Source organism: Taurulus bubalis (assembly GCF_910589615.1).
Source record: "Taurulus bubalis genome assembly, chromosome: 3".
NCBI lineage: Eukaryota > Metazoa > Chordata > Actinopteri > Perciformes > Cottidae > Taurulus > Taurulus bubalis.
Genome location: NC_136591.1, coordinates 7,806,272 through 7,950,450, shown reverse-complemented (window position 1 = coordinate 7,950,450; position 144,179 = coordinate 7,806,272). Strand labels below are relative to the sequence as shown.

At 41.1% G+C, this 144,179-nt stretch overlaps 12 protein-coding genes and 1 long non-coding RNA gene across 13 annotated transcripts in view; 3 read left to right on the top strand and 10 right to left on the bottom strand.

The window, feature by feature from the left end:
- LOC306734112 (glucosidase 2 subunit beta-like) overlaps positions 1 to 171 on the bottom strand; it is a gene marked incomplete at its 5' end in the record, with an annotated part of 107,554 nt that extends 107,383 nt beyond the window's left edge. The window contains one exon of the mRNA XM_079215445.1: positions 90 to 171. Within this exon, the coding sequence (XP_079071571.1) occupies positions 90 to 171 (82 nt within the window). The remainder of the gene's footprint in view (positions 1 to 89) is intronic.
- Positions 172 to 1,270: 1,099 nt separating this feature from the next.
- On the bottom strand, positions 1,271 to 2,776 carry LOC306733515 (doublesex- and mab-3-related transcription factor A1-like; the record flags this gene model as incomplete). The annotated part of the gene is made up of 2 exons (XM_079214767.1): positions 1,271 to 2,055; positions 2,302 to 2,776. The coding sequence occupies 2 exons, from the start codon at positions 2,774 to 2,776 to the stop codon at positions 1,271 to 1,273; spliced, it is 1,260 nt and encodes a 419-aa protein (XP_079070893.1).
- A 21,094-nt stretch (positions 2,777 to 23,870) lies between these two features.
- LOC306734850 (fatty acid-binding protein, intestinal-like) lies at positions 23,871 to 26,387 on the top strand. The gene is made up of 4 exons (XM_079216254.1): positions 23,871 to 23,980; positions 24,424 to 24,596; positions 24,940 to 25,047; positions 25,155 to 26,387. The coding sequence occupies exons 1-4, from the start codon at positions 23,914 to 23,916 to the stop codon at positions 25,203 to 25,205; spliced, it is 399 nt and encodes a 132-aa protein (XP_079072380.1). The 5' UTR covers positions 23,871 to 23,913; the 3' UTR covers positions 25,206 to 26,387.
- A 15,250-nt stretch (positions 26,388 to 41,637) lies between these two features.
- On the bottom strand, positions 41,638 to 64,718 carry rbpms (RNA binding protein, mRNA processing factor; the record flags this gene model as incomplete). Its single annotated transcript, XM_079214736.1, has 7 exons — positions 41,638 to 41,700; positions 43,930 to 44,057; positions 46,162 to 46,312; positions 49,005 to 49,067; positions 51,452 to 51,490; positions 52,189 to 52,266; positions 64,656 to 64,718. The coding sequence occupies 7 exons, from the start codon at positions 64,716 to 64,718 to the stop codon at positions 41,638 to 41,640; spliced, it is 585 nt and encodes a 194-aa protein (XP_079070862.1).
- Positions 64,719 to 72,362: 7,644 nt separating this feature from the next.
- Positions 72,363 to 74,714, bottom strand: dctn6 (dynactin subunit 6; the record flags this gene model as incomplete). Its single annotated transcript, XM_079215235.1, has 7 exons — positions 72,363 to 72,814; positions 72,932 to 73,074; positions 73,308 to 73,355; positions 73,924 to 74,012; positions 74,090 to 74,195; positions 74,305 to 74,369; positions 74,680 to 74,714. The coding sequence occupies 7 exons, from the start codon at positions 74,712 to 74,714 to the stop codon at positions 72,716 to 72,718; spliced, it is 585 nt and encodes a 194-aa protein (XP_079071361.1). The 3' UTR covers positions 72,363 to 72,715.
- Positions 74,715 to 76,775: 2,061 nt separating this feature from the next.
- LOC306734632 (zeta-sarcoglycan-like) lies at positions 76,776 to 107,854 on the top strand (the record flags this gene model as incomplete). The annotated part of the gene is made up of 8 exons (XM_079215994.1): positions 76,776 to 76,814; positions 84,641 to 84,835; positions 89,648 to 89,749; positions 98,169 to 98,256; positions 99,574 to 99,696; positions 100,010 to 100,082; positions 107,267 to 107,390; positions 107,663 to 107,854. 8 exons carry the CDS (start codon positions 76,776 to 76,778, stop codon positions 107,852 to 107,854), a joined length of 936 nt encoding a protein of 311 aa, XP_079072120.1.
- Positions 107,855 to 110,988: 3,134 nt separating this feature from the next.
- On the bottom strand, positions 110,989 to 120,043 carry LOC306734183 (uncharacterized protein). The gene is made up of 18 exons (XM_079215520.1): positions 119,910 to 120,043; positions 119,713 to 119,735; positions 117,570 to 117,636; positions 117,214 to 117,458; positions 117,033 to 117,110; positions 116,873 to 116,941; positions 116,591 to 116,776; positions 115,907 to 116,074; positions 115,691 to 115,754; positions 115,508 to 115,598; positions 115,265 to 115,406; positions 114,885 to 114,989; positions 114,547 to 114,646; positions 114,083 to 114,332; positions 113,269 to 113,343; positions 113,060 to 113,162; positions 112,409 to 112,524; positions 110,989 to 111,691 (listed from the first exon to the last, which is right to left on the bottom strand). The coding sequence occupies exons 1-18, from the start codon at positions 119,932 to 119,934 to the stop codon at positions 111,589 to 111,591; spliced, it is 2,010 nt and encodes a 669-aa protein (XP_079071646.1). The 5' UTR covers positions 119,935 to 120,043; the 3' UTR covers positions 110,989 to 111,588.
- Positions 120,044 to 120,332: 289 nt separating this feature from the next.
- Positions 120,333 to 125,651, bottom strand: mfsd8 (major facilitator superfamily domain containing 8; the record flags this gene model as incomplete). The annotated part of the gene is made up of 12 exons (XM_079216134.1): positions 120,333 to 121,873; positions 122,032 to 122,270; positions 122,642 to 122,745; positions 122,839 to 122,973; positions 123,120 to 123,228; positions 123,326 to 123,384; positions 123,571 to 123,715; positions 123,846 to 123,959; positions 124,126 to 124,366; positions 124,787 to 124,830; positions 125,245 to 125,327; positions 125,593 to 125,651. The coding sequence occupies 12 exons, from the start codon at positions 125,649 to 125,651 to the stop codon at positions 121,667 to 121,669; spliced, it is 1,539 nt and encodes a 512-aa protein (XP_079072260.1). The 3' UTR covers positions 120,333 to 121,666.
- Positions 125,652 to 127,057: 1,406 nt separating this feature from the next.
- Positions 127,058 to 131,194, top strand: LOC306733428 (butyrophilin subfamily 1 member A1-like). The gene is made up of 9 exons (XM_079214662.1): positions 127,058 to 127,210; positions 127,385 to 127,450; positions 127,846 to 128,211; positions 128,318 to 128,605; positions 128,692 to 128,784; positions 128,868 to 128,903; positions 129,226 to 129,249; positions 129,337 to 129,372; positions 129,476 to 131,194. The coding sequence occupies exons 1-9, from the start codon at positions 127,207 to 127,209 to the stop codon at positions 130,105 to 130,107; spliced, it is 1,545 nt and encodes a 514-aa protein (XP_079070788.1). The 5' UTR covers positions 127,058 to 127,206; the 3' UTR covers positions 130,108 to 131,194.
- On the bottom strand, positions 131,190 to 132,596 carry LOC306733429. Its single transcript, XR_013770945.1, has 2 exons — positions 132,487 to 132,596; positions 131,190 to 132,396 (listed from the first exon to the last, which is right to left on the bottom strand). It is a non-coding gene; the product is annotated as an uncharacterized lncRNA (long non-coding RNA).
- An 8-nt stretch (positions 132,597 to 132,604) lies between these two features.
- Positions 132,605 to 138,176, bottom strand: LOC306733923 (uncharacterized protein; the record flags this gene model as incomplete). Its single annotated transcript, XM_079215234.1, has 7 exons — positions 132,605 to 132,690; positions 132,869 to 133,668; positions 133,788 to 134,863; positions 135,352 to 135,547; positions 135,637 to 135,721; positions 135,922 to 136,031; positions 138,085 to 138,176. Coding segments are annotated over 7 exons (2,445 nt in total), but the record flags the coding sequence as incomplete, so codon positions are not given.
- Positions 138,177 to 140,638: 2,462 nt separating this feature from the next.
- On the bottom strand, positions 140,639 to 142,645 carry cntf (ciliary neurotrophic factor; the record flags this gene model as incomplete). The annotated part of the gene is made up of 3 exons (XM_079215233.1): positions 140,639 to 140,779; positions 141,721 to 142,032; positions 142,514 to 142,645. The coding sequence occupies 3 exons, from the start codon at positions 142,643 to 142,645 to the stop codon at positions 140,639 to 140,641; spliced, it is 585 nt and encodes a 194-aa protein (XP_079071359.1).
- A 1,018-nt stretch (positions 142,646 to 143,663) lies between these two features.
- The window catches only part of LOC306733596 (uncharacterized protein), a gene marked incomplete at its 5' end in the record, with an annotated part of 5,544 nt that continues 5,028 nt past the window's right edge, over positions 143,664 to 144,179 (bottom strand). The window contains one exon of the mRNA XM_079214864.1: positions 143,664 to 144,179. This exon is cut by the window's right edge and continues 1,519 nt beyond it.

Here is a 144,179-nt window from a genome sequence, read left to right as displayed (position 1 = left end):
CACGGCGACCCATGCAGTGTAGTTTACCAATGATATGACAGCTAATGCTACTTAGCCTTAAGCCTGCTTAAAGGCTACAGTGAACTCACAGGACGAAGAGATTCCTCTTATTTTCCTCGAGTCAGCGAAACCACACCAAAGGACAGCAGCGATAATAACGTGGAAACGCATGTCAAAAGGCACAGTTATAAACCGTCTCCCTCATGCCTTACAAAACCCCGCTCAAATGTGTTCAAACTGATGATAAACATTCGACATGTAAACTGGCCATGTCCTTACTTCCTGAAACATGGGGTCTCGTGGCTGCCTTTCTATTGGTTTTCTTCCCTAGTCACGTGTGATTCTGTGGACCAATCATGAGTCAGAATGGCTTTCCGCCTCACAAACACGCTACAGTTCACATTCTTATTCTCATCCTATTCGTTTTATACTTTATTGAGGTGTTTTTTAAATGGAAAGACGAGGTGTTTTTTAAATGTAATTATTTGCAATGAACACCTTTCACGTGTTCTAGTTTGTAAGAAGTGCATGTCGGGTAGGGTTATCAAATGCGCCTCTAACCAAAACAAGCGCAGAAGGTAGTCAGGATATTCTATCTAATACGAGAAATCGAGGAGACTTTTTCTCACAGTAAACATTTTGACTGGTAATAGAATGAAAATCATGTCTTATTAATAACACAAACAGTGGGTCTGTTCTATTGACCTGAACTCATAGCAGCTAAAAGGAATTCAGCCATAATTAATTTAATGATTTAATGATAACGAAAGGATTAAACTCACCTCTGGTAGGCTAATTAACTTCATTAGATAATATACTTCAAAGCTTTAACATTTTGAAGGTTAACCCATTTACTACAATGTAACAGTGTAACTCTTTGGCGTTTTAATTTGTAGCATGCATCACTTTAATATAATGGAAAAAGGAAGATGGGTGATTTGTTTATCTCACATTATAGATAGATAGATAGATAGATAGATAGATAGATAGATAGATAGATAGATAGATAGATAGATAGATAGATAGATAGATAGATAGATAGATAGATAGATAGATAGCCACAAAATTAGGAATAAAACAAGAGCATCTTTTGATAGTTTTATTAATAATAAACAATCTTTTCAACACGTACACTATAACAAACATGTGATTTCAATCAGCACTTTAACTAGGTTCGAGGCACTTGAAAGGGAATTTGGAAGTAAATCTGAAATCCAAATTCAAAATGAGATTACCTAAAGAATGACTTTTTTTCTTAGGTTCTCATTCGTCATTTTTCACTGTTAAGTCTTGTGTAAAGACCTGTAGCACTGCATAGTGACTCCTTGCTCTGAAGATAAGAGAGGTCTCTGATCATGCCCGGGAAGGAATAGGAGTCCAAGGGTGGACGCATTGGAAACACTGGCATCAGTCCGGATGTCATGTATGGTGACATAAAACCTGCCATGCCGCCGTTTGCAGAGGAGTAGGCCAGCCGTAAGGGGCCGACGCCGAGACGGGGGTTAAGCCCGTACAGACTGTCTGCCGGCGGGGGCATGTGGAGCGGGGTGAAGGCAGACTTGTTCCCCAGACCACCAAGCGCTCCAGGCAATCCAACAGAATGCCTGAGCGCGTCTGGGTGATGAGACAGAGACAAGCTATCAGAGTCAATTTTGTTCTCTTTGGAGCTCAGCACCAGTTCAATGGATCTGACAATGTCACCTTTGCACGTTCTCACCATAGACTCCAGGGTGTCCCGTTTCTGATGAGGGAAGATCTTGGCCATTATATCAGTGGGGTCCCGATTCGGGCTCCGGTAGTCCTTGGGTTTCTCCGACTCGCTGCCTGACTCCGGATCCGAGGAGGAAAGCGACCTTTCTGGGCTCTCTATGTGGTCTGAGCGCTGGTCAAACACCGGGGATGGACTCGCGCTGCCCTCATTGAAGGAAGCGGCGTGGTCCTTGTTTGGAGACAGGTCGTTCTTGTCTATTGGAGAGGGCAGCCGCGCGGCGTGGGGCGCAAAGAGGGCTCGGCCCATAAATCCGTTATAAAAGTTGTACTTGCTCAGTTTGTCATCTGAAAATGTGGACGAAAGAAAACACATGGTTTCAAACAGGATGTTCAAGATTGTGTGAGTAAAATGCTTGAAACAATGCAGTGTTTAAAAGTAAATGTGCCCTCATAAACTGTCATACTTTTGGGGTTATTGAATGAAACACAAACTGCAGACAAACAACTAACTCCGAATATAATAGGATTCATTTATATTTTTACAGAAAATAGTTTACTCTCAAATTTAAACATTTTGTATTTCTAATTTACCATCTTTTGGGTTCTCTGCTCCATAAACATCAAAACCGGGCGCTGTCGGGGTGTTGCCGGTCGCTGGCACCTCGGGGCCCAAGGATGGCGCCTGAGGGATCCCTGTTTCCCCCACCATCCCCGAGCCCGGGTACATGAGCCGAAGCTCCCGGGCCTCGCTCTCCTCCTGAGCCTGCTGCCTCCTCAGCGCCACCTGCGCGGCCATCACCCGCTGCCGCTCCGCTATCAGAGTGCACTTTGCGCACACGCAGTCTCTCCAGCGGCAGAAGCGCTTGTGGCCCTTCAGCGCGGAGACCACGCCGTGGTTTCTGCATCTGGCGCACTTTGGGGTGCGGGGGTATCCCCTCTCCAGAGCGGGATTACACGCACGGAGGAAGAGATGCGGAGGACGCAGGAGGGAAGGAGGCACGTGCAAGCCGCCGAGAGGGTTGCCGGTGTGCCCGGCCAGGCCGAGCGGTGTGATCCTGCTGTCCATTGCCTGAGAGGTTGCAAACACGAAGTCTTAAAGTCCGACACAAGTGTACTCAGTCTCGTGATGTGGCCTTCTCTGAGTGACTCCCTCTACTGCCACTGGCACCCTGAAACAACACGCCTTAAGTGTCCTCTCCCCAGGTGGTTTGACATGTAATACAACACCTTCGTCACACCCCTTTCTGCTCCAGCCTCTTAATAGCACCCTATATCATATTTATTTGCATAGAGGAGTAGTGGGCTAATCTGATGCAACTGCAGGCCAACCATGACTAGATTTTGTCCAATCTGAGGTTGCACTTTTTAGAAATTGTGATCTGCAGGAAATTATATTTGTATTTTCATTGAAGTTTTCATTGCTTTAATAGTGCATTATGTTTAATATGAACCGGAAGTCTGTTGATGTGGGTGTGTAAACACAAAGATAAATATGTTGCCTCAGGTCAGCGAGATACAATGAGCCACTTTGGTCACCCCACTGAGCAATGAATATTCACTATTAGGATGATTTTAACACAACAATGGCCCTAATGGACACAAAGGCAACAAGTAATTATCTACCTGGTTATTCTGTCCGACAAATTACCTTGACAAAAGACCCATCTGTCAACAAACACCCTGCAAGATTGGTGGATCGCTAATCACACCTTGTCACATGTTTCATTCATATCTCTCCATTCAAACAGGATCCAGTTACACGCAACAGATTGCCCTCCCGTTATTACATGGAAAACAACTTGCGCATAGTGTCACAAACACAGTGGCAGTCGCCAAGGGAAACGCAAACCTCAAACACTGCTAGTCCTGCATTTGCACACATGTACTTTTGTATTTCTCTCTTTTCTTCCTTATTCACTGCAAATGTGAGCAGCTTGACTGAGATGTCACACTTAAATGTTAATAATGGTAGTATCCCTTAGCTGTTAGACACCTCCTAATCATCTGCAGATGTCAGCGGGAGACATCATGGCTTCTCTTCGTCTCCCTGTAGTTCTGACTCCTACTAAACTCCCTTTGAATAATGGATGCGGGTTAAAGAGGCGGTGGATGGAAGCACTCAACCCCCTTGTGGCGTTTTACTGAGATAATCATTCCCTGAAGGGCATCTCTGAGGAAGGTCTGCTACAGCAGAGGCCAGGAAAATTGCTCACAGTATAACACACAATAATTCGATGCAGGCATAGCTATTAGTAGTCATTAAGAGTATTACTTACAACACACATACAGACTAAGAGTTTCAACTTAAAAGATGTTTACTGCTTCTGAGAACAAAACATATGAGTGAATTTTTTAATTTTTTTTTACCTCTACCTCACATGGATCCATCTGTCCTCAGGTGACGGGTCTTATCAGCAGCATACCTGCCCACCTGCCCCATCACAATCATGCCTGTGTGCATGTACAAAGAACAAACACATATTGTGCAAAAACACAAAATCTGTACGTGTGTCCAGGAATTTGTCGTAACAAAAGCATCCCGATAATAAACGAGGTTTTGAGAAGAGACTCTGCTATTTGCAGAAAGATGTTCCGCAAGTTAAAGAGCCTGGACGGATAGGGGTTGGTAGTACAGACTCACTACAGCTGTGCAAGGACATGAAGAGGATTTGAAATGCATCTATCAACACAGAATGCCTTAGAACATAAATAAATGCCAGTGATGCAGATGCTGTGTGGACGCACATGTAGCTTTTATCATTTCATCCACTGTGAAGTTGAACTTGAGGTTTGGATTTGTGGCTGGCAAGTTTATTCAGGAACATTAAGCTCTCACCTGGCTTTTCATGCACACCACTTAAGCGGTTTACACGGACCAGTGACAGCTTTTTCTTGCAGGAAGGGTGGCCGGAAGCAGCGTGCCGCTAACAAGCCAGCGTAAATGTGTGTGTCACTATATAGTGAGCTTTTGGGAAGGCTCTGTTTCAGTCTTATTTATAATTACCCTGAGAAGGAAAATGGGACAAAACAGCTGTTTCAGAAAAGCCTTTATAAATTGGATTACGGATAAAAGCTGTAGTGTTATATTTACTCATTTACTGCCTCTTCTATTCGTCTGTGGATCATAGGATTATGACAAGGCCGAGCCAGGATGGCTGTTTAAAGTCCCTTCAAACCAGATCAGTTTCACCTCGAGGTAATTTCTCAATTAGTGTGTGTCATTCTAACCTTTTAACATAATCTAATACACAAAACAACTATACACTGCAGTTACCTCTGCGATATAAAATTACGTCCAGTTCCTCGGTTTGTCCGTCATTCTAGTCCGAATTTTTCCAACCTCACGCCTTACACAGAACGAAGGGATTAGCAGAGATAGGTGCAGTTAGAGTAGAAATAGACAGACAGTGTCTTAATTGTGTTCTTAACTGATCTGCTCATGTCAGATATGGTGTTTCATCACAGAAATGTGCCTCCGAGGACAGGGCTTTATCAGTACAGCTTCTTATCTGAAGCAAGGTGGCTGCTAATCTACTCGCAAATCTCACAAAACCTGATTATGTCTCCCACTGTCAGAGAGATGGAGGGAGGGAGGTGGAGAGGTAAGGAGGTAGGGCAGAGGAGCAGAAGTCCATCATTAAACAGTAAATCATTTCATGTGGACTTATATCTTTTATAGTGTCCTTTAAAGGCATGTGCATTCAGATTGCATGTCACATATTGTCACATTGTCAATCTAAATGGGGTTTGATCTGATATTATTGCCCTGCATCTGCAGGTCCTCTGATGCACAATGGGGAAAGATCAGATCATGTTACTGTTGCCAACTCTGAATCACAGAAAGACGAAATCCTCATGTGAACCGACTTTGACATGGAAACAGTTCATCGTCTTAAATTTCAAGACGGTGGCATTGCTTCTGGAAATACAGCACTCAAATAACAAACAAATCCACCTCTCTTTCAGCATGTGAAAGGTCTTGACCCTTGTGTGTTTACTTTCTCATCTGTCACTTCACACACTTGTCATTTAAGTGTCACACAGTAGCCTCCACTTCACTGCTGATGGGTAAATGGCCACCAATGATGGCCATCAAGCTGGTCAGATTCAATCACTTGAATTTACCTTTATATCAGTGCAAGTCTTAAAGTCTTTAAGGAATGTAGCATCTTCTCATTGTGGTATTGCTTACTCTACTTAACATTGTACTTGTCCTTTTTTCCGTTCTTCTTTTAGAATAAAGAAATCTGTAAAGATAGCAAACATGTTATTATTATTATTACAACCGATGCAGAGAAGGAGGGAAGCATCCATACTGCACACACACCTGTGCATTTGAATGCATGGTACAATAGATTTTGCCTCCTATTCCTTGCCTATCTATTTTCGGCCATCTCCTTCGCTCCTATTCAATATTCCTGCATTTGCTCTCTTTCTCGTCCCCTCCCACCTTTATTGGTGGTCTGAGTCTGGTAGGTATCCATCAGGGCCCCTCACTTAGCCCGGCAACGCCTCAGTGCCGGGGAACAATGGTGGCCCAAAGACAGCCAAGTTTGCTCATGAGCATGGATGTGTATGTGTGGGTGTGGGTGGGATGTGAGTGCACCCATGTGTACCTGAACTAATCATGCATATTACATCTGCATCAACATGGCGCATCTATGAGGAGATGCAGGTTCCCTTTTACAAACTGGCACACTGTGTGTGTGTGTGTGTGTGCATGTGAGTGTGAGTGTGTGTGTGTGTGTGTGTCTGCATTTAAGTGCTTGAAGTGCTAATTACGTGTGTGTGTGTGTGTGTGTGTTTGTAAAAAGGGGGGTTGATATAGGGAACATTAGTTCCTTGAAAGGTTCTGGTCAGGTGCCAATGAATGCAACCTTCACTGTCTAAACAGGTTGAGATTTAACCCCGAGAGTTTGTCGTTCTGCGCTTACTTGGGCAATTCTCTCTATTTGTTTCCTGTCAAAGACGTTTCTTTATTTAACGATACAATTGCAAGGAGATATTTGCAGCTTAACAATGCATAACTGAGTGGCAGATGAGCACAACCCTGTGTGAAGGATTTAAAGAATCAAGTTTCCAAGGAGTTGGGTGTACTTTTTTTTTTCTCATGAAAATGTGCCACTTGACAGACGTTGACAAGGAAATGGATGTGTTAATGATGGACACAACGTGGGAAAGAACTCTCGGTTGGCACCTTGCAAATATGAGTATGCACTTTACACCTGGAGTTTTTGTATGATTAATACATATTGATGTAGGCTTCAAAAATAGGTATTCATTATTTCAGATTAAATTAATATTATGGTTTGTCACTGGGTTAAAAAAAACAAGAAAACCCCAATGAATAGGGGAGAATCTGGCTCTTCTCATGGACAAATAAGCAAACAATTGGACCTCCAAAGCGTTGTTTACAGGGTCTCGAGTGAAAAGATCTGTCGACATCTTATTGGCAAAGGATTCTGGTTAATTTCTGTTTGCTGAAAAGATTTCCTCCAGCTGTGGGGTTCTTCAAATATCTTTAGGAGCAGATGAAGAGGCGGTAAGAATCCTCTGAGCTCACTAAATCTAATGTTAGCTCCTCTATGTTGTCATGTCTGCACCTCATATAGTTGTTACGGCAAATGTATTAGCTTATCACACATCCAGCAGATACAGAGTGATCATGATTCACTCTTGTACTTCGGTTTTGGTCTCCACCAACTCCTGAAAAAAAAAATCTGGCTCCTTAGCCGTTACATGCTCCACTATGTTTACCAGCTAGCTGTTAGCATTGTTTACCAGCTCGCTGCTAGCATTGTCTGAGTTTTGGTAAGGTGGGAGTTTAAAAAACAACTAAACAGCGGCCTACGGCTACAGGAAAGCACTCATGGGATCTGTAAGAGTGAAGCCAAAAAATTAAAGATGTGGGCCTTCAAAACAAAAACAATGAGCTAGAAAACACTAAAACGTGAAACCACGAAGGTGACAGGAACTGCATGAAGTTCACCGTGAGCAACCCCTTTCCCTTTTCAAGTAATTTGATTAATTGTTAATAGAATAATAATGATTATAACAGTTTTTAGAATAAATACTTTAACTACAACCTTGAAATATACAAATGTGTTGTTATTATAGTGTTTCACTTTTGCAATACCAGGTAAGACAATCTTTAACATGTCCAGATTGCAACAAGCGTATTAAAAGGGCAGGAGACTGTTGAAAAGAAAACAACAAACCAGGACAGGCGCAGCTGAAGCATTAAGAAGGAGGTGAGTGGCGCGCTATCAGATGAACGAAGGGCACAGGAAGAGACATCAGTGCTGTGCATCTCTGCCACGGTGTTATGGGAAAATATTCTCGTCTTTCAGTTACAGACAATAACAGCTAAGAAATTGTTAAACATTGTCTCTGATAGCAACTGGCATCGGCAAACAGATCAGATGGGAGTTGCTACAGAGATTAGAGGAAACATGAAACCGCCAGAGAAGTGGAAGCTTAAAGAAGTTTGTGCGCATGATGTTTTGTTATATCATTTTTCCTGTAAATGTGTTTTGTTAAAAATATGTTTTACTGGTTTTAATCCAATGGCAAATATCTACTGTTCATGAGTGATTGGAATATTCATGTCCATAACATTAATAATTTAATGCAGGATGACCAGCTTTTTTCATCGTAACACAGATCTTTAAATACCGACTCAGCCTGCTCTGCTGCCCCCAGCCTACCTGGGAAAGGAAACCACTGAGACGAGATAAATCTGTTACAGTTGAACTGAAGGATCACAATAACTATTTGTATCTCAGGTTAGTTATGTGTTGTGCATTACTGTGCCATTGTTCCCACAGCACAGCTTCCTTTCAGTCAAATGGGTTTCACAATAGCGACCGACAAAATGTAGAACATTGTTCTGAGGTGACCAAATTAATCAAGATGAGCCACAAAAGAGAATTCAACAAGACTTTATTGTTATATTTCATCTTAAAAGAGCAACATTCAGAATCAGCTTCATTGGCCATGTGTGTTTCGGCCACTCACTTCACTTAGCTCTTCGTACTTATATACATACACAATATACAATAAACAAGATAAATATAAAAAAGACAAAAAGACAATTAAGACAGCAGGAGTCAGAGTAAGTAGCAGCATGTGAGCTTGCCCCACTGGCCGGCTCATGGCTGCCGCTCTGCACTGCTCAGCGGGGGCAGCTGATAACGGCGTCCTGACCAGCAGTGGCGTCGCTCAAGCGTAGCTCCCACCTTCCGACTCCCCCTCAGGTTAACGCTGGTAGCTCGATCAGCACGGCGACTCGGCTTTCAAGTTGCTCCAATAAAAGGTTTAACTGCAAAAATTTGCAAAAACATCTTGACTTTTTATTCAGGAGGGTTGCTGGTGTTTGTTTTTTTAAACAGCCAAAAAATTGTTCTTTTTTTTTTACAGCATTTCACTCCTCGGAGATTGACCAAGTACAAATCAAGACTCAGAACAAAATGAGTGGTTCACTATTTACTTATCTAAATGATATTCCTGGCACTATGGAAGGCTCTGAAGCAGCATTTAGTCATTCATGCTCCTTTGTAATCACATTTCTTGACTGGATGTCAAAAGAAAGTGGCAGACATTTTAGTATATGGTGCACTCTGATAAGTTGATTGTTGGGGATCAGTCAGACGATCAATGGGGAAATTAACATTTTCATTAATTTACTGATAAAAGTGGATGATAATGGCCAAACATGCATCTGATTCATACATAGGACTTTAAAACACTTCAAACTATTCATTATTATTTGTGTTTTTTTTTAGAACTGAATTGAATTTGGCACTACTGTTCATGGCATCATGTAAAGGTGGAAATCTGGATTTCAAGTAAGATTACTAACCTTCCCATTTAGTAATGTTGGCAACAAACCACAGCAACATGCATCTACATGGACTGACACCTGGTTCAGGTTCAAAGCCGCTGCGGAACCACAGTCAGTGAGGTACAGAGACAGAGGAGCAGATAACAATACACACTACAGTCTATTCAGAACTATAGACTGCAGAATGCTGGCTGCATGCAGATTATACTCAGATAAAGGACAAATACAAAATAATGTACTGACCACAGGTGTGAACAAAGCACCATTTTCAAAAACATTTACAAATGGGGGATGCTATGGATCTTTGGGGAACTTTTTGAAGATCGCACTCACATCTACAAAACCCAAGATTAATGGTATCTTTTATCAGTTTGGATGTTGTATAATTGTACAACTGGAGTCCCAACATCAATGCGGGCTTTAGATTCTAAGAACTGCAACCTTAAGTTCACAGAGATTTATCTGATCATGACGCCTTGAATCGCAAAACACCGCTTATCGTCTTCATGAAGCTTTAGAGAGTGTGAGAAAGTAGTCCACCTTGTTTGAAGCCATAAAACTGTTTACAAACTTTCGAAAGCTTTGATAATTTTCACTTGTATCGGAACAAGATGTGAATGAAGTCGATCCAGGATTGCTTAGTCAAACTCAGTACATTTAAACTAACTGTGCTAATCGGTGTAACTCTTGCAAGGTATTAGCTCAATCATGAGCGCCAGTGATCTTCAATGTCTACAGAAAGGATTGAGCCACAAGGCATCTAACAGTCAGTGTTTCCAATCCAACAAGTCTGTGCTACGTATCAGGGAAAACAATAATCTTTGTATCTATATGTATTCTGGCACAGGAGTCATGATTTAACCTCTGGGGACAATGGCCAATATTTCGGGGGTTTCGGTGTCGTCAGCGGATATCTGGACCGACTTCCTCCTCCATTGTGCCATTTCATTGTTTACAGTCTGATTGTTTCACAAGTAGCAAGTTAACAATCATCAGTTGTCATCAGACAATAGCTGATGCGTTTCGCCTCTTTTGCTCACAAATTTGAGTAATTCATAATGTGTTTTGAGATAAATGTAACACTGCCGAGACTTCTATGTGTATTAGCATGCATGGTGCAAAACATTGACTGGCAATATATTTAAACTGTTTTCACTAAAATGTCCACTTTGGACATGACTAATGTTTTAATGGTTTTATTGTTTGCAATTTAAAGCACTTAGTATAATTTAGGCGAAGCGCGTAGACTGGTTTTAATGGAAACATAAATATAAATGTTGTTTTCTTGCAACCTATCCCGAGCCTCGGCCTAAGTGATTAATTAATCTAAATCTAAGCACAGAACCAAAACCCTGCCCCATGTCCTTAGGTCCACAATCGACCCCAACCTCCTGTGACTTTTATGCAGTTTAAGAACGTAACAGACATGATCTATGTAGCAATTACGTTTCCTCAAAATATCCTGTATTTGACAAGCTTTACATGTAGGCTATATGAACCATCTTCTCTGAGGCAAGGTTGCATATCACAAAACATGCCCTTGTCTTCTCCTCAACACGACCAACAGGGTCACAGCACGGTCAGATGTGATGTTTGGAGGGCTTCTAATTTTGGGATCAGGGCTTAATGAGAGGACGAGAAAACAACCTGCTGGTGAGAACAAGGGGGACGGCCCCAGAGACGAGGCGTACAAGGGCACAAAGGACATCTTAGAGGACCTCTGATGTCACCCCAGCACCAGCAGAGTGGCTCATTGAAACTAAAGTGCCTTTGCTGTGTTGCTTTTGTCTGATTCTTGTCAGGCCTGTTCCTCTCCGATAATAATGAGCCCTTTGACAACTGATTAACTTCATAGTGGCTTTTATTTTTTGTTTCTTTACAAGTGTTTTCTTTTAACGGCTGGCCTCGGTTCATCACTCTTTATGAATACCTGAGTATTATTAAATAAAAAAAAAGTAGTGATTCAATTGACCACATGATTCCAGCTGGATGTTAACATCCATCCTTTGAGGTAAAGGTTTGACAAAGAAAAAAAACTTCACTAAGCTTCACTTAATCCAAAGCTTCACTGTCTTCATCAGTGGATGGAGTTTACTTTATTTGATTTAATAACGATAAAAGTAACAACAATAATTCTGGCTAAGGAAGATTGTGAGAAATGGTTGAAAGCTCTCAGGAAAAACTGTAAGGGGACCTTAAATGTGATTTATTTTTGGTCTTATTACATATTCTAGCACTTTTGTCATCGGTCGTGTAGTTTGAATTATGAAATACCAACTTATCTAATACCACTGGGTAGAATTATTGTAATTAGCCTTTAGCCCGTTAAGCTGATAAGCTGATGCATGTTTCCTCTTTTCCCTCTGAATGGGACGTTTTAGTTTCCATCCTGAAATTTGACAAATGTGTGTCCCTTTCCTTGAAGACGTGGCTTTGATCCTCTCAGATAGGCAGGGGGGTACAATGGTCCCCTAAGGGACGGCCGCCCCCCGATGGGAGAATTGTTTTTACCCCAGCTGTGATTTGCTTGTGCTGCAACATCTAATTCCAAATACTATTTCGTCAAATCAATGCCCGGACTTTGTCTTATTAAGGCCGGTCTGGTTTCCTATTCCAAGCAGGGTGCTTTAACCCCCCAATGAGGGAGGCAAGCTGAGGCTGCCCCTTACAACAAAACAACACACCACTCCACAACAGCATGATACTTCCTCGACCAGCAAATGAGATGAAAGCTTTAAACCATGAAAATAGTAGTTTGAAAAGCCTCTGAAGACCTGCTACCCTGCTAGCACGGAATAAAGATGGGCTGTCCGCCCGCCACAAAAGCCCAACACAACAGGGAAAGACATCAAAGCGTGATTTTGTCGGGGGGAAAAAACTATTTGAAGAGGGTTCCTACTGAGAAAAACGCAGGTGGATTTTCGGGTAATAGCACATTGCTGTTAAGCGCTACAATTTTTTTGTGTGTTTCTTTTCCATCCAGTGATACCTTTCATTAGAGTGTTAAACAAACTTTCACCTCATACAATGACAGCGACTTTATATGCAGCCTTCCGTTTGCGCGGAATAAAAACGTGTGCGTGGACATATATATGAAAAACATAAAACTCTGCAAACACATTTGCAGGGTTGACTCTTTGATTACTTGATTTACAATAAGATGTACTCAATATAGCATGAAGCACCTCACATTTACCTTCAGTCTTTAATTCAGCTGATGAGGTTCTGCTTAATTTTGACGCCTGCAAAACAGGCTAATGTGATCCTGCCTCAAATGTGTTGCTAAGAAAAAGGGGAGAGCAGTCAAGTTTGTGTTCTCTGTCTACAGGTGGATTTACCTGACTATGTGCAATATGATCCCTCTTTGATCCAAGTGAAACTACAAGGGAAAAGCTTAATAAAGGTGTGAAAATCTTGAAACAAGGACCTTTTTTGTGGTACTTTGAGTGAACAGCTCCCAAGAGAATTAAAAAAGTCATTGTTTTGTTGAATGATAGTCAATCTAATAGCATTAGGTGCATACATGTAAATGTATTGCATCCTATTAAAAATACCTTTATTGTATAGTGTCCTGTGTTTAAAGACAGGCGCACAGAAGAATAGATTAAATCATCTTACATTTACATTTCAGTATGACAAAATGTAGAGCGCTTACAATATAGTAAATAATTCATGACTATTTCAATGCCAAGACGACAAGTTTATAAATCTCTGTTTAGACAGAGAGACAGAATGCTGTGAACTTTAAACGAAAGTCGTTTTTTGGTGCATCGTGTTCATTTGGGATATGGATTCCGAGCACAGAAACACAGATATTTGTTGGATATAAAAGATCTCATTGTGAAATTCCAAAGGTTCAGGAGTAAACTGCCTCATGTAATCAGATTTTGCCATGCACATGGATGTTTATTAAATGGGCTGCAGTGAAGTGTGAGTCAGAATGCAGCACATTCCCCAGTTTAAGTATGTGTAGGAGTGTCAGTAGGGAGATAACAACAATAAAACAATGCTTATCTTTAATCTAATAGAACTAGAATAGAATCCACATCTACTTGAGCATTACTTAACATGCAATGATTAGAGGTTACTGTGACTGTTCTGCAGCCGTCGGCATATTAGATTTTCTGTATAGTTCAATTTAATTTGGAAGCATTGCGCTTTAAGCTTCCGCTTCCTCGGCGCCCTCAATCATCTCCTGAATAAATTCTGCTGAACACCGATGAACAGTAATTGCCATCCATCTCAATATGTGCGATGTCATGACTTGGCAGTAAGTGTACAAATGTGAAAATGCAATTTTGAATTTGCAGGCGACACATGCTCAAGAGATCCCAATCTCATGAATAATTCACAGCCGAGTGAATAATGATGGCAGATAAAACTTGTGTGTGTGAATAATTGTGAGTGAGCAGACTCATCAGCATTAGGAGTGTGTGTGGAGTAAATCTCATCTTTTTTCTGCATCAAAATTATGCCCCTGGACAATGAGAATAATAACAGGCAAATCACTCACTACCACTTTGTTTTCTTTGTTCTTCTTCTTGGCTCTTGCATATCCAAGCAACAATTGACTCATACTAGTTTGACAGCAATTGTGAGCAGATCCGGAAACGTGAGTAAGTTTGTTCCACATTTTGTATTATCTGTGGGCGAGTTTTAATTCACACCCTGAACTCCCAGCATGCCTCTATTCCTTCCACCTGACTGTGCTCTTTCGTCAGCCCTCTGTGCCTATGGGACCATATATTGGCCCGGGCATCCATTCAGGGGCTCTATTTTCTAGGTGATTGACTCCTTAAAACTTACGTCGTAATCCCCAAATGTTTCCTCTGTGTTTGAGGGAGGGTCGGCATTGTTGAAACCCCGGGAGTCCAGCCCGGTTGTATGTCTGTCATGCTGGGCGTTAAGAGTGGTGGGAGGAGCAGGAATTCAACAGGTGGAGGGCGACCTCAGGAGCAGGGTGGACCAGATCACACTCAGGCTGTCAGTCTCTCAGACCAACGACACGTAGATCCTTCTGAGTGTTCACACGTTTGCTCAGAAAATCTAAATATGAATTAATTATAAGATATCTAGTGCCATGTTTAAGGTAGTTTACATTGAATAAAGGAGGAACAAGATGATTCTACAGCCATCCATTGGCAAAAGGCATCAGACGGAGAAATATGTACAGAGCATTCACCACCACCACTTGTATTCTGTCAACAGAGTTTATAGTGGCGATAAATGTGACACGTTTCCAAACAAATCAAGCCAATTACTCTCAGTCAATCTTTATCTCAGTTAATCTTTGAGATCAGTGACTATTCAACTTGTCATGTCGCGACTCTGCAGTTTGTGGTGGACTGTCTCTTTTTCTTGTTGGCATTTAACGTAATAACAATGAATGAAATGATAAATTATCATTCATAAATGTATTATTTGTCATGGAATTAAATTTACTGACTAAATCTACTCAAAATAGAAGTTCCTTGTCATCTTTAAGATTTTACAAGGCAAGCAGTGAGCATACAGTGGCCATGACCATGTGTTTTATTTAAACTAATAGGGACATACTCCCAGAACAAGGAATAACAACCAGGAGGGAAGCAACCAGGAAGAGAGCTGCTGTGAAAGGCGGCCGACCGCTCGACACTCAGAAGTATAATATACACAGCAAATAAAGAATATGTAAAACTGCTTCTGATAGTTTTAGCAAACCATCCGAATGAATGCGTCTTAATGAGCTCCCGTCCCCTCTTCATCTTGGAGGAAATGAACAATGCCATGAGCAATGGCAGCGATTCCATCATGCTTCATTGCGATTGGCTGCAGATAAGGACCACCACCCACATTAGCACGAAGGTAATTATTTTGATTTCTACGAGCAGGTGCTGATGGAAGCGGGAGAGTCCGTGATCAGACTCCAGAATATCTCCAGATAAACATCAGGGGCTCTGAGACACAGCGACACCAGCCCTTGCGACGCTCAGTGGGAGCCCCCATATCTCTCCCCAACCATGTCATTACCCTCTGCATGTTGTGGATAGCGATAAAGGCTAAGGGGCTGGTGAAAAATATTGTACTCTGCTCTGGGTTATAGCTTGTATCGACATTAAATAAAGTGGTTTCTGCCAAATGGCACCAACAGCATTGATGGAAGGAGAAGGGGGAAGTTTAAACTGCAATAGGCCGACTAGTTTCAGCCTTTATGGAGCATGTTTAAAATTGTGTTCAGAACTGAGAGCACAGATATCTTGAAGTAAGAGAGTGACAACACAGTGTTTATTGTGTGTTGGATAATGATGATTATGTGCATTTGTAAAACTGATTCATTGAATGAAATCAAACGCGAGTTAGGAAGCTTTAGAGATCCTAAGTGGATTGTTACCTTCTGATGGAGCAACGATAGCTGGCTCCCCACCTGTCACCAGTCTTTACACGAAGCTGAGCTTTCCTTTGGCTGTAGCTTCCTATTAAAGGAACATAAATGCCAGCGGTATTAATATATCCATCATCAAACTGTGAAGTAGAGCATTTCCCAAAATGAATCCATCAACTTTCAATAAAAAATAGTTGCTGTGACATGTTGGCAGATGTACATTCGTGATGAATCTTTTGCACCATAATCATCTCAAATCTCTCTCTCTCTCTCTCTCTCTCTCTCTCTCTCTCTCTCTCTCTCTTTCTCTCCCTCTCTCTGTTGCAGCCTTTACATGGAGGATTCAAGTCGCAGATAAGCTACGTTTTCACACTGTTAATCAGATTGTCCTGACGATCTGCTCCCCTGCAACATGCATAGTTCGGCATGGTGTTTTCCTGTGAGACATTCACCTCAGATCTAATCCCCTGAAGTGCTCCACTCCACGGGACTAATGGGAGGTGGCGGGCAGCTTTGGATGAGTTATTACGGAAAGATTATGATTGTATGATGCAACGTTGAACAAAGGTCAAGGGAGCTTACTGGCAAAACTTCCAAAGAAACATCTTGTTTATTTTACAAAGCCATATCCCACTTTTCTAGTGCAGCCTGCTTAATGTTTAAAACTCTTGTAATAAAGGATGTAGCAAATCTATAGACCTCTGCTGACATCATAAAATGCTCAAAATACCAACAAATGTAGATTGACAGCATATCGATATGAACACACACACAAAAAAAAGAACAAAAAACACAAATGTTGGAGAATAGTTTTGTCTTGGTGGCAAAGGAAAAGGAGAGCTTCAATTACCCAGGGAGGCATGAAAATGGCTCCTTCAGGGCACCCGTCCTCCGTCTTGCCTGCAGTCATTAATTAGATCTAATCAACACCGCAGGGAAAAGTTACTGTCAAGACTAACTAGCCAAAATGGAGCTTCTGTAATGGGAAACAAATGAACAACAACAGTTAACTGTAGCAGCCTGCTCCATGCTTTATGACTCATTCCATCTCAGCGGGAGAGGTTTTTTTTGCAGCACTGTTCAGAATGATAGTAGCACTTGATTACTGTTTTGAGGGAATGTCTTAATATTAGGCACATTAATAGGTCTTTGAAAAGACATTGAATGGGAAGCATTTTCTGATATTTATTTTGTCATTGTGTCATAGTACAAAAGGTATTATTGAATTTTCCACCCCTTTGGGGATGATCACACACACACACACACACACACACACACACACACACACACACACACACACACACACACACACACACACATACACACACACCTCTGCCAGGTTGCCTATTGTGAGCACCATGCAGGCTTCCCTCCGACCGCAGGCCTCAGAGGTCATGAGAAATGTTGACTTAATCCTTTCTCCGTCCCCACACTGCTTCTGAGAGTCAAGGCAGGGAGTAAAAAAAGGAACCTTTGTTTCTCCCACACTGCTGCGAACAAAAGGGGTTGGGATTGGGAAAAGCGTACACGCACACCACCTGCAATTAAGAGCTTAGAGTTCGTCCTCTCAGCACAAAACCCTCCGCGACCGAGCGGAGGAGAGGAAACGTCAAGATTAGGTGGGAAGTGCTACGAGGGTATTAGAAAAACTTGTGAGAAAGAAGACGTTTGTCACAGAATATTACTTACAGGATGCTGGAGGACAGTCACCTTACACCCCGCGGAAGAGTAATTGTGGAGGATTTGATAAATAGTGGCTATTGATGACGATTAAGCACTTTAACAACCTGGGTTGGAGGTTTGCTCCACGGTCACACAGAGGAAGAACAAGCCCTTGTTTGTTTGCCCATATGTTTGATTGAGTCATTACGATCAGACATCTGCTGAGGAAAGGAAGGTGTTAAGCTGTCATGAGAAGCACAAGCACACTGATGCCCGTCAGCTGCAGTGAAACAATCCCTTAAATATACAGTGCCTGCGGGAGTCAGCTGCAGTGGTGTCAACCGGAAAGTTCTCTACGCCAAAACGCTTTACTGAAAATGTCAACTTCATCAAAACAAAATTGGGTCAAATGCACTGAGTGCAAATTAAAATCAGCCGAGGGAGATGAAATTATTGTAATTAACAGCTCTTCAATCAAGCTGGAGTGTTGGAATTGTAGATTCATGTTTTATATCTATTGCTGAACTGCAGGGACCTTCTTAGGTGGTGCAATATGACTTCTTCCATCTTCTTCCACGTTTATCCACAGAAATACAAACACACTTGTGGACCTTTCGGACAAAGTTTTGACGACAACTATTGTGCCGACTTTTTAATTAGAACACGATTGGCAGGCCAGACAAAATTATCTTTCATTCAGGGTAATTCTTACCAACAATCATTTCTGTGAAGACTGAAAAACACATTGCAATATGAAAATATATGTGAACATATGGGCAGATTTTACATAACGGTATTCACAAATATCTTAAAAACATATCGTCAATGTTGCTAACATGATTAATACTGCACATGGAAAATAGATGACAATGCTTTTTTTTTAATGAAGAGTTGCAATAATTGGTGTGTTGTGCAATATATGAAATAAGTTTGGTGGATGTACGACAGAACATGTCAAAAACTTGTGAATAGATTTCAATTATTTTCGATGCAAAGTTGGCTCTCGACTGAAGGAACAAGTTATTAATGTGTGTACAGATCTACATTCAGCTGCAGATTCGGGAGTTGATCAAACATGCACATTTATTTTTCAATGTTTCGCTTTTTTTATCTGTATTAACTACTTTACCAACCTGTATGAAAAAGAAACATAACAAAAGTATCCTATGATTGCAAAACATTTCTATACATTTTCTAATGACGAAATAACACATTTAGAGGACTGTGAGGCTTTGGTAGAGGTTTGGCATCTAACATACCCAATGAGAAGTATATTTTATTTATTTATGTATTTCATTTCTTAATTCATTCATTAATTTAAATATATTGTAACAACCCTTGTTGTTAACCTGCAACAAAGACTTTTTTTTACAGAAACAGATGCAGTTCTGGGTCATGAAGACGCCATTAATCGACACACTTGTGCTTCCATACTTCGATGAAATCAGCTTCATTACTGGACATAATTACAAAACTCATCACTGCATCTTATATGATAAGGTCAGTTGGTCTCCTCCAACTGAAAGACGCAATAACCACTTATATTTTCTGTATTTATCTACAAATCTCATGTTGGAAAATAGCCATTTTATCTCTCATTTCGTTGCCCTGAAACTCTGGTCCATAGGGACCTCGCAGTAGTTTCAGACAGGGACTAGTGTGAGTTCATGTGCATAGGCCTACCAGGGTTGTATGAGGGATGGCACTGCACGGCTGCTGGTCCCGGATCATTTATAAACCCACATACGAGCCATGCTGGTAGCCCCGGAGCAGCGGAGGTCCTGTGGTGGGTGGCGGCACCGGTCCCAGCAGAGGCTCTCGTATGTAGACCAAGAAAGACATGTAATCCCTCGCTCAAAGCTGGAACGCATCATAGATGCAGGAAAATAAATATGGAAGGGGGAATGAGGGAGATAAGGGGAGAAGCTATTACCAAGAAGAGAGCCAACAATTAAGATGCAGATTTGTCTTTATTTTTTGCACGATTTTGAGAAGTAATCTCTAAATGGGACGCTGTAAAAACATTCAAGCCTGCAGAACAGACTAACTGTTAAGCCTTTCAATAAAGTATATCCTTTCTGAAACGAATTTCACTTCTACCAATCGTGGTGTTCTTCCCAAAGCTGAAGCTCTCGACCAAATGGGCCTGCACACACACCTTCGTTTCACAGTATACATGATTACATTTACACATGCAGGATTGAGAGTCCCTACTTTATTTGAGAAGATGTATTAACACCGCTCGCATTCTGCCTTACGCTGGCTCTCGCTAAGTGCTTTAGGTCACTCTTTCCTAATTTGGATCAATTATCCCATTTCCTCTCTCTGACACAGTGTTTCTCATTCAGCATAATGTGCCGGCTATTTGTCAGCGCTGTGCAATGTGCTCGCCTCTTCACTATTCGTGTACACTCGTGTCAGGGTGACTGAATGCAAGCTTTCTCTACTGTCTGAGGCTCATTTGAAATTCAAATATTGCCTCATTGCTGAGTCTCAATAATATTGACTTTCACTTACTCTCCAGAGGCATCAGGGATATATTTGGTACCAGATTGTGTTTTTTCTTAAGGAATGTATGCATCAGGGGCTTTTCTGGACTGCAATTAGATGCTGCAGGCAATGCTGAGTTTTATAAATCACCTTCGAATTACAGCCAAATATATCCAACATTTAAGATTAAGTAGAGGTTTTCTTATCAATTCGAAAATATTTTTTTTTTCTTATTTCCTTTTGCTTTGTAATTGGCCCACGTATTATACATAAGATGAAAAAGCATTAATATATCAATGTTACACTTTCCTCAACATAATTTAAATCCCTATTCTGCAACTCCTGAAAGATTACATTCAGACTTCAATATTTCTTTAGTAGTTTTAACCGTATGAATAGGAAGTGAAGTGGACACGGCAGCTGCGTCAGTGGTCCACTAGATGGAGTACTATATCACTGAAAAGGGTTTCTGTCAGATGCACACACAACTTCTGGATATCATCTCATAAAATGTTTGATTATTAATGACAATGTCAACTCCGAGAGTCAGCATTTCTGCTGTGACTGGAAACAGCCCCTAGTATTCAGATGAATTGTATTTTCTTTTCTTCTCACATGGCTTGTTCTTATTCGACTGATATTTCACAACTGTTTGGTAAATATGTATTCACAGAAATCCGGTTAATTCTGAACATCGAGGAAACATGGTTAATATGTTGAATTTAGACAATAGTATGTTGAATTGTTTGGTCTGCATAATGAGAGGAATGACGTAATTCCCAGAGCCTGAGGGGACGTCTACAAATGACTTTAATGAAGATATTAAGTCAGTGAAATGAAGCTCAAACCCTCAAATGTGTTGTGTTTTTGCGTGACGAATGAAGGCCCAGAAAAACAGGTTTCTTAATAATCTCCCAATGAGCGAGTCCTAGATGATTTCTGTGTTTGTGCTCTTACTTTTCTCACTGGACACAGCACACGCACACATAATCAAAATGTTCAACTCTGAACAAATACAAAGTTTTCACAGGCTTTAAATTCTTAATTTATTATCAAATTAATTTTCTCCTGACCAACTAAACAACGATTTTACCAATTTAATCATTTGTAAACCAATTGTTTCAGCGCTACTAATATTAACTAAATCATCCGTCATCAGTGAGCCAGTATGAATATGTGGAATATGAATATACCTCACCACAAGCAGTGGTGTTTAGTAACTAAGTGCATTTACTAAAGTACTTGTACTTAGACAAATTACACTGTGGGGACAATAACATATGTTGCATCATATCGCATCGTATTGTACTTATGTACAAGGGGGTTATTATGAGGTTATTATTACATAATATTATCAACGAATAAGATATTATTTATAATTATATACCAGGACTTTTTATTGAAAGAGGATTCCTTCTCGGTGGTATTGCTACTATTAAGTAATTTATCTCAATTATTGTTCTACCACTGCCTGCAGCGGAGCTTTTCATTTTGTGAAATATCAATTACTGGTACTTTTAATACTTTTGCCATGCAATGCAGTTTACTGGTTTGTCCAATAAATGTGATGCATGCATTACTGTTGAAAGAATCTGCAAGGGATAAATAGAAAATATTCAGATTAATATCAATTAATGATGAGACTTCTGGTATTTTATATTTTCCATTGGGTTGTTTTACTTGTATGAATGTAGACATGCAACCATAATGTAAACTGGAACAGTGCCAGATGTGGTGTTAACGTTAATAAGAGTAATTGAGACAACTGGGGTACACCATCCTAAAATTATCATTAAACTAATTATATTAGAGTCATTAGTGAGATTACATAGAGCTGCATCAGTGTATAACATCAAAGTGTAACATCAGCCCCAGACACACATAGAGAAATCTCTACAGGCTGCAACATCATAAACAGCACGGTGAAGGTGGTTGGGGATGGGCGGGCAGGGTGTGTTTTTTTCTGTTGATAAAGGCAGATATATAAATCAATAATCACATCTGTTTTAATCCAATTATGGTGTCAGTTTGAACTGGCATTACAGCGACAGTCCACAGAACAAATTGTGTCATGGGAGCTCGATGAAGAGTCAAAGTACAAACTATCTTTATTGACAGCAGTAAAAAGGATTATGGGTTTGGAGACTCAGCCATAATCAGATTCTATCATCACTTTTGAATGACATGAACAGTCTGACATACTTTGCAAAACACATCATTTATGTTGTGTAATTGTAATAGTAGGAAATTATCATTCCCACCCCTGTAGTCATATTTAAAGTAGACTCTTAAGGACGAACCCAAACATCACAGCTATTATTTCAATGCCTATACGTTACTGCACATTGAAAGCTCATTAATTCAGTGCAAAAATGGTGTTCCCCCCCTAGATTCATCCTCCAACTATCTTCTATAAACAACATCCATCATGGGAGGTGAGACAAACTACACTCCTTCATCTGTGGATCTTAGCTTTGCGTGCAGCATGCTAGAGATATAGAAACAAATGTATGTATGTATGCATGTATGTATGTATGTATGTATATTCTCTTTCTATAACATAATACACTTTTCTCTGTGTCATTCCCAAACGGCCCCTCTGCTGCTGCTGTTATATTAAATGAAAGTGGAGTCTTGAGATGACTGTGAGGACTTGAGGTGTGAACAATGTATTCAGTATTCTCTCAGTGTCCATATCCAACAGTCCAGCTCCGAGTACACAGATTTTTCTTTCAGGAATGCAGCGATAGTGCCCCATTGTCCAAGGACACAAGCTGAATGGCAACTACTTTGGTTCTTTAAAGAGAACACGCCTTTTCTCATTTCTCAAATTGACAAGCAACATTTAGCAAACAATGCATTTGAGAAGTTTGGATGTATTGTCAAACATTCCAGGCATCCGTTGGTTTCCATCAATGTCTGTACAATGTGAAAATCTCAACAATAAGCGCTGTTTAAATACAAAATATAGAAATCCACGACTGAGCAAACTCTTTCCACTCATGAAGACAATGGGATACAGTTGAAAGCCTCAGAAAAGCATGTAAGCTGACCTTACTTTGGGATGGTTTCCTCAATATAAAACAAACCTTTCAAATCAATTTGTGCTGAAAGTACATCACCATGCAACAAGATATCGCTTACAAAAAAATTAATGCAGACTGGAGGCTCACAGGGCATGAATCACAAACATATTTGAAAAAAAGGTGTCTGCTACTTGATTTTCATACCCTTAAAGACCCAATCAAAGTTGTGTACGAAATGTTTATGGTATGACAATATTTTCAAACACTCTGGTTGTATGGTCCAACTTTCTATTCTGGACAAATGTGAAGCTTCCAGTCTTCGTATTCATTGTAAACATGCCAGCTAAAGTTGTCAGTGTCAAATAGAAAGTCCTTCAGGACTCATTTTCATGCCAGGCACAAACAGGGCTACAGAGAAAAGATTGAGGAACAGAAAGGGGCTCAGTTGGCTCCCTGCCATGGGCAGCCATAGAAGCAACCCCCCCTCGCCCTAATCTCTGCTACAGAACAGTGGAACAGTGTTTAACTGTGCTGGGCGAACTGAGAGGCGTTGCCCTCAAGGTATTTATTAGTGTATTTTCGAGGTCGTGCGGCAATCTGCCCTACTTTTGACACAGTCTGTAAATGGCCACATCAGCAGACAGATAATCTGTGAGATAAAGAAGTGCATCTTCCATGCCAGATCAGGGGGGTTGAGGGGGTGGATGGGTGGAGGAGGGAGGGAGGGGTGTATATAAAGGGAGCCCAACGGGCATTCCCAATCCCACGGTCTGCTAGTGCTTCATCACCAGCTGCCTTCGACCCACAGCCATCCTGCAGCCATGACGTTCAACGGAACCTGGAAGGTCGACCGCAACGATGACTATGACAAGTTCATGGAGCAAATGGGTGAGTGTGTGTGTGTGTATGTGTGTGTGTGTGTGTGTGTGTGTGTGTGTGTGTGTGTGTGTGTGTGTGTGTGTGTGTGTGTGTGGCCTTCTGATTGAATTCATTCTAGAGCAATGCATGTAACCGTGTCATGTGTCTCCGTATAGGTAGACTTTGCTGTGAGAGTATTACGCAGAGCAGTGAGGCGTTGATAAACTGGAGGTGTTTATGGTGCTACATGCAATAATAGCAGTAGCTAAAATAAAGATATTTCTTTGGACTGGGATGAGTGAAAAGTGTGTAGATAAATTGTCATTTACAATTCAATTCAATTCCACTTTATTTCAGACAGTGGATCCATATTTCAAAAATACAATACAATTGTACCTTCAATACATAATCTTCATTTCATCCTAGAATTGAAAGAACCCAGCCACATGTTGCAATTCATTTTTCTGTTTCAGGTGTTAATATCATGAAGCGTAAACTGGCAGAGCACGACAACCTGAAGGTCACCATCGAGCAGACCGGGGACAAGTTTCACATCAAAGAGTCCAGCACCTTCCGCACTAAAGACATCGACTTCTCTCTGGGCGTCCAGTTCGACTACAGCCTGGCTGACGGCACCGAAGTCTCAGTGAGTGAACTGAAGCGGTTGAGACTTTATGAAACCAGGTGCTGTTTCTCCATTTCAACAGGGAATGGTTTACTTTAGGAAAGTAGGGGTTTTGTATTTTTTAGGTTTGATGGGTGCATGGCTAATGGGGAAAGTGCAAAACAAGCCAACTAAAGCCAAGGGAAAAGCTGCAGTGAATAATGACTTTTTTAGTGGATCTGTAGAGCTGGAATGAGGGATTAGCTAAATATGGAAAATAACGGCAAAACTAAACAAATGTCACCAACTAAAATAATAAATACAGAAAAGTAACACAACATAAGAAGAGCATTAACACTTCTATCACAACTGTATTTTGAACCAGGGTACGTGGGAAATGGAGGGTGACGTGCTGAAGGGCAAATTCACCCGGAAAGACAACAGCAAGGTCCTGACCACGACTCGAGCTCTGGTGGGAGGAGAGCTCGTACAGGTCAGTCGATCAAGATGAATTGAATAAAGGATATGCAATATTCTCATTTGTTTGGTTTCCATAAAGTAACACGCCTCTCTTTCTTTTCTTTTGATTGCCCCCTGCAGAGTTACAGCTATGAGGGAGTGGATGCCAAGAGGATTTTCAAGAAGCAGTAAACTTGAGTCCTAAAGTTTGTATTTTATTTTTATATAGATGACACAATGTAGATGTGTATTTTTTTTTTCTAACAATAAGACAGTATATGTCTCACAAACTTTTTCTAGAGTACTAAGAGAGGAATAGCTTACCAAAGCATCCCAATGTAATTATCTATGTAAAAGTGTCTGGAAACCTAAATGACTTAAAAACAAACCTAGAAGCAGTGGAATAAACAGGTAAAGTCAAAGATATCCTACTTAAACTTAATTCAACTATAGCTGGGCAGGCAGGTGAACAAAGTCAGATAATCAACTGATGTATTCAGTGTGAGAGACGAAGACTACGAAAGGAGAGTATAACAGGGAAATAAACACCAGAAGCTAATACAAACTAAGAGAAAACATCCGTCACCATGTCAGTGTAGCGTGCTTCAGAGAATCGTAGCAACCAGAGACTGTGGTATCTAGCCATGCAGATAGTTTGGGTTTTTCTTTGCCAAGATTTTTCTAAAATGGTATCTGAGACTTATATTGCCACCCTACTCCAAAAAAGGGGAATGTAATTTGGTGTTTCTCCCTGCATTGAAAGATGTCATTAAAAAAATTCAACCACGGGTTGTATTTTCAGAAACCATGTCCCAGTTACTGGTGATAATCCACAGAGCTTGTTGCCAACAGTTTCCAGAGGGACTACTTCATTGGTACAATGTAGTTCCAATGAAAGCCGCCCATGTGTTTGTGTATTATCCAAGGCAACGGGCGCTTTGTTTCTGCAGATACACGCTGCTGTTGCCTTTTTTTTTAAATGTCATTTTCAACACTGTGAGCAATGCCAAAGAAAATTCCTCCATCTCCATGGCTCTGGGGTGGACAAATACATCTTAGACATGAATACCTCAAGATCTTGGTAAAAAATACCAAAAATATCAACATGATTGGTTACAGCAAGAGGTGAATGTAACATTGTTTTGTTGTCATTTTGGAGAACTATACCCTTTAATTGTCTCCAACAGTAGGGCTGGACCACAGTTACTTAAACTTGACGTCCCTGGGCTTTTAACTGCATCAAAACAACACATTTAGTCCCACAATGATCTGCAACATTGCGATGAGAAGCAGTACAATAATGATCCCACACAACATGACATATGTTAGTCATTTTGCACTAAAGGTTCTTATACATCGTATTGTCTGTAACAATTAAACCATTTTCATCAATCACTTGTGTCTTGGTGTTATTTTCAAATGTTCTAAAGAGCCAGTGTGTAGGATTTAGAGGCGTCTAGTGATGCAATTTCAGATTGCAACCAACTGAATACCCCTCTGCTCACCCCTCCGTTCTGCTCACATTACCGTCATTTTACAAGCGTGTCGGAGAACTATCGTGGCCCTCAGGGAACGTAAACGTGCAAAAGGCCCTCCTTTGACCCAGTGTTTGATTTGTCCACTCTGGTCCACGGTAGAAACAAAGCCGCTTCGTTTGTAGATATGAAGGGCTCATTCTAAGCTTATGAAAGCACAATTTAGGTGATCATACACTAATGAGAACATATTTATGAATATTATAGACCATTTCTGTCAATAGGTCCCCCAGACCCTTACACACTGGCCCTTTTAACCGATGAATGCATTACTGTTGCTCCAAAAATCTACAGGTGTACACGTCAAGTTGCCTCCAAGCCAGTTAAGTCAACTTTTGTGTCAAGTTAAATGATAACTGTTATGGAAATTTAACTTGTCAATCTCCTTCAGTGGAAAACAGATGCGATGTGAAACACTTAAATGTCTTTAAGTATTTATTAAACAGAAACTTGGAAATAATTCAATTGAATGGGCAGAGCTCTTCCCCACAAATGGTTCGGAGGTCTGACCCGGAAAAAATAGTTCACATGAGTTTTATACATCAACAATTATTCTTTGAAATGGTTGCCCTCTCCCCTTTCCCCTCCCCCACACTGCCATCCGTGTGCAGACAGGGAACAGGCCCCGTCACCCAGCTGGCACCTGCCGCTTGGTTCATAATCGCTGTCTTGATAAGGGGAGCTAACGCTGCCTCAGCATTTCAGACTCTTAAGTCTCTCCTATGTTGCCTGACTGCAGTCCGGTCACATGATGACAGCAGGGTCTTGTGCTGTCATGGAAATGAGGATCCCTCACATGATGACCATGATGTACATGTTTTTGCTTTGCAATGGTGAGAGAAAAATAAAAGCATATGCACTGAGCACCTCTGACCACAAGAGGGCGACGTGTTTCTACTTTAACTTTTGAGTCGAAACCACGAGATGAAAAGTTGTAAATATAGATGGACAAATTAAGGAAATGGGCAGATGACTCGCCCTCCCTAACCTCACGGGTTTCTGGATTTTGTTGGCTCAAGAAGCTCAGTATCTCTTAAAAAGACAAGCACTATGCTTCATCAAGATGCAACCCCATATATATATATAAGTTTAAAACTAAGTTAATGAAACCCTGTGAATATAACTCTTTGAATATAAATTTGTGTAATATATCTGTATGTTTTATGATTTATGGTTGACACGATTGACTGACGATGCTTTTGAAGTTTTGCATGGTTGTTTGATTGCTTTGTTTTCTTATTTTTACTTATTTACCTGCTTAAATATTTTTTTTTTTTTTTTTTTATGGCTTCCTTGGCCAGATGCATGGTTCGTTATTTATATTCCTTTTTACTTTTGAAGGTTGTTTGTTTGGTAGACTGTAAAAATGCCTAAATAAAATATCAAGTATAAAAAAAAACATAATGGTCCTGCTAGATGGAGAGACTTTGCTGCTTGGGTAAATCTTGCGATACCAGGGTTCGGAGTAATACTTGATCCTATGGGTGAGTAGTTTTAACCAGCGTCAAGCTGATTACAGAGTTCATCAGGGATGTGGGTGAATATCTGTCATGTTGTGTATTGGGAAATATTATTGAAGCCCATTTCTGCCAAGAAGAGAAAAAAAAAGTAGATGAGCGTTTGTTAAAAATATATAAATGCTCATTGTACATCAACATTTGTATATACTGAGACAAAATGATAAGATAAGAAGTCAACATTTTTTGGCAAGATTTGTCATCATGACAGAAATGTGCTTCCATACAGGAGAGTTAACTTCTATATCCCAATATGCAAAAGAAAATCGTCCATTATCAATACATGTTGGGAAACAGAGAGCTGACGTTTCAGTGTAATACATGACATCAGACACATGTCTTCACTACCTCGCCCTACTGGATTCATGAAAGCCGTTGCAAAATTTAAAATAGATCAGAAAATATCTTCCAAGCACAATTGATAACTAATAAAGAGTAAAGGTGGCCTCCCTACAGACGCCCGTCTAAACAGCCTGAGATGACACGGGCATTGATCGATCGCATCCCCCCCGCTGAGCCCTGAGTTGCACCGTCTTTCATGGAGGTATAAACCCACCACGCACTGGGCTAATCTGGTGGAGGCGAGGCTGCTTTGAACACCGGTTCACCCCTGAATCCACCTTGGGGAGTGAAGTCCTCTGAGACCCCTCAGAAGCTGTAAGGTTTGAGGTCTGTGAGCCTGCAGATTTTAGTGCAAGAGAAAATAGGTTGGTGGGTTTCCTTTATTTGTGTTTGAATCAGCAGTCCAAAATGACTTTCCATTTCAGCATAAGTTTGGACAAGATTGTGGTTGAGTCTTACAGTTAATACCAGATGTGCATCTTCGCACAAACCCATGCATACAGTACATTTAGACGATGATTACAAATATCAGGATGAACTGTGTTCTTTTGACTCCATTACATGTACTTTATAGTGGTAGTTACTGTTAAGTTTGTACACTTACACAAGTACTGTGCTTAAGTACAATTTTAGATATTGTATAGTGTTGTTCTCGAGCACATTTGTCTCACATATATAGTTACTAGATCGTTTTCCGATTAAGATTTTATATACAGAACATGATCCAAGTACTTACCTACCACCACTTTAATAATAATAATAACGCTATGGCCATTCTGCATAATGAGTAGGCTACTTTAATTGTTTAGTATAGCATGGCATCACTACTTTTACTTCAATAAATTATGTGAACACTTCTTCCTCCACATAGATTGTGTGTGTATTAAGTTTATGAAATAGGTTGATAATTCCTTTAAACACATCACGAGTATAAACAGCAGTTACAGTGTTTATAATGCCAAACCTCTACTTGTAATGGTTTATTGTACATTGTGTTACCGCTACTTTTTACAAAGTAAAGGATCTAAATACTTCACTAAATAAGCACTGCTTATAGGAACAGTGTCATGTACTGTAGATGAACCTTGTAATGTGTTTTTGTATCCATTAGGTGGCGCTGTGGATCCCTTTATTTTCTGAGAGAAAGGGCCTTTGGTTGTTCTATGATGTCATCCTCAGTTATGATCTAAGTTCATCATATGACACATACCTTATTTGTACAGGCAGACCCACACCTACATCATTATTGATTATTATCTCTACTCAGATTATTAAAACAATATCTGTATTCAAAGAGAAGATTGAAGCGACATGAAATCTGTGAGAAACAGGAAAGGAAAGTTGTGGAAGCGTTAGCCCTCAGTGTTTTGATTGCTGTGAGACTGAGGGAGCAGGGGCCCCTCAAGGGAGATAGAAGCCATGGATGAGAGAGGAGGAGGAGGAGGAGGAAGAGGAGGAGGAGGAGGAGGAGAAATAGTGAGGTGGGCAGAGAAAAGACTGAGAACGAGGGGAGCGAAGAGAGGACAGTGGAGGGAGAAAACACAACACTCCTAGCTGTCCTTCACCCCCCTGCTGTGAAATCAAATTCACTGACTCACTCTGAAGTCTGCAGCTCATTTCAAAGTGTAACGATCACTAAAGACACCAACAGCTCGGAGGGGAAATCTTTCCAAGAAGGCACAGCCCCCTTTTGGCCGATCATTGTTGAGACAATGACTGTGCAGACCTTTGCAGACATATGCAGGCTGCTGAATGATGAGTCACCAGTTAGTCAGTGCTGGATACTCTATCTGAACCGTTTTCAAATGCCTTGAGACTTGGACATTATTGAGGATTTAATGCCGCTGCACATACTCAGAAGGCCCTTTTACCAACTGTGTGAATACAGAAGTTATGTTATAATATTATTATGATAAGTGATCACGTATGTTGATGATGAATTGCCAGTTACACATCAAGTTAAAGAAAAAACGACCAGACTGTTCACTGAGGTCACTTCCTCCTAATGCTGGTATTACAACGTCTTGATAATATTAGATCATCTAGATGGATCATGGGAAAAACAACCACGGTGCAAGATCCACAAGATCAACATGACGACAGTGAGCCCCCCAAAAAAATGAAGCATGTTCGACTTTTTGACGCGTTTCAGGTCACAGCTTTGGTTATAAAAGGACCGGGTGGACTCACACAGTTGTAAATCTTCTCCAAGTCCACAAAACACATGTAGACTGGATGACCCCCATGACCCCAACAGCCCAGGGAAAAGAGATGGTCCACTGTCCACTGAATCCGCATTGCTCCTCCTGGATCTGAGGTTCCACGGCCGGTTAGAGGCCCCTTTCCAGCACCTTAAAATAAACTGCCCCAGGGAGGCTGAGCAGTGGGATTTTGAAAACAATTCGAAAATCATGAACTGCTTACAACTCCTCATCATACGACATAAACTTGCAACAAAAGGTCACAAGTAGTTCAAAAGGTTTTGTAGCCAGAGCATTAAATGAATCATGAACACATTGTGAACCTGCAGACTCTTCAAGGACTGTGTGTAACAGCAATGTATGATAGCACACCATGTGCCTATACAGTAAGCAGCGGTCAATGTTCCCCCGCAGTGAGCAAAAAGCGCCACATCGGTGAAATTAATACAAAATACCGGACTTGATTGTCCAGTGCCAAGTAAAAACAGACACATTTCAGCAAGGACATTTGTCTGGCACGCTGCAGCTGGAAGAGGATGGATGGAATGGGACAGAAACACCTCCTTAATGGACTTGTCAAAGGGAGTAACACCATTACAAAGTGTTGCCAGTTGGGCGTATGCATGCATGCATGTACGCAGATTAATATGTCCCCTTGCCCCCACGCAGGCGCCTTTATCCCCCACTTTACTCCACTCTGACACCCTGTGTGCAACCCCTCCAGGCATGGACGTGTGTGTCATGTGAGAGGCTGCTGCGTGCCACCTGCTGTGACTGAGCAGGCGGAGGAGAACAGAGACAGCAAAGGCAGAAACTAAATTGGCTGTGGCCTCTGTCTCAGGAGTGGCCACCTCCTGGGTTAGGTGGGCTATTCTTATAGAGGCCAGTGAGAGGGCTGCAGCTCCCCTGGTGCACAAACCACTTTATAGGATCCCACATCATGTTTTGATGTGGGGGGAGGTGTTATCCAATGACAAGTGTGAGAGACAGGAAGAGGAGCTTTACGCAGGTGGATTTCTTTGTGGGTAAAAAAAGGCAACTTCTAGGTACAGTCAAAATGTGAAAAATCAAAGTATTAATATCTTAGAAGATGGAGTGACAACACTGCCAAAAGGAATCGATCATGTTGGAATTATACTGGTATTTTTGTTTGCGTATTTATGTATTTGAGAACAGATTTGATGATGTAATCATTTATGTTTTTTGCTCCTTTTAAATATATTTTTTCACAGCTGTTTGTCAGTTTTGGGGCTCCACACTACAAATCTGTTTGGTTTAAAACACTCACACAAAAACACTAAACATGAACTTGAAGCAAGCCTCACGAGGCACTATCACAATCACATTCGTAAATATGAAATAATGTAATCATGACTGCAGGGATGACGTCAATCTTTAATGGCAGACGGCCTGAAATGTCTTCATTTAACATTTTCATAAAAACTCATTTTGATCACCTTTTTTTTTGGGGTTTCAAACAAACAAACCTCTGCAATTCACTGAAATACAGTTTCTCCTTACAGCGGCTAAAGTACATAAATATCAACAGTACTGTATGCATTAAGAAAAAGAAAAGAAGAACACACACACACACACACACATGCCGTGAACATGCACAGTACACACAGGTACACATGGTCTACTGAAACCATTGACAAAGGGAGGGATCATCATATTCATTTCCAGTAACTTCTGTACCGTACTGCTGGCAAAACACAAAAAGATCCATTCGTTCAAAGTTTTTCTCTGAATTTCACAGTGAATTATGTAGGTTTAACAGTATTCATATATCAGATACAAACACAAAAAGAAGCTCTAGAAAATTACCAAATGAATATACAATTAAACTTACAATAATACTTACAATGAATTATATGATGGGCATCTTCTAACTTTAAAAACATAATACCCATAAAAACACACACGCACGCACACACCCACACACATCTTATAAATACTTGTTCTAATAAATTTGGTGCCACACATGGCTTAAAAAATGTCTGTAAAAGCATAAACTGCTCCAGAAAATCAGTTGACATGATGTGCATATTATTATTATTATCCATTACAAACACTGACTATATGATTCAACCACTCCAATATGATTGTACACACCTGGGCTAAACATTACAGGGAAGATTGTTTTTCTTGCAGTTTTTGATCGTCACATCACTGCAATGTGACTTGGCCTTATCAGAAAAGTACAAGAATCGCTCTTTGTTTTTGTAAGAATGCGACATGAATGAAGATTTTGGCGTCAAAATGTCACAGGAATATGATCACTCGATGATATGTCAAACAGCAAAGACGTTATTGCAGGCCCAGAATACACACGATTACAAAAGTTTTTTGTTTTTTTTAACACTCCAATCATCACTATGTAAATCTACAAAAGCAAGTTGAATCACGTTGGCTCCCTAAAAATAGACAAAAGAGACAAATTGCTTAAAGTGAATATCCTTTCAAATGCAGAGTGGCTCTTTGGAGTGACACCAAAAGAGACATGCAGCAAAAAATAAAGTCATACTTCATAAGAAATCAGACTGAGGACTACAAAGCAGTCAAAAACGGAATAATTCCACTAGCCTAAATAGCTCTCCAGTGTAAAATAAAATGCCTTTGGTCTTTTGTTTCTCGATACTGTGCTGCTGTCCTCCTGTTAGAAAATGAAGGAGCACATTCCTTATTATAGCCGGGCTCAGTTTGCCATTTTTTGCAGTCTCTGGGGTAACTCTACCTTCACCAGCGATGGCTTATTTCTGTCAATGCCTCTTTCAACACATCTGATTACCTCTAACTGCAAAATGGCGAGTGGGATCAGGTGTTGTTGTTCTCACTCAGAGTTAACATTGACTGCTTAGTTGAACCAAAGCACAGCAGAGGACTAATATGTTTGCTTCACCAGGTAACGACACCACACAGGAGACACACATGAGCATCCCTAAAACCACACAGTATGTAGAAAAGACAAGGGCAAACCCACCGGACTGCTTCGGTATAGCAGGCCGACTTACCATTTTATAATGGCACTAAACAGGAAGGACGGAAAAAAAAGAAAGAAAGAAAGAAGTGTGAAAGTTCCTCACACACTTTCTCACAACATGAACCAATCAAACAGAACCATTTCAAACAGTCTTGATTACAAAAATACTTTTTTGTATTTCTTTAAAATATCTAGAAATGTACAGCATTGTTTTTTTTTCTCACTTTTTTTTTGCAAAGTCATGCTTCAACATGTATTTAATAATCATAATAACATTAATATGAATGATATACAGAATAGTAATAATTATAGTCGTATAATAACATCACCCGGCAGCGCTTTAGGCACACTTCTACAGGTCTGGCCTTGCTGAGTGACTGCATAAGATGCAGTTTTGCGCTCCTTTGGTGGGACGTCTTCGCACTCGCATTATACAGAATGCACAGCGAGAAGCCTGCTAGCGTTAGACAGGCGATGCAGTCAACTGGCTCACAAAGGGTGTGCGCGCCTTTGTCGTGCACGTCCAGTACCTTTCACGGAGGTGTCAGAGGAGGTGTAGCCAAAGCGCTGCCGGTAAATCTTGAGTATGTAACAGTATAAAAAAGGACTTGGGGGAGGAGGGGGGGCTCGATGTGTGATGGAGGCGGGGTCCAGAATGTCCTGAGGCCCATGAGGCTGCTGATGCCTGAGAGAGAGAGACAGAGAGAGACAAGGAACGGTGGTGAGGTTGCCATGGTCACTGCACACGAACCCCCGTACACTAATGAAAACACAGGGGATCGCGTGGAACTGTTGCACGAACACATCCACACACCCATAGATTCACGCACGCCATTGCTAGACACACACACAACACTGACGCGCACACACACACAAAACGCCTTTCTGGTTTCCCCCCTCAATTTTCTCGCGCTTGCCAATCCGGAAAGCCAAGACCACATGCACACATTTATAATGCTGTGATTCGGGGTTTGGTTTTCAAAACATCCTCTGTTGAGCAAAAACTGAAACATACACTGATGAAAGTTGACACGCTGTCAATATGGCTTGGCGCTGCTGTGTATGTCTTTGGCAGTGCCAAACAATCCCCACCCCCCGCCACCAAAAAAGATAAAATAATAAACCTGGCCTTTCACAGCCTCTTCTACAAATCTACATTTTCATATCAGTGCCAGAAGTACACAGAGGCGAGGTGAGATTTACACCTTTTGTCCTATTTTGTTGGGATCAATGGTCATGAAGTCCGAGGCGTGAACTCACCGACGGTGCGCTGCTCCATGAGCCGGAGTCGGGTCAGTCCTCCGGGTTTCTAATTGGATACGAGAGGCAATCAGCAACGCCCGTCACAGCCGGCCACGGCCACCATCACACATCAGGAACCTGAGGACACAAAAGGAGGGAGAGTTTTACTGAAGCGAACAAGCTGCAACAGCATCCTCACTTCCAGCGGAATGTTCTCGGTGTTGATTCAACATGGATTGTGTGAGGTTTCTGTTATTGCATTTGACCACTATATAGTCATGATTTGTAAGGGATAAATACTTTCAAAAGATAGGGTAATAACACTGCAACTACCTCTAAATCCCTCAAACTCAAGCGCTGCACTCAAACGAGACACAACCTCATGATGTAAAGCTTCTTCATCGCCGTTATGGCAAAGTACAGCTGTGCAAAGCTTTAAAGGGACACTCCACCAATTTGCACCTCCTTATAGTTGGGGGATTAAACAAAGTGAAAAAATTAATAGCTAATGAACCAGTATGATGATATTTAGTCCCTAAAGTGACCCTATACTTCCCACAATGCAACTTCAGCTTTCATATGCTCTCAGTTTGGTAAAGGCCACACCTTTTAAACTTCACACACAGTTTTTGTAATGCAGGCTTTCTGTTAAAATGTAGTCTTTATGCCCACGCCAAGATTAGTCAAGTGATGTCTCGAAAGTCATTTTCTCAGACTTCAACAAAGCTCCTCCGTGGCCACAGAAGACATCATAAAACTCTGTTCTCAGGATTGTGCAGCGAACACTCTAACCAGGGGACTACCCCTTTAAAAAGCCAAATTCTTTCAAGCTCAAAGTCCAACTGTGACAAACAGGATGTTAGCTGACAATAGTCTTAAATACTTATGTGGAACTGCTTGCTGCCTAACAACCATATCTCCCATGGTCCCTCTCCACCACAACTCCACTATCCGCAACACCAGCAGACCGAAGAGAAAGGTCAACCCTCTGACCCCCACACCCACCCCCAGATGTATCACCAAAAATAGACATGTCTTGGAGGCCGTGGTAACTTGGGTTTCGGGGAGAGGGGGACTCTTTGGAACAATAAACAATTAGTAAACCAAACATGACCGTAAGAGACAGAGAGGCAGGCAGTTGCAGGCAATGGAGGGAGACGGGTTGGGAACTGTTCCCCGCGTTTTGGAAGGGGCACGGCTGGCCTAGCTAATGCCCTGTTGCGCGTTCAATCAAGGATGAGGGAATCGATGCGTTATACAGCCGCTCGGCTAAGCTGATGCGACGCATACTTCCAGATCACCCTATTTGTTCTGGCTGAGACGCCAAGGTTAAAGATTGGGTTGATCATTGAACATGTCTGTGCGGATTAGGGAACGGTTTAGTGATTCGCGAGCTTAATGTGTTACATCCAATAACTCGGCCCAGGCGCATAATGTGGGATAGGTAAACACGGAGTGTTTGACAATGTGGGAGGTGACTCAGTTTCTCATGAATGTGTGGACTGTTTCCTTTTTTTTTTAGTGTTCCTGTGTGTGTTATCAGTGATCATTGATCTCATGCTGGAAATGAAGAGAATGTATATCCAACATTTGAGAGTGCTTTGCTCTGCAGCTCCACTGTCTGTAGTCCGTGTTAAATGACCACAAACTGGTTCAACTCACGGACTGCGAATCATTTACAGGACAATTAACTATTCTGCCAACAACGCTGCTGTGTTTTAGAAAGCTGAATGTACTTTTGCTCCCATTCTGGCATCAATGGTAGCCATTAATTTCTGTATGACACGAGAGCCAAATCTTACTGTGTAATCCACCACAGTACACGTAAAGTCTGAATTCATTATTGTTCAAATTAGAACCTAATTTATGTATTTGTGGTGTTGCAGTTGAAATTGCCAGTTGTTTTCACCCCATCACATTTATATTGGATTGATTTAAAGATCGACGGATAAGTAAGAAAAACGCCAAACATATATTTGAGGTCAATAAGAAAATGTCTCCATAAAACAGTTTGTCATTCAAAGAGCACAGATTTTTTTATGTTACACTCATACTGTGGTCACAATTCTTTAATAATCAATATACCTTTTCTTTATAAAGGCTTTACGAGTGGTAACTATTGGAATAAATAATGGTTCATGAATCATTTACAAATGTTTTATGGATCCATTATAAGCCATCAATGAGAAAAATATATGGTTGACAGGTTGTAAAAAAAAACTTTGGCTGGTATTTATCTTTTCTACTTGGAACTAATTCTGCTAAAGATGTTGGTATTCTGTTAACAAATGCTTCAAATATTTAACTATAGTTTAAATTCAACATATTAACATATAGCACTTTTCAGAAAGAAGAGGATTGGTGAAAAAATGTAAAACTGAAGAGCCCATATTCAAGAATGGTCAGTGAAAATGTAAAGTACACTCAATTTGTAATTAATTAGTGAAAACTTCATACTAACACAGCCTTTTAAGATCTCTACCTGTGCAGCGCGGCCATGAAAAAGAGGCACATCTGAAGCCCCTTTAATCCGAAGAAAAGCCTTTAGGCCCTGGCTGTGTTTCTCACATACCAGCGATAGCTGCTGGAGCTGGGTGGTGATGAATGCAGCTGCTGACATGCATCTAGCTCCTGAGACCCAGTGCAGGGACAAGGCCACAGTGTTGCAATAGTGTATGTGTAGGTGGGTGTGTGGGTGTGTGGGTGTGTGTTATGTGTTATATGTCAGTAGGGGGTGAAGGAATAAAGTCCCAGATCCTTATTAGAAGGGGCCCCAGCTGGCCCTCAACTCTCCAGTGGGAGTTAGTCCAACTTTGTACAGGAACTATTGGTTTTGTCGGGCTATTGGCCAAAAATCTCCTCGGGGCAGGCAGCCAGACACACACACACAGACACGCACACACATACACACACATGTCTCTCAGGCTCACACACAAGCGTGCATGATACACATACACACTACACTCCCCCACCATGTCTTGTCAGATGGAAAATCCGGATTACCTTTGCCTCGAGTTCACTGGGCATTAATGTCCACTATTAGGTTGTGTTTTGATCTAGCTCTGTGCCGGAGCATGAATGTCAAATATAATTCTGCTTCACAAACATTCAGATGAATGACTAGACTCAGCCTCCCGGGTTATTACAATAACAAAAACGTACAATGTAATGTATTTTTAAAGAGTCAACAGTGTGTAGCTACCGGCTCCAAACTGCATGAAGTGGAACTGCTGTGAATACACTTTGCAAAATGGCAAATCCTTTGACAGGCAGGATGCCAGGTGATTAGGACAACTCATTACCAGCGATGACTAAAAGACCCCTGAACACTTCCTCACTTTCAGCTGTTCACACACACACATTCATGTCTCCCACAGTAAGACTTCCTAAGGCGAGCCACATACTCGGACCGTGAGCGGTCCCCGTTCGTCAGATGCCGAGTCAACCGCTGACCGACCACAAGCCTCTCAGGACTGTGGAGCTGGAAGCGTCTTTGATTTCCCCTTATTGAAGGTTTGCTGTCACCCGACGCCTTTCAGCATGAGTAACAATTCACAAGCGCTGCCTCTTTTCCATGGAGGACAGATTGTACAATAGCGGTGCGACGCAGACAGCTTCTCTCTGTCACCTCAGTTCAAGTGTGTTCTCGTTGTCTTGCAGCTGAAATTGTTTCAAAGTGTTTCACAAGCGCTGCGCTTAACGGATTGCATTGCACAAATAAGTGACACCATCGGCACGGCCCACATCAAGACATCAAGTAACTGTGTTTCTAACTTGACGATAGCTATTGAGCCGACAAGAAGGGCCAAAAAAAACACAAGCTGTTTGTTTGCCAAGCTGCAAAATGTCAGGGACAAACAGAGCAGCAAGGCTAACTCAACACCGGCAGTTGACTGGAGGAAATGACCAGCATTTCTTCTTTAATTACCATACAGATACAGTGAACCATGATCCATTAGGTTTTACTGTGTATGTATTTACTTAGGAGATATAATGTCACAGTGTGATTCCCCCATTATATCAGACGTTTAAGTCATGCTCTCATGCAAAGTAATTCACATTAAATGACCTTGCTAATGGGCATATTATCGTATGGTTAGCCAATGCCAAGAAGTCTGTGTTGTGTAGTTTTGGATGAACTTGTTCAAGAGATTTCGGAGATTCCTCCGCCACAATACAATGACAAGGGTCTATTTCTTACTAGAAAAAGTAGTTCCAAAGAAAACGGTTCCCAGTGAGTCTGTGGTTTTCTGGAGTAGCACGAATCTGCTGACTAATCGACGTATACTTTTCCAATGCTATGACCACCACCAACAAAAGCTCTCTCACCTTGATGGTACTTGTACAACTCTGAACCCAACAAAAACACAAAACTATACGACAAAGAATCTGTTTTCTTTTTTGACCTGAACCTCTTTGATTATGTGCATGTTGTTGTGTGTTTGCCTGGGCATAATTTTAGTGTGTTGCTTCTGTGTATACCTGCTGCAGTGGCCTTTAATTATCACAATATGCTTGCTGGATGTCTCAGCTTCACTTCATCCTCCACGGAGAGCCGGAGGTGGGGATGTTGTTGTTTCATTGAGGGGCTAATATCCACTGGGGCAGCGTGACCGGCCAAATGACTTCCTCCTGGTTTGATAGAGGAGTAATTATTTCCTCAAGGCCCCTCCCTCCTCCACTCCCTTCCTTCTTTACCCCCCTGACAGAGACGCAATCCCCAAAACATCAAATTACTCAAACAGCTTTTTTCTCTCTAATATAGTTTGTTTAGTGTTTGGAAATAGATAAATCAGCAAATATGCAGGGTTACAAGGGGACCACAGGACCAGCACCAATCAACAGCTTGATGAATGTGAGCCTCCACGCTAGCCACCCACTCCCCACTCACTCCCCAAGGGGTCGGGAGAACATGTTTCTTCTTGTCCCGAGAGTTGGAGGGAGGTTACTGGTGACAGTGTGACTGGCGCCAAGTGCAAAAACACACACACACACACACACACACACACACACACACACACACACACACACACACACACACACAGAGACACAGACACACACACAGTCAGCCAACAGAGATACACAGACTAGCAGGGGATTTGTTGTGCTTTGTGGGTTTGTTTTTCTACAAGCATAACAGCGTTCAGTTTTGCGAGAGCTCATGTGCTGTGGAGCTCACGCATGGCTACAGTTGCCTCGTATACTTATCTAAGCACTTATTAGAATCCAATTGCTCTGTTTCCTGTCTGCAGCTCCACTAAAATGAATTCATCTGCAATATATTTTAAGTACAGCCCCACGGTAATCATTTTTTAATAAAGATTCATAAGAATGGCCCTTCCGGCAATAACCAGGTACCTCAGCAGATCATGGTGCATGTTCCACATTTACGACCTCTTGGAGCAACACATCCTCCGTCTCTTTCTGTCTTTATAATTCTCCACTGTGCACTTTGTCATAATGTGAAAATTACCAAAAAAGTTGTATGAATTAAAAAATGTATTTCATCCTGCCAGGGTTTGACAACATGACAAACATTCCCTAATATGTTCTGTACAGTACCAACATTATTATGGGACAATATTCAGTGTTTTTTATGATAATAAACTTTCCCTCACATACAAGTGCACTGAATATCAGGCGATCTGTGGAACTAATATGTCCCCTCTGATTCTCCACAAAAAACAATTCAGTGTGAAAAGGGGATATTGTTCTGAAATCATAAATAATTATAATATTCTGATCCTCTATTTAAAGCTGCACTAATCAATATTTTGACATTAATGACGTATAATGTGAAAGGGCTCACTTGTAGGGACGAACCCACAGATAATCAGATCATAATCCAGAAACAGTGAGTGTCTGTTTGCAGCGAAAAGCTCAGCATAAAATATCAGAGAGACAAAAACGGAACTAAACTGAGAGAAAAAATTGGACTTGCATGTCTCCAAATGAACATCACAACATCATAAAGTGTGATGTTGTGTATGAAGACATGGCACCAAATGTAACGATGGACACTAGCTGTGAAATAAATGTGGTGAAGTAAAAAGGTGGCATAAAAAAAGTGTCTCAAAACTGTACTGAAGCCCAGTGCTTGAGTAGATGTACTGAGTGACTTTGACCACTGGTTATAATATTACCTATCAAAGCAGCATATACTAGCATTTTAGCTTTTAGTCTGTTTTAATAAAACGTTGGCATAGGAGCTTGTTGTATATTCTGTTTGACTCGCTGCCTTTGATGCCTGAGATCAAGCATCACATCAATGAGAAAAGTCGACTCTCTGTACTTTGTGACCTGAGTGGGGAAAATCACGGAGTTCCCCTTTAAATCGCTTCTTTTATGTCTTATGATGATGTGCGAGGACTGGCTGTGGTTTCATTGGCCCACATGGCTTTAAACACCCACATTTACTTATAAAAGGCTAATTTGTTGTGTGTCTGTATTGAAATCAACTATCAGGAATGTGACTAATTACTTGGTTAGTTTGACAGCGAGCTCCCGAGCATGGGAGGTTTGAGGGCAAGTAGAGGGTGCTCACTTGACACACACACCATGTGGGCGGAGTAACACCCGGTGATATTCCCCGAAATATGTTTAGGAATATATCTATGCCTGTTTAAACAAAGTGTCATAACATTTACTAAAGGTTTTTCACGGCACAGCGCAATGTGCACTTCTTGGTCATTGTAGGGCTGTATGTGTGTATGTGTGTGAGTGTGTGTGTGTGTGTGTGTGTGTGTGTGTGTGTGTGTGTGTGTGTGTGTGTGTGTGTGTGTGTGTGTGTTACTCACACATACTTCAGCAGAACTGCCTGGACTTCCATCCCTGAGGAGTTCCATCTGCAGGTGGGAGCCAGCGAATCTAAACACACATACATTGATACACACACACATACATACAAATATATGAGTCTATACAATTAATATTTATACAAACTTTAATGTAATATTCAATTCAATTCAAAATACTTTTCTATCATAAAGGTTTATGTTTTATTCCTGGAACCTTTAAAGGAAAAATTTCACAATTTGAGAGATACACTTATTCACCAAAAGCATTGTGAATATTCACAATGCTTTTGGTGTGAACGCAGCACATTAGAAGAACTTTAATGCCATGCACCCCCATATCTGCGTAGTCAATACAAGGCTACTGCCAACAGCTGGTTAGCTTAGCTTAGCATAAAGACTGGAGAGAAGGGTTAGGGCTCAGTTCAAAGCTAACTAAATCCATCTACAAGCACCTCTTGAGACGTTATATTTCATATGGTTAATCCAAAGATTAATAATAGCGGTTTTACAGGCTAGTTATGTGGCGGACAATTTCAAGGCCTGGGTACAGTGACATCCTGGAGTCTCTGCTGGTTTCCCCCAGTTTCCAGTCCTTATGCTAAACTAATGCGTGTTTACTCTACAGACGTAATTGCCAAAACATATTCCTTAAATTCATGAAGCTTTTTAGTTATTCTTTCTCATTCAGTAGATTTTTTTAACATTTGCATTTTTCATGAAAGACTTCTTGTTTTACCGAGAACAAATGTCTTGCTAACAGCCCGGTTGCTAACATGTACGAGCAATCCAATAGTATTACTGTACTCCTGCAACAAAGATGGCAGCAGCTGATTAACCAGGGAGCTAGAAAGCTGAGCCTGTTAACACAAATTAGATTTGATCATTTAGTCTGTGTGTGTGTGTGTGTGTGTGTGTGTGTGTGTGTGTGTGTGTGTGTGTGTGTGTGTGTGTGTGTGTGTGTGTGTGCTGTAAGACCTGCTAATATACATATATTTATGTCTCACATCTCCATCTCCTCAAGGTCAGACGAGGTTGTGGTACTTACAACCCCCTCTTGAAATCACAAAGCCAGATTCTCTTTGTGTGTGTCAGTGTGTGCTCACATATCCAATACATAAAGAAAAATGCCAGCTGGGCAGATTCACCTCGCACTCATTTACAATTCTGACATCATCCAAGCTTTACTGTGTCTGCTAGGGGCCTTTATACTGAAATAACCTTAGTATCTGCATTATATATAACATCTATAGACCCTCTAGCAGAGATAAAATATGTTAACAAACCCAGATACTGGAGCAAATGAGTACTGAGAAATCATTGCAAGCTTCAAAAACCAATCAACAAAGAAAAATTCAGAAAGACTACGTCTAATACAGCCAGCACCAAACACACTCAATGAGAGGAATTTTAAGAGATCAATAAGGAACTCTTATGTGAACCCACAGTGGAGCAGTGCAGATTATAAGGCCTCAATAAACTGGATCATGGTTGGTTGAAAAAGGGGGATTTGATTAATTAAGTAGGTGATGGTCAAATGATGATGCAAACCTTTCAGACCACTGAAGAGCTTTTAGTTCTACTGACGGTGCCACTAATTGGGATTAATAAAGGGACATGATATGAGTGAGAGTCAGAAAGCTGGTGACTGGTTGCATTAATTCAACTTGCTATAGGGATCGCTATTACTATCAGCTACATTACTATTCGTCCTACTTAGAGCACTTAAAGTCAGTCAAACCCACGGATGCTGGTGTTGATGAAAGTGAGATTAGTTAAGTTTCATTCGATTCCTGGAAGTTAATGGGATCAGATAGCAGTTCATCTCTAGAGAAGGTTAAAACAGCATTACGTGTCATCAAAAATGGACTCCACCCTGTAAATCAAATATTTATGAAATCAATTATTTCACTGTCAATAAACAAATGCGAGATATCAAATTGCTGCTCCACTTCGTGCTTTAATGGAGCAAATTCACAGCAGACGAACACGAGTATCAGTATTTCAGAAATGGCAGCTTTTAAGATATAATATGTTAAAGCACTTTATAAAACTGTCAAACTACCCCCTTTGACTTTAAAACAATACATGTTTAACCAGAACAAGTAGAGCAGGAGAACTAATCAGTAGATCGGGACAGAGACTGAGTGGTGTGTGCTCTGAGGCACATATGTGGGATGGAGAAGAGAATGATTTCAGGGCGGCTGCAGCTGTTTGTGCAGCTCAGGAAGAGGTGAGGGGCGGTGGTCGCGGTGGTGATGGTGGTAATGGGGGAGGAGGAGGGGGAGGGTTTGCAGGTTACCTGAGCGTGGAGCGAGGAGGGGTAGGTGAAAGCGGGTGGGAGGGCCGGCGACAGCTCCGCCGGGTACAGCGGGTATGACGCCCACACATCTGGGCTGCTGGGATATAGACCAGGCACTGTGAGCTCATCTGTGGAAAGAAGAAGAGGAGGAGTGGAGTGAGGAGAGTGGCCAGTGGATGGGTGGGTGGCTAGAGAGACAGGGTGGAGGCGGCGGCGGCGGGGGTGTTCGTGGAGGTGGACTACAGGGGAGTATGAGTTATCTGAAGTAGCTTCCTCTCGTTTCGTTCCCTTAAACCAACTGACCGTTTGCTAAACCCTCAAACAGCCCAATGTCCAATCATTGTTTAGCAACCGTAACTAGTCATGGCAGACCTGTCAAGCCTGGGGTTTCTCGACATGCCAAAGCAGTGTGCATTGGGCTGCAGTGAGAGCGATACTACTTGGCAGATTATTTGAAGGATGGTGTGTTTTCTTTCTGAAAACAAAACAGCAAAAGTGTGTGGAATGGATTAAAATATGTGTTCATCTGCTCAAGCCTGAAATACAATCGGTAGCATGTTCATCCACGAGATTAACAACCGTGCTATTAGATTTGGGCCATTTTTGGCAGCTCTGTACTGCTTTTCATTGGATTTGGGGGAAATGACATCTAAGCTAACCTAGCCAACAACCCAACGTTTACCTTTTCTCTTAGAACTGTAAGTGAAAAACATACATTGTTTTGTTAGCATACAAAAAAATAGGAGGATTATCTATCTCTACACTGCAATACAAGACGCCTTTTATTAATTTAGCATTGAACTACATGTCTTCTCAGGGTCATGAACTGATCTGTGGGCCTAGTTAGCACAATGTCTTGCCTAAACCTAGTATGTAGCATGTAGTGCACATCTAAGATCCCTTTCTACCCCAATTCTTGTTTTAAACCGAGTCAGCTGGAAACATTATTAAATCAGCCAGAGATGACGCACATTGGCTTGGTTAGCTGCAGCTCTGACAATTGTTGTTCTTCTGCTTGAAATCAGAATAACATTATTTCCCAAAAATATTTTGAGTCGAATCTGTCTCTGTTATTATTCTAAAACTGCATATGTCCCGCGTGAGAACGGAAAGCTTAACAGGCGTAGCAACACTCACTAAGAGGGCAGGGATTACCAAACAGTCAATTACACTAAAACTGACTCAATTCGGGATAAAATGAGAGGAAACCATCCCAGATATGAGGAATTACTCAAGTCGAGTGTAAAGCGACTGTGAAAAAAAAGAGTATAGTGCGTGAGTGAAGAGATATAGGTGGCAGTGCAGCGTGGTGCAGAGTAAGTGTACAATGCAGAATCTGAAGAAACAGCAGCTGATTGAAGAACCATCAGATAGCCGTACTTAAGGAGCAGTTTCCCGGTGCTCTCTGTTTCTCCCGCTCAGTGTTAATCACAGCATGATCAGAAAACTGGCCGATTTAAACCTCTCTTATCAGGAAATGACAGCAATTTCTCTTCTGGTGATTACGTCACGGTTTCATTAATTGTTTCCTTCCATTTTCCACTGAGGCCCAAAGTACACACCCTTTCTCTGGCGAAAACAGATGCAAGATAAGAGCGGTCTGGTCATTGAGGAGGAATGTACAACCGCAGCTGGCCTATGTTCACCTATCGGTGGCTGATTCCTGCAGAATCCTTCACCCCTCGGAAAAATATTTAACTAAATTGAGAATTAAAAAGAGACTGCAGAGTCCATTAGCATATTCAATACACGCCTGATACTCAAAGGCTTTGATTCCAAATAACTAGAGCCATGGCTAATAGTGAACATGAACTGTTTATGAGGCATTAATCTCGCAGGGGGATGTGTTGTTTAGGGGGTAGAAGGCTCATCAAGTTAACTCACTATGGCACAGAATCGTATTTCAAACTAATCAGGTATCAGGAGTTGGGGATGATCCAATTCTGGTCACAGGTTACTAAAATAAATGCTATTAACCTCTTTCCACATAATGGCAAGGTTTCGATGAGGAATAAAACACTACACTAATACAAAATAAAATCAGCTTTTCACTGTTAAGCAGCCGAGTCAATCTTCATTTCTCGTGTGTAGTCACAGCTGAAGCACAACTTCTCTACTAATGACAAATAATGGGTACCAGCTGTCCAGTCGCCTCAAACACGAGCAACTAATGGCCAAAGGAAGCTGCAACACAGAGCAAAAAGTAAGACGACAAATGTTCGCAGTACTCACATGGGTCTCTGCTGATGAACTGAGGCCCGGGGCTCTGCTGGGAGGGAAGGGGGTTGGGGGTCCCCACCAGCTTGTTCTTGGCCATCTTGGTGTTGGCCTTGGCGAACTCCAGCCGAAGGGTCTGAGGGATCTCCGGATCAAACCGGACCCCCTGAGATCAAACGGAAAGATGAGTTAGCAAAGACATAGTTTCTTAGCGAGCTTTTATCCAGGCTCTTGGAATAGAATAGATGGCCTAGTTGATCAAAAGAGTGTAAATATCATAAGGGCTCGCTCAGCATTGGATTTTTTAAAACTTTTTATACGACTTATTATTATAATATTGTTCATTGCCATTTCTATTTTTCCGAAGGTTTGAAAGGTGAATATCAGATTGTGTTTGTTTGTGAGATGGAATCAAACTCTTGGCAGTTAAGCTGCGAGTCATCGTTCAACATGTGTAATCATTGTATAATTGCAATAGGTTTCATGATTTGTACGTACATGATTTTAATGTATACTTTGACATTGGGTATTCCAAATAATATATTTGATGATTTTTGGAAGTTTCAATGGTTTTATATGATGAAAGTTGAGTATCAACTCATTTCCTGCAAGGAGTGACAACATATTTATCAAGTTGTTCTTAGATATCTTTGGATTTCCTGGAGGACTTCTCAAACTCAACACATAATGATGGCGCTTGATGAGTAATTAGTAACACTGTACCTTAAACAACACGATTCATTATTGTGTTCACTACTGAATTGCCAATGTTATAACTTAAGAGCAAAAACAAACTGCTAGACCTAACAGTTTTGTGCCTGAAGCAGACTAAGTTAGCCCACGGAGGAGACCGTTCTAATGCATGTCTTCCACTTCCTTCTCATTCTTGTTGTGTGTTGTTTAGACGTCCATTGGGATCTGGCTGATATCTGGGATTGACACGTTGTTTCTTTTCATCTTCCAGCATTTTATTACTGAATGAACCTCCTAAATCTCAGTGTCCAGGAGACATTTTCAGTTGCTTAGTCTATGAAGCCTGCTGTTAAGAAAGGCTCACTGTGGATTATAGTTATCCTGGTTGGACGCACGTGATGACGGGTAACACCCGCAATTGAAAATCAGAACCTGATGACACAAAGCTGGCTGGCGTAAGATGTCATTTACACCGTAGTCAGGCAAGCCACGAGGCCCTTGTTTTTCTCTCCCTAATGAACTCTGTAACTGTAACTTAATATCATGACATCAAATCCGCCATTTGTCGTGACATATTGCCAGCAACACTGCTTAAAGCGAGCCAAAACATTCGGCCAAATTCTTGAGATGCCACTGCTTAAAGCCTTCAGATATACTAGTGCTCGTGACAAGCCAAGTAAAGATTTCTTTCTCTCGTACAGTTTGATCCCCACATGTGCACTAGTCCAAACAATTTCTAAGAAAAGTGACATAAACAAAGGTCTTCTTCATCCGAAAACCAAGCAGCTATTTGTTTGTCCCCTGTGGAAGCAACAAGGCATGGAAGAATTTCGCCAGCAACTATAAGCACCCACTAATTAACCTTGTTTGATTGTCTGTAAAAGAAAACACGGACGGTCCGATCAATGGAGGAGCAAAGTAGCAAAGAGTAAAGTTCTCTGCAGCGAAAGATGTTTTTTCTCTGCTTGTCCCTGCAGGCTCGGGCAACGCTGAGCTGAAACAAGCGAGGGATGACTCTTCTCATGAAGGGGAGGGAATTAACTAGGATTGCCTTGGCTCAGTGCGCTCGCAGCTTCTGCCAGTCGAGGCTACAGAGGTATAATAAGGTACATGGATATAATGAGGCCTGAGCACATCTCGAATCTCCTCCTTAAAATGTGTCTTATAGCTTCTTAGCACTTCTGCATGCACGGTTTCGGTGACGATTGTAGTTCTTGCAAGGGTGTTGTTGGGAGAATCAAGTGTTTTTAAAAGAGATCTGCTCTGCTTTGACGGGAAACGAATCCCCTTCCTTCCCTCTGTCTTTCTTGTATTTCAATATGCAGATAGATGTTTGCAAAAATCTGGCTTATCTCCATATGACCCCCGGGACACAGCTTTTCCCCGAAAAACAAGAGCACTGTTCAATTCTCAGCCCCACTGAGCGATTCTATGGAAACAGTCTGACTATTGTTGGCTCATAATAAGATGATAATTTTTATACTTTCTTCAACTCTCTGCTCTGCCTTTGATGCGCACCAAAAAACTCAATGAAAGTTGACAGACTCCATTCGCGTTGTCACAGTCCCACTTTAGGAAGATGATCAAGCTGATCTTTTTTTGGGACAAAGGGATGAACAAAAACTTAAGAAGCATTACAGAAAAAGATGTGGTGTACTTCTAGATGCCTTAAAAAAACAAGTGGGAAAATAAAGCAGGGTGAGAGCTGGTGTTCATTACTGTCTATCTGTGCTTTGTTTCAAGAGAGCTGAATAAAACCCTGTGAGGATGGGCTCTCTTTCATATTCTGCCGCATCAAGGCTCTCTACTGAGCTACATTCTGAAATAAGTGAGATTAAAATTAAACCCTAGATCAATATCTGCTATTTATATGTAGAAGAAGAGCTAATGGTCCTCCTGACCTTGCAGGATCCAGGGCGAAGCTTTAAGAAAGAAGGCTTTATTTACTCAACCAGAAACCCTCAGACATATGTATTTAAAGCAGCCACGATATGTTTGTCTTTACTGCCTTTTCTGTCTTTTCGCATGTGATAGAAAAGGTAGGAATGTCTGGATTTCCCTGATATCAGATGCATTTGCAGAGAAGATGCAATTTCAAGTCATCACAAGAGATACTAGCGCTGAGCTGGTGCTTGAGAGGAGCACGAGGAGGGCATGACACTTACGTTCAACGCATTCTTAGCAGCCTCCGCCTCTGATCGACTGTCAAAGCTGACAAACCCCACCGGCTGGGGAGACAAGAAGACAGAACAAAAGAAAGAAACATGGTTTAAGGCAGGAAAACTGAGTCGGCATTTCTGTCTGAGTGACATGGACATGCTTTTTTTTCTTTTTTCTATTATTTCATTTTCATATCATACCCAAATCCCCCCCTCCCTTCTTACTCTCCCTCTCCCCTCCCTCTCTCTCTCTCTCTCTCTCTCTCTCTTGCCCTGTTTATAAAACTGTTGCGACCGAGAGAGAGGGAGAGTGGGGGGGTGAAATGGAGGCTGGCCGCTAACATTGTACAAGGGGAGTTCATCATTCAGCTCCCATATGCCCAAATACGGACAATGTGAGAGCGAGAAAGTGCGTGAGTGAGTGTGAGAGAGGCAGAAAGGGGAGCTGAAAAACGAGAAGAGATAGAAAATAAGATTAATGGGAGGGGGGGGAATTTAGAGGTCGAAGGTGAGAATAAAAACGAAAGCAAGCAGAAAGCAAGAGGTAGAAATAGTTTTTAAGACCTCCTGAAACAGGCCTGTCAGTTGAAAAACATGCAACACATCTATTTCACCGGTGCTTGTTTTGTATTCTGGTGACATCACTTTCGAGCCTGTGCCTGCAGTAGGAAAGGTGAGTGAGCAAGAGGGAAAGGCACAACAAAAAGACAACAAAAAACCCACAGTGATGCAGGTTCGGGTGTCAGATTTCAAAACGCTGTTGCCGAAATGAACAAAGAATGCACATTTTTGCGGCGTATCCGTGTGTGGATGGGGATGCTGAGAGGAGGTGGGGGTGAGGAGAAAATAAAAACTCTAAACATGTTGCTCCCATGGGGTCGCACGGCTGCGTGTGATCTGGAAAAGCAGTCTTGGGTTATGGGAATTTTGAACAAGTAGAGAAAGAGGAGGAGGAAAAAAAGAAAAGAAGAAAGATGAAAAAAGAAAGACGGCCTAAGTGAAGACGTCAGGAGGAGGAAGCGTAACAGGAATATAAATAGAAAGGGTCTGAGATCTGGCTCTTGCTATATATGGAGATGGCTGTGTGTTCTCGGACTGGAAGGGAGAGGGGGATCGATTGATTTATGCCGCCATTGTCATTGTCATTAGTCGGGAGGACTCACTCAAAACAAGGACAAGCCGGAGGAATATTGTACACCACTTTGCGATACCTGAACTTAAGCAAGTTGGCGTCTGTCGTGGGGAAGATGGCCATTATGAAAGTATGAGGCCCGGTGGGAAGGTGCAATAGGTGGCCAAAGTGCACAAAGAACGTCTCACTTATTCACTCAACAGGCAAAACAAAACGAACAAAACCCGCACAGACCACATTTTTCGACATTATGAAATTTGGAAAGCAGCAGGTTAAGCGAAGGCTTGTTGCCTTTGAGACGCTGATCATTTAAAGATTTACTCAACACACAGTATTTTACTGCCCCCTCTGAAAGATAGTGTGGCTGGGTGTGGAAGAACACCTGTAACCACATTCAACAGTGATGGTACACTTCAATTAACCAATACAGGTCGGTAAAAGCAAGACTTCCCGGGAGTGTTATACGGTTACTCTTTACGTATTTTTTAATCAAAAATACTCATAATACTAGACACAAAACAATAAGGTGCAATATAAGAAACAAAGCATTCATAGTAATCGTATCACAACAACAATGAATGATAATAAAGTTAAACTAGAATAAATATATTTAAATAAGATTTGAATAGTTGCCTATTGCCTTTTGAAAGAATGTTACAGCATGAAGCTACAATGAAGCAAAAAAAAAAACAGGAAAATCCCAAACCATGCAATGGGATTTAATAGAAACATCTTTTCTTTGTTCTCAGTTTAGCAAAATCGTCCTAAACAGCTTCTAAGTAGAATGTCTTGTCAGGAAACTTTGTAATGTAGTAATAAGTACACTGACATGAAGCTAAATTGCTTAACTCTCGATGTGGACACTTGTCAGCAGAGCTCATTTCCAGTCCTGCGCCCCTAGAGGCAAAACTTAACCGTCAGGACGGCTCTTGTCAAAACACTCGCTTTGACACCTCAAAATTATTTTCCTGTCTCCCTTCCCATCCCCGCACATCCCACCGGAGTTCACAATCTGTAACTACAAGCATACTATCCGATTGCCAAAGGCAAGTTGGTGCAACACTTTTTCCCTTCCCTCCCCCCAATAAACTGTTCCCCCCTCAATTCCAGGTACTACCTGACAAAGAGTGGTAATCTGTCATAGTCCACAAAACAGAAAACACAGAGAAGAAGAAAAAAAACAGGACAAAGGAAAAACAAAGAATTGAAGCTGTTGATGACCAAGAAATTGAGTAATGCAAACAGTAACAGCATGACGAGAGTATTCATTACGTAGTTTCTTTGCATGGACACACAGCCCTCAATGAGTCTTGTAGCATACCTGTTTAGAAGTGAGCTTTATCAAGGAGCCTTCATAGCCCTGAAACAAACAAAGAACATGTCAAAAAGGGGAACAAAGACAACAGCATGGTGACGGAAATACATATTCAGTTTGTGCCAACTTAAAGCATAACATAGGCATCGAGTAAAAAAAGTAAATGTTTCGCACCTCAGCGTCACCGCTGACTAGATACATTGTGTTACGGGTCAAAGAGCCCTTATGAAGACCATATGGCCCAAATGTTGCCTCTTACCTGATAAATCAAGATTTACTGCTCATGATATAAACCATTTACTCAGAGTACATACCATGGGCATTATCTAAGAGAGATTAGAAGTGCAGCAATTGAGCCATTATTCACTTTAACTGCATCATGTCAACGGTACAAAAAGCTTGCAACGTCTACATGCAGTCACTAGAACTAAACTCCAAGACTCTTTGTGCCTCTGACAACGTGAAGTTTCTGAGGTGCAGCAAATAGCTTTGTTTTTGTATCGCAGGCAGCGAGCCATTTTTCCATGAGACTCTCACACACACACACACACACACACACGTAAGCTTCCCGCGGATCAAGATGTGATTGAACTTCGGCTTTAGGAACACAGACACTTGAACCTCACGGGAGAGTTTTCCATTGCCGTTTATTTCATCACCATTAATGGAGGTCCCATTGACTTCTGGAAAGAAAAGCTGCTAAGAATAGCTGCAGCCCATCAATTTAAAACATACAAACATACCTTAAATGGTCTGAACAGGAGATAGAGCTCCCGCGGCTTAATATCCAGGGGTAGCCCACTGACAAATAGCGTTCGGACCTGAGGAAGACAAGAAAGAGATCATGTATTTTTCATTAACCTCCTTTAGTTATAAATAGCTACCTTGAATACAGTACCTGACAGTAACGGATGAGGTAATGAGGAAAAGGACACTGAACATGAGTTAAATAGTTATCTCACTAAAAGATAGACCTTTCAAATACTGAAAGGGATGTCTTTCAGCTCGGCAAACACATTCACACACAACTTTTCTACATTAAGTTTATTGTATTCTCCTGTGTGATCTGCTGCCTGCTGAGTTTTACGGCAATCCTCCCTCGCAGCTCTAGCCTCTGTTTTACATTTGAACTTTTCAACTTGCAACTTGAGCTGGCATTGCTGGGGAATTACAATGTATATGCTTGCAGAGAGAGAATAAAAGGAGAATGTAATTGTTGCGGCCTTTTAGGTGAAAGAAGTTGTTATAATAATTATGTGTGTTGATAGAGAAGAAAATGGATGGCACTATGAATGCTCTACCAGGACTGCAGGTGAAGTTTACGTTTGACAAAAGCAGCAAAAAACTTCATATGGTGACCTCACAGTCAACCCTGAGAGTTGAAAAATGAATAACAAAGCATGACTCATCTGTGAACTCATCTGTCGTACTTGTGCTAAGAAAAGGGATAAACTTGAAATATTGCCCTGGAAACTATGGGGAGAATGTACAAGATAACAACTAAATTACCGTGCACTGAAATGTAAAGAGGGCAGTTGAGCAACACATATCTGAAGGCCTGCCACTCGAATGTCCAACAGAACTGTCCAATTAAAATCGTAGAGGAGTTGATGCAGAATATTCCTTTTGTAAAAGAATATATTTAAAGAAAAAAAACAGTAACAATAAATGTCCATTCGATATGATGCTGCACACAGCTAGCCTAACTTAGCAAAAGACTGGAAACGGGGAAACAGTTCAAAAGATCCCCAATTATTAAATCTTTGTTTAATCGGCAAACAGAAATGTAACAACAATATGTTGAATAACCCCATCAAGCTGCCATGTCTGAACAGCAGTAGTTATTTTAATATACATGCATATGCAGACACACAAAGCACCAATGGAACATTTAGTAAACACAGACAAAGAGCCACTCCGAGACACAGGTGTGAGACGTCCAGTCACAAGTATTCTACTTGTTAGATGTACTTGTAGATGTGTCTACAAAGAGTTGTTCACACATGTATTTCTAACAATAAGATACAACATTTGTCTTCTAATAACACAAAATCTCTCTCAAGCTTTAAAAAGCAATGACCATTTTTTCCAGTTAAATGATACTAAGATAACCGGGGCAGAGATTACACAATTTTAGACAGTTTTATTAAATTAACGGGCACTAATCACACCTCATACCTGGAATTATCACCTAATTGAAGTTGGCTTGGTACAAGAAAATAATTGCTTTCGTGCACAGGAGACATCAAAATGAAACAATAGACTGTGAGCGTCAAACAGACATCCAGCAGCTCCACCCTACACCCACCCACATCAATAATGTGATAGCGGATTTCAATGTGTAATTTAATTATTTATTCAATATTCTGAATCTATTTAAGGTTGAATTTAGAATAAACCTGTAGGTATGCAATTACACAGAGTGGATTCATAGCTCCCACATTCATTAGATAGTAGATTCACAACTCCGGGGACAAAGGAACTGCTGAACTAACACTACACCTCATTCCCTCATGTAACCTGATACGCACCACTGATGCCAAAGGCAGAGCAACACACAAACAAAGGAGCTTAGCAACTGGGGGAGCAAAAGCTGGCGAGGGCCAAACTGGCCATCCTGCCAACATATCTCACCTCGCCGACTTTCTCACCTTCGCTCTTATCTTATCTTATCTGAGTCAAGCTGAACCCTGCAGGGCTGTCACTGGGCTCCGTCTCTGGCAGGTCTGTTTAAATAAACTCTCTCAGCGGGTCTCCTTATATGGAGTCACATAGGAACAAAGAGTCAGAACAGGATGGTATCAATCAGACACGAGCGAGGGCAGTTGCTGACAGCGCTTAGGGCCGATGATTCTAATAGTGTGGCAGTAAAAAGGTCAGTGGAAACAGAAGACGTGACGAAACGAGAAAAGCCCAAAAGACGTTTTCGTCGTAGACAACCAATTCACACAGACTGGCATCAAAACTGTAGGTTTCAAATGTCTATTAAGGACTTGAAGCTGCACATGGCCACAAAATGATGCAACACCATTAAGTAAATATATTGGCCCTGACGCTTCTTAAGTAATATTTACTCAAATGGTACCTTCAACAGAAGGTTGGCCTACGTCTTAAGACAATCTTGTTATCTAACTCTCGTTAACCAAGTTATCTGAGATCCCATCTTTGATTTTAACTGCCATCTTTGGTCATGAGGCCAACAGAAACTTGAGAGCTGGATATGCTCCACGAGTTCAGACAAACACACACAACAATGATTCCTCTGCACACAGGACAATGAGACATTCTTGTCTGTGCCAAACCTCTTTCCCGAGAGTTTCTGACGTCAGCTGTTGTGATATATGATCGGCTCGTCGTGTGTGTCCGGTGTGTAGTTGAATGAATCACAGATGTACGTGTCAACAGCTCTCTCCCACACGCATCTGCTGCTGATCACGGTATTGGCCTTTATTTACCTTGGTTTGACATGAGCTCGAAGAGGCATTGTAAACGCCTTGACACCAGGTAAAGTGAAACATCACATTTTTCATGATGTAGTAAACTGAAGGTCAAGCCAGGGGTTGAGCAGATTCTGCAGATTCGTACAAAAGCAAAGATACACCCCATGCCACCGTTTTATTGGGTTTTAGAAGCATTGCTTTATTGGCTCCTCGTGAGACACATAGCTACATTTCTATAGTGCTGAGCGGCCTGGTATGGGCCTTTGAATCATTGACCATTTATGGCATGCTCGCACACCAACACGAAGGCAGGCTTCGTTCAAAAACAGCAGCCCATACCTAGCACAAGCCAGCTGAGTACTTCACAGCCGGCGTACCAGTGCAGTTCCCTGGCAACGCCTTAGCAGAGTACAGCAGAGTTTCGAGCCCCAGGGCAAAAACATCACATCCTATTAAGGCCACTTCTGCAGCAAGTCCCATGGGATCAATGCACCTCTAATCAGTGAGTCTTGACTCCACAAGCCCCGCATGAGGTCATCACCTTATTGATACTCTATCATCGCTCCTTGAAGGTTTGCTGCTGCCACCCTAAGGCTGCAGGAGGAGGGGTGGGGGCTGTGTGAGGCATTATCTTGAAGGACAACTTTGGTTTATCAAAACCTTTTTTCTGCATGTTGCGATAACATTGCACTCACAAAAGTAATTTCTGAGATCTGAGAAGTGTTAACGATTATTTTTTATCATCAATTATTCATCTTAATTATTTTCTCAATTAATCCTTTTGCCAATAAAATGTCAGAAAATTATGAAGAATTACATCATTATTTCCCAGAGCCCAAAATGACGTTATCAAAGTCCTGGTTTTATCCATCCAACGGTCCAAAACCCTAAAATATTTAGTTTATACTGTGTATGACGGAGAAAAACCACAGAAACTGCAACAAGAGAATTGTTTGTGTTGTTACTGTCGAATATTATTTGCCAATCAACTATTCGAATAACCAACCAATCAATTTTGCTCTACCGGGGACAAGATGACATTACTAGTCTACCTTGGCAAGACACCCAATCATTCAGACCATCATAAAGGTTGTATCTATCACTTAATTTGGAAGTCAAATGAAAGTGAAATAATCCCTCAACGACAAGAACAGAAGGTCAAATTTATAGCAGGAAGTCAGTCCGGATGGTAACAACAAACAATTTGCATAATAGTTCCACAGTTCCCCTTTGTATTCACCTCCAAATACATCTGGCTAGCCTGGAAGGTTTTAGAGGAAACCTGTCTGATCGTCTGACTGCTTGTTTGAAATTTGAATTTATTTTGTGAACATACAACTACCTCCAAAAGAAACAGTGGCTAAAACTAAAAACATCAGATCCAAGTTATAAGCCAAGATTATTCTATTAGCCAGATTAAGTAATATAACTACAAAAGAGGATACATTTAGCTAAATGTTTTTTTTTTTTTTTCTGGCTCAACTCATAAAAATGCAAAGCTTACTTCGGTCCGGACCTTCAACCAAACCGCCTTTCCCCTGTGAAATGTCATGAAGCTTTAATTAAAGAAGGTAAAATTGACTCAACAACTGACTGGAACACCATTCAAAACGTGCATTAAAGTATCTCCGATTTTTTTTCCAGAACAGGATGCAATTTGTCAGCCAATAAAAAAGCTGCCTGATAAGTCTGATGAAATGGCCTCGCAGCGTATTCATGTGTCGTTTCTATTCAGCGTGCGTTGTGGACTCATAAAACGTGTTACACCTCTTGCCTCATTACACTATGCGACTTTCTCAGATATTTGCTCCAACTTTAATTGAGTGCTTTTTTGACCGTTCATTCCGGCTGAAATGAGGGACATGACCTTGGTACGATGTGAGATGATTACTATGTGTTTCTTTCTCCCTCCCTCTTTGCGTGTCTGTGTGTGTGTGTGTGTGTGTGTGTGTGTGTGTGTGTGTGTGTGTGTGTGTGTGTTTGACAGCCAAGTTAATAGATACAGGTCTTTCGAGCCAGATGTGGCAGGACACAGCTTTAACCTTGAAGCCTTGAAAGAGAGGGTACAGTAGCCTATTGTAGATGTGAGTGTGTGCGTGCTACGACGCTGTGATTACCTGCATATGAAATCAAAGCTCACATAAAATATGTTATAGCAAAATCCCACTAGTTGCTTGTCAAATTACCGCACAAGTGACCAAGCTAAAAATCAAAATCTACCCATAAGCCCGTGTGAGCACAGGGCAAGTTCAAAGAGTCCCTCCTTAAGAGTCCCTCCTTATTAAAAAACCTCTAACTGACAGACTCCCACGCACTTTTGCTAACCAAGCTGTCACTGCTCTGTGTTGACATCGTACTCCATCATTTTTTTTCTTTCCACTTCATCTTCTGTGTCGGAGAATGTGAAGAGTGACAGACTGCAGGCCCGAGAGGTGTCAGACGACCATAAATGGATGACTCCGTTTTTCCGTTAATCGCCGGGGTTCAGCGGGTCAAGTTTCGCATTCGGGGTCAGAGTAGCACAGGTTAGGCTCGGGTTATTGTGCAGGTCAGGGATCAACTGTGAGGTGGAGCACACTCCGAAACGTCACGAGTGAACTCTGAGAGGAGAGTTTCTTTGTTTTTTTTCTCTCACTCCCACTCCCACAAGTGCTTTTGACCAACAATTACAGCTCAGTAAGGGCCTGTGAATGTTCCAACAGGTTAACCTTTAAAGGATATTTAAAACAAATGACCTAGGAAAAGCAAGTAAGCACCCACTTCACTGCAATTTTCCTGCTCTTACTCTTTTCTTTCCCCTCTCCATTACAGTTTCCCTTCTTTTAAATCTAACCTGGAAAAGAACATTCTTGCGTCTTAATGACATATGTGCTCTTTCTTTCGTATGAACCATTCTTGACCTCAGCGAAAAAGGCCTTAAGGTGTCATTTGAAACGACGTGTGGAAGAGAGAAGCTAGATAGATTGTCAGCTGCACATCAGTTTGACTCCTCGGCTGACAGCTTATAGACTTCATCCACACCTTTCGTACTAGTTTGCTCTCTTCTTCATCTCTCCTATCTGATGCGTGTCCAAAAATGGACTTCACATTCAAAAGCACTCATTAACGCAAAATAATCGGCCAAGTCAGAGTCTGCCTTTCCTGGACTCCCTTTGTTGCCGCCTGCCCAAGTGGACACCTTAAACTGTTTGGTTTTGAGGTTGGGTGGACGGAGGGTCAAGTGTCCCGTGCAAGTGGAGACAAAAACAACAGTAGATACTCAGCCATCCTCTGTGTCTTGGCGAGAAAACGTAAGCCTGCTGCCAATGTGTTCTCTTTATGCGATAGTGCAGCTGCTCCTTTGTTTACCAGGGACAGCACTTAAAGATCCCCCAAAAATGTATTATGTTTTCATTCTGTTTATGTTTTCTTTTTATGGGTTCGAGCGAATGAATTGTCAACACAAATGTCTATCACAAGTTTAAAAAAACGCAATATGACCTTGCTTTACTGTCCAACCAGTATTCCAAACCCAAAATAACAACAATTTACAATAATATAAAACAGATATCAGAAAATACTCACATTAGCAAAGACCAGCAAATGTTCAGTATTTTTGATAATGTGGCAAATTATGATCGGTCAACCGATTGACTTTCAACGAAACATTTTCAAGATGTGTTCAGAGTGTGTCTGTATTTTAAAGCATGACTATTTAACTTTGTATAAGACAATCTGCCTCTTACAAATAAAACAGCGAGCCAATGTTTGCTGACTTTTATCTACTTGCACAGTTGTCACACTATGTTTTAGCATTTAACCCACAATTGGCACTAATGGCCGCCGTTCCGCAGAAGTTACGTACTCCTGCTTTAAAGGTTACTTGAATGTAGGGCTGCAGCTAACTATTATTTTTATTGTCGATTCATCTGTAAATTATTTTCTCGATTAATTGATCGGTTGTTCGGTCAATGAAATGGTGAAATATGTCGATCGGTATTTCCCAAAGTCCAAGATGACGTCCTCAAATGGCTTGTTTTGTCCACAACTCAAATATATTACATTTACTGTTACAGAAGATTAAAGAAACCAGAAAATATTCACATTTAAAAAGCTGGAATCATACACTTAAACAAATAATACATTTATTTAAAAGAAAATATATTATTAAATTATCAATTCAGTTCTACTTGAATGCATCTGAGGGAAACTAGCTGTATTACTAGTGGTTTTGCAGAGGGCCGCCACAGAAAGGTTACACATTCATCGTCATATTGCATCATAAGAAATTATTTTCTGTAAAATGCATTGTCTAAGGTGAAAGTTAGTTTTCTTTTCCTGGAATAGCATATCATTAAAGCCCACAATGAACAGCATCAGACCTAGTTAGAGCTTTTAATGGACTAATCTTGGGCAGTTTGACCTTGCTCACAGTTGGATAGTCGGTCAGACAAATTTCTCCTTGTTGCCGTTCTGCCTGGCTCCCTCTTGTCTTTAGCGCTCTTCCCATGACCATAAAAAGTCCTTCTGTTCAGAGATCTCAGGGTCATGCTTTCAACGTATGGAGCGATAAGGGATAAGGAGTTTGTCTACTGAGACTAAGCTGGTCGAGAGAGAGAGAAAGAGAGAGAGAGAGAGAGAGAGAGTAGGAAGAAAAAGAAGGGAGTGGTAGGAAAGGGGAGAAGAAGAGTGGCAAATTATAAACAGTACCAGGGTGGAGGGAAAGGGGGAGGAAACAGCTAGAGAACAAGATAAAGAGAGGGAAGAAAACGGGTGGGACAGACGAAGGGAAAGGGGGAAGGAAATGGAGGGGAAGGGAGATAAAAGTGTAGAAAGGGAGGAGAGATGGGAGAGGACGGATGGGGTGGGGGCATAGAGAAAAGTAATTAGATGAATTAGAGAAGTATTGTCTGAAAACAAGTGCAGAAAATAGTGTGAAGGAGGGTTGAGAGAAGATACCCTATATACTGTACGGCGAATAATTATAGCTTGTGAGTAAGCAATATTAAAGTGGAGGTGACAGACCAAGCACATAAATACAGTATGACAAAGCAAGGCAAGATGGCTGACGCTGTCGAGGCACAAACTCACACCTCTCACAACGGTGTCGGGTATCATCAATTACAAAGGAAATTCAAAAGTTGACAACGAAGGCCTTTAAATGAAAGCAGCACCATATAAGAGGCGTCACACCAAACTCTCGGTCAGTTTTGATCGTTTATATATAGCTGCATGTATATTTAAATATCGAGTACAATTCTTAATCTCTTTGTTTTTTTCTTTTTGTCTCACATCAGTTCAGCCGGATCCTTTGCCAGCCGTTGCTGACGCTAAGCCTTGTTGTTGTCTTTTCAAATACCTCTTGTCGCACAGCTGACAAATGGCTAAGATAAGATGACAATTCCCCTCGCGCTTTTAAAAATAAACTCCTACCTATCAGGCGGACAGATGGAAGGGGGTTTTAACGGTTGGTGTGAGCCTGTTTTTACTGGGTGTATTAACTTATATTTCATGGTATATCTATTTTTGTAATTTTACTTTGTAGTCTTAACCTACATTAAATATCTTCTCATATTGCCTTCAACGATACCTGACATCCGTTGGATGTTTTCCCTGTCGCCCTATCATGGCCACTTTACCCTCCGAGCTACCCTGCGATAACGTTTCATGTCACGGAGCGTTAACATATCTGCGTGCCCTTTTCGTGGATACGTGCACAAGCACGGACCACACACATACCCACACCGCCGTGCGACAGCCGTGGCCTCCCTCCGCTTTGCCGTGCTTCTCCAGCAGCACAGTGCTCCCCACCTACGTCTCTTCATGGAAAAGGTCACGCTGGCCACATGACCTGCTATTTGAAGAGGACCCGGTGGATACCCAGAGCAGGCCAAGCACAATCCAATTACACCCCAGGGAGATCCGGCGCATTTGCTGAACTCTGCTTGAGTGATATTCTGTTTCTCTTTGGACACTTGTAAAGATCCACTTACATGTTTATAGTCGGCCCGAACTAGAATCAACAGATACCTTGTGAAGTTCAAACCTCTGCTGCGTCCGACTGTTACATCCAGGAGAGACACTCTGTGTTCGCTCATTTGTCAAAAATCAGGTGCGGTTTCACGGTGGACCTCCGAGGCTGGGGAGGTCTTAAATAAACACCAGCTAGCTTGAGGGAAGTTGACAGAAAGGAAGTCAAAGGTCAAGCTTGGTCGGGTGACTTGGTTAACTCAGATACATTTCATGTAGTCACAACCTGTACTTCACCTTGTACTTGTCTCCATTAACACAAAACTGGCCTAACAATAATTAGAAACAAATACATTATTGTTTTCAGTGAACTCTTGTTGAACCTGTAAAGAGCAACGCGTTGGCGCTCTTTGCTTTATAAATGAGTAAAATGATGAACTGATAAATGAAATTTGGGCTGCAACGAATGAAAAGGATTCATAATTGATCAATCTGCCAATTATGTGCGTGAGTCCATAAGCCAAAGATTTTGAGTTTGATATCACACAAACCAGAAAAAAACTGCAAATCCTGACATTTTAGAAGTTGGAAATTGGTATTTTTTTCTTTTAAAAACTAATGAGTGATTAATTATCTATCTAGTTGCTCAATCAGCCAATATGCTAATTGATCAGTTAATCAATTCATGCACTAAAAATGAAGATCTTGATATGATTAACCTTTGGTGAACTGGGTTTGCTCCCTCGCTGCACGCGCTCCCCTCACAACACGTTACCTTCCTGATAGCAAAGTCACGTCTGGAATTCGTCTTCCCACAGTAATCGTGAATATACTTCCAAACATTCCCAAAACAAACAAAACATTCATAAAAGCATGTGCAAATGTTCTGTTAAAACCATCTCACTTTTTAGGCAATTCAAATCTACTTTGAAGAGCCCTCGGGTCTCTTGTCCATACAAGGCCTGGAAACCACAGCTGCTGGAAACATATCTTTGATGTTCACCATGTGAGAGACGGTGCGTCACCTCGACTACATCAGTGGCCGCTGAGTGCCACAGTACGTGAAAGCATCCAGGACGCCTGATAATAAAGCTTTATCAAACCAGCTCATGAGATTAGATGCCGCTGGGGCTGAACCATGTCTGCAACAACCAAGACCATGTTTGGTGAGCACTGGTGCGCAGAAGATAAACATTAAGCATCGTCAAGCTTCGGCGTGCACTGATGATGGCGTGTGAGCTTTGAGCAATGAAGTAGGCATGAGGAGCCGAGCTCGCTACGGCGTTTTACTGGTGCGAATCAGTGATCCATTGAGTCGCATACTACACTGTGCAAGAAGGGGGGGGACGCTGTTGTTCAGCATGTGAGAGTCATACCAGCGAGGCCGTTAAACTTTGGCTCTCATTAGATCAGAGTTTATGGTTACTTTAGTGTTGTTCAGCACAAAGCTAAATTCTAAATCCGCTGCGTTTGTGAACTTGGTGAGTGTTTCGTCGCAGAAGATCGGGATGGGACGGTCAGAGACTCCGACACAAACAGTTGAAAATGTCAAATTAGTTACTTGATCATCCATGAAGCAGATTTCATTGTACATACATTTAGCTCTGCTCCTGTGAGCCGAATGACTAAACTCCAATGTTCATAAATCATGCGTAAAAAGTGCAAGTCACACACGGAAATTAGTCACATTATTCTTAGTCTTGTGCATGTGTTTTATATGTGTGTGTATGTGTGTGTGGTACAGTAGCCACTAAAACGTGCTGCTTCTCAGCATGCATCACACATCATTACACGCAAGATAAAGTGGTGCTGTCTAACCTTACGTTAATTCACCCGAGTAAATGTAAGTCGCTGCTTGTCTGGACGGCTTCCAAACATTTCCACAACCATTAGACTCCTCGGGCCATCACTCTCTGTGTCTTTCAGTCTGCCTTTTACACAATGCAAGGGGACGACTCCAGTCTGGTTCTCCTGCACGTGGGCATCAAAGCAATTTGAGTCCAGAGATTTATTTATTAAATAAAGTGCCGCTAGAGGAACCATCGATTATTTCACGACTTTTCAAGATTTCTCGAGCAACAGTTTGGTCTATCAAATGTCAGAAAATATCAATCAAATGCAAAACGGATTATCAAACTGTGAATAATAGTGGATCGACTCTTCAATTAATGGAGCAATAGCTTTAGCTCTAAATCAAAGCTGTTAAAAAAATGCTAATGTTTAAAATATGTTGTAATGTGTTGTCCTCTTTGGTTCTAATGCTGAGGAACGATCCTTCCTCTGCTTGCAGCAAAGATGTTTGGTTGCGTAGTGCTGAAACAATTTGTAGATTAATCAATCAACTGGAAATCTGTTAATCGTTAAGTCATTTATGAGGAAAAATGCAGGCCCAAGCTTCTAAAATGGGAAGATTTGCTGTTTTTCTCTGTTTTACATGGCTTTTAACTGAACATCTTGCATTTTTTAGCATTTGCAACCTTCTTATTTATAGATTCAAATGTTATTAAATTCACTGACAACGTACAAGTTTATTTCTTCAACATTAACCATTAGTTGCAGCCCTCCAGTCAAGTGCTGGTACACACAGTATGCTGGCTCTGAAATACCTCTACTGCAGCACCGTACTGAGCACATAAGGTCACGAGGTGAATAAACTGAAGCTCTCCATCAGGTTTCCAAGACGTCCGTCTCTAGTCCGTACCTCATCTGGGTGGTGCTACAGTAACTCCCTGCATCCATAGTAACCTCAACAGTGGACCAAATATGGTATTACATCAGGCTGCGTATGTTCGGCTATTCAGTTACAAAGTGACGAACAGCACCCTGAGCCTTAATCAAATTTCTCCAAGATAAATATCAGATATAATCCGATATACCTTTCTTACATCACTTGGCTGTCGTCTGGATAGAGATACTTCCGTGCCAAAGAAAATCACCCCATGCAAAGAGCACCACTACACATTATTTACAGAGAAGGAGACTTCATGGATCCAGATTGTGCAATGTTTACAAAGGAAAGGAGAAAGAAACTGTTGGGAAATGCATCTCCACCAGGCACCAAGTGGATTACCTCACATGTTTCTATATTTTTTAAATTTTATTTTGCACAAACGATATCGTTCTGGAGTGCTAAGAGTCATATTGATAGAGAGGCTACTCTTGGTTGACTGTTATGCAGTGGGTCTGGGTTACAAAGACTTATTGCGTACATGTTGCAGCAGCAGTTGTTTGAACTTCAATTGCTCCCTCAGCTTCAGTGAAAACTAATTCGCTGGCACTGAACTCCCTTCACTGCTGCTTTTCAGTGTTGGGTGAAGTCTGTCTTCATGGTACAGTGAGCCAGCACGGCCAGGTCTGTTGTCAGGTAACCTATCATTATCTACAATGTAGTAAAACAAGAACTAATTGGGATTTATCTATTATTAAGTCCTGCCTTGTTCCACACTTTAACTGAATGTGTGGTGCTTAACAAAGGAAAGACACATTGCTACAGTCTGAGGGAGGTTGCAAACATTTAAAAATAAATACAATATGCTGTATCTATGTATCTATAAAAAAAAATAACTTAGCAAAGAGAAGAAAAAAACAAGAAGGATAAACATTTAAAAAAAATGATGTACTCCTTTTATGATAATACATGTTGCAGTCGGTCTATAATGACATAGCGGCAACTTTTCCAAGGTAGAACACAATTATTATTTGTACACGTCAGGCACCTCGAGGACCATCATAGGGATAACGTACCGGGGCTGGTGTTTTAATAAAAAAAAACACGCGTCGCATTAATAACATTTATGAAGATATCGCGAGCGGATACATACCTCCTCTTCGTGGTTGGTGAATTCACTCTGCTCGGTTTCCTTCTCGGTTTTGTTATTATTCATTCTGAGTCGGGCTCTCTTCACACTCTCACTGGGACTGTCGGGTCTCTTGTTCTTCCTCGCGCGGTTCCGCTGCTCTTCTTCTTCTTCTTCTCCGGGACCCAGATTTAAACAGTACCGTGCGCGTGCGGCCGCTGTCCTACTGACCCGAGCTTTTCACACTAGTTAGGCGACATCAATGATAATAAGTAAGCTTTTTGTTGTTGTGGTGGTTGTGGTTATTGTTGTTGTAAAAGAGGATAAAAAGTCTGCTGCGAGCGGTGTTTCTGTGCAGTCGGATATTTCCTCAGCCTTCCCTGGAAGTCTTCTCCGGAGGCTCTTGTTGCTGTTCCCCAAATGAAAACACGCTAAATGTTCAGTGGACTGCGCCGCAGGCAAACTTCTCTCCCCATCTCCGCGTGAGGGAGGGATGGAGGGAGGGATGAGGGAGGGGTTTAGGGTGCGGTTAGGGTGGGATGCACCGTCTGCTGGGCTCCGCCGACTCTCATCAAATGCTGCTCCAGAGCTTCGGTGGGAAATCGGTGCCGATCCCCACTCGTCTTTTTTAGACGCAGATGAATGTTATTTTAGTCTCTGAAACATCCCCCCTTGCGATTTGTTTCACAGCGTGTTGTCTACCGGGGCTTATATGCAGATTTTCTTTACCTCCTGTGTTATTATTATTTGACTACTTTAATATTTCTATACATAGGATACTTGTGTTTATATACAGGGATGTGACCAGGGTGTTATAAATAAGTCAACCCATAGACAAAAACATAATCAATAATAGTGTTGCACATCTGAAATACATTGAGTCTAAATTCCTTTCCACTGTTAACACTGTTAAGTTTATTACTTCCGGTCATGACCAAACCGTCAATGAGGCACCTGGTCTATGGCCAAAACAGTTCAGTGTGACAACACTTAGTCTGCTGTTAAATATAATATATACAAATATTGGGAAGTAATGACATGTATCTTCTTTTTTTTTATTGTTGAAATTTCCCCAAAGGCTGTTATTACTTCACAACTTTCCAGGAAAGAAATTACAGAGGCCAAGTCTGTCACCCTGAGGCAGCGGTTAGATCATCAGTTTTGTTAGTTTGTTTTTATGCCTAATGCTGTTGTATCTCTTTATTTATTGTATTTTATACCGTCTGCGTATGCACATGGAAGGCAGCTAGTAGCTTATTAAACTGGTGTTATTAAACACGTGTTGCCTTTGCTTAGACCCCTTATTTTTATACATGGTGAGCGTAGGAGAGAAATACATAAAGTACATAAAATATATCATGAGGTTAATGCACTGCTTTTCATAAGAAAGATAAACGTGTAACTTGTTGATTGTTAAACTTTAACCTTCATGCATGACATCCTATCACTTTAGCTCATAAATCTGGCGTCACGAGATGTCTTGTTGTTACTCTGCACACTCAGGACTATTTTCTCTCTCCTTCCCAGTCTCAATCTTAGATCATCTTAGTTTATCATTTCGAGGCCACTGAATAGTTTTGTGGTTTCAGGCAAATATTTCTCCTCACACATCACTCGTACATCCTATTTCTGTCTAGATGTACCACGGCACTTAAGAGGCACACTGGAGACAACACCTGTACATTGCTCAAGATTTTGTATAATGACAAATTGTACTAATCCACTATGTGGGCTCACCCAAGACTATTTGATGTATCACCTGTGAGTGGAGAAACAGCCAGGCCCTGGAGCTATAAAGTGATGTCTCAACAACAGTAGAGATGAGCAAACACTCAAAAGTTTACTGGCACACCTATTATTGTCTACAGTGCCGGGTGCAAAACAGCCTTAAAAGCCAGCGATCAGGTGACAAAGCCTCCTTGATCGCTCCGTCGTCTCAAAACATTTATTTTGAGCAACTGCCTCACTTTGTGTTTGGCGATGAAAAGTTCAAGAGCTGACAGTAGCTCGGCAGTGGAGACTTTGACTATATGTTGCATGACATTTATTGCGCAGGACAGACTCCCGCTTCTTATGACAGCCAGTGCAGAAAACAGAGCGAGTCATTTCTGCTGAACTTGCACCTCAAAAGCAACAAAAGAAGGAAAAACAGTCATCGCAGATCGGTCGTAGAGATTTCCGCTCTTTCCCCTCCCCAGATGGTGTCGATATAAATTACACTGTATCTCAAGCATGCACAATGGAGAAGGGACATGGCAGACTCTTTCATGCTGATGAGAAGCAGTTCAGGATGAGGAAAGAGGGAGGAGGGTCTTGGAGTCTTGGAAGCAGATAAAAATGGAAATGTTCCCCTTGCTGCTCAACACCCCTGTATCAAAGCTTCCTGCCGAAGTCTGGGGAGCAAGGAGGGGGAGGAGAGGTAGAAAGGAGGAGGAGAGGAGGAGAGGAGTCGGGGGGAGAGAGAGGGGGAGATGTCCCAGCTGTGTTTGACAGGTCTCAGGGCTGAGCTGTGTGGTCTGATGCTCGGAGAGGGAGGGTAAAAAAAACACACACAGACACACACACAGGGGGGGGGAAGGAGAAAGAGGAGCAGCTAGGAGACAGTCTAGTCTGGTCACAATGTCCTGGGTAACATGTCAGCCAGCTTTGACACGGTCCAGCCTTACGAGACGATATCTTTGTGTTATCGAGAGACCGCTAGTTCAAGAAGCTGCAACAATGTGGGCTCCACTGGTTGAGGAAGTTAGTTCAATTTCAAAGTATGTTCATTTCACATAATACAAAGGAATAATTAGACTCTTCAGTGAATATCCTCTTTGATTTATTCGTGTTAGATGTGTCACATGTCTGTACGCTAAATATGAAGCTACAGCCGGGAGCCAGTTGGGTACGCTTTGCAGAAGATAAGATAGCCTCTCTCCAGAAGGAAAAAAACAAAACAAAAAAAACACTCAATAACATGTTTTAAAGATCACAAATGAACACATTATGAAACCATATTGGAACAAAATAGGACCCTGGTTATCAGATGACCTCGCTTTTTTCCAACAGCTGTTTTTGAAAAGTCTTGTAGTCTATCTAGTGAACACTTTCAGATGTCATCAGTTCATACCAAACATAGTCCTCATCTCTGAAGCCTTTTCTCATCCATGAATGTCTTGTCCTCACATATAATAAGACCTCAACTATTTTAAAGTAGATTTCCAGAAAATATAAGGTTATATTTGGGTCAATATGGTATATTGTTTGTTTATTCTCTACAACAAATATTATTGTTCAGGTAAGTTCTGGGAGGTCTTGCTGTTCCCTGCTGTCTTTATGCTATGCTAAGCTAAATGGCTGCTGTTTATAGAACCATATTGAGCATAATGCTACAGATATGAAAGTGGAAAATCAATCTTCTCATCTAACCCTCAGCAAGAAAGCAAATAAGCAAATGTCCCAAAATATCAAACTGTTGCTTTAAGAGATCTTTTGTTGTCCAGATGACTATATTGCAAGAGCCTCAGAATTGAAGATTGCGACACAAATCAGATTATCCAATATGGTCTTCAGGATCACTGACTCATAGTTAAAAGGCCAGCTTGATATGAGCACCGAAGCAAGAATCCACCGAGACACAATACCGATGTATTGACCAGCGGTGAATCCCCGAGAGAGGACACCCGCGGTTCCTGCAATCCCCTCAGTCGCAGTCACCTGACTCAAAGAAGCCTCGCCTCTTCCCCCTTTCACTGTTTCTTTGCATTCCTGCAACTCAGTATCAAAGCAAAGCCCTCATCTCTTCACAGTTACCGACTTCCTCTCCAAAACAACCAAAAAGAAAATAAAAGAGATGGAGAACAATGTTGCAATCCTTCCTGACCGTGGACCTGACAGCAGCTCTGGCTCTGGCCGAGCAACACTCTTCACTCTGATGTGGGGTAAGTGGCTCTCGTTGGGCTTAGAGCCAGGCCATTCCATTCCTTTGACTTACTGATACAAAATGTTCCTCCCTTGTGCTTAGTGGCCCTTGATCCTCCTCTAAAACCACCAATGAGCAATTTGTGGTCAGATTGACCCACTCTAATTAGCTATGAGACGCTTGGTGCTTTTGTTTGAGTTTTTTCAGTAGCTTCTTCACAACCAAAGCTCTGTTCACTCAACCGCTGTGTAGCATAACGATCGTGTTAAATGGCATTAACAGTACTTTTTGATGGTTGTTTTTAACCGTCTGGGTTGTTCTTCTCTTTTCTTTCCATCCTCTCAAGTGACGTCTGTATAGTCGCCCCAGATATCAAACCTCATGGTGGCACATGAGGAGTAGCCGGGGATCACCAAGTTTTGTGCAAATCTATGTATTTTTACTGGAAACATTGGCCTGTTCCTCACGAGGGAAGGTCAGGGGGATCATCAAAGTTGTTAGGATTCATCCTCTGGGGAACATTAATGTCTTTATACATTTTCATATCAATTCATTCAATAGTTGCCAAGGCGTTGAAATAAAAAACTAAAATGGCATCACAAATTAATTTAGGAGAGCGTCAATGTCAGTCTTCATCTTCTGGGGACCCCTGATGGTCAATTTATTCGCCTTCCAATAGTTGTTGAGATTCTGAAGCAACAACACTGATATTTCCATCCCTCACGCAATCATTTTGACTAACGCAAACCAGAATGCTTCATTTAGTTTAGTTCGAAAGCTTTCCCTGAAAAAGGTTATAGGTTCATATTTCATAAAGGCCACAAAGTCCAAATTAATAAGACAGATGTGACTGGAATAAATGTTAATTTGAGTAAAGTCTTTATCATGAGCTTCTGTTGGACTGACTCAGAGAAAGAGAATGTGAGAGCTCTTGTGATGAACTAAGTTGCATTGCTGAGTGGTGAGGTAGAACATGCGTTTATCTCATGAGCACGGCCGGACCCGTCAGGTGCAGCCGAGTGTTAAATCTGACAGACCACGAGACAGAAACCTGCTCTGAACAAGAGCTCGAGTCTTAGATCCACCTTCCTGTCTTTCCGATATGAAAAGACCAGCAGCGGTTGTGTCAAAGCACAGAGACACAAGAAATAGGCCCGAGTCTGTGTCATTAGCCTGAACTATAAGCTGTCATGGTTCAGCGGGCAGAGGAGGGGTTGAGTAGAGAGCAGAGACCACGCTAAGTATGTCTCCTAGGCTTGAATTCCCAAATGTTGACACAGGTCTATATAATGGGCTATAATGTTCCCTTTGAATGCTGTTGAGTGGTCCTAAAATGTCTTAAAGCGGGTCCAAGGGAAGTACATAAAGTTATATCGTCTCTTTTTTGTTGTGCAGTGGAACCAATAAAAGGTTAAACTAAAACCTTGACGTCTTTGTCTTTACCACCACCTAATCTTCATTGAACGCCATGTGTATGTACATTTGCTTTCTGCAGTTTGCCTTGAGCTGCAGAACTCTGTGTATTGGCTTTTACTTTCAGTGAAATAAAAATCTTCCTAACTTTTCTCTTTTTGCTACACAGTTACAGATTTTGCTTTTACTTAAGCAGAGGATCGGAATACTTCCTCCACCCTCTGCTCAAAAAACAGAAATTTGAGCCTCGTGGTGGATTGGAGTAAAAGGCAGGGGATCACCAAAGTCATTAGGATTCATACTCTGGGGAATACAGATATCTATATAAACTTCAATAACAACTCATCCAACAGTTGCTGTGATATTTCAGTCTGGACTCAAGTGGTGCACCAACTGACCAACATTGCCATTCACGGAGTCATGCCGCTACCGTGGCAAGAAAGACAGGACATCCAGTGTATCAGGGTCCCTGTTGTGATGAAATTAATTATTTCTGTAGGATTGCAATGGAAATCGCTGTGGTCTATAGGTCACATTTCACTTTTTAAAGGTGGAGTGGACCTGGAAGCAAAGGTCAGCTGTCAGAAAGCCTTTATCCTCTCAAACCAAGCGGTGGCCTGTTTGACCATGACTGACTGCGGTGGACTACACCCAGACTGCTGGAAACACAGACCATAACAGTATGAGTATAACAAAGGGTGCTGTAAGAGCCAATGCTCTTTTTCCCTTTATATATATATATATATATATATATATATATATATATATATATGTATATATATATATATATATATATATATATAGTCATAGTTAGATATGTTTGTACATGGTGAAGAAATGTTTACTTATGTTTTACTCATATATTTACAGCAACTTCCTCAGAGTCCAGTGCCGTATTACAGACTGAAATCTCATGCTTCTCTCTTTGTTTATGATAAGATATTATTGACTCTTCGGGGAATGCTGCATATTGTAGCAAAGGCCAAATATTGAGTTGAGATAATCCTGAAAAGAAAAGCAAATACCACTGCGATGTACAAAAGTACTCGAGTGAAAGCTGGCTAATTCAGTTTCACAACAGTACAGTAAGAGAGATGTATAAATAGCCGCGTCCAAAAATAGAACAACATATGAACTTCCTCTCAAATTCCTGCCATGAGTCGCTATCATCATAGCCATTGTGCCTCTCTGAAAATCCACGGCAGATTAAAAGGCCACCCTTGCCACCCAGGAGGCCTTTGTCACTCTGCACATCCGTGCAACTGTGCCCAGCATCTGTCTTCCTTGTCACGTTAAAGTAAACTGACGCTTCGGCAACACCCCAAAATAAAAAAAATCCTTAGTAGTGGGGAAAAAAATAGAGGAAGTGAGAACGGAAAGGAGCCTAGACGTGGCCCCGGCTGCACTCCACTGCTGAAATAATTAGCCCCTGGTTGATGTGGACTCCTCGTGGGACTCCTCCGTGACATGTTCAAATGAGTATTGGCAGCGTGCGACACCAGCTGTGTGCCTCCTACAGGGAGCTGTTGTACTGTGTGCGCCCAGTGAGCACGACACAAAGCCCTTAAACTCTGAAGACCAAGCATGGCGGCCTTGAACTTGTTTTACAGCTGCAAGAGTTGGAAGGAAACAACTGTAAAATATGATATCAGAACTTTTTTATGCCGGGTGTTTCAGGCAGTGATCTGCTCCTGGCTATCTCTCTCTCGCTCTCTCTCTCTCAGACACACACACACACACACACACACACACACACACACACACACACACACACACACACTTCTATCCACACCCAGATCTGTGAGGCTGTGGCACAGATGGGAGCACCAACCCAAGGGGCTCAGAGATGAGGAGGCGGGGCACCAGGCGTTTTTCAGCACCACGCTGCAGTAGAAATGCAAGTTGCAAACCGCGCCCTTGTCCGTTACAATAATGAACCAGTCTCTGCTTGGAATTCCCAATTTGGCAAACCCTGGTGGGAGACCACAGGACTGGCAAACACCAAATCCAAGATGGTGACGACCACACCCAAAGTCATCTTTTGACACATCATCTTTGCTGATTGCAATTTGTAAATGGTGAATCATCTTACAGTCACCAATGCACGTAATTTGTAATGACTTTGCCGGCTATAAACTAGAATTTAGGACTATTTTCCGCACAGAATACTTCATGAAGACACTTTTTTTTGTTTCATTACTAATAGATGCTATTTTAATTGGATATTTTGTATCACCTGCTGAAACAAAGCCTTTAGAGCAGCCGGTAAAGAGGGCAAACAAACAGTTGCTCAACAGTCCCTCCTTGTGGTAAACAAATATAGAAACAAATTAAACCAACACTCAGAGGAATACAAGCTTAAATGCAATCTGTATTCGTTTTTATTGCAATATTGTTGTATCTTCATTGGAACAATTATAAATATATACATATATATGAGTAGAATTGATTAATACAACAATGGCACAGGAGATTTACAATTTCAGGTTCGAAATACATCATAAATAGTCCTAATATGGATCTGAAAACCAAGTGCAAAAGCAGATATTGTTACGCGTTGAAAAATGATGGCATTCTTCATATACAGGAAGAAGTGTAGAAAGTATGATGGTCATGTTCAGTGGCAGAGGTATTCTACCAGACATTAAAGAACAACACTGAAGTGAAAGCCAGGTGCAATTTGAGGGAATTGAGTCAGCGCGTGGCGTCCGATGCTCTGGGTTGCAGGAAGTCGGCTACAATTCCTCTGGATCCCTCTCGCTTCATCCTAGTTCCTCACAGGTGTGCTGTTTCCTTTGCCCGTCTTCTTCAGGTGGTGATAGTTGGGCAGAATCTTCATGAGGAAGTCGAGCTGCAGAGTCTGAGACTGCAACATTTATTTTAAAAGAAGAAGAAAAAAAACTTCCCTGGTTATACCGATCTACGCATAAGCCAAAGAAACGTTGTGACTCGCAGGCATGACCCAGCTCTGACGGAGACTGACCTGTGGCTTCTCACTCTGCACACGGCGGATGCAGTTTGAACCGTACACCACCGTGTTCTCCGGCACGACCTCACACGTGTTGACCTGGCAGCACGCACCTATGATGCATCCACTGGTCAGGATCACGTTTCTCCCGAGATCAGCTGGGATTTAATAAAGATATTAATATTATTTAGATCATTGTGTGCAATGTTACAAATCTGCTTTATGAGAATATTGTATTTAATCATTCTTGTCTGGTTATGGTATCCAGAAAAACTACTATACATAATAAATATATTGATACTGAGATATAAAATGGCATAGAGCATGATAGTCAATTTTATTCAGGGTGCACACCCCTCACAGGAATATAATTAGTGATTACAGTACTTACATTTAGACTCAATCACATTGTTGTCCCCAATTTTCAAAGCTTGTGAGACTGTGGAAGAATAATTAAGGATTTAAACCTATGAATTAGTATTTTAAAACAGTTACTATAGCCCAACTGATATAGGGGTGTTATTTGTTTTCTATAAACACATCATTTATGAGGGTCATTTAAACTAGTAGTAGCAATAACAGTATTAATATATGTTGGTCCCAAATAAAAATAAATTGAAATAAATTAATAACAATAAGGCATTATAATAGTGAACAATAAAGTGCAGGCTTAAGCTTATTGTACCTCCACTGTGGAATACAAGTAGTAACCTTCAACGGTATTAACTTAATGTATTTGTATATGATATCTATCATCAAGGTAACGTCTTAGCCATGAGTATATTTATACTGTGTGGGACATTTCACAGCTGAAATAAACTCGACAGTACTCTCTAGTGGTAGTAGTCTATGTGTTTGTTATTTCTGCAGATACATTCTTGTTACTTCCCAACAGACATAAACTCAAAAAGGCCTACATATGCAATTCACTAATATCTGCCAATTTGTCAGCCTGTCTCTACTGCAGTCAAATGCACTTATATTGTAATCTGCAATGCAAAGGATACCACTTCCAACTTCAAACACATTATTGGTCCCAATTGTCATGGTTTTTGGCTCCACTCCCTCTGTGTCTGGCATGATATTCTCCGGATAACTATCGGCAAAACACAGATTAGATCAAATAAGATAAGATGATGATTAAATAGTACATGTGTGTTGTAATAAACATACCTGTTAATAATGAGTGCCTGCTCCTCTATCAGATTTCCCTCTCCAATGATAATAGGCCCCGCCTCTGCTATGATCCGGGCTTTGGGGTGGACAACTGTTCTAGCGCCTGTAACATTGAAAAGACAAGAAAGAGTATTGCCTTATTGGAGCATACAGCTGCTGGATAAACAATGAGAACAATGGAGCTTCGTGGTGAGGGGAAAGCAAACTCTCACCTATGGTTACATCTCCTCTTATTTCGCTTTCAACACACACAACAGCTCCAGCTGCAATTTTAGCACTGCGAGAACACACAGAGACAATTGTGAAATATCAAAATCAATGATGCAACCACAACATCTGCATCATCACGGGCAGAACAAACAGCAAGATGGATGATCATGGAAATACTGTCAATCTGCGATCACATAGAGTATTGATCATCACCAGGCTGTTTTATCAACAATTATTATCTCAATATTTAGCCCGAGTTAAAAACATGGGTGTCGCCATCGGTGCTTTTGAAGGATTATTATAAGATTTTTTCATAATAACCAAAATAAGGCATAATAGCAAAGCTTAACGCCGGTTAAATGTATTTTTGTTATTACCTTTTCTGTGCCATGATTTGCTTGGCGTCTGACATCCTTGCGATGATGAATAAATGTGTCGGTAGTTGATTTTTAATCCTAGTTCAGAGTTGGCGCTCAGGGTTGATTACGTTCGTCTGGAACAAAAGCCAGCCTGCAACTCTGCTGCCCTCTGCTGGATTCTTAAGGCTACTGCAATACGCATGTGTGGATAACGTTGACAATAAAACCAACTTGTGCACATGTGTGTGGTCTATATACATATCCTTGATATTCATAAACTAAACGATTACATCTTATCTTGCTATAAGGCCTATATATCACCAATAGCCGATTCATAAACTACTAAAATGATCACAATGCCTTCCCTGTCTTTCCCCCACACTTCTTCCATGTATATATATATATGTTTTCCAGTACAAATATATAACTATGTACATGCCACACATGAACCTTATTATCTCAATAAATAAATGAATGAAGCATTGGGCATGCTGTTACACCAGTTTATGTTTTTTAAATAGTGCATAATTTACTCTTATTGCACCATGTCTCCTGCAGGGTGCATCAAATGCCAATGAATGGGAACAGATGGAGCTGCAGAATAAACCAGTACGTTTTACTAGATGAGCTTTTGAAAGAAAATCATTACAATTTGAATAACACCTTTCTCTGCTGGTATCTTAAATCTAAAAGGAGGAAGTTTATTTTTCGTCTAATGATGGTTTAAAATAACCTGTTTGTTTATTTATTTATTAGTATTTTTATCCAAATCCCCAGTAAATGAATGTCAGTCAGAGAAAGTTTCCCTCTGATAAACAGTGAGCTCTGATAAACAGTGAGCTCTGTTGCAGCTGAATTATGGCCACATATATATGGCCACATATCTTGTTTTACATTTTTAACCAATGCCTTCGCACCTAAATGGGATATAAAATTCTGTCAAGTCAGCGAGAGTTTACGATGGTAAAACAGGAAATTGAGCAATACTGTTTTCAGAATGAAATGCATACTTTTCTATGTCTGACCACAACACAAAAATCCCGTTCGAGCCTACCAGATATGATCCAGTCACCACTATGTGTTCTTTTTCTAATTTATGTGTTGGTTACAGTCTTGTATTAAGTGTATTTATTCATGCTGTTTAACTTTATGTGAAACAGTTTTATTACCAGTGGTGTAAAATTACTAAGTGTACCTACACAGCAGCTGTAGATACTTTTCACATTAACGTTTTATATCCTCTAAATCAGTTTGTAAATTATGATACATTGTTACAGATTAAACTACACCGCAGTGTATTACACAACAAGTCCCACAGGACTATTATACTTTTTTTGTAACATTATATATTTTTTAACTCATCAGGGTTACAAAAACAAAAAAATACCTCTAATATGAATCTATTAATTCTAATAAAATAAGATAATCCTTTATTAGTCCTGCAGTGGGGAAATTGCAAGATTACAGCAGCAGACAAGTAAAGTGCACACAAGAGAGACACATAGTAAAATAAAATAAAAAATGCAAGTAATATAAGCACACATAAACAGTAAAACAGTAATAAAAACAGTAAATAATCCACAATAGCAGTATCATACAGACAGAATACAAACATATTCAAAAATGTATTCATATTGCACCAGTATTTAAACATATATTTATATTGCACCAGTGGGAACACCTATGCAGAACAAAAAATCATGATATGATAGAGACGCATGCGTATGCTCGCCTTCACGGCTTTTATTTTGAAATGAAGTACCGGAAGTGTCACTGCTAACTCTGTCCGACTTGATGGTCGTTGAGTTTTGAAGGAGAGCGGATCGTCTCCTAAACGAAAAGAGAGCACCGGGCGGAAGCAGCTGTACCTGCGCGTGTTAATTAGCAGCTTGTTTAGTCAGTAACGGTTCTTTAAACGGCTTATTAATATATATATATAAAAGTTATGTTGGTGTGTAGATAAAAAATGTAAAAAAAAAAATACATTAATTAAACCGTTGGATAACTGTATTTTGAGGAATATCAGCGAGCTCGCGCACCGGGGCTGATTTTTCTTGCGGTTAGCTTGTTTCAACTTTGAGGAAATATGTAACTGCAACAAATGAGACTGAAACATGGAGCAGTCGGCTACTCTCGACATAGAGACGCTCAAGGTAAGCGGACAATGGGGGGAGGAGGAGTGCACGTGTGATGTCAGTTTGATAGTTTAGCTGTTAGTTAACGTTAGTTTGATCAACCTTGCTTTTTGCAGGACGGGGGGTATTTACCTGCATGACGTTATTGTTTTACTTGGTCACGAGTCCTCTCTGCAACAGGTGCACCCGTCGCTTTAATTGCCTCATTGGAAACCCTGCTAATTAAAGCTGAACTGTCTTCCAGTGGGGTCGTCTCTCTACTCGCCCGCGCGCAAACACCCCAGGAAGCCTGCCCTGACTCCTTTTTAAAAAATTATTTTTTTTTTAAATATCTCCCTCTTGCTAAATACCTGCCATTCTTTGCTTTCCCCTCTTCAGGAATCCCTATAATGTGACGAACGCCTATGAATATTCTGCCTGCATGCTTTCTCCTTATCATTCCACTCTGGCAGCAGGCAGTAACCTCTGGGCTATAGTATATGTGCTGCAGCGCAACAACACAAAATGAGCTCAGTGTCGGGAACCCACACACAGCAGAGCTACTGTTTTTTGGCTGAGGGACTCAAGTCCATCCATTGGCCTGCCACATGCACACACGGGCGCGCGCACTCACACAGCTCTGGGCTTAAGTCACGCTTATCAGTCAAGAAATCACTCCTGCTCACACTGACTGAGCTGATCCAGCACTTCCCCACTTAGTGACCAGTCTGCAAGTTTGTCTTTCTGCTCATTTGTCATGTTTGTGCTTTTTCCGACTCACTGGGCGGTGGTTTTAAAAGGAGCCTCTATCTTCTGTAACTAGAACAGAAAAGATGGCTTTGTGGTTTTTTGTTTTGTTGATGATGCGGTGCTCAGTTTGGCACTTACCCAAACGTTCGACTGATGAATGCAAATGAAGCCAATGAGGTGATGTCCAAAATGGCCCTGTTGCTCTCCTCAAGGATTTGCAAGGGATTAGCGAGGAAATCTAGTGCACTCGGGTGAAGTGTCTGTCTGTTTACTTCAGCAGTTTGCCGTCTTCTCCTCCCTGTCACAGTCACCATCGACACCTAGGGAGGAACTGACAACTCAAAACATTTAGACTTAGCAGAAACGTTAATAAATGATGCAAAGGCCAAGAGGTGCCACGGATGTTTGGTCGCACACTTCTCTGTTGCCAAATACAAATGTGTTTTTTTTTCTTCATGGAAGTGACATCAAAAGCAGAGCTGCGTGTAACGGCAAACAAATACATTATCTCGGAGACCCCCTCTTCAAACAGTCTGTGATGTTCAGTCCTCTTGGCTGCATGTTCTGATTGAACAGCTGCGACCTTTTCCTTGTGCCGGATTCATCGGAGATCTTTGATCCCCGCCGGTCTGGTGCTTGCTGTCGGCTTACCTTTTGTTGCTTTCAGCTGGAGGAAGTGTTCTGCCACCCATCCTCCGTAAAGGGCAACCCCAACGCAGAAGATGAAGCCATTGACGAGCACCACCGCTATTGTAGCTCCACCAGAGACGATGGAGCCACAAAAATTGGATTTCACATATAAGTGGAGCGACTATTGACAGCAGCACCCTCACTCGCATGCTTGATTGTCTCATCAACAAAATGTGAAATGGCTACATCAATGCTTTGAGCTGCACATTTGAGAAGTGTAATTGGTTTTCCGAGTCACGGTCAATGCATTCATGCTTCTCTGTGTCTTTGATTGGGCTTTCTATCAAACTAAAAAGCCCACCAAACTGGAATGAATAGGTGCTTTTGATACTGTGTGACAGACTTGTGGCATTATCGTGTCCATCCCTTTTCCCTCCTGCTGCCTCAGCGATTGGGCAGTGATCACACGCGGGATGATGAGTACACGCTTTACAGTCATTAGTGCATCTCAAATGTTTTCTTACCTCCAGCTGAGGCAGCCCTGTGGGACTCCTGTGGCACCGCTGAGTGAGAGCGCTAGCCGATTTGCTGATTAACGCCGTCAAGCATTAATAACGTCTCATTTTCTTTCATTTGGGGATCCTCGGCTGCATTCTGCTGCCTCTGCAGCATGTCTGTTTGATCAAAACAGCATGTAGAATATCACCCTCTACGCTAATTGGTGAAGATGAGGCTTGCTGGTGGTGGCTAAGGGACTGCTGGGTAATTGGCTTTGGCTGGATCCAGCTGTAACGTCTGTAGTCAAAGCTGTGAGGAACCCCCACCCTTACCCCACCCCTAGGTGGTAACCATCCGTAGCTTTGAGAAGATTTCAGACCCATCTGTTCGTATAATCTGTTGACATTTGTCTTTAACAACATAACTGTCTATGCTTACCCTAGCTACTAAACCAGCCTTATTTTGGATAAAAACTGCAGACTTGTTAATTACTGGACTGGAAATATCTTTTCTTATCTTGGTTGCCTGAGGTTGTGCAGAGAAAAAAAAAGTCTTTGGTTGTTTAAGCGTTGACTTATGCTTTGTTCCAGACTTCTAATTGTGCGCACATTCACATGGTTGTTGGCAACAGTAAAGCTTAACTTGTTGTTTCAGCCACTGGTGCACAAAACACTATAAATTTTAATCGATGTCTTGGGAAAAAATTAACCAAATACATAAACTTGTTTTACTTAATAAGGAACAGAATGCCCTTTTGCTTTCATGCAGCTCCATTCCTTCCTGAAAAAAGTCCTAAATGATACAATAGCAAGATATAGGCCCATGTTTTAAGAAGAAACACAACTGACTAAATACACATTTTTAAGCAGTAATTTCTTAAATTGCAGTAGCAAGACATTGCTGTTAATTGCAATATGTATGAGGACACACAATGATGCATGTGCAGCTGACGGCAGGCATCGCTGATGCAGGAAACGGGCCGATGGATTCGACAACCCCATTGTTCAGGAGTGTAGTTTTCTTTGCTCCATGAGGTGTAATCAGTTCAGTTATTCAGGTTGGGAACCACAGTGTTGCACAATATCACCTCAAATTAAAATCACAAAGCCTAACATGCTTTTAAATGCATCTGTGCATGTTATTTCCTTTCAACTAATGGCTACTTTTTGATTTTGTGGATTGGGTTTAGGCTGATTTTAATTGATTGAATGTCATTAGTTGTTATAACTATCCTCAGTTTAACTGTTTGAGTTTCTGGTAGTTTATTGGACATTTTTTGATCAGTAAATGAAGGTTGGTGAGAGATTTATACTTATTCATAGTCCTGCCCCAGACGGTTGCATCATAGTGGCACAATGTAAGTGTCCATCTGTCCCTACATTGACCTTTGACTGACCACTGCTCCAATTTTCTAATTATTATCGGGACTGTTTCTGTAGTTGCGACAGTAAAAGGGCAAGCTTATTAATTATACAGTTTTGGAGACACATTTTTCAGTTGCGTAACAATGCTTTTACATATAAAGTGTTAAGTGTCAGACCTACGCAAATGTACATGAATTGATGAATGGGAGTCATTCAACATCGTGGGACATGCCTCCACAGCTCGCTTTGTAATCAATATTTTGTTTCTGAAAAGTCAAAGTTGTTTTTTCACACCCGCTGCAGTTGGACATCTTGATCCGTCCGGCTTGTTTGCGAGAGTCAGCTGTGACCGGCATGCTGAAATGACAGATTGACAAAATGCCAGCCGCTATGCACTCCTCCATTTGCTCTGTGAATAGCCGAGCTTTAGGAGGCATGACTCCGCTGGAGTAATATATGCATTAAAAGTCTTGCAAAGAAATCACAGGATCATCCAGCGTTGGGAACAGTGGGTTGCCATAGAAATTACAAGTGCATGTTTCTCCTAGCAACAGAGGATGGAAAATAGGCTGAATCGGTCCAACAGGGGCATGACTGGAGGCTAAAAGATGTATGGTTTTAATTGTCTGTGCTATCTGAATGTGTATCAGTGAAGCGTGAGGACTTAAGAAGTATCTCGATGATTATCTCTTTACTCGGTATGGTTTTACCGAACGTAAAGTTGTGGTTGTAAAAAAGAAAAGAAAAAGTAATCTGTGACACTGCATTGAGAGTTTATATTCGGCCTTTGTGTAAAGCGCTTCTCGTAAAGCTCTTGTCCCTCAGCTGTATCACTGGTTAAATTGGAATCATTGACATTTCTAGGCCAGCGACATGGGTCGTTTGTTTGCTGCAAAGTCACAACATCCATTTGTGAGACATCTGCCATCGTTGGCAGAAATGACCTTAATTGTACATCCAAGGAAACAGTCACTTAAAGAGTGGATTAAGCTGTACGGTAGTGGGAAGGCTGTGGAGGACACCATGTTTGAAGGCTTTTTTCTTGTGTTATTGTTCTGGTTTAGAAATTGTCCAATCATTCATTTCCTTACAAGGAACGCTGTCAATTATGGGAAAGTACTTTGTCAGGTTAATTGATAATGATTACTACATTACTCGTGACGAGACGGTTACTTCTTGATAAAATTAATGATTGTTTGTATAAATTGAAAAAGTTGAAAGAAATGGCCATTTATAATTTCCCAAATTCCAAGGCCATATATTCAAGTAGCGTGTTTTGTCCAACCAACAATCCAAAACCCAAAGATATTCAGTTTCAGCTACTATCACGACATTGGACAAGCTGGATGTGATTGTCAAAAAAAGTTTAATCGACTTATTGTTTCAGCTCTAGATGGATCATGTAAAGTAGAGCTGCAACGATTGGTTGTGTAATCAATTAGTTGATCAACAGAACATTAATTGCCATCTATTGCGATAAATGACTGATCGTTTAAGGCATTTTCAAGCAAAAATTTAAAAAGTGGGTGGTGCTGGCTTCTCCCAGAATTTACTATTCTTAAATCAAAGTTATTAAAGTTTAAGGTTTTGTCTGTTGGACTAAACAATGAAGTCATGTGGACAGCCTGAAGGACATATGCCTGTTTCTGTTTACCAGCTGACACACCACATGCAGCTTGATGCTCACTGTTTTACAAAACCAAATCCAATGTCTGGGGATCTGTAATCACCAAAATTCATAAACTGCTCGCCCGTGGAAGGGATATTGCTTCATTGCAACAATAATAAGTTCCTTCACAGTTTGAAATTCTGTTTCCTGGTTGTTAAAACACACTTTTTGGAGCATTGCTCTTTCTGTAAGCAAGTAAAGTGCAGTTCCAGCTGAACTGGTGGCGTAAACCAGAGCCCAGGGTACAGTTTCTGCCTCTATTTAAACTTGGGTCAAGTCATTTAGTTCCTCTTGGAACAAAGTATTTAGCTTGCTGAGCTAAACAAGCTTTTCTTCTTCTGCCACCGTTAATGAGAGCTGTCAGGGACACACACGATCTAATGGTACCTGCCATCAGTGCCCTATGCTAATGACATGCTGAATGTGAATAAAGCACTGGGGGCATGGATTATGAATTGAGTAATGCATATATTACACTCGCTGGGGTCTCACTGGGGATAACTGTGCACAGGTGTGTCAATTATTGATGTTTGTTTTGTGCAATTAACGTGTTTTGTACTGACATTGTTGAATAAATGGTTGCTCTTTGGAAGTATGAGAAACTTTCAAAAAATCTTTGACATAATGAAACTTTCTGCTGTGGCTGCTAGACTTTTTAATTTTTTAACGCAAGTGCTTTGTTTTTAATTATCTGTGAAAGAGGGTGGGATGGCAGGCAGCCTTGGTACGAGTTCATCCCAATAACAGCTGAACAGAACCGCTCGGCGCTCCACCAGCCTCACGCCCTCTGATGGGGAGTTTCACACTGTCAGCCCGCGGTCACGATCGGCTGGAGGACGGCTACTGCTCGCCCTCGCCTGGATGACCGAACTTGACAGACATCATCCTCTCTGATCCTAGATCAGAGCTCGCATGTAGCAGCTTCTCAGTCGCTGGCAGGCACTTAGTTACTCAGCCAGAGTGGAGAACATTTCTCTGGCACAAAATTGACCCTCTTTTTTCATAATCCACCTCCTGTTTTCCTTCCCGCTGAGTGGCAGAAAAGCAGCCTTTAATTTGCTCATAATGTAAAATGTCCGTAGTGAAGACTTTGGCTGTAGAGATGTCCTTTTCTTAAGTCAAGGACTTTGCGTTTCAGGACTGTAAACTATGAATTGCTATGACTAGTTCATTAGTTAAAATATTTGCAGGTATATTTATTTTATTGACTGAACAACAAATTGTAAATATGCTATTTAAGCAGATGTTCCACTTATTATTCGACCAGTTATTCCCAAAACTGATTGCTAACTTGTAATGGATGAATCTTGACTCGCCCTCTCTGGCAGAAATCAACATGCCACCATTTATTTTCAGGGTGGGCACTCTCTGATTTGCTCTCTATTTTTATTAAAATATAGTCACCTAAATTACTCTTTCTTTTGGTAACAGAGTTTGATGAATTGCTCTGCTACTGGTTCAATTTCTAAAAGTGTGTAAGGCCAGTGTACCCAGGGCCCTATTTCTTGTACCTGGCTAAACAAAGTCAAGCAAATGTCCTAATCTCCATCTTAAATTAGCAAGATGATTGACATCAGGCTATCTGGGTTTCTTCACGGCTGATCCGCTGAATCGGTCTCGTTAATTCTAGCCAGACGTCAGTCATCTGGATAAATGCGCGCGCCCGCTCCTCTTCAGAAGGGATAATAATGGAGCACTGACACCACGATGTTCTAACCGTACAATGGCAAATAAACTCAGAGGAACCTCTTTTTTATTTATCTGCTGAGAAGCAGGAGATGATCATGAAGGCATATGAGGAAGTCAATACCGTAATCATTCACAGCAAACGCGTTGCGAATATTCCAACGTTTTTGCAACATTGTTGCCGTGAACGCAACTTTAACACCTGCCCCGCTGCAAGACATAAGCGTCGCAAATATATCAGACAAGTTAAATGCATCAGTGTTGGGAAAATGTATCGGCAAATTTTAAGTGCTGTGAAAATAAATTGTGTGTGATTCTCTGTATTCTCATCACGATCACCTTAATCATGTTCTACAATAATGATATGTATGGTGTACTAATAATACTGTCATATAATTATGAGTGCTTTCAACACATCCATAAGTTTCTTAAGAGCTAAATAAACTTAAGAACAGCGGCATGCAGCGGCTGATAGTCTGTGTCTGAGACGGGCGATCAGCTACACCTTTGGTGATCAATGTCCGCGGCTCGAGAAGCTCTCGTAAATAAATTATTTATTGCCGTCAAAATCTATAGCGCCGCGTACAGGAAGTCATGATGAGGTAAAGGATGGATCCTGGCGATCTGGAAGAACTCTCTCCCTATAAAACTAATATCGCTCCTTCATCAATGAGGAAGGGAGCTGCCATTTTTGTCCGTGAGAGTGTCCAGCTTTACCAGTGAATTTCAGTAAGCCTGCCCGGGAGCAGGTTTAAATTTTTGGATGTGTTGCTATGGTGATTTATCTAAGCTTGCTTCGAGAAACCGAGAAAGCCTGACCTACGTCATCTTATCCTGACAAATAGCCCGCTAACTCAGTAAGCCAGGTACGAGAAACAGGGCCCAGGTTAGTCATTACAAAAGTTGCAAACAATGGAGAATAATATATCTCTCAAAATAAAGCTGCAACCCTTATTAAAAAAATATCATAAATCATTTCCCAGTGTATTACAGATTGAAATGTCCCCCTATCACTCCATTTAATTGCCGAGCATAGATGTTTCACCCAAGCTTGCATACATGCAGTGCGCTCACTTTTAGTTCTTTCTGTAGTAGCACCACTTTTCAAAAATCATAAATTGTAAGAAATAATTGTAAGGTTACCCCAGAGTAATTTTTAGTGGTGCTTACGAGCTAATAACCACTAACAATATGTGATTGCTTCTATGGAGTGGATATATTCTTGACATCAGCTGACGTTAAAGCTCCTGTCTGTGTTTGTTTTCCAGATTACCCAGGAGCAGTTTATCCTCGCGTCCCAGACCTTGCATCTCCAGCGACCAGGCTGTGATGCCGTGTACCCGGTGGGTCTGTACGGCTGGAGAAAAAGATGCCTTTACTTCTTTCTGCTGCTGCTCTTGGTCACCATGATAGTTAACCTGGCCCTCACTGTCTGGATCATGAAGGTCATGAATTTCTCAGTGGTGAGTACAGCACGGCAAAATAGGTTTGTTGGTTATTAACGTCACAGTATGCAACATATTCATGAGTGAATGGGCTTCATAGGAGCTGCTGTTTATTGTGAATTGGTGTGATACTACAGTTGTCAAGCTGTACCCAATTTATAAAGGACTTTACCCTTGCTGTTCTGGACAACTGCTCTTTACTGTAAAAACTGTACTGTATTTGTCATTTCATTTTTTTTTTGGTCTTTAAAATTGTGAAAAAATACTGAATGTTCTCGTTTTGGTTGACCAGCCTTCTAAAACCCAAATAAATAAAATTATTAATTGCGCAGTCTTCTCCCCTAAAAAACAAAGACAAAATTCTCTCTGTACTAAACCCTCTCTAACTTTGTTCTGCTTCACTTTGTCAAAGTCAACCTTTGCAGGGAGAATGTTCACATATTGTGCTATGATTTGGGTTAGAGTTAGACCTTACAGCTAGGGTGGGTATCGTTTGGGTTTTTCCCAATACTGGTGCTAAAACGATACTTTTAAAACGATACCGGTGCCTGAGCCGATACTTAAAGCACAAAACGACGATTGGCGACATTTTTCTTTCAAATTGAACAATATATTAACTGTTTAAAGTATACATATAAATAAATAAATACAAAACAATTGACTTCAAACTACAGCTACAAACCTTTTAACTATGAACTATATATATATATATATATATATATATATATATATATATATATTAAAACAGACAAGCCTTGTGTGGCCTGATGGGGACCGTGTGCCACAGAACTCTGCTGCTTTACTGGACTACACGTCATCATTAATATCGCGTTTCTCTCTCGGAGTTCGGCTCTTCTTCTTCACACGCAATTGTTTTGTTGCATTTGCTGCACGTCGCATTGTTTGAATATGTTTTTGCGAAAATACAGCCACACTTTTGACCATTTACCTGTCGGCATTTTCTCTGTTAAAAGGTTGAGGGCTAGCTGGCTACTGTAGCTATACAAACGATAGGCTATCGTTACCTGCTGCCAGGATGGAGTCATCAGAGTAGTGTAAAAAAAGTACTGCGTTGCGTACCCAACCCTACTTACAGCTGCATCATTTCAAAGAAATAATTATCCTGAAGGTGCTTTTCTTCTAGGTGCACCTGAAACCTTTTAATTTTTGCTGTCTGTCATCTTCATTTACTCTTGACCAGTAACATATAGACTGATATTTACACACCTGAACAAAATCTCACATTTGTAGTCTTTTATTATAACACCAAAATTATTAAAATAGCCCTAGTGGTTGCAGAGATGCACCCTTTTTAGTTTGGGTATGCAATTTTCGAGCAGAGGCCTAAAAATAGGTTGGTTTTCAAAAGGTTAAAACAAAAATGCAGTTTGGAAATCTGTTGTGAGGTCCGAAAATTGCACAGAAAGTCAATCTACTACTTTGCATGCTCTCAAGGGAAAGTTTCCAATTGATCATTTGACTGCATATAGATCCAGTTGAGGATTTTCCTTTTATTTCTCTATTTTGACCTTCATCCAAAGCCTAGGAGGAAGAATTTATTTATGTGGGCCTATTTGAAATGTGTTACAGGCATCATATCTCATGACGTGTCTCCTGTTGATTTGATAGAATTAGAAAAGACTTGGCACCAGGACCGACTGACACAGAATGTGTTAATCTCACACGAAAACCAAACAGGCAGATGCCGTGAGATCCTGTGACATTTCCAGGGACAATGCAAAAACAATTTAGCATTTTTATTCTCCAGATCCTAGCAGTGGCAGCATCCTCCCTTTGTGACGGATGTGTCCCCTGACTATTGCCATCACTCCTCTACTCCTTCGTCTCCCATCAGTCTGTGTCACGAGTAAAAGACCTTATCAGTGCTGTTGGTGTCGTTCCAGAAAATGTACTTCGCTGCTCCCCATCTCTCAGGACTCGGGCAGCTCAATAAGAAAACACGTGCCACTACACCCCGACCTATTGGTATTATAGTTCATACTTGTATGTCCTGGAATCTGAGCATTGTTTCTTAGTTTTCAAATCGTCATGCTTGTTAGACTGTTCTGAAAAAGCTTAATGGTTATCTACGAGAACTTTCATCTTGCAGGTAAACACTATTTTTGTGAAGAAGGTGATTGATTGTTAAATTGTTGCGTTCACACCGTAGTAAGTGGGAAAAACCGTTCACGCTAATCTGCCACTTGATGAAAATGACTACAGCCATGTCAACATACTATTGGCAGAATGGCCACTGGCATTTACTTCAACACTAAACATTACACATTACACATTACACAAATGTTTTCTGTAGTACCCCTCATATCTTGTAAACTCATCTTTTACGTTTTAAATCACTTCGTTACTTTCATGTTCTTTGGCTGAGACATTTAAGATGGAGATCACAATAGAGTGGTGCAGGAGTGAGTCTGAAAGCCTGGAAACGAGTTTGCACTTCTGCACACGGTCAATGGGCCTTAGGAATGTGTTTTTTGTTAGATGCCTGAAATATGTTCTGTGGTTAACACAAGCTTAAGAGACTTAAACATGTTTCTACATCATAAAACGTCAGTAAATTGCTAGTAAAAAGGCAATCGTTAACAAATGGCAAAATGAGACTATAAAACGTCGTCATGCTGAATTTTTGTTGAGGAAACCACTGTGATGCACACTTCCAGGGTTCGCCTCCATAAATATGCTATCCCTTTCCCTTTCCCACTCTATACTAATTCCAAAATGTGTTCCAAGGACTTTGAGATATCGTGCAAAAGACAAAATGAGCAGTAATCACATTAATAAACATGAAATGCCCTTTTTATGTGCTCCAAATGCCAACTGTACACTGCTAATTCCAGCTAAAAAAACAAGCGCGTTCCATCCATGACCAGTTATTGTTTTTTGTGTACAGAAAAACATTTCACAAGCACACCTGGATGTGTGACTCATTAATTCTTGCCTTCACTTAGTCAAGTCACATGGCCTGTTAAATTTTGTCTGGATTAAGTGTGAAGTATCTGCACCATCTTTGACACCTCACCTCCTCTGCACTGGATCAACATGTAGTATACTATATACTGTATTGTTGAGGACAACAAGGTGGCCTTGGATGTCTTTTGCACTACACTTGTATTTTGTATCTCACGAAGCAAAATCTTCCGGTTGGTGTTTTCCCCCCTCGGATGCATCACCTTCATTTATTCATTTCTTTCACCAATGCTGAGGAACTCGTCCAGGCCTTCGGCACGTAACGCCCTCCTGTTTGTCCTGCCTCCCTCCTACTTGCCGAGCTGACTGCAGCTTGTACTGAACTCGTCACACCCACCACATAACCTCCACTTCAGCACAGGAGGGACTTTAACGTCTGGCTGCTGACATAGAGTAGAAATAACTCCACTCTCCCCACCCACATCCTCTGCTCTTCTGACTTTGTCCTTCTGTCTGTCCCCAATCCTGGCTCTCTGTCATGTATGATGAAGTTCTCTTCACTCTATTCCGCCTCTATAATTTACTATCACAATCCTTTTGTGCAGCTAGCACTATGGACTCTTTCAACGCATTCCACAGCGCCCATCTGTTCACTCATAGCCGAACAAAGCTGCTGTCGAACTTCACTTTGTTCATTGTGGTGTGGCAACGTACAACCATGTCCAATTTCTGCTGAACTATCTCCAATGGGGGGGGGGGGGGGGGGACAAAAAACATATTGTTTTGTGTATAATACATTTTTGAAATTGGCAAATTTCTGAGAAATGAAAAGGAATATATTGTGAGCCTACTAATTGTTTTCATGTTCCAGGTAACATTAGTTTTTTTGGTTCACAGCGAGGGCTCTATCTTAAATATCAACACTAGGCTATTACACATTGAGATGGACAGAAGGGCAGCCAGCCGGATTTTTCAGAAACGTTTTGATGGCTGTTATTGGTTGGACTTTTTAGACACACACACACACACACACACACACACACACACACACACACACACACACAGCGTGAGTAGTACAGTAATGCAGCGTGAGTTTCTTTTTAAAAGATTTTGAAGATTTTAATAGTTATAGACTTTTTTTGTGGCAGACCATTTGACTTGAAATAACAGGAACCTCACGTGATGGATAATCATCTTTCAAGAACCTGATGACTGATTTTCACACCACACAAAAATGAATGAAAACTAATGGCCAGTAGGAAATATGTACGTCCAAAAATTTAAAACTACGGCCTAAAGTTGGTTTTAAGGAACATGAGTATTGTCTTTTAAGGCTGGCTTCTGCATGTTTAATTTAGTCAGGCTTTTTATGCATTTGGGCTATAAGCAGTGAGCATACAGACAATCAAAGTGACTAAATGAAGAAATGCAACGATTTGATCGAGCAGGTAGATAACAGGGCTGATGCTAACCTCATCAAGCTGACATGATCAATCTATGTTAAATACAGTCTTCTCGTCAACGTCATTATAAAACTCTGTTTTCTACAATCGGCTAACGTAAATCCTCATGAGCATGAATCGGATTCTTTTGTCATTTCCATGAATATGCTCAGCAGTCACTGCCACATTAGCCTGGTTCTCCTCAGTCAGCCTCCCACGGCATGCAGCCTGTCACTCTGACACCACGGAGTGTCTGTGGCTTTGTCACCTCGATGTCATGTCCTACTTCTTGCCTGTCACTCAGCGCTGCTGCCCGTCTGGCACGCTGTCGCTCCTCCTCTTCCTAATTTAGCAACGGCAGGATTGAATGTTTTATGCATTTGAAAAGCTGTAATCCTTTTGAATCAAATCAGGAAAACCCGCGCTGCTCATCACAACACTGATGGTTATGATTATGTTGCAGGATGGAATGGGAAGCCTTCAGTTGAAGCAGGATGGGATTCGCCTGGAGGGAATCTCTGAGTTTCTCCTGCCTCTCTACGTGAAAGAGATCCAGTCTCGAAGGGTAAGTTGCCTCCTGCGCTCTTCTCAACAACTTTAACTTGCCTGTAGTTTAATACTTTACTGTACTGATCAACAAGGAATAACTATCATCGACTGAAAGGCGTGTGAAAATCTCTCGCCTGGAAAGATCTCGCCAAAGCTGCAGACAAACGGGTATTGATCTCACAATGTTGAGGATGTTGTGCTCAATTAATTTGCAACAAAGGGAAGCTTCACTCGGAGCGCTGACTTGACAATACTTTGATGTTAGTTTATATTTGTACTTGGATAGGAGAGATTACACTCTCTGTCCTGTGCTCCTCTCCTCCTCCTCTTCCTCCTCATTTCCTGTCATCCTCCAACACTGCACTATCAGGGCCTCCCATCGGCAGGAGATGGGTAATAGGGTGCCTCTCAGCTCCTCTCGGGCTACATACAAACCTACAGGAGATTACAGACGATTACAAAGGGACCAAAGTCCCCCCACTGGATTTCCAATCAAACACATACGATAAATTCCCCTCTTCCACTTCCTCCCTCTTCTCGTCTTTGATGTTTAGTAGATTAACCAACACAGCTCCAGTGCAAAGTTGATCCAAATTTTCTTCTCCCACACGAATCGCAGACAGACGCTCCGTTGGATCATCCTCTTTTTCAGTGATTAGACATGGTGCAGAAAGCAATTTCAAGCACTGGAAGCCAGGGTTCCGTGTAAATGTGATTTTTGAGGGGCGTCGATGGTGGAAGTGTCTCGATAGTGGGTACAATTTGCCACAGCAGATTGAGAAACAACTTGGAATATCCCCTTCGTGCTCTTTGATCTTGTAGTTGGAGCTAAATGTTGATTTAAATATAACAATCATGTTTAGCAAAAGCAAACACCTCAAGGCCATAGCAAGCCGAACATTGGACAAAGCCAATATTTCATTCTCCAGTGAAATACCACCGGCAGACATTTTTACTGTCTTGTTTTACAGACAGGCTGTGCAGTGGCCCCCTTATCTGCCGGCACCAGAGATATTTGCGGGGCAAAAATCTCTGTGGGTCACTCGATATTTCTCACCTGGAAAAATATGTCAAGCACTGCGAGAGCAGGGATTATGGTTATCCAATGAGTTTACGCCACAGTGCACAGTGCTGTTGTTCAGTCAGATAACCACCACTAATCAATAAGTCATTACCTCAAACCGCAGTGAACTTTGTAGTGCAGCACAGAAGTTAAATATAGTACGATTATTCTTTTTATATGTTCACTGCTGTCGAGGCTGAACTCAAAGTAGCTTTAGTTTGACTTCTCCTGGATCAATCAGTGCTTTGAATCTTGAGCAATGAGTCTGAAGCCATAATCTGTGAATACCAAGTGGAAATAACTCCCTCAGTGTTTTTGGCAGGAACTTTGATAGCTGGCAGCAAATAACAGGCTAAGCAGCCCCTTGAATCAGCGCTCTGCTCTCAGTTGCATTTTGTGAAATGAGAGCTGGTAACTTTGCACAAACGGTTTACGTTAGTTGCAATCCCTGCCAAATAAAAACAAAACAGAAATGCATTCAGTACAGCAAATACTAGTACAGGCCATTTGCAGTCATATTGTGTATTACAGACCATGTTTGCATTGCTATTTGGCAATAATAGCTATATGTATGACTGCAATTATGCAGCAGTTCGCCACCCATGGTAACAAATACGTCCACGGTAAGAATCCAATAATATGAACAGTAATAAAGCCATGAAATCATATTGTATTTTAGTTGCACAATATTTGCACAGTTTTAAACATTTTGAATATTAGCAATGGATTAAACAACTAGTTTTATGTCAAAGTGATCACTTGTTGTGACAAACTCCCAGAGAATTATCACTAAACTCTGTGATTCTCCTCAACTCTAGTTTCGCATCATGCATCTAATCGTTTGCTTTGTTTGCAGTGGCAGCAAGAAAACTCTACAAAGCCCCGTGTGCTGCATACCCAGCACTGAACCGCAGACAAAGTTTGACTAGCCGGTGAACATAATTGAGCATTTAGAAGCTAAAGCGCCGTATAATTCCCTTTTGGGAGTTGAAGGAAACTGAAACGGCCTTAAAAAGAAAGTAAATATTGGTTTGCACCTAGTGGTCAAAAAGTCAGAACTATAGTGTTTAATGTTGTCATAACACAAGTTTACTGTACAATAACTCAACTGAATGAAATACAATCTATAATGAGCAAAGTTATGAATGAATTATCCTCATCAAACAAAGACTAAAAAACACACACTGATCAAGAGTGCACTGTTTTTTCAACGCTGCGTTTAATTCGGTTGCTATTCAAGAGTATTTATTATGGATTAATTCTCAGACCTAATAATGATACACTGTATAATGATATTGGAAAATCCCTCTTAGTATAATAGCTTTTTAGAAGATTTCACCCAACCATTCTTATTATACAGACTGTATACTGGGTTATCTAATGTATCTCACTCTGTACCTTTCACACTGGTGGCAAAGTGCAGACTCCAGAACCTTTAGTTAGTGTTGATGCTTCACATTTCCTGCCTGCTGTGCTCTGCATGAACAGATGAACCCAGGCGGTCACAACTGCCTCTCCAGCCTTCTGATCTGGTACCAACGTGACAGAACTTTCAAGTGCAGGGTTGATTTCAAAGATGCCCCATCGTTGCTTTCACACCTGAAATTGTGGACCTTGTGTGGCACTCCTGCTTGACACTACACACACTCAATGACCCGGAAGTATGAAATGGCGGCCATGATGAATTCTGTAAATGCAAAAAAAAATGGACTTGTGTTTCTTTCTTTACCAAAGGAAAGGAGTTAATGACATCCCACAATTGCTTGCGGTTGCTGCATTTAAAGCAACTCACTATTCTGCCATAAAACATCTGCTAGCGTTGTTTATTTGTACTTTATGGATACATTGAAACGATCTTTCTTTTGAGATGTGATCCTGTTTTGAAAAGGAATTCTTACATGAATTGTGCAGCATTGAGATTGTCAATGCGTTACAAAGAAAGTCGCTAAATAACATCCGTCTGTCGTCGAGTAAGAGCTGTCTGATTCCCTTTTAGCACCGCAGTTATCTTTTCCTTTATCCTTACAAATGTTCCTTCACATCTGTCTTGACCTCATCACGTTTTCCTTTTAGGTCAAGCAAAAGAGGTTGGAAAATAAGACGGGTCGTAATTTTAGCCTCTTTTTTCAGCCGCTTTCAGTTATACCCGCTGAGTTGTCATCAAGTCTGACAGGCGGATGGATGGATGGAATATTTTGTAGATTATTTTCTCCTCACCCTGGGGGCTTCCCATATTGCACGTCTGCTTATCTATGTATCCATCCATCTGTCAGCTTTTACAGACGGCACAGAACATGCACACCTGAATTGCTTTGGCAAAAAGAAGCCAATGCGAGAACCACGAAAAAGATTTGACAGGACGACCTTTGTGTCAAATTTCATACAGTTTCATATTGTACTGTATTATTACACATGTGAAAGCCACCATACTACTTTAATTCCAAACAGAGGAAATCATTTAGACGCTTGAAATTTCACAACAAAGTGGCTGTAATTTCATGCTTTTTCCAATCTGTCACACGCGTGAGATGAACACTGCAGTCATGATTTCCAGTGTTTGTGGAGCTCAATGTTTGAGCAGGTATTTATTTTCTTTCACGTTCCTCACACAGAAACTTCAACCAGGGTGGATCAAGTAATACAAAAATATGTTGTCTGTGAACCTAAAGTGTGGCTGTTGCAGCCATTGGAAGAACATGTTGGTTTCTGTCAATTGGTGAAACCGTAAAATAGTTTGCTTCAGACGTTCGAGAAAATGTATATTTTTCTCGTTTGTGTCCAACGTGATATGTTACAACAAACCGATCAATTTTCTGTTTCTCTTACTTAAGGAAGCTTTTCATTTTTAAAATGTCAGATTGTCACAGAGTATTTTTAACAGATCCGCAAGTGTATCAATGGGGAATCCATGCGGAGTTAAATGGAAGATAAATTATTCAGGATACAATATTTATTTTTGCAAAATTCACATTTAATCTTTTTGAGCTAATGCATATTTGATTTCTAGTAGATTTTCTGCAAACACCTGAAAAGAATACACAAAGGAAACAAGTCTTGGGATTTGACTGCATCAGGATGATGTCAGCTGCTACTTGAGGTCAAATTGGATTTGATGAGCGGGTTAATTTTTAGCAGAGGCCAGTTAGATGTGTAGTTTTTAGTGTTTTGTAAATTAATGTATTCAAGTGAATTTCAATCATTGATGGAACAGTGTTGTTTGTTAACTGCAGAAGTGGATTTCAGTGAATAGTTCCTCCTCTCTGCTTTAATGTGTATAGAGAAACCCAGCTGCTGTTGTGTATTAGCCTGCAGCCTGTTTGGCCTTTGATTAGATTGCACACTGTTAAAGGCTGCTGATGCACACAGCAGGTGGATATAAATGGGGGTCAGGGAAGTACAGTAGATGCAACTTCTCCACATGATGAGTCTCCATAATTCTCCCTGAATTTCTGACCCTCTCCAGCTTGGACTTCATGTTACGTTGCTGATTTTCACCCCATTAGTGATGGTTCTGTAGAGACAAGTGGTCTAATATGAGCAGTAGCAATTTCTTGCTTTATTTAAAAAACAAAACGTATGACGCCTTCTTTAAACATATCGATTTCATAGAAGTTATAATGAAGCCTACAATGAACACAAAGTTGCGCATTGATTTTTTTATTTTTTTTGGAGGACAGAGCAAATAAATGATCCAGATAATCAATCACGTGTGATAATTATTTTCATATTGTCTTGTCTTTTATCTAGTATTGCAATTTGAAATCAAGAGAACTTTAAAATTGCATCTTTGCTTTGAATTTGATAAGTCTGAGAAACAATGTTTTATGAGGCAATAGGGCCCATATACTGTTAATCAAATCTCTGCTGTTCAGACTGTTGGCTCTCCTTATTGTCTCCGGGGACCCTGACTGATCTATTAATAGCATCAGATGCAGGTATATCTTTATTGGAGTGAAACTTCTCCCTCACCGAGTCTACTACTTGCATTGGTGATGCCCGACAAAGAGACTGTAAGCACTGGTCTGCCGATGAGGGATAAAGCCATCCACATGTTTAATGGTCTCTGTTTAAAATCAAAGCTTTTCTGCAGCAGCAGTGCCCCAGAGACCTGAACATCCAAGCTGGCTAGAACCAGTTTAATTTGGAGAACAGTATTATATTGAAATACAAGGGCCTTTTTAATATGAAAATAATTAAGTATCCCGGAAACCATGTTTCAAAAACAGCCTGTGCCCTGCATAGAATAGAGCCTGCCTGCAATATTTGATATTTGGAGGGGGGAAATGAAGACCTAATAAGCGTGCCTTTCAACTCGGCAATTTTTAATTCATTATATTTATTTGCTCAGCTTAGTATGCAAATTAGCTTCTAGTACAATCAAAAATAATTAAAATTCAAATATATTTATGCAAATATTTGGTTAGGATGACATTAAAATCCTGAGCAGAGCTCTGTGCTTTAAAAGTCTACATTTTACTTTGCACTGACTTGCTCACAGGAAGGTAGTACCATCAGAGGTTGCTTTGTTTTAGACCATTTCATCGAAGCAGTGTGCCATGCTCTCGTTTTCAGCTGTGATCTTATTCATTGTATGCAGGGAAGCATCCTCTGCCTTACAGCAGCCATGGTAATTCTTCAGTCTGCGGGGCCCACTGCACCTACTACTACAACAGGCTCCATTTATGTGCATTCATTCAGATCTGTACTTGACCTTCCTCAACGGGCGCAGTGCCTAAAAAGCCTTTTATGTGATCTCAAAGAAGTTTTCAGCGCAACGGCGACTCAGTCACGGCCCCCAGGAAACAGTTTAAAGACCTATACAATCTTTAAAGGGATGCTTTGAATCAAGAACTCAAATTTCTTCATGATCCTGTGCTTCCTGGAGAACTTATTTTCATGATGCACATTTATATTGGGAATGAGCAAGGAGGGAATGAAAATGAACCGAATGACCTCTGCAGAGTTACACCCCACATAAGCTTGAGATAATGTGCTATAATTTGACGCTTATTTTGGGAGAGCATGAAGTTAATCAAACCTAGTCGACTGCATTGTGGCAGAACTGTCTTCTCATATTTGAGACTGTAAATGCTTACATTTCACAGTTGCTACTGCTCTTTTGGGAGACATAATAATGTACACAAACACTGCTGTACATCGCCAATGTGTGCCGTGAAGTGGGATACTCCTACACCTGTCTCCATGTTAGTCTTAATGTAGTTTGATTTAATGTTGTTAAATCTAGTAAAGATTCAGGCTGTGCAGTGCAGTACAACCTGCTTTGTATTCACGCGTTACACTCAAACTATTTTAGAGATACAGCAGTGACTTTCTCGACTAGACGCTTAGTATGGGGATTTAAGAGATCATTCTTAAAGGAGTTTAACGATCACAATTATTTTAAAGCTGGTTTAGATGATCTGGTTTAACTATTGGCTTGTGCTTCTTGCTCTCTTGGACTTTGTTATAGTGGTTAGTACATCTTAATTGTTATTGTAATACAATGTTATTCAAACCAGTAAACATGATATCTGAAAGTACAAAAATAAGACCCAAGTTTAAAGCTAGTGGCATATCCATCCATCCATCCATTATCAGCCGCTTATCCGGGGTCGGGTCGCGGTGGCAGCAGGTTCAGCAGGCCGACCCAGGCTTCCCTCTCACCCGCAACACTTTCCAGCTCATTCTGGGGGATCCCGAGGCGTTCCAAGGCCAGCCGGGAGATATAATCCCTCCAGCGTGTCCTCGGTCTTCCCCGGGGTCTCCTACCAGTTGGACGTGCCTGGAAAACCTCTAATGGGAGGCGTCCAGGAGGCATCCTGACTAGATGCCCGAACCACCTCAGCTGACTCCTTTCGACACGAAGGAGCAGCGACTCGACTCCAAGCTCCCTCCTGATGTCCGAGCTCCTTACCCTATCTCTAAGGGTGAGCCCGGCCACCCTGCGGAGGAAGCTCATTTCGGCCGCTTGTATTCGAGATCTCGTTTTTTCGGTCACGACCCAGAGTTCGTGACCATAGGTGAGGGTTGGAACATAGACCGACCAGTAAATGGAGAGCTTCGCCTTCCGGCTCAGCTCCCTCTTCACCAGGACGGACCGGTACAGCGCCTGTTTTACAGCTGCAGCCGCACCGATCCGTCTGTCGATCTCCCGCTCCACCTTACCCTCACTCGTGAACAAGACCCCGAGATACTTGAACTCCTTCGCTTGGGGTAGGCAGTTTGTCCCCACCTGGAGGGAGCAATCCACCGGTTTCCGGCAGAGCACCATGGCCTCAGATTTGGAGGCGCTAACTCTCATCCCTGCCGCTTCACACTCGGCTGCAAAACGCCCCAGTGAATGCTGAAGGTCACAATCCGAGGAGGCAAACAGGACCACATCATCCGCGAACAGCAGAGAGGCGATCCCGAGACTCCCGAACCGGATCCTCTCCGCCCCCTGGCTGCGCCTAGATATCCTGTCCATGAAAGTCACGAACAGGACCGGTGATAAAGGGCAGCCCTGGCGGAGGCCAACACCCACCGGGAACGTGTCTGACTTACTACCGAGGATACGAACACAGCTCCTACTGCAGGCGTACAAAGACCGGATAGCCCATGCCAACGGGTCCGGCACCCCATACTCCCGCAGCACCCCCCACAAAAACCCCCGAGGGACCCGGTCGAAAGCCTTCTCCAAGTCCACAAAGCACATGTAGACTGGTTGGGCAAACTCCCAGGACCCCTCCAGTAGTCTTGCAAGGGTAAAGAGCTGGTCCACTGTTCCACGACCGGGACGGAATCCGCACTGCTCGTCTTGAATCTGAGGTTCGACAAGCGGTCGGAGCCTCCCTTCCAGCACCCTGGCATAAGCTTTTCCCGGGAGGCTGAGCAGTGTGATGCCACGATAGTTTGAGCACACTCTCCGGTACCCCTTCTTGTAGATGGGAACCACCACCCCGGTCTGCCAGTCCATGGGCACTGTTCCCGACCCCCATGCGACACTGAAAAGGCGTGTCAACCAAGACAGCCCAACAATGTCCAGCGCTTTCAGCATCTCAGGGCGGATCTCATCCACCCCTGGCGCCTTGCCACCAAGGAGCTTTTTGACTACCTTAGCGACCTCTGCCAGGGATATGGGAGAAACCACCCCAAAGTCTTCCGGCGCTGCCCCCTCTCCGGGGGACATGTTAGCCGGGTTTAGGAATTCCTCAAAGTGCTCTTTCCACCGCCCGACGAAGTAAGGCAAGTGAAGTAAGGGGAGAATTCACTTTGCTAAGATTCCCCCTCTGCTAAAGGTATAGTTAAGATCCCAATATAACGTATTTATTTTCTCCTCTCTCTTTCCCCCTCTTTCGGTCTCACTCTCCTTCCACATCCACGCTTCCCCTAGGATAGCTTGTTGGTCTTGGGGTCGGAAAAGAATGTAACGCTGAATGCCAGAAACGACCAAGGCCAGCTGACCGGTCAGCTCACAGTGGGTGAGTCTCCACTCATGACTACCGTACACATCGTCCAGTTGGACGCTATTTTGCTGCCTTCGACAGCTGAACACCTGCTGTGGCATCACTGTCTGAGGTGTGGCCTGAAGGTAGTTTTTATTTAAATGTTTGGCCCTTGTTTAATTTAATGTAGAAATAATCACGTAATTTTCTGGGTAACATGTTAATTTTCACTCTGGTTCAGTCTCTCTTTCGCTCTCTCTCGCTCTCTCTCTCTCGATGTACAAATTATTAACAAGTGATCTTAGATTAAGCCAGCCCTGACTGTAAATTGCCTGATCAGTCTTTTTTTGTTAATGACTTTAATCAAGATCAGCGAAACAATTCATCTTTAAATCCTCTTTAATCGTCTCTGTGCGTTCAGAAAAGACTCTGTAGTGTCTTCCAGATGCTGAAACTTTGAGGTTCTTATTGAAAGGGCAATGAATTCTTCTTATTATTATCAAGCTTTACCATCAGTCAGTCCAAATTACCAAAGTCATTTACATGATTAATGACCACTGGAAAGCATATGACCTGCTTATTAACATTAATAGCTATTGATCTCAACCAACACAAGTTGAGAGTTGATACTGATTCGACAAGACTGGTGATATGACACTTTTTTTTTTTTTCACGCTTGACCTTCCTCCGAAAATTAGTGCTTGCTTTTGCAGAAAGAGCATTTTGTCTGAAATTAGATGAAACTGGGCTAGAATAATTAAATTCCCCAGCCGTCGTAGCCGGTGGATTAATGAAAGAGAAAAAGGGAGAGTGCGAGAAAGACAGACGTTAAAGGTTCCTGCATTCACATCTGGAAAAGCACCAAAGTCTGGAGAACAATAATTAATATTCCTCAGCAGATTACTTATTTCTCTCCATCCATTGTAAAGGCATGGCTGATCCAGCTTTGTTAGGCGCCTTTCATTTGCAGAGCAAGCACTCTACACAGTATTTGAGATTGCTAATAGTCTTACATGCCCAAACATAGTTTTCTTAAGCTGATTTTCAAAGCCATAAGGCAACCTATATTTGACGGCACCATTTAAAAAAAGAACATTACTGTTGGCATTGCAGATTATAACACGTTTTAAGGGAAATCTGTTCTTTTAATGCTTTTTATTATCAAACTACAATATACGTTTAGCCCTGAAATTTTCACGAGATATTGAACAATAAAACTAAACAAATACAAAAATATTGAATTATCAGCGTCCAAGTCTTTCAATTTTATGTCCAGCACCTCACTTGGGTATAATCAGTGTTTATAGTATTATTGTGGTGAAAACCCTAACCTGGATGTCTCCCGCTCTGCAGGACCTGAGGCCGTGGAGGCCCAGTGCCAGAGGCTGGAGGTACGAAGTATAGATGGAGGCCGACTGCTGTTCACTGCAAATGAGGAGGAGGTCATCATGACGACAGAAAAGCTCACTGTCACAGGTAAATGTGCTGTTCTCTCAATTTATAACATTTCAAAGGAAACCAGAGCCGGCTTGAAAGTAAGAAGAGGGTCTCAGTCTGGGGTGTTTGGTCCATACCAAGGTTTGATTGACAGCTTTTACACCAGATGAAACAAACCAAACAGCCAAATGTTCCTGAGTGTGTTGGAACCAAATGGCGCCCTGGGATAGTTTCTTACACTGCACTATAGATGTCTTTCAGTGGGTGCCACCATTCAGGTTCAATACCAAGCCGTAGTAAACACATCCTTGGCTTTCCTTTTATGAATTATAAAAGCATACATTCTCTCTAGGCTTGGAAGGTGCCGTTTTTGGACATTCGGTTGAAACTCCCCTGATCCAGGCGAGGGCGTCTGAAGACCTGAAGTAAGTTCATATTCATTGACTTTAACAGAACTTCATTAAAGCTTAATGTCACATGTTCATATCCTGTTCAATTAAAATAAAGATATTTAAATAATGATGATAAATGTTCCATAGCATTTCAAAGTCGATGCCTGTACTGAAATGGAAAAGAAGAAAATGTGGCAGTAACCATTATTCATGAGTATAATTATTTGCAAGCACCCTCTTGTAAACTCAAGCATCCACTGGTCGGCTCGTTATCGCACAGATTTAAAACTAGACTTGACCATCGTTTTAATTTCACACCCGAGGGGTGAGCTAATTTGTTAGTTATTCTCTATTGCAGTCAGGAATGGATTAAAGCACTGAGAGCATGGCTAAAGTTACAAAGGTTGAGATGCGTATTAAGCTCATACATAACACTCCCAAGCATGCGATACCCACTGCACTCCGCCCGAGGCTGCGAGCCCGGTGTCGGTCCATTAACGAGCTATAACGAGTGTGGTTTGTTGTCCACCTTACTGGTCCTGAAGGGAGGGCTGGGATCAAAGTTGGCAGAAAAAGCAGTGTTCTTGCATCTAATTCCTCTAGAGTGAGAGGAATGCTGATGAGGTTCACTTTAAAGCACGCACGCACAGGAGACACACACACACACACACACACACACACACACACACACACACACACACACACACACACACACACACACACACACAGGCTTCACACACACACACACACACACACACACAGGATTCACACACAGGCTCAGCTCAGGGGTGACCATCTGCAATGTGGCCAAAATCTTAACGAGAGGAAACCGAACAGGAGACAGTTGGGACACAAAAGCTACATTGGCATTCCGATTTTCTTAAATGTAATCCATATTCTATCAAATATGTTCAACATACGCTTCATTAAAGTTGGATTCTGTTTGTGCATACAAAATAAAAAAAATCCTCAGACTATTAAAACGGTTCCTTCACTAACAAATGACTGTAAAGCTTTCAAACAAACAGATGTACAAACTGTACTGCCGGGGCAAAAAAAAAGTCCCTTTTATCTAAACCCAATTTATTTCCAAAAAAATATGCAAAAGGATTTACAGTTTTATTATTAAAGCCAAATGTAACAAACAGAACTGTGTGGGCTAGTAATGACATGAATTCAAGCTGAAAAACATTTTTTATGTTGTTGTTTTTCCTTTTTCTTTGAATCTGTTCAAAGAGGAATTGGGTTGTGGTAAAAGTAAACAAGCCATTACTGCAGTGGCATATCGGTAAACCTGTTAAATATTTTTCAATAATATTAAATAACTTTTGCAGAACCACTAGCAGGCTATCCTGTAGACACGTGTTAAAGTATAATCATCAAATGTTGTTGAAGCAAAAGTTATAAGTAATATAGATTTCCTTAAAAAGGAAATTCAACCAAAAAAGAAGCCATTTCAACTTTGTGAATTTAATTTTTCTGATATGAACTACATCTCTGTACAAGATTACATATTGTTGACTAAATAAGCAATAATCAAAGTTACATTTTAGAGACAAAAACAAAATTGTGCTTTCCTGACCCCATCGCGTGCTGTGAGAAGCTAACTGCAAAACCTAACAGACAATTGTACGATCTTGCATTTACTGCAGTCAGTTAGACCAGATACATAATGTATACTAGAGAGCACAATACAGTAACTCTGTCTGCATATTAATCTATATCCCTATTTAATTTGGTTTGACATAAAGATCCAGAAAATCATCCCCATCTGTGAGAACTCCCTCTCCCCGCCCTTGTTCCTTTTAATGTCACCAAACCGCCAGACAGTAAATTATGACCCACAGTACCCTGTTGATTGATCACACACGTGTAAATCTAATTTATCATCCATTATGATGACATCATACTAATTAGGCTGGCAGAAGACTTACTAAAATAGAAATTCTTATCATGGAAATGTAGTCTTCATATAATTTTTTCTCTTTTCCGCTTTGCTATATTGCACTTAGCACAGCTGATGACAGCTTTTGATTATGCTTTTTATCATGAAAACCTGGAGATTTCTTCTAGAACTTCAACATCTGTGTTTAAAGTGGAATTTGCATTTATTTATTTTTTGCATTGTTCATATGTGACCCTATATTACCCATCTCACCGCCAACCTGAAAGTCAATTTCTCATTTCAAATCACTCACCACCTGTTTGTAAACCTCTCTAGATGATGAAGATGTGGCCAGGCTCACGTCCATGTTGCCCTTATTTTCCTCTTTAAAGAAATATAATTCTCTTTGTGCTGCGTTTCATTTCTCTGCAAGCCAACGGTAATCTGGGAGAAAAACAGAGCAGAGACTTAATCAAAGAAATCCACTTGAGATCTCCCTTTTCTTTGAAGCACCTGTTCTTCTCCCTGAGCGCTTTATCTGTGTACGCTAGCGCTCAAGTTTGTCTTCACTTGTCATCATGCTGCTTCTCAATAATTGAATGTACTAAGTACAATAATTCCGTTGGCATTTATTTAAACTATCCTTGTGCACTTCACTGTCATTTTATCCATGTTTGCTTCAATCTTTTCTTGTTTTTGCAATCTATCAGGGCGAATTGAAGAGGATGTACAGGTTTATATTGCCACTGGATTGGTGTGCACAATAACTAATGATGGTTAAGAACCACAGATTCAATGGGGAAAACCAGCGTTATAAATCTGTATAATTCAGTTGGGTGTTGCCAAACAGAAGGGGAGGGCTTTTGTGCTGAAATAAGTGGAGAAAATAGGAAAACAGTGAAATAAATCATTTCAGTTAAATTTGCTTCCTGTATTTGCATTTATTTATTTCAGAATAGAACAAAGTACAATACATGGATTAAATGAGTCAACAAATAAAAGTAATTTAGGAAATGTGTATGTAGATGTGAAAACACAAGGGAAAATGCATTGTATTAGTAACTTTAATAAACTAGAATAGTGTATGCATCGTGATGTATATATACAATTTTCAAAAGATTCTACAATAAACACTACATACACTTACAATGTACTATGAAATGTATATTTGTGTTTTGGTGGTTATAGTATTTTATTAAGACAAAAATGCTCTCAAATATTGGTGGGACCAAAAGTGGATGTCTTCCAAATTGGTTGCAAATGGTTTTTTTATGACGATCGATGAATCGCCTAAACTTTAAAACTTCAGTGTGCATCTTGTAGTGCAGAGGCAGTGGTGCTGAAGCTTAACAGTTGAGCGATTTGATTTATAGTTGTTTTTGTCCCCTGCGTGTCATTTTGTTTTTTTACTCCTCACTTCATCCTCTTTGTCAACTGTACGCCCAAGAAAGTAGGAGGCATGTTTGTGTGTGTGTGGTGACTTATGAATAATTGCACTTGTGCTGAGGAGCTATCAAGAATAGAGGCCTTGATGTTGAGGTCTCTAAAGCGAAGGGCAGGGCCACTATAAAGAGGATATAGTCCTGCAGGAGAGACGTCAGGTTGTCATGTCCTGCTTGCAGCTCTCAGCTTCATTACCTTTAGTCGCAGCTCCAGGGATCTCTGTGGTTTCACTCTCAAAATACCCTCTGGTGCCGAGTTCAAGGACAGAAATCCAGATAGTCGATTGCAGGGAATGTGGCTCTGAGGATTCATGTTTTGACTCCCGAGCTAGCTGCCCACTCAGTCTGATAATAGTAGCAGCCCTCCAACCAGAAATTGCAGCCCTAAATATGAAAATATTTAAGTAAACTACATAATCGGATAATTTTTGTTCACACTCAAGGGAACAGACTGGCTCCTTCTGATAGGTATGGAAGACGGATGGTAGACGGACGTCTGCTCTGCGACAAAAAGCTCTCCATGTCTCAGCCGTGTCGAGACCAAACTTATTTTTGTGTTGCCGTTTGTGGCACATAGGAATCTGTAGTGAGACAAGTCCGACATTAGGAAGCAAAGGCAGACCAGACGGGATTTGAAGGCTCTTTGCTTTCTCACGGTGCAGACATCACACGGTACATTTCTGGGCCCAGCATCAAAGAGCAGGAAAACAGCTTTTCATTTCATTTTCTCTACGTCTCTTGCCTACTTGAGCACTCCTCTTCCGGTGTAAAGTCTGTTTGCAGTGCGGCCAGCCGTGTACCCCTCTCTAGCGGCTCCAAGCAGCTTTCGGGACAGTTTCAGCTCGTAGCTGTGTCCACACAAGAGTGACGGGTTCATTAAGAAGATAAAGGCAGAACAGAACAACTCCTCTTGGTCCCACTTACCTCTGGTCAGACTTTTCTACCTCCAATTTGTCGGGATTGAGATGCAGTGCAGCAGGAGTGTGTTTTTTTTCCCTCTCCAATTTTGAACAGTTTCAAAGAAAAATGGTTGTTCTCTGTTATCGTGATGGTCTTATTTGGCCATGAGAGAAAGGTTTGGACTGCAGAGGAAAGAACATTACATAAAGATACAGTGGAAATAATTGGTTTACGGGTTGGGAGGGAGTTTCATTTACTGTCATACTCACTCCTCCATTTATCAGTATACCTAAAATACATATATCATTGCCATACATGGTCCGGGGTCTGTCAAAACTCTACATATGTTTTTATGCATCACATAGCAAAAGTGGACTGTAAGATGATTCGTGGTAAACTCCTGATCTGTATCACAATTTAAAACGTTTAGTCATTTTAGAGTGTCCTCTCCATTAGGACTGCAACTAACAATTATATTGTTATCAGATTAGTTTTTACTCTAGCGTCAACATCAAGAACTACAACAAATAATAATACATCCATTATTGGTTGGTCTACAGGAGGGTTTTCAGTGACGTCGTCAAGTTGGAGAACAGTGGAGTAAAACAGGCTTTTATTTTCAAATGGTATCAACCAAACAAGTTTTATAGATATATAATTTAATAGCAGAATAAATAGTATACTGTGTTTCTATGGGAGAGGGACTGGGGAAGTTTCAAAAATACTTGTAAAGTTAAATATTTGTAAGCATTCTCAAAAACAGAATATTGTGAAGTAAAAATAAAACAAAGAATAACCAAAGACATACATGATGATGACATGTTGGTTACTGAAAGTTGTTCCAAAGCATACCTGGGAGAGAAAAAAGAGCAGTAGAAGAATACAATTTAAACAAACGCAGAGCAGACATCTTTATTTCTACAGGTCTATGGCACTAATAATCCCAGGTCACAGACATTTCTCAAATCCTCTCCAAATTGTATCTACTGAAAGCTGATTTAAATGAAATTAATTTTCTTTTCTTTTTTTTCTTTCATGGCGCATAATCCAAAATGTGTGTCACTTTCAGATGTTATGGAGATTTAAGTGATTTCAAGACGTCTCCTTAAAGTCTTCCATTTAAAATTCATTGAAAACAGATTTGGGGAAGATGGGGTGAGAAAATCAATTTGAAACGGTTATGACTTATGAAAACAAATTCCACATTGATTGGCTCTTGCACTTATCTTTTCCTGTGTAAACAAATAGTCCACGGGGGGAAAAAATGAAAATTGCATTAGCCTCAGTGTTGCTGAAAGGTCAAATCAGCGGATACAATTATGAGCTGTTTAGGAGCCATACTGAGATTGTGTGTCTTACTAAGCGTAACCTGCTCAATACAGGTCTCTACTGTAAAACCTCAAGAGCAAAAGGTATGACTGTGTTCTCAATAAACAAAGCTTGCTCTTTATCTTCACTTTCAAACACTTGTGGCATCATTCCTTGATGCAAATGACCAGCTATTAGCTTTTAATCAGTTCTGCTTATCTACTTTGGACATGGTTGCTCCTTTAAAAACCAAACCTATAATCCACTGTCAAAATAGCCCTGTGGATGAAATGTGTACTTTTTTTAATCCTGAAAAACTCACTTTTTTTTAGTGCTTGTGTGCATTCCAAGAACTGTGAAATAAGACAACCAAAACTGACCTTTGCATTAAACATTCTAGAAAATGTTAATGCAGGGCAAACTACAACCAGATCTTTGACAAGTTGTATTACATTTCATTTAGCGGATGCTTTTATACAAAGCGACTTACATTTTTGCTCAAAACACCGTAGACACAGCAACAGGGAAGAATTAGGGGTTAAATGTCTTGCTCAGGGAGACATCGACGTGGACGTGGGATGTGCAGACGTGGACTAGCAGAGCCGGGGTACGAACCACCGATCCTCTGATTGAAAGACGGGCATGCTAACCACTGAGCCACAGTCGTCCCGGGTCTGCAAGCTACAAAGCAGAAACTGCTGTCCTGGCACTGAAAACACACGAGGCAGGAGAAAAGTGCGACTTGCAGTAATAAGTACGCGCCTGTGCGGCTTTGAGGCACGTTCATGCGTTTCAGGCCGGAAAAAGATCTATAGCCTCAGTCAACATGTCACAGGACTCACAGGAAGTGTATTGATTAGCGAGGGGGGCTCTATGGCTGCACTTTGCGGCTAAAAGTTAAACTAGCAATCGTCTCTTCTCCATTTATTATTTAAATTCCACCATATTGTAATGTCATAGTCTAAAAATTACACAACCATCAGTGCTGGAAAAAATATGTTGACACCCCCCTACAAACTACTATTGTGTTATTGATGTAGTTTAGTAGTTGGGCTACCGCAAAAACACTTGCATGTTATAGATTTACAATACAGGAGTGCGTGTGTGTGTGTGTATATATATATATATATATATATATATATATATATATATATAATCTTTTTTTTTCTTCTTTAAAACAAACTAATAATTAAGGGACACTGTGGCAGTTCCATGATTAAGTCAAAGTGAAAATCTATTTTCATTTTAAACAAATGAAATCGTGAATCCATTAATTGATTCAATCTATTCCTCACCCAGCTTTTATATGCATGTGTATTTGTCTGTATGCATACGTTTCATTTTGAACATCTTGCAATTATCCCTAATATTTCATATGTTTTGAATTTTCTTACCTTGGACAGTGCATAAGGCTTGTAAAAAAAAAAAAAGTACTATAAATCAAAATTATCATTACCATTATGAAACATCAACCTGCCCCAAACAAGTAATTACAGATGGATATTCCTAAACTATGAGCTGAATAACAATCAATATAACCTTGAACTGATCTTGTAACCTCAGCTCTTAAATCACACTAAGTGTTAGACATGAAAACATCTTGAAAGTATACACACAAATGATTGATGAGTTTGTGCACTAAATCCCTTAGTTTGTGCACGTTTTTTATGTATTTTTCTCAGACTGGAGTCGCCAACACGGACCTTAACCATGGAGGCTCCCAGAGGGGTGGAAGTGAGTGCTGCCAAGGGGCCGCTGAAGGTCAGCGGTCGAAAGGATCTCCAGCTGGAGTCCACGGAGGGAGAGGTGAGGAGGATTCAAAATGATGCTGCAAGTGGAAACATCCTCTTTTGTGCCCTTATTTATTTATAAACCAAAAAGACCAATTTTGTGTTCCGAATAAAAGTGATCAGAGCGATGGCGTTCTTCCTTCCCTTGTTATCCTACCTCCATCTGTCGCATTGTTTTTACTGATTGCACCGGAAGCATTTATCAGTTGGTGTTGGTGATGCTTCAGGTCAGGGGACCTTGAGCGATGTTATTTGAACAACTTCTCGCATGTCTGTTTTATCTCCCAGATACTTTTAGATGCCAAAAGCATTCAGCTGGGTAGTCTCCCGCTTGGCGTCTACACAGAGTCGCACCATCAGGCCTCCCGTGAGCAGGTCGTGTACGAGGTGTGTGTCTGCCCCAGCGGCAAGATCTACCTGGCTCCTGCCGAGACCAGCTCCACTTGCCAGGCCATGAGCAACATCTGCCTCTGGAGCTGACCTGGGAGCAGTGTTGTTGATGGGGGACATCTCTAACGTCTGCCTCTGGAGCTGCTGAGATCGAGACTCCTCCGTTGGTACCCAGTACGGAGATTAGAACTCACCACAGTAGAGAAGGAGCTTGAACTCTAAGCTGATTGCAGATCAGTACAGAAGTATCCGAGTGGGCTGCCTCCAATGGCCTTTTGGACGTCAACACAACCGACAGGGTTTGAGGAATGGCAGTCTGAGTAGCTCTCTGACATCAGGAATATCACATAACAGGACCATTTCCCACTACCTTATAATTAGTCAGAGGACACACCCTTTATTTTTCTACGTCATTGTAGACATGCAGTGACTATTTTTAAGATTAGTAGATGAGTAAAACGCAGGTGCCTTCAGCTTTTGAAGGAACTATTGTGTAATATTGAACCTGTCTGTGTAATCAAAGAGATAAGTTTTTTTAATGTTTGATGTGAGAAAGATGAGCACAATTCTGTCTTCCCAAACAATACCGATTTTTTTTTTTTTTTTTTTTTTTTAATAAGCAATAGATCAATAGAGATTTAAGTTTTTCTCCTTTTTCGGCTATTTAATTTGAAATAAAAAATGTTTTTATGTGGCACACATTGTACTGATTCACACCAGTTAAAAATAGATATACGTGCTGTTTTGAATGTCCAGGTAAAGCTTCACAGGACTTCACTTGAAGGTAAATATTCTACCTTTTCTTGATATTGATGAGAGAATTAAGTGAAAAAAGACGGTCTCACAAGACGGTCCATTTAGAAGCTGTTCTTGGGCTTTCGAGCATATCAAATGATCTTCATTAGCATATGGCGTTTGCCCAGTTAACGTGAATAAAAAATGACCACACTGCCTACTAGCCATTCTGAAGCTGTTAATCGTATATGATCTTCAACAAGGACGAGAAGAAAACAAAGAACTACAACTCCGTGACATCTTGGATAACTTAAAATGCTGATGAGGATCATTGATTATAACAAAGTTCAAGAACAGCTACTCAATAGACCTTATGATGAGCAGTAATATTTTTTTTTTAAACATTAAATTAGCATTACGTTTTATTCAGTAAACTCTATCTTTAATCTTTTTTTATGTTTTGAAGTCCACTCGCTAAATTAAAAGAAAATGTGCTAATTTATTCTCTCTTCCCTCCGAGGCTCTGCTGTGGAGTTTGACTCGAGAGGCTGGCTGACCTTGGCTCTGCAGCTGAGAGGGAGGCGGGCGTGTGTCAGCAGGCCTGCTGGGGTGCAAAGCCTCGCTCCACTTCCTCATCCTCCATCATCGCCCTGCAGCAGAGACGGGCTTGTTTGGTAGGAGCCACGCTGGCCTAACAATAGCTTCGCTGCCTCGTCCAGATGTTCTTTATACTTCAAAGATGCCCTATGAAAGATTGTTTGTGAAAATACACCTGTGATATTCCCACGACAACAGAAACTCCTTAATTAAGATGCAAGATTCACATAATTTACCCAAATTTCATGATGCCACATTCAATTGATCTGTTCCTCCCAAATTAAGTGATAAAATCCATTGTATTGTTGCATTTGATAACCTGTAACTTATCATGTAGCTCATGCATTCATACGACACACACCAACTGACAACCTAGAATTTCACCGTATCTTCCCAACATGTTAAAGTCTTGCATATCCTTATTGTTGCGATGGCGCCGGCCTGTCCAGCACTCAGTACAACATTAACAATGGAGAGAAAACGGCTCGGACATGTATCTTATCTGGGAACCTGGTGAACGCTGGATCATTACAAGGCTTTTCCAAGCCACAGGCAGTTCCCACAGAACTGGCCCACGGTGAGTGTTTAAGACGTAAGGTTAAGAACATATATTATTGTAGCCTGCTGCGACACACAAGTGTTCTGTCTAAGTCCAAAGTTGCCATTGAATCACTAAATCAATGTGCTAGAAGATTCATGGATATAGTATGCCATAAAAAAGTCACTGTCATTGTATAGTATCCTAAAAAGTGTAAAAAAAAAAAAAAAATCATAAAAATTCATGTTTTTAAAAGTCAAAGGAAAGTCCTAGAAAGTTAAAAAATATAGTATATTATGCCATGAAATGTCAATGCCATGAAATGTCAAAGTATTGTAGAGTTCTCTTGTTTGATAAAAACATGAAGTAATATTTTATGTAGAAACAAAGCAATATTAAAGATCTAGTATAGCATATCAAAAAGTATGGCATGTGAAAGTGATGGATATCATACAATCTAAAAGATAGTATAATGTTAGTGTACTATAGCATTTTATGAAATGGTATATTTCATAAAAACTCATCAAATACTATCATGAAAGGTCAAAGTATAGTAAGTAATAAGCAAGTGAAAGTATCCTATTTTAAGTCATGCCACAAAAAATTTTAGATTAAACTTGTCATTTTACTAAAACTGGAGGAAGAAAATGCTACACGTTCAGCATATTTGCACACACAAAAAGAGGAGAGTTGTGCTTATACCGTCATCACATGGTATAACAAGTAAGTCATGTGAAGGGTTTTAGTATAACATATATAAAAGAGTCCGAGTACAGCATGCCCATAAGGTCACTGTATATGTAGTGTATAGAAAATGAATATAAAGCCAGTTTAGTATGGTGAAAATAGCACAAAGTGTTAAAAAAAGGGTATATGTCAAATTATAAGCACATTGGTAGACTTCACTGTTTCACCTTCAGCTGAAGAAAGCCTGCGCGTCAAATTAGAGGGATGGCTAGTGTTCAAACTGCTTGTGCCGTTTCAGGCTTTGCAGAAGAAACACAGCGTGCAGCTCAGGCACTGCGATACGTTTATCTAAATAATCTATCAGAAAGTTTCTCTTGTCGGAACTTCTCACAGCAATATATCTTTGCGCCAATACTTGTACTGCCATCTAGTGGCAGCTCAAATGCACAGCTTGATAACCTGGACAGAGGGTGATGGACCCTCCATTATAAGTATTATGTTCCTGCTAGTTTGCCTTTAAGGGAAATAAAAATGGCCGTTCCCACAGCAACATGGAACATGTTCAAACAATTCATATTCTGGTTATAGATCATGTTTAAGTAGACACAAAAACAAAATATGAAAAAATCTTTAATTGAATGAAACACTAACTTGTAAGTCATCTTAAAGATGAACATAAACAGTTTAGTTTTCAACAATGCATTAAAGTAACGTGATTCTGATTATAGATCAATTAGATACAGGCCATAATGAGGCTCATTAAGTTTACAGCAATGATTTCGGCAAGTGTGTGTATATCAACTGTAAAAAACAAATGTCCTGTTTGACTTAAGTCACTTTAAAAACTTATGAGAGTGGATATTGGGATTTAATGCTAACACCATTATTTTAAAGTCTCAGACATAACACTTTACCACCAGCTGTGGGTTACTGTATACAGACTTAAAATACCATTGATATATCCATCAAGCTTCAACAATTTTGGCATAATGAAGCGCTTGTAAATACCCGGAATCATCAGCTCACCTAAACCCCAGTCGGTTTTTAGTCAGAAAATATAAAACTAAATACTATTTCTTTAAATCGGGTCATCTTCAGTGACTAATACTTAAGATGTATTCTACCAAATAAAAATGAATTTCTGTTGTCCACTGACAATACTTCAAAGGTTTGCAAAGCCTTACAACCTGTAGATAAGTGATAAACCTGTACTGGACAGTATCTGTGGTTATGCTTTTATTGACAAGGACAGGCGTCTCTCTTCCTTTCAGTACTTGTGGTTTCCTCTGTAGTCAGGGACTTGTCTGTAAGGGCGAAACGTTCTGCTTCCAACTGCATTCCTCCCTTCACCGTACTCGTTTTGCCTGTAACTGATGGATGAGAAGTGACTCGGTTACACTCCGATTACAAAGAGCACAATTCATGATTTCAAAACCACAAAAATCAAATACTGCGATTGGTCAGTTTCACAAGCAAAACAATCATTTTGCAGGATGTAGTGTGGTGCTGTATGGCATTATACAGATTTGGTTCTGTTATTGAAAAGACTGAAATTAGTAGAAGTGAAACAGATCTTAACTTTTTAGCCTAAATGTTGCTACAGAAAGCTTAACTCCCAGAATTTTCTTTGTTCACTATTTCTTATGATCCTGCTTGAAAGACCAATAATTGGAAACCTGAAGGGGGGAAAAGGTTTCTACAAGGTTTCTCATTGATATAAAGGGATAAATGCATGTCAGTACAACAAAAATGTAACATAACTTTCATGAAGGTCAGATTTATAGCAGGACTGCATTAGTTCTAGCTAGGATATATGTATCTAATAAACTGTTTGAGTATGAAATATCAGCAGCACAGAAACTAAAATGTTAGTCCTGTTATTTAGTTTAGTAGTCGATGGAAACTAGCACAGGTGAATTTCGAGAAATAGGTCATTTGGGAAAAAAGAAGTGTTCACTTTCTTGCTGGGAGTTGGATGAAAAATATGAAACTGGGATCGAAACCTTTTAAAATTATTTTTGTTCTTAACACCAAAGAAGAAAGCAAATACACAAATGTCCTAAAATGTGGGCTATAAAAGCACTAACCTGATAATATCGTCTGGCAGGTCATCAGCTTTGAGGGCAGATCTGGAAATTCCCAAACCGTGAGGAATCCTATCTGGATACCTCACTGCAATCTTCATGCCGTTCAGCTCAGACCCCTGAAGAAGTGGGAAAAGGTTACAAAAAAACAGTTTCATAGAAGTGTATACTGGCCGGCGGCAACCGACTCGTCTCTGTGCACAGAGGAGCCGTCACTCGTCTTGGGAACCAAATTCAAAAGAGCGAACTGATAGCAGGAATTATGACTCATTTTAACTCCATATCACCAAGCAGTCTCCAAGCAGCTTATAACAAATAAAAATACTAATGCAAAGATGTCTTTTATTTAATTATTTTAAATCAAAGCAAGTAAGAACAATAGTTTAGAATTTGTTGGGGACATAAGAAAACCAAGTATTATAATTCATAGGTAATCCATTAGGGGCTTAAACAGGTTGCCGTCATATAGATATACAATATACATTACATACACGCAGCTTTTTACGTATAACTGACTTCATCTTAGAAAGTATGCAGGAAGGGAAATGTGCAATTTACAGTGAAAACATGTCTGCCACCCAATAACATATCCATGAAGTGCAAATAAAGTAGGCAACCTGTATTTCGTCATTCAAGAGTTCCAAGTGTACTCACATGCAAGCGTCTGATTGCTTCATCACAGGACTCTCGTTTTGTAAAGTTTACGAAGGCACATCGTTTGTAAGTCAGAACCTTCACACTATCGACAGCCCCAACCCTGCAAGAGAAGACGAGTGTAAGTCAACACTTACTATGCAACTCAAGTATCCGCCTACAAAAGGTTAAGCTGCAGAAATACTAATAAAAGGAAACAATGCTCTTACTTGCGAAACACGTTGGTAATCACAGACTCCGTTATTGGGTGAATTAAGTTTCCCACCCAAACTGGAAACAGCTCCCTGTTTAAAGAAAAGTCAGTCTATAAGAAACCGTGAAACAACAGAGTGTGCAGAGATCTCAACGGTCATTTTGTAGGGAAAAAAACACATCTTCATAAAAGTCGAAACTGCGTGAAAGCATTCAATGATTTTCTGCTCTTAGAATATATTGCCTAATTAGAGTAAAAGCAATAAGTATACAGTCTGTATAGGACCTAAACGAGCTTGTTCAATACAATAACTGATCATACAATTAACCTTCATTGATCTGTGTGGCAAAGTGGAAATATTCAATGGAGAATTCCAGCTGTTTGAAGTGGAGACAAGTTGAAAGCAAGCCTGCCAGAGGACACGGCTTATTCTTGCTCCACAACACTAGTAATCATCCTCCGGACACAAACAGCCAACATGTTACCCTCCACATGGGGAAGCATTGCTAATCAAAGCTCATTTCTCAGCAAGTACCGTCAGTTATTATAAAGTCGATATTAAAGGCAGCACAGAGATTCGGGCTGAGCAATACGGGCAAAAAACTAATAGACACACTGTGCCAATTTATTTTACAACGTGGAACTAGATATGACTGAAATGGCATTCATTAAAACTCCTCGAGCAAGGTAGTTTGCATTAATTAACAAATCTACATGTCTGTCTCTGCAACACTACGCATACCAATTCATCTCCTGTCTGCGTTGCCTATGAAGACGATTGCAGACCACGGACTGCAAACAAACTGCATTGTGACTGAACCGGTACTCACTGTGGTGGGCGTAAGGCTTCATTGTTGGTCTTCATGGCCTGACTGGGAATGGACCTGGGTTGACTCTGGACATTCAACATATTCTGAACTGGGCCTAAAGGTTGGTTCCTAAATGCTGGTTTAGGTGCATCATGGGACTGAGGAGTATATGGATGAGCAGGGATCGTGTTGGCTGACAGGACTGGTGACACTCCGGAGACATTTGCTACTTGAGCCGGTTGGACAATCCCATTTGAATGAATAGCTCCTACTAAAAAAATTTAAAAAAAGTGGTTAAGTGTACAAACAGATAATGTGCTTTCACGTAATCAATTAAACTGGGCTTAACACACAAGCTGAAGATTCCTGGCCTTGTGTACCCTCAACTCTAGCTACAATACGAGTTTAGGAAATTAACTCTAAACAGTTATAGCTATGTTTTCATTTCCTCTGACGCATGGCAGCAATTGTAAAATCACACTCACCAGGTCGGTGGTTTAGTGTGGACAGCACCTCTAGTGCCTTTTTTACGGTCCCATGAATAATTAAAGCATTTGAGCTCTGATCCCGAGTGAAACCATACTCCTGAAAAGAAAGACAGAATTCCAGTTTAAACCCCTTCAGTGAATTATTATCCATCGATTTCACTTTAATACTATTAAGACACTCTGTTTCTTCAATGAGGAACAGGATCAAAACCGGTTCATTTCTCTCATTGCGTTCAGGTGTGGTGACGTCTTGAATACACATTGTATCTGAAAAACAATGCGTTTTGGTTTATCACTCATTACATTGATACTATTTTCCCAGCTACCTCACCCACCATTAGTTGAGTTATCTGCACCCACATCAGTTCCTGGGCAGCTTCTGCACATGAACTGTCCTGTTTGAGAACCTCCCTGAAGGCCTGGGCAGCCTCATCGTACCTCTGGAGGAAGAATAGAAAAACAATGAGCTTCCACCACCTGCTACCTTTAAAGTTCAAACTCATTGGATGCCATCCTGCTGGAGAAATCCACCAAGTTATTAGTCATCAGTTAAATTGTTTGAGCCCTCTGAGCTAATGCCTGTATCACATGTTTTCTATAACGGAGCTAGATGCTGCTTGGACTCAGGTGATGCTGTTGCAAAAGTCCTACGCATCAACAATGACTCAACTATGGCATGACATTTATAATATGGCACATATGGGAGCCCGTTTACCTTTAGACCTGCCAAAGCTCTGCCCTTCCTAAACAGGCCTTTAACCCAGCCTGGACACATGCTGAGACACAACTCGGCATCAGTCAGCGCCTTCTCGTATTCTTGCATCTTTTCAAAACAGAAGGAACGATTGCCAAACAACCTGCGACAGAAACAACAGTTGAAAGTTGAATTAAAAACTATTGGTTGAGTAATCTCAATCATCAAATTTACTTGAAATGAAGTAAAAGGAAAGGCTCTTACTTAAACTCTGTAGGGTTGTGCTTAATTGCATCTGTGAAATACTTCACAGCCATATTAAAGTCTCCAGCACTTGCAAACCTATTTCCAATAACTATAGAAAAAGAAAGAAAGACTTCAGTTAAAAAAAGAAAGTTGAAACACAAATATTTATAATCAATTATAAATCAAATGGAGAAAACGTACCTGCAAGATCAGTACTTATTTTTACATTATCTTCGAAAGTAGGGCTGCTAATGGTGACAGAATCCTGTTGGGACAGAAGAGAGAACTTAAATGATCAAACCTATCCCACGTAGCAAAAAAGACTAAATCCAAATAATACGGTGAAATCTGTTGTTGTAGGTGTAACGTGTAGTATTCATCACGTGTCATCTCTGGAGAATCAGACTTATACCTCACCTTCTTTTCAACAGCCGGGTCTTCATTAGGTTTGTCAGGGACGATTTTAGGTTCTTCTTTGACGGGGGTCTTTTTTCTCTCCCTCCTCTCAAACATGGGCTTCTGATCCATTTTACGCCTTGCTATGAGAGCAGCTTTATTTACAAAAGTGCTAGTCATGTCCAGTTCCTTAAAAATAAATTTAAAAAAAAGACACATTTAAGTCCTGATCAGACGGAGCGCTGTTTGCAGGAGGGAAACACGAGGTGCACACAGGAGTATATACAAGAATAGGCTTTACCATGTGATTATTTCATATTCACTACTTATTTATTGAATTACCATAAAACATGTCATATCGTGATATACATCTTTAGAGATTTTAAATGACCTATATTGTAAAAGAAGATGATTTTGGCCATTTCGCTCAGCCCTAACGGCAACAGTTGGTATCATATAGATCTGTATCTACACACGATAAGTAAAAACACAAATGAAACCAGACAGGGTTTCTGCTCCGAGCTTGAGACCTTCCTTCAAATGTTACAATAACGCATGTGAACATGTTCTACTAGAAACCCAAAATACAAGTATGAACCAGAAAATGAGCATGATACTTCCTCTGAGTCTTACAGTGCAGATTTTGTTTTGACTCACTTGTTAAATGATAGGACTATGAATGAAAATAAGATTAGCAAATGGTACCTCAGAGTCGCCAGAGTCATTCCTGGTGTCGCCATCTTCATCACTGGACTCGTTTTCACTACTGTCACTGTTGTCTGTATCTTTTGCTGAGGCACACTGTTTATCACTGGAAATGGTATTTTTTTTGGATTCATCATTATCTGGTTTGTTCCCCTCGGTTTTAGATTGCTGTGAATCATCTTTCCCCTGTGAGTCACAAAGAAATGTTAAAGCTGGTAGCTTCATGAAGAATTGTTGGAGGCTCCCGTTTGCAACGAAGACATTGCACACATTGATCGTTACCTCTTCCTTTTTTATAGGGTTCTGTTTTTCCTTCTCCAACTTCTCAAGCCGTTTTCTCTCCTTTCGTTTCTGTCGGACGAGAATACACATAATGAAAAAGGTTTAATCTACATAATTTGACATCAACTCATTGCTATGAAACTCATATTAGAAAATGTACCGTTTTTTTAAGTCGCTTCTTCTCAGACTTTTCTTTCTCTTTTTTTACTTCTAATAATCTGGCTCTTCTTTCAGAGTCCTACAAGAGTTGCAAAAAACAGTGTATAGATTACATTAGTACCACTTCACATCATAAGAAAGCCATCTATTTGACAAGATAGGCAAAACAAAAGTGAACTTACACTCTCCTTTGACTGCACTTTTACAGAGGGCGGGCGAGGAACTTCACAAGATGAAGATAAGTAATGCCGTGGAAGCTGATAAACAGAGGTGGATGACCTTGTATGGTTCCCACTTAATCCTCTGTCACTACTCTTGTCAGAAAGCCTCTGATATCCATGAAAATGGCTATGACCATGTGCCCATTGGCCAGTTCCATCCTCATCCTCATCCGTGCCATCTAGGTCATCATTGATTTCCATACCCGCTAGGAAAGAGAATACTTTAAGTTTTATGCAATTTCACCAAAAAAAACAACCTGAAAACAAACGTGTGTGTGTGTGCGCGCGTGTCAGATGTGTAATGGACACTTTCTTACCAATAAGGCCGAGTCTTACTATCCTTTGAAAACCAGGACGACACTCAAACAAATCCACAACCCTTTGCTAGAGAGGAGAAAGAGAAATGTGATGGTCAGATCCACATACAATGAGCTCAGCACCGTCAGCCTTGAAACACCGTCTGTCATTTAGGCTCCAATGTACTTTGAATAAAAGAAAGATTGGTATGTATTGATAATAAAAATCCTTATATTCTGCAGATATTCTCCATTACTCTTCATGTCTATTAAAGTTCAGGTTAGCGAGGTCAGTGTAACACAGCTATGCAGCTGGAGTTGGTTGTGTCTATGAAATGTCCAGTTCTCAAGGGAACACGCCTGCGCACTTCAACACTCACAACTGTTTATCAGTATATTGACATTATGGAAGCAGACTGGTCGTTGCACATTCCAGTCTTGTGAGAAAAGATGAGAACACGGGATTCTCCTCCTCTTGACAGGATAGAGCGAATCAGATGTTAGGACGAACCTGTGACGATAACCTGTGACGATAACCTGTGACGATAACCTGTGACGATAACCTGTGTATGAAAGGCCCCACTTCCGTTTGTGGGGCAGTTCTGTGCCCAACCTTTGTGTTGGCTGTACCACTCACTGCTTTTGCAATTGCAGCGCCTATTACTTTGCTTGTGATCATTTAGTAAATCAATATAGAGAACGAGAGAAGTTGTTGAACTGAGTTCTTCTGGAGGCTACATCAGGCATCCAATAATTGACACACGCTATCAGTTCTCAAGGCTGTTCAATGATGTGCCTGAATGAATGTGAACTGGAGTTGCAGAGAGTTAACACTAAAGCCCTGCTTCCTTAAGATTCACTTTCATTTACCCATGGGAAGATGACTCACTGGATCAACATCAGCAAGCTAATATCCTTGCACTAGCAAAACAGTACAACGCTATCTGTATCTAAGTTGGTGAAATATTCTGCATACTGCAAAAGAGCCATACACATACATGTATGTCACCAACAGTAGCTTTGGACACACAGGAACACACACAGCTACAACATGAGACAAGGCCTCAGGAAATGAAAACAAGACGCATGTAAACAAAGACAAGTGAATGTTTTTTGTTCATTAGAGGACCAAGAAAGGAATTACAGTAGTAATAGAGTGGTCTGTTTTCCAGCTGCACAATTTGAACTTATTTATCTAATCACGTGTGAGAACATGCAATCTATTTAAAAAAATGTCAGACTACCCTTGACATTTATCTGTAGCATTCTGATGTGCGAGTCATGTTGTTTGTATCTGGTGCTCTCCTAGCTATGCAAAGAGAAAGCAGACTGTACATGCACGCTGTAAAGGGGAGCAATACACCAATTAAAGAGAAGTACTAAAGAGAACTAACGTAAACAACGTAACATTCAACACAGGAAAGGCGGTTCTGCAAATGTGTTGTGCTTTATCCCAAATCTCTATAAACAGATTCCACATTCACATGTAGGATCTGGAGGCAATGGGACAAGATGCATCAACACAAGACGTGTTATTTTTCATTCGTAGTAGAAGTCATTAATCACGTTCTAGCAGTTTGGGTTTAATGCATGTAAACAGATCTTGTGGACCGCAAGTTATTTAGATTTTAAAACCAGCTTGTGAACTGGCTAATTGGACGGACGGACGGACGGATGGACACACACACACACACACACACACACAGTAAGTTTAATAATGTCAGTTGCTAGTTCACAAAATGCCTGAAAGAAACATCAACGTGAGCATCGTAAATCAATGTAAACAACTAGATATTATGATCATTATAACTTCAAGTATTACATACATCACACCAATTCAGTCGAATAAGATATTGGTATATTGATAACTAACGTTAACTGCGCATTTGTTAATGAAGACTATATACACCGGAAGTGATTACGCGCACTGTAGCGTCAGTAAAACTGGTCAAAGTTTGGGCCGGGGAATCCATTACTAGCTTCAAAATACAAGATGCACGACGGCTGCTGCCACATTTGGGACGTTTCCCCGCGCTGAAAGTAATATCATGCACATGTGCGCCGTGGCAGCCAAACAAACCAAAAGCCAACACGCAGGAGCTACGGTCTCCATGTTGCCTTTGATGCGCCCAAAAGCTAAAGAAAGTTTAAAAGGTATACTTACGACCATTCGGACATCCGTAAACTCTGGAGAAAAGGAAGACAAGCAAAACATGCAAATACACGTAGTCAGCGTATAATAAAACCAAGTAGCTATATCACTTATATAGTGGAAGTTAACTTCCAACTTAGACAATCGAGCTAGCTTGTTTGCTAAAGTAGCCACACACTTCTTATAGGGGCTAAGATGCATGTTCTTACCACTCTCGTCTCTAAATATTTCCATGTTTTAGTCAGGCAGGCTTTACCACAGCCTCATGGACTCGTAAATTCGAGTTATTTGCGTACAAAGCTGCATAAATGTAACGCTAATGTTGGCAGCCTGTAACTTTCGCAGCGCGCATGTTGTTTGCGCGCTCTCAACCAGCGTCTGTCTTCATCACGTGGGCACACGGACGGAACTTTTTTTTTTGTATCGTACGCATGCGCGCTGCGACACCTTGTCTGACCCATATGTTCATACAGCTTCACTCCAGTGAAGAGCAATTCCATATTACATAACTTCCGCATTGGTGGGACTCTAACAAGCCCCTAGACTAATGTATTTTACACATAGAACCCTGAGGTCACATTAGATCAGGAAAAACTCATCATTTTGAATTCCACATTTATTTTATGTGAAAAGGTCTTTACTGGCTTTCTTACCTTTAACTTAGCATTTAAAGTTCCCAGAGGATCTGTAAAGTATTGCATGGTAAGCTATATCATCTTGCATTCTGCACTTTAAGGGGTGGAAACATCAATTGCACAAATGTATCACCAATTCTGAAAAATTGAAGATAAAGTTACATTGACATTTTAAGAGAATATTATTATATTAAATCCATTAATATATTACTCAGAAAATCATCAGCACCAACACTTTCACCACACATTACTTTCGAATAATTTCAGCATAACCACAACCAGTAGCTTTACAACCACCAGTGAAGCCCTGAACAGAAATAGGAAAATTGAATCAGTACTTTTGTGGAGAAAATTAAATTTTTTTTTACATTTCTTGCACGACAACAATCATTCCACAGTAAAACTGACATCTCCCATTTTCTCCACAGAATTCAGTAGTGAGCACATTTTCTTTATGAAAACTAAATTTCATATATTTTAAAGTACCCTTGATTAGGTCATAGTTGCTGCCAACTATGCCTGTAGATTTTCTTATTAAATAAAAATATATTCCGAGAACCTTTTGCTAAAGTAGTTCTAGTATTAAAAATGTTAACCAATTCATCTTTGAGACCAAAGATGCTATTAGATAACGATAGCTTTGAAATCATGAAAACACCTCATACAAGGCAATTAAAAAACATTATGAAAAAGGCATCACATGGCTTCTTCTTTTACAACCAGTGAAAGGGAATCTGCAGTTCCAGTTCCCGCTTACTGGAACTTGCAAAGCAATCTTTGGTCGAGTGGTGAGGAATAACCTGGCCTTTTCTCTTTTCTTTAGTGTTTAAAAAAGTTAACCCTGAGTCACAAACTCTCAAAGGCCACATATTAATCTAAGTAACGGCAACAAGGAGCCGTCATTATAACCTGGATTGTGGTTTTAAATTTTTGAGAATAACCGTAGGAAAATTAATGCGTCTGACATCGCGACATGGAACAGTGGTTTCTCATTTGAAACGTAGTCGACCAATAAGTGCAGCGGAGAGAATAACAATCAGTGCCAGGTGCAGGACGAACAACGTTAACCTCCGACTGCCAACTCTTTACATACAATCCTCAAACACAAATCCTTCCAGAATAGATGCCTGGTCTTAATGTGACAAATACCCCAACATCTCTGAATAGTTCATTCAATGGCCTCTCTTTCTTGTTTGGGCTGCCCTTCAACCCCCACGGAAATCGGTTAGAGTGGAGGCAATGTCAGACTGAAGATGAAAACGTAGTGTAGCAAGTTGACAATTCTGTCTGATATCAGGCAAATCTGGCTGTCCAGTGTGAATCTTCACTTTTTATGATATAGTCCTTCCGTGGCGTACAGAAAAGGTGATGAGACGGCGGTAAACCGAGCTGAGGAGGATGATGGCCCCTACCACCAAGCCACAGATGAGGCTGAAGGCCCAGCGGGGTCCCAGGATGGTATAGGCCTGGGAGACAAAGATTGGGGCCACTGTCCGCGCTCCACTTCCTGAGGCCGTCAACCAGCCCATGTACACACCCTGCAAATAAACAACAGAAAACATCCACACTCTGGGTTCTCAAAAGATGTATAATTTGAATATAAAGAAATGTATGGGCACATTCAAAGTGTTTTAAAGCATCCTAATCATTTCAACTTCTTAAAGCAACACTTCCATTAACCTACAAGTCCTCTTACCTGAGGTTTGGGTCCGAGGATTTTGGAATATAGTGTGTATGACATCACATTGCAGGCGGGGTACCCCACCCCGATGAGGATGTCAGATGAGATGTACTGGGCCAGATTGATGGCCGGAGTATACTGGCACCAGGTCTGTTCATAAGGGCAGCCTGTTGGCTCCACGGAGCTGTTGGCGGCTGCAGCGGCTTTAGACATCTGACTGACCAAAGAGTTGTTCATAGAGTTGTTTTTGATGTCTGTATTTTGAAAAGAAAAACAGAACATGAATTCCCAGCCTGCTGAGGGGAGGATTAGGGTTAAGGTTTAGGGTTAGCGATCCCAACTGACATTGGGCAAAGGCAGCGTGGGAAGCAACCGTGCAAGCCACCACACCAGTGTGCAGCCCGGCGGCCATTTCCAAGTCCTCCAGTGCAACTCTCAGCTGTATTCTTGCAGCCACAAGAATTGGCAACAGTAAACACCCATATACTAATGTCCCCACACTCAAAGCAGAGGCCAAACAGTATCATTTCCATCAAAAATGAATAAATAAATCAGCAAACCAAGCCAAAGGGCAATCATTCTGCAGCTATTAATTACTCAACAGAGGAAATGGAACAGTGCATACCTGCCCACTGGATTTTAGGGTAATGGTTTCCCCATGGAAGGAGAATAAAGAAACCACAGAATATAATTGCCAAGCCAACTAGCAACACAGGACGATCCCCGACCCTGAAAGTAAATTATTAATTTGGTTAAATCTGGAACAATATTTGACACTGAAATACATTTCTATCTAATCCATACATGTATGAAGAAAGGTACCTTCGAGAGACCACTTTTACAACTAGAAACACCAATATGGCTTCCAATCCAATGCAGCAGATGATGATGCCATTGTATAACACAGCTTCTTTCCTTGTCCAAGCGAACATGTCCATGGACAAAGGGGTGGCGATTCTGAAGAGAAAAAAAAACAAAAAACCTACAGTCATATTTTGAAAACTTTACACAACAGTGTATAAAGAGGCAATGGGAAAGCTGCAATAGGTGTCTTTGTTATATTATAACTTGTCTGCCTCAGTAGACTATAATGAAATACATACGTCTCAAAGACCGCAAAGATGAACATGATGATGAAGAAGAGAACGTTGGAAGTCAGGACTGCTACCTGATCAATGGTCTCCTCAGTCTCTTCACTAACGTCATCTCCATCTACAGGAAAGGGGGGAAGATGATAAAGTCTATATCACTACAATAATCAAAACCTGGTATTAAAAAAAAAAAAAGAAGGCAGGAGGACAATAAATACCCTCCAATGTGTAGTTGATGGCTCGGGTCTGTCTTCCATGCTCATCAACATGGTGCTCTCTGTTGACAAGTATCCAACAAACATCTTAGCCACTTTAAAATAGCCTTGAGAAACTAAATACTATACATAAACTGACAAAAGCTTAGCTAAATGGATTACAGATTATGTGAATCTTTGATGTGCTCAAATTCCAATCTCTACAGAATAACAAGTAAATACATACATATACACATTCAAAGCCTCACCTCAGCACCAAAACCACCAGCAGGATGTTGATGAAGCAAAAACCTGTGGCTAGTAAAGCAGGAGCAGTGTACATGTTGAGCTGCAGGTCTATAAACTTTACCGTGACACCATCCTCACCGATGAACGACAGGCAGGCCTGCAGAGCTGACATTTACAAAGATATGCAAGTGTTAAAACATACAAACCAACGACTTGCTTGTTGTTATTCGCCATCATATGCTATCTACACTGGCCTGTGTTTACATAATATAAACACAAATATCGCCATCTTTACCTGGTCCCAGGATGAAACCCAAGGCCTGACAGGCACTCATGTTTGCCATGGCACTGGTCCTCTCATTCAGGGATGTAGCGCCAGCAACAAAAGACCTCACCACAGCGACATTACCTGACGTAAAATAAGACCAAAGTGAATGTTAGCAAGTTAGTTATGCGACATGGATCACAATATAATAGTAAAGTGGATAAGCAAATCCATAGCATTCAATGAGAAGAGTCGTTATTTACAGGCAGGTACATTTCAAAATAATGTGAAACAGGCCTTCATAAATCACCTGCTCCAAAGCCCACAAAGGCTCTGGACATGAGTATGTGGAACTTGTTTTCGGTTCTGGGCAGATATGCGTAGGCGTAGTAGATATTGGCAAACAGGTTGATGGTGATGGAACACACGAGTGGCTCCCTGTGTGGCCGGTAGTTGGACCAAAGGCCAAAAATGGGCGAGGCCAACATCTGACCGAGACTGTAGGCTGCCACGACCCATCCCAAGAAGGTGGCAGTGGCACTATCATCAACCTGTAAGAAACAGAATCCCAAAACATGTGCAATCATGAGCATGTTCTACAGAATACCCTGCAGTATGAAGGTTTGAGGACAGTGCTGCAATGCAAATATATGAGACGGTTACATTTGAGAGTCCCATTATTATGATTATTGATGCATGCAGTTACATTTGACACATAACTAGAGTGTGACCTAGTATTTAGATATCTTCTCTATAAAGCTTGACTACAGCACCAGTCAAGTGAAGTACTTGAGCTTAATCTAAAAATAAGTCCAGAAAAGGTTCTTCGTAGCTTCTTTCACTTCCTGTTTACCCTGCAAAGATTTGCCTTTGAATGGAAAACACTAAGCGCCTTCCTTTGTATCATTGACATTAGCAGAACCAGTTAACAGTCTTTTACAAAAAAAAATGGTAAACCATACACAACATACCTTTTGTAAATAGGGCCACAGTGATGTGATGACAATAGTGAAACCTGAAAGGACAAATGAAACTTAGATGATTCCCCAAATCCAAGATCCTAAACATTGTGTTATGAAGTATTTCATACTAAACACAAGCCAGGCAAACACAGAGATGCATCATATTCATAGCAACTGAGGTCAGTATGGTTAAGATGAGAAATGTTGTACTGGAGCAAGTATTCCATATGACAGAGATACACTGATCAACATCGGAAAAGGAAGCCTGGGGATTGGATAAGGTCGAGACGATCACTGATGGAGTCGGCAACAAGGAGTTGAAGGAGAGCAAGGACCTAAGGCAATTACAGGACAATTGCCCTTATAATGTCCCACCAGCTGTGCATGGAGGAGACTCTGAGTACTAGACTCTGAGTGTAGTGTCTCTGCAATGGTCTTTCTACTTTTAAAGTCGTGGGCATCCTCACCTACGCTGCTGAGAAACATGGTGAAGTACATAACTCGGATGGACCTCCACCGACTCTTGTAATCTTCATCCTGAGAGTCATCACTGTACACAAGATGAAAAGACAGCACATGTGAATTAAAGTTATTGACATAGACTTGTAAATATGACAGCTCCCACCAAAAAAAAAAAAACACTTTGCCCCAAACGGTTTGCATAATGCGTAGTAATTGCTAGAGTAGGGTTGGTAATCATGGTGCTTCCGCAGTTTGTTTTGTAAACAATGCACTAAAAGCTCCCTGCTGAGATGTCACCGAAGGTAACAGTGGCTACAGGCTAAGGTGTCTAGTCGATTTAACTCTGCACTCACCTGCTCGACTCATCCCTAAGCAATGGGGTCGTGTCGTCAGAGTCAGAAAGTTGAGACATGGTTGCTAATAATCAAAACCACGCAGAATTTGGACGAAAACAGCGCGGCTAAGTCCCCATGTAGCCGAGGGTCCGTGAACTACACCGCTGACGTCAACTACGACTCTGCACTCAAACTACAAGTGTACATTTTTACAGATAACGTTACGTTAACCTGACAAATGCCACAAAGTAGTATTAAGTGGAGCGTATCAACTAACGTAAGCCACACAGAAGCTTCTTCTTCTTTTTAGTTTTTTTTGGTGGACTACAATCCACATCTTAAAGTGCACGACGCCCCCTGCTGTACCGGAGTGTGTAAGATCATGACTTTATGACATATGACATCTAGCTGTACACTATAATATTGTTATTATTATATATTTATGTTGTAAAGACTTCTTACTCTCAGCATATGTTCAACAGTTTTTTTTAGAGTTGCATATAGCTACATATAATCATGACCACAACACCATCCAAACATAATTAGAACTACTTCCGGTTAGACATTACAAAACAAGTTGAATTGCAGTTAAAACAAACTATTTTTTTGTCTTTTAATAATGGACTAGTGCAAACAAATAATTACCGTACAATCTCAAGATCTACCCCTCTATTTATTTAACAGAGACCAAATACACACCTTTATTTTGAAGCCAAAATCGCTTAACTTCCGGTCCCTTCTGATGACCTTTTGCTGATCTCGAGGAAGCGCTCTCACGTGAGCATTCACAAACAACAAACGCTCCTGTCCTGTAATCGCAGATTAACGCAAATGTCCACCTTGTATGTCAGCACGACAATACAGCACAGAGTCTTTTATACTATTGTGCCAAGTTCATTGACGGTAAAAATGTATAATCGTAGCCGATGACGTCACTCACTACAAAACAGGTGCAGTTGAGCAAAAGTGCCATATATTTAAATGAGCAGGGAGTAAAGCTTAAGGTGATGGGAGTGTCAATAGTTCTCTTTATACATCCGCAGATACATGATTTTATAGTCATACACCAACTTGGATACATTATAATTTTGTCCTGATCACCGCGTCAAAGGATCATCAAAGTTACAATGCACCGTGAAGGGAACATGGCATTTCAAAGACGCTTTTGAAATTAAAAACTATAACTCTGTATTATAATTTAACGATTTTTGTTTCAATTACTTCACAATTTGTATATATATATATATATATATATATATATATATATATATATATATATATATATATATGTGTGTATGTATATTATTTTATTGGAAGACTGCACGTGCATTTAAGTCCCTAGAAACCTTCTCTAGATTGCATGGGCGTTTACAGAGCATGAAAAAGTGTTCATATCATATAACACCCGCCTTTTTTCCCGGTGGTGAAAGTGAAAGTAAAGTAAACCTTTGGAGAAGGAGTGCGTTTTTCCCACCTCCTTCATTAATCTAAATTCACGAAGAAATTACACTAAAAAGACGAAGCTGACTTCAAATCCTCTCAGTTTGCATTCCTTCTTCATTTCTATTTCTGGACCAGAGCTATACCAAGAGGCGCGTGGAGGATATTTCCTTCTGGAGCGACAGCAGCACAATGGGTAGGCCGCGACCCGCACGGTTCATCAGTCGCGATCTGATTTTATTCAGTTGCTGTTATTACATCTGTATTGAGTTAAGCCAGACTTGTGGATACATTTGTGCTTCCTGATGTTACGGCTGGTTTCATGCAAATAGCCTTCTGTCATAATTGATATGCATATCCCATTTCATAGGCGCACTGATGATGCACCTGTGTCTTGTTGCTGTTCTTGGTGTCTCATTGTGTAGCGCTGCTCCCGGTAAGTCCCTTGTCTCTGCTCTTCATTCATGTTATTTCATTTCCTTATCCTTATATTATACAATGTATTACGCTCCATTCTTACCTTTTATATATATCATATCACTGTTTATTCTGATCTATTCTCTTTTTATTGTTTATTTTGTGCTAAACCTTTTAGACTACTTTTATATTTCCTTGAAACTACATCGAGTCTTGTTTTGTAAATGGGAGATATATGTACTCAGAGCACGATTCATAATCAATTATAAACCTGTTGCATTGAATAATATAAAAGTAGACATAGATGGGGCATAAGGGAGGCAATAAAGCGTCTTCAGTTAGGACTTCAGGACTAAATGGCATTTATCCTAAATGTTACCAAAACCCAGTCATTTACAGTAACTAACATTTAAGTTTCAGGTAGCCTTGAGGTTTTAATCAAGACCCCTGTCTCAGTGCAACGCGGCCACACAACCACATTACCATGCTGGCTCAATCCACCACAAAGTGCAGATGGTTTGGAGGTATCTTGGTACCGTGGTCAATACGACTCCCCGGTCATGTTTTACCGGGCAAAGAAGTTTGAGAATGCCTCCCAGGAAGCTTCGTATGTGGGCCGAGTCTCGTTTGGCTTAAAGGACGCGGCGTCTGTCGGGCTGACGGCAGGTGATGTGAGCCTAAAGCTAGAAAAGGCCACAATTGAGGATGCAGGAGACTACACTTGTTACGTCAGCAGTGAACAAGGTTACGACAGTGCAATTGTCAGTCTCATCGTGACAGGTGAGTGTATTGGAAGTGGAGAAAACACACAAAACCAAGAGATGATTTTCATTTTGAAATCTTCCCCTCAGCTTTACAATAAATGTGTCCTCCTCCTTTCTGAAAGCAATGGGAACCCCCCCGCTCCTGTCAGCAGTGTGGGTTGAAGATAACGTGGTGAATATGAGCTGTGAGTCTGACGGCTGGCATCCAGAGCCTAATCTGCTCTGGTCGGATAAAAAGCAGCAGCCTCTTACCCCAAATACTCTGAACTACTGCAAAGACTCGTCTGGTCTTCATGCAGTCCACAGTTGGCTTCTTGTCTCCAGCTCCGCTGAGGTTTCCTGCTCAGTAGGCCTCTCTGTTGAAGAGCCCAAAGAGGCAAGAGTGCGCCTGGAAAACTTTCCTCAAACTGGTAAACTGGGTGCAACAATTAAAACGTTTTTTTTCTTTTTCGCTCAGATTCAATACATAAAAATAAATGTCTTGCTCTTCCTTTAGAATCTAGATGCTCAGCAGCTGGATGGGTGGCTTTTGCTTTGCTCCTCGTTGCCACGTTAATCTTACTTGGACTGCTGTATTACAAATGGAGAGGTAATTGTTTGGCTCTTTGAAGACATGTTTTGTCATGTGATACATATTTTAATAAGAAACCCTGACAATGTCATGTGTTTCAGGGGAAAAAGCCAAATCAGAAAACAGCAACGCTGAGGGTAAGAACGACCAGTCAAATTAAACACATTATTTATTACTCTGACACAACATTTCAGAGAAAGTTCCTGATATGTGCAAATTAGTATTAAATTTTAGGCTGAGCACTTCTTTAAAGGACTTGTGAGAGACACATTTTTAAAGGTACCTACTATGAGTCAAGCTCCAAAAACATTGGATAAGTTTCCCAAAATGCAACAGGTTAGCAACGGGGTGTCTCAATAGGCCCTCCCAGCATTGGAAACATCAGTTGTTTTTTTAAACTATGGAAAGTATAAAATAACAGAACATATGAGTTAACTTTATTTATTTTTTCTTCCCTAGAGAAACAAGGACTTTTATCAAAAGGTAAGAAGTAACTGTCACCATTCAAGTCAAAGCAAAACAACGTCACATAAAATGGCATTCTGTATTGATTATTGTTCCTGTCTACAGTGATCCAGTCAGAACCTCTACCAGAAGAGCACTATGGTAACCACATAAGAATTCATTGTAAATAACAATTGTGAGCCTAAGTGTTTCTCTAATCTGACCTTTTTCTGATTTATTCCCTATGTTTCTTTTCATTTTGCAGTAAATGTCACACTTGAAAACACGAATAATCCGTTTCTAAAAATCAGAGGAGGTATACTGAGAGACGCCAAGGGTCCTTTTCCCGATGGAGAGAAGGTTACCTGCCTCACAGCTATCAGAGGAACTCAAGGCTTCTCTTCTGGACAACACTACTGGGAGGTTTCTTTGGGGAAAGCAGATACAAATGTAGGTCTCAAAACGTCCTGGTGGGTAGGAGTTACGAGTGCCACTGTCACAGGAGTTACGAGTGCCACTGTCACAGAAGTTACGAGTGCCATTAAGGTTTCCCCAACTACATCTCATGGTTACTGGTTCCTGTCCTCTTCCCCTGACACAACTGATAGCCTTCAGTTCAGCACAGAGCCAACCGTGTTCCTGCCTGTCTACTCCAGACCCCAGACGGTCGGTGTGTTTCTGAATTACGAAGACGGAGAGCTTTCCTTTTATAATGTGGAAGATAAGCGTCTCATTGGCAGTTTAACAACTACCTTCACAGGGGAGATTTTTCCATTTTTCAATCCTGGTAAAAAAGGTGAAACAGCAGTTATGGAGATACTCCAGAGGGAAGAAAAGGGTCCGCCTCCTGACATTGGAAACGCTGTAGAATCACCGGCACAAGAGGCTGCGTCTTAAGACCAGATAGCAACTGTTGTAAGGAAGCAGATGAAGACACAAAGGCTCTGTGTGGTGTTTGTGTTTTAGCACTGTATTTGGATCATGTGATGAGGGGGAAAAGAGGATACACACAAATGAATGGAACTAAGTTTAAGTGTTTTACTTTATGTAGTTCAGGGAAACACAAGTGACTGACATGGGTGACCACCCAACATTTGTAAACAAGTCATGTCCTTATTGTATAAAATCATATTAGCTCAAACTCCGAACCAATTCTGCATATGAGAGACAGAATATTAACAGAAAGATCTGTCAGTAAAGGATTGAAAACATTTCAGATATGACGGCGGCGTCAATCTAACTCTGCAAGAAGACTGATTGAGCAGCATTTCCTTTTCTATATTGTTTATGTTCAGTCAAATGTATTTGATTCTTTCAAGTGATTAAAAAAAAAAGTTACTGTGCATTTATACTCTATTAGTAAACATAAACTGACTTATACTAATTTAATTTATACACTGATTACAATAACTTTTGACGTTATTATTGCATGTGCTGTGTGACTCTTCTTTTTTAAATGTAGGCACATTTTATGACTTAGTTATTTACGTGATTCACAACTATATATTCTCTTGCCTTTTGGTGATCGTTGGTCTCGTAACCATTCAGTAAACACACGACAAACAGGTCAGTCTACAAGCCAGACTCAAAAACACTGCTTTGTGCAAACTGTAATCTCATTGATCTTGCAGAAGAAACTATATGGATTTGAGATCATTCAGGACACAGCATCCTGTGAAGGTAGCATTAGCAGTGAGATGGCCTGCTGGTCACAAACTGACATACAAAAGCTAACAGCAGCCCCACTTTGGCTCTGCTACTAAACCAAAGTGTATCTGGAATGAGGCCGTTGTATTCTGTCACGACTGATGCTAAAATGTGAAATGATTTTAGAATGTGTGTCTTTGTGATTCTCAACTTTTTGAATAAACTCAATCAATATTTGACCTTGTATTTATCTGTTATTTCTATTTGCTTTGTTTCACTCTGCATCCACAATGGAAAACTCACTTTACAATCCAGTTTAAGAAAACACAGCAAAATGTCATACACTTTAATAAGTACAGGTAGTATTTACAGTATATACACCATAACACAATACTATGCCATCACTAGTGTATATTTGTTTATAGATTAGGAAGTATTTACATTATGGATAAGACCATAAATTGATTCTGAAATTATTCTTTTTTTAAATCTGATACACAATAAATTCAAGTAGGTGTGCCTTGATAAGGAGTAGTCTGACTACGACCATGGTAGAAGAGGTATCCAAGAACCACTTCACAGGTGCATAATGGTCCGAGACTGTGAAGAATACTTTTTAATACGCTCTTCGATTGGGCGCCATGGTTTGGGGGCAAAATGTCAGTCAATATCAAACACAAACTATACAAGTTCATACATACATACACAGTCTATCTGTGGTGATTTTAAAAGATCAGAACCATTGGTTTCTTCTTCCAAAGCTTTACACATTCATGTTTGGTCATCAGCCTTCAGTGGAAGCAAACGCTAGACCGAGGATAGTTTACTGTAAAGTGTCCTGGTGGCCTAAAGCATCTACCCCAACCCTGTGGATTGGCATCACTGCGGGGACATTTGTTGCATGTCACCTTCGCTCTCCTATACCTCCTGCTGTTCTCCACCATTTCATGAAGTAAGGATGACGTAAAAAATTCATCTTAAAAAAAAGAAGAAAAAAAAAGCAGTCACTGTGTTTGAACTCATATTCACATTTTTGCGTACATCTTGTCCAACAGCTTAAAAGTACATCTTGAACAGACACTGGGCATCCCCCATACGGAGTATGGATGATCCTTAACTGGAGTAACTCTTTACTACACAACTCACTGATGACCGGGGTGATGAGACATTGCATGCACCTAACTTCAGGTACGGCACCCAAAAAGAGAAGCTGCACTCCACCTTTTGTCTTCATTATGATTGCTGGTGGTTTATACATTATGGTAGGTGTCCTGTGCCGTGTCTTTGTTTGGACCTAGCAGACCAAGGCAGCGCTTTCTCTCCTCCCTTGCTTCTTCAGCAGCTGGATGCGGTTGTGAACGTAAAACTTGATAGACCTCCAGTCTCGCTGGTTGCTCACCAGCATAGGGCAGAGTTCGAGGCAGCGCTCACAGTCCGCCTTCGCAGGGACTCGCAGCTCTATGAGGTTCCTCTTGAGGTGAGTCTCCACTGCTACACGCTCAGCTTCTGACCACGGGCGCTTAAGTACGCCACGCTTCCCTGTGAGATAGAGCAGAATGCATAGGATCAGATTAATAAGGAAGTGACTGAAGTTTGGGAGGTCATAGACTGATGTTGGCCGATGGTTACCTGATTTGGGTGGAATGCATCTTCTCTTATGAACATTGGCTATTGAAGGGCTAACTGGAGAGGGCATGGGTGCTCTCTTCTTCCGTGGCGGTCGCCCTGGTCCTTTCTTCTTCACCATCACCTCAGCTTTCTCCTTAACTTCCTCTTTTTCTTCCTCTGCCTCTGAATCTTCTGAGAAGGAGTCAGCTGAGTTGCCAGACATTACTGTAGGACAGAGATGAAATGGAGGGTAGTTTAAATCAAATGACTAACATGCAGCTTAATATTTAAAAAGGGGATCAACTGCAGTGCTGTAACCTTTAAAAATAATGTGTGTAAAACTAGTAAAATCTGTCTGTACCTCCTAACCTACATATATGATATACATGATGTAACTCCTTACCATCCAACTCAAGGCAGATGTGCTGCAGGCTCATCCCTCGGAAAAGCACGCCCTCCTTCTCTCCATAAAGGACAACACGACCCACACGACCCATCAGTTCTGGATCCCGTATGATAGTGGAGCAGTTCTGGGTCACATGGTACTCTCGTTCAAGGAACTCCTCCAGCTGTTTGGTGGCTGCATGCTGGCCCTCGCCTTCATCTAATAGTAACAGTTGAGTGAGTATTGCTACCTGCCGGCGTACCCGCGTCGCCGTCATTGCTCCGGGGTTTTTGGCCCCGCTGGATCGTGCCAGGTTTCTCAGAAGGTCCGTGCCCCGGAGCGGTGTGGCAGGTGAGTGATAGGGCCGAGAGAAGACATATGGGCTCTCTGGGTCCACGCCCACATTGGGGCTGGTTTGAAGGAGTAGGTCCAGGCAGGACTCACAGTGTGGCGGGAGAATAAGTGGCTGGATGCGACCACGCTTGCCCAAAACACTAGCCCGCGGAAGGTTACGGAGGACCTGGCGCTCAAAGGGGGACAGGAGGGCTTCCATGCCAGAGGGGGGGCTGCTGACGGTGCTAGCCGGAGGGGTGGTACGGTTGCGGTAGTCCTGGACAGTGAGCTTGGCCACCTCACATTCCCTGTGGCGGTTGTAGAGGATGAGCAGGGACAGGCTGGAATGGCAGAGGAGGCGCCAGGACTCAGCCGAGTGAGGAGAACGGGTTAGAGAAAGGAAAGAGGAGTGCTGCTGTCGGCGGAGGTAGAGGACCAAACAGGAGAGGGAAGAGAGCAGTGGAGACATGTGATGTCTCTGTGTGCTGGAAAAGAGAGGGGAGAAGGAAAAAAAAGCCTTTTAAAAAGAAATTGAAAGCACAAAACACAACCCAAAAAACCCTAAACAATAAATATCTAATTTGTAATAATAATCCAACAATACCTTACAATCTCTCCATTCTTCTCCTCCTCTGGTGCGTCTTCTTCTCCTTCTCCACTCAGCTCCAGATCTTCGTTTGGATCTATGTCTGGTTCTGGAGTAGGAGGTGGAACCAGCTCCTCTTGACTTCTTAAGCTCTCCACCTCTACCTTTTGCTGCTCTTCATGCTTTTCTTTCTTCATCCTCCGACCCCTTCTGGGAGCAGATGGGGGCGGTGGTGATGGGCTGTTAACCCGGGACACCAGCGGGGGCGCGGGGCGTTTTGAGGTGGCCGGTTGTAAGCTAGGCCCCTTCTTGGCGGCTGCTGGCTGAGTCGAGGAAGGCGGCGAAAGCAACAGAGAGAAGGAGACGCCGCCTGTGCTCGAGCGTGTAGCTGGCGATTCCTTCTCCCTGGAGAAGAGGGGAGGGGGAGCAGGGTTGGAGGCCGAGGGCTGAGGGACAGCGAAGGAATGACTGTGAGCGGCAGAGGTGGAGGACGAGGATGGGTGAGGGTGTGAGGCGCTGCCATTTGAAGAGCTGTGCGTGTTCTGGTGTGCGAGCTCCATGGCCGTTCTAACGTCCGGCTGGTTGGCGTGGTGCTTCTCCAGGTGGCGTGCCAGAGAGCGATAGTTGCGGCCGCAGTACGGGCAGTGCTGCCGCCGGCTCACTGTGGCACCGCTGGAGCTTCCAATGTTTATGTTAATGTTGTTGTTGATGTTGGTGGTCGGGGGTGTCAGGGCGCTGACTGGGGTCTGGGACTGGGACCTGGCAGGAGGTGCGACAGGTGCTGGGTGGGAAAAGGATGAGCAGGGATGCCCAGGACCTCTGGAGGAGGTGGGCGTGCTTTTCTTCTCTGATTCGACCGTTGCGGGCAGCTTGCGCTTCTTGCGCCGGCGAAGCATTCGGCCCCTTATTTCCTCAATTTCCTCTTCTTCGTCATCGTCGTCGTCATCATCATCTTCCTCCTCTTCATCCTCCTCACGGTCTGAGTCACTGGGCTCAGAGTGGGTGAGTGGGGAGGATGAGGGTGATAATGACCAGGAAGGGGTAAGGTAATCAGAAACTGAGAGGGACAGTGGGTGGGGGCCGGCCTCTTCCTCCTGGTTAGACAAGTTTAAAATTAAAACAAACCAAATAAGATCAACATGTCACTATTATACAGGATTTACATTCTTGGATTAGGATTAGAGGACACAATGATCCTGGTCTTGATAATGCTTCTCTCCATCCTGTCATCATTTAACTGTCGTTAAAGGTATATATATAAAACTTTTTTCTAAAGCCCGAATATATAGTTTCATAAGCAAACGGTGCATTTGTTAGGGACAATATATGATCTTGGTGTGTGTGTGTGTGTGTGTGTGTGTGTGTGTGTGTGTGTGTGTGTGTGTGTGTGCAATATAAATGTGTTCATGGTAATAGGGAACATGTCGCACAGTGCAACCTTTGAGGCTTATTGATGCGTTTTAAATATTATTTTATCAACAATCATGCTTTATGGCACAGGAGGATAAGCTACATCAGACTTTGGCAATTTGGTCTTTTAATAGGATTTTTAGCAATATGAAATCACCAGTTATTAGCTCACCATTGCATTCTCTCCCCAGTCCGTCAGGCTGTAGTCCACTGTGATCTCCTCCCCTTTGGCGATGTCTCGGATTGCTATGACAACTAACCGCACCTGGGTCCCACAGTGGACTTCTCTAATCCGGCAGTTGGGTGGTGGGTGGAAGAGGACAGGTCCCCGAACACCACTCGCTCCCTCCTCCCCCAACTCTGGCACACTGGAAAACATAAATGTGACATTAGCAATTTGGATACCCAACCTAGAAAAACATGGAAGCATGGTTACTATAGCGAGGGTCCTCCTTACCAGAGCTGAGTGGGATCGGGCAAGTAGTAGGGACTCCCCGGTGGAGGGAGGCGGTCTTCTGCACCCTCTGGGTACTGGCCCTCACCTGGGACAGAGTGGACGCTTTCAATCTAGCACATCTTAACTGCTTTATCACAAACCACCAGCCTTATGTTTGAAAGATGAAAGGTGGCTCTCTGCTAATTACAACATGGTATACTTGTTTTCCATAAGCACCAGAGTGGATCAAAACACAAACAGCAGGTGGTTAAATATGTGTATGTGCACTTATATATTTATATATACCAGGACTGTAGCTGTGTTCTGACATGCTCTCCTCCTCTTCATCTTCTGTTACGTACGCTCGGTCACACACCTTCACAGGTGTCCCCTTCCTTTTTCTCCCACACACACGCCTGTAAAAAAAAAAAGATTAAAATTAAATCACTGTGCTTATTTAGCATAATATGTTCAGACATTGCAGTACGCAAGACTTTCTTTCCTCTGGTAAATATTCGAACAGAGGGCAGCTGAAATGAGCAGAGCATTTGATACCTGTGGCAAAGCAGTAATTGAATCTGTTCACGTAACATTTCTCTTTTGGGGGGGTTGACTCATCCACAACAACAATAAGGCTACGAACTACGTAACTAGCGATGGTGGCAGCAGTGATGTCGGCAGTGTAATTTGTGTTCTTCCACTTAAGAGAAATGCGGATGTCTTTGATTTGACAAGCAATCAAAACAAAAGACATTTGGAAATGTACAACAGTACAAGTTTGAGTATGGAAAGTACAGCAGAAGAAAAGTAGACCCTGAATAACAAGACAACTAAGGAGACATATCAACTACAGTATCTCATTAATTTAATCTGAGGGTCAATCAATGTAATATATCACTGATCAGTATGTTGATACGTTTGCCATTAATCTATTCATAAAATATCCTGCAGAATGTCAGAAAATAGTGCGGAAAAAATGACATTTTATGCTAATTGCAGTGATGCAAAAAAACTAACTAAAGAATCATATTTGATAGCTGGAAGCGACACATATTTAGAACTGACTTCAAGTTACTGAAATAAAACAAATGGACAATATTTTTCCTGTCACTCAACTTCATCATTAATGGTTTATATTTCAGCACCAATTAGATATGTCTTTTGTTCAAGTAGATAGATATATAATCCTTTATTAGTCCCGCAGTGGGGAAATTGCAGGATTACAGCAGCAAGAGATAGTAGTAAAATAAGAAGCAAGTAATACATAAAACAGTAACACAAAAACAGTAAAAAAAAAAAAACACAATAGCGCTATTATATATATACAGACAGAATAAACGATAGATAGATAGATAGATAGATAGATAGATAGATAGATAGATAGATAGATAGATAGATAGATAATCCCCAAAGGGAAATTTGTTTGTGGCGACAGCAGCAGCAAGTTACATAGAAGATACACAAATATTAGGTATGATCAAGTGATTAAACAGCTGTCAGCTCATCACAGCCCAATTAAAATGCTCTTTGTTGACACCACAATGATTTGCAGCCTGTCCACTATATTTAAGTTTACTCGCCATCATTTAAGACGCTAGTTTCCATTAAGTTTACCTGTAAATACAGGTGTTAAGCAGTCCCTGGATTGATGTGATAAATCGATTACCATGAGGGAGAAACACAGATATACAATAAACAGGCAGGTTGTGTTTGAACTGATTTCAGCTATCTGGGTTTATCACAGATTCTGTATCTATATATTGAAATGGCCCCACCCCTTTATCAATCACGTCAGACGGTATACATGCATTAACAGAGACATGATCAGCGCAACAAAGCCTGGTGACAGTCAACTGTTTTCAGATGCATTTTAGCCATGGTCAGCAACTTTGTTTACTCAAAGCCATACAAGCCACGAGCCATGACCTGCACCAGCTGAGCAGTCAAGCAGCGTTTAGAGCACAATAACACTGACGTGACGAGGTGCTTTGGTGGATATTATGTTCCGGGATCTGCAGTCTAGCCAATCTGACATGGCAGGGGTTATCGACTAGACAGCATATCACTGGCACAGCAAGATGCATCGCGGAAGATTGCTGCTGGGTGCATGCTAACATTGATGCTAAACCACAGCTAGCCTGTTAGCTTCCAGCAGCTAGCGTTGAGACTTACGTCTCGTCAAAACATCAAAAAATAAAAGGCTGCTGATTAAATGCGAGCCGAGGCGGCCAAGGGGAAGACGCATCCTCCCGTGACACAACGGCTGCAACTAGAAAACAAAGAAAAAATCCCTCCACCCGCTGCGTTTTTGCCATTATAACGCTGAAAATCATGCACGCGAAAAAGGGCTTCTAATGTTAACTAAACAAACGTGCACGGTCGCAGCGCGTGCGTCTCAGGCTCCTGCATTTTGCTTACAAAACCCCCGGTGAAAACTAGCTCGCGCGGGAACCAGCTCCGCTCACTCACCCCCTTGGCGGCGGCGGTTTGCTCCCATCCCCGTCGCTGTCGAGGGTCGGTGGCTCCCGGTAGTCAAAAGGCGACCGTACATTCTCCGCCATTAGGACTCCCTTCCCTACCTCTCGCGCTCCGGTAGATTGCCCAACGCGCATGTGCACAACATCCTTTGGGGTTCTAATGGTAAAATGGGGTGCATCCACCTCTGAGGAGGATGAAGACCTTCAACCTCAAGATTGACATTTAGTGGATGCGTTGATTGAAAATACAGTCATTGCGGCTCTTCAATAGCTTAACGTTGTGGAAGTGCAGTCAAATCAATGCCTTGGAATCAATTAGACCTGTTACAGATTGAAGGGAAGCCTTGGCACATTGGTTATGATCTGTCTGGGGTCCTGGAGACACAAGGCCCTCTTACATACTGAACACTGATGGGCTTTTCTTGATTTCACGAGAATTAATTATAAACGTGATTTTAAAATGATGATGATATTTTAGAGGTGCACCACAAAAAAAATGTCTTCATCATGAATTCTGCTCAAGTAAAAGTACATAAGAATGATCAACAAAAATCCCCTGCAACTAATACATTCTTATATATAAACATGATTAGATTGTTAATATTAAATCATCAATGTGTGATAGGTTCGGGTGGAGCTATTTATACACTGTATACAGCTTCGGGTAGTTTTAGTCCAGGGCCTCCCAACGTAATGGGTCCAGGTGTTGTTTTCTATAATCTTATGTTTTTGCAAAGTCTTCATCTGAAAAGAAACTAGTTATTAAAGCTGTCAAATCAATATTGGGGAGCTAAAACGAACAAAAAAACATTTCCCTCTGACTTTTGGTGGAGTACAAATATGAAGTAGCATAACATGGAAATACGCAACTACAGTACCAGTGCCTAAAAACTAAGGTAAACTCCTTGTGTAAATGTATTTAGTTACTTTTCACCAGTGTGTGAATGGGATTAAATACAAAGGATATCCCTATATCTCTGATTGTGGCTGACAGTAGTTTTTGCACAACTTCAATACCTACAAAATGTAGGGTTTCAATAAGAGAAGAAAATAAATACATATTTTGTGTCAGTAAAGCTTTAATTGTGTCAGTAATTTTCTAAAAATGTCCGAAGACGTTTCCTGGAAATACACATTTAATTTAGTTGTAATTATAGGGAACATAGACATTTAAAATAACTGTTCATTTTAAACCCAATAAATTATGAATTTAATTTATTATAAAAAAAATATTTATATTTGCATACTTCCACTAGAATAATCTCTAGGCTATACTCGCCATTATCTACAGTTACCTAATTATGAGTTTATTAGCGAAACCACATTTATATATATATATATATATATATATATATATATATATATATATATATACATACACTGCATATATGTTGAATTGTATTGCTCCTAAGAATGTTGATGACATTATCAGGAAATTAGGGACATCTACAATTCAGTGTTAGCAAAAAGTTAAAAAGAAAAAGAAAGGTGGATTTCATAACTATTATTGCTATTGTTGATATCATTACACAGCAGAAGGTTGTAAGACACATTTGGAAAGTAGAGCCAAGGTGAAGAAGTGTTAAGAGTGGGTTTTAATTGTCAGTGCACATCCAGTTAATCATCACAGAGATAAAGAAAAAGCATGGCATCAGGAAATACCATTCCAACAAGCCTGGAAGTCACAGCTCATTCAATCAGCAAGGTTATGCTGCGTCAGGCATTGAACACTACAGTGAAGTTGTGTTGCAGAGTGTTTGATACATTTGGCTACAGACAGTACAATCCTACCGGTAACTATTAGTCTATTATAGTATGTCTTAAACATTTGTTTCACCTTCCAAAGAAGGGTATGACAGAAAAGATTTGAGAACCACTGGTGAACAGTGTAGCAGCATATTCAAGTATAACATCAGGAAATAACTTGGTGACCAGAGCAGCAAACATTACACTTGATCGTCACAGATTGTTCCAAACCAAAATCAATACAAGCATTTGAAGTTTGATATGGAGTTAGTTATATTAGATAGGTTAATAAGGTGGGACATGAAAAGCTACATGACCTTTTAAAAATAGCAAATGGCTACAGATTCAGCTGCACATCAGTCACAGTTTATCAGTCGTGTATTTTTGGCTACATTCTAGCAGTTAATACATTTTCTAGTGTTAGGAACAGCAGACAGTTAGTCATGACAACTAAATCCAGTTAAATAAAATAAATAACACACTATACAAAAAAACTGTCTAACTGGCCACTTCACAAACCAAACCAAACTTTACACCATTAAAAGTCGGCACTCACTTCCTTGTCAAAGTAAATAGCAACTGTGGCAAACTAGAGGTCATTTCAGCACTTTCTGTGGAAATACCAACGTCTGGGAAAAGCTGTCTACAGGGCTTTGTTAGAAGGAGATTAGTTGAGATTTTAGTTAAGCAGTAACATTGTTAACCTCTAGTTTTCCCATTGGAATACATCAAAGGGGAAGCTGGCTGTTAGTGTTGAGTTCATTCATTCATAGACGTTGTTGGATTGAAATTAAGAAAAATCAGGCGTCTTCTGTTCCTTCCTTCTCTTTGTGCAAGACGTGGAGGGTCTGCGCAGCATGGTCAGCCCAGTGGACGAGCTCCAGCAGCACCCGATAGGTCCACATTTTGAGCCCAAAAACTCCCCCAGGACCATCGGTTTCCTACACAGAAGAAAGCAACTTAACATCCACTGCCTTTTACCATACCAAGATACAGTAAAGATTGATAAGAAAAGATGTTTCAGGGATCGATAGGCTAAAGTAAAACACTGCTTATGTTAAGGTCACGCTTCAACTTCCAAAAGGGAATAAGTCGAAACCTGTAAAAATAGATTTTTGAGCAACATTATCATTCATTTGTAGTTCTGTTTATGTTTACCTGGCAAATGCAAGTCAAGGCTGTTTGGTGCTGAAAATAGTAAAGTTGCAAATCAAAACAATGAGCTGAAAGATGCTAAAAATGATCAGCAGAGTTGAGGGACCCGCGGGGTTGGGTGATGATTCCTTTTGGATTCGTCACTGTGAGCGACACCTTATTACATTAAACGTTTAATCCATCGTTAATAATCAAAATATTGATTGTTGCAGCTTCAATCTAAACTCAATCTAAAGATTATCATGGATATCTAAGCGATTAAGTCCTGGATTTGAATCTTTGTTTCCAACATTAGTCATAATCACATAAGAGGTATCATTAATATAATACAGGGTTTAGTCACACCCTTGCTGTAGCGTTTTATATTGAACTGTTGTGTTATTAGGACAGGGATCCTTGGACACCTGTTTGATGACAGTAAGGGCATTTTTGCTCCTCCTATGCAATACTTTGTTAAAAGTATATATCTTTAAAAAACAACAACTTTTGAACATGTGTGAAGCACAAGTCGGAGTTAGCTGTTCACATACGAAAGGTTTAAATTAGCCAGTTATTTTGAGAAAGCTTGGGAGATAAAGAAAAAGGCTCCGTTCAGTTGTCTTTCTTCTGCTGACCTTATTTGAAAATGTTTACAACAATATGATACTTAAAAATATACCAACCTACATTATATTTGTGTGTGTGCATGTCTATAGAAATACAAACTTATTTACAACAAATACTGTACCTCATTACACTGGTGGTCCGGGGTGACTTCCAGGGTCATGGTCTCGGTCTCCGCCAGACCTTTGGTGCTGCAGAGCAAGTGCTCCAGCCGGAGTCGGACGTTCTTCCTCATGGTCTCATAGTCGCCCTCCAGCTCACCCCATTCCTCCTCTTCCTTCAGGATGACACAGTGGATCAGCCCCAGGCACTGCCGCAGAGCTGAATGCAGCAACTGCACCTGCTGCTCCGCGCTCGGCTCCTCGGAGTCTGGGGACAGGGACACAATGCGTCCTGCGTCAGGGGTGTGGTCCGACAAGAAGGTCTCCTTCTCTTTCTGAAAGGACGAGGACAAGATATTGGTTTCAACTTGACGAGGAGTGCAAAGCAGACATAGATGCGAGGTGCTTCTTGGCCTTTGCGCCTCACATTTTTATTTTAGCTCAATTACACATTTAACACTAAATGACAGCCATATCGATCAATTAAAAGGTCTTCTAAAGGCAGGATGAGGCACAGAAGCATGATAGATGGGGAACAAATCCAATACACTCTATCCATTAGGTACCCCAAGGGAAATGGAGGTGGTGGTGGTGGTGGCTTTTAGTAGGATTACACTGCATCCCTTTCAGGAATACACACGTGTATACTGGTAAATGCTAATGCGCACACATGCACAAACAGTAAAAAGTAAAACCCATCACTCAAATGCGACAGGTAGCTTAGCTGGCAGCTGTCTCCGTACAATAACATGCTCGCATTAGAGTAAGCCACAAGTTACGAGGTAAACAGAACCAGTGCGTAAGCGGGTAACTCACGTAGAGCTGGAGCAGACGACCACATTCGTGGTGCAGTAGCCGGGCAAGAGCCACCGCTCTCCCGGTCTGCGACGGGCCAGGCACCGGTGTGTCCGGCGCTGTCAGCTGCTGCTGCTCCTCCTGCTCTGCCATTTGCACTCCAGCTCCCGTTTATATGATAGCGAGCTGGATGAAGCGCGAGCAGAGGAACGAGCGCTCACGTCGTCAAGTGTTGGCACCGAAACTACTTGGGCACGCGGGGAAACCTTTTTTTTTTGTTTTGTTATATTTTTTGGGGGGAAGGGGAGGGGTAGTTTAGCGGTTTGAACAGGGACCGCAGATTGTTCCAGCGAGTGTCAATGAAGCGTGTTTATGTCGGCGTTCATGTTGGCGTGCACGCAAAAGGAGAAGGGATTTAATTGGTTCCGCAAGCCACAGGGGGCGTTTTTAGAGCGACGTACTGCCTCCCCCCGAAAAACGTCACCATGTGGCCCACCCATCCCTTCCACACATAATAAAACGCTGGAGTTTCGTAGTCAATGTCAGATAATGTGGAGAAAAAACACGATACAAATATATTTTCTGAGCAATTCAAAATGTACACACATACACTGACTATTTCCTTCTCAAAGGATCAGGAAGCAGAAACCTTATCTTTCTTCCTTATTAAAAGATAACATTTTTTACGGTTTACACAATACAATATGTAATCAATGTAATATTTTGCAAAACACAATTTCCATAATACTAATTAAACTGTAAACATCAAGAGATTTTATCAATAGATAATTTAGTCTGGTTATTATATATATTTGTTTATATTTTGTAAAGACAATACACTGACCATTATTAAAAATAACGTGGGATTAAAACAATTATAGAAATTCTCTTTTCTCAATTTACTAAAGGTTTTAATTAATGGGTATACGAAAGACTTTTCATTAGGTGTATTGTTGGTAGATCACTTACTAAATGTTGTTTCCATATGTGCTTTAATGTTGTTTTTCATTAAAATGTTGACAGATAAATTATAGTAATTTGGCTAAATCAGACTAAATCATATTGAAATCCGTTTTGTTTCCTTTACATACATCAACTATAATTGTATTGTCTTATTTCAAGTATGTGTCAAGAATAAAAGACAAAAACTTCAGAACACAGTTTTCTTTATTATTATCCACCTGAACACATTTTCTAATAAATTAAGATCATAAGATTACGAGTGTTCAGTAGTAGTGGCAGTGCACAGAGGTATATTGTATTTTCTAAGATTGCTTCAAAAGAAAATGTATGAAAAAAACTATTTCCATCCTAATACTGCTGCCTGCATAGTCTTAACTGTGAACAAATATTACGGCAAAAATCTGTAACAAATTAAATCAGATGGTGCAGTTCAATTTGGAAGGGAAGTGACAACTTAGGTCCAGGAAAGTGAAGACAAAGGAAGGTATTTTATCTTTTTTCTTTTATATTTGATCTTTTCTTTAGAAAATGAGGTTATGGGCGTTTTTCACAAAAGACATAATAACATGTTGTATAGGATGCTGGCTCACTGTCATGACCGACTGGGACACTTAAATAGAACGGAGCCATCAATAATATTAGTAACACTTAAGCTTTTCCAACTATAATATGTCAAAATGTCTGCTGTGAAAGAAAATATCTCGCCTCATCTCAAGGAATTTCA

Bases quoted from the DNA above. Each gene is read 5' to 3' on its own strand.
- LOC306734183 (XM_079215520.1), bottom strand. From the start codon at position 119,934: ATGGAAATATTTAGAGACGAGAGTG. The intron at 117,637-119,712 runs GTAAGTATACCT...TCTCCTCTCTAG, and splicing joins TTACGGATGTCCGAATGGTC to CAAAGGGTTGTGGATTTGTT. The intron at 115,407-115,507 runs GTAAGAGCCTTT...TTTCTGTCGCAG, and splicing joins CACAACCCTACAGAGTTTAA to GTTGTTTGGCAATCGTTCCT.
- LOC306734850 (XM_079216254.1), top strand. From the start codon at position 23,914: ATGACGTTCAACGGAACCTGGAAGGTCGACCGCAACGATGACTATGAC. The intron at 23,981-24,423 runs GTGAGTGTGTGT...TTTCTGTTTCAG, and splicing joins CAAGTTCATGGAGCAAATGG to GTGTTAATATCATGAAGCGT. The intron at 25,048-25,154 runs GTCAGTCGATCA...TGCCCCCTGCAG, and splicing joins TGGGAGGAGAGCTCGTACAG to AGTTACAGCTATGAGGGAGT.
- LOC306733428 (XM_079214662.1), top strand. The intron at 128,904-129,225 runs GTAAGAACGACC...TTTCTTCCCTAG, and splicing joins AGAAAACAGCAACGCTGAGG to AGAAACAAGGACTTTTATCA. The intron at 129,250-129,336 runs GTAAGAAGTAAC...TCCTGTCTACAG, and splicing joins ACAAGGACTTTTATCAAAAG to TGATCCAGTCAGAACCTCTA.